Source organism: Podarcis cretensis (assembly GCF_951804945.1).
Source record: "Podarcis cretensis genome assembly, chromosome: 3".
NCBI lineage: Eukaryota > Metazoa > Chordata > Lepidosauria > Squamata > Lacertidae > Podarcis > Podarcis cretensis.
Window position 1 is genome coordinate 95476539 of NC_137172.1, and position 143589 is coordinate 95620127.

Genomic DNA, 143589 nt, shown 5'->3' on the forward strand with positions numbered 1-143589 from the left:
GGTGGTTTGTGCATCAGCTTGTAGAGGGATGTGAAGGGCAGCTGGGGCTCATCAACCTGGGAAGGTAGCCCATCTAGAGAAGGGAAACTGATGCTAAACCTCTGCTGCTTTGCAGAATATCTGCAGGAGAAGAAAAGGCTTGGGAGCAAACCCTACACAAATCCCAAGTGGAGTGCCTAAGACAGTTGGATGGTGCCTTTTATGCCTCCTTCCAGCAACTCCAGCGGACAAACTGCTGCCATGCGTATTGCTATGCTTTCCTTTGGACCACATCAACAAGGCTGGGAGGATGGCTGTTGTCTGGGCAGCCCAGGACCTCCATGCACACTGCCCAGGCCTGGGGAGGTCACTTTGGTGCTGCTAACATACTGGTTTGATTTTACCCTTGGAGGCGTACTCCATTGTCTCTCGAGACAAACGGATGCCAACAACTGACTGCTTCTGAACTTTCAGCATGTGCCCACATATTTCCCAAAATATATCTGCAACTGCAAGTGCTCTGCTGTACTGTTCTTTTTCACTGAAAGTCAGTATCATGCCTGCAGCTTATATGTATTTCTGAGGAATCACGGAATAGACACAACTATGTGTTTGATGTTCTTATGCTCCCGCAGAGTTCTCCTCTTGGCTTTTGGTGGCTCGGACTGAGCAAGGGGATCAGGGTTCCAAGAGCCACAGTAAAGAGCTAGGCTGAAGGTTGAGTTCCAGAGAAAACAGCAATATGAAGCAAGTCACAAGGAGCCTTAGCATTGTTGCTCAGACTTATACACCAAGCAAGCCTGAAGTAACATTTATATAGGGTCTGCCAAGTCGCTACTCAGGTCTTCTGGTGCAGCTGGGCTGCAGCATAGCAAAGATTAGGCCAGTAACTCAGTGGTTTAGGAAATTAGGTGCAATGGGCTCTGCTGCTAAGAATGCCCTGATGGTGTAGTGCTTGCAGAAATGGATGCAAGGTTCTTACGTTCTGCACCTGCTTGGGGCAACTTTTCTTTTAGATATGCTTTAGCACCAGAGGCATGAAGAAGTTGGTGTGCAGATACACCCAAAAACTTAGGAAAAGAACCCTTCAGGGATAGCAGGAAAGCATTCTTAACACTCTGGCCTGGGGATATTTTTGTCCCTGCAAGTGTGATGGACGCAGCTTAATGTTGGCAGCTTTCAAGGCAAATTATTTGGCTTGGGTACTAGTTTGATTGCTTTTTCTAGCTTTACTGCCAAGGTTTGTTTTTTAAATGTTTATCTGGAACGGAATTATAGTCTACTGGCTGTCCTGTGTGACCTTGAGCAAATCAGGTGGTAACTGATTCCCTGCAAAGAACATGTAAATTAGGGACAATTGCATGAATCTTTTGATCAGAACCATTGTGAGGCCTACTAATTAAATTTCCATCTGCTTCTCAGTTCTGCAGTTTGACTCATTAGAAAAGTGGCAAATTAATTAATCTGTAATTGTGCTAGACCAGACTCCATTCACAAAGCAAACACATTACTGTGTATTTGCCAGGCTCCCCAAACTATCTGAGTTAATGCAAAACTTGTCAGCTACTGTTTTTGCCTCCTGCCCTTGTGTACTTCCAAAGCCCAGGGTAGTCATTCTGTATCCCTGCACCAAGCCAGTTAAACTGAGACTGCATCGTTCCAAAAGTGGGCTTCAATCCAGATCTTTTCAAGTTTATATATATTATAAGACATGATTTCATCCTATTCCCTGGCATTCAACTAATAATGCAGTATGCCAGTCAGTAACTGCTTACAATTTACATCCAGAAACAGTAACTATTGCTTACAAAATCTTCCTTACGTAACTATCTGTGTAACAAGAAAGACGTATTAAGGAAGCAGGCAGTGAGGAACTGCCATCTCCCCTCACGGCTACTTTCAACATTTGGCATGGCTACTTTCAACATTTGGGATAGGCCCCTCTTCTGGAGACAATTATTACCAACTGCCTTGTCAGGATGAACCCCATTTGCTTTGGGTGTGATGGTATCAATTTGGGCCACATTAGCCTACCTGCCACAACAAAGTGGCAGATTCTGCCTAGGTCTCAGACATGCCCTGTAAGTGCAACAACAACTGGCTGTATTACAGCAGTTCCAGGAGCTATGACACCATGATTTTTTTCTCAGAGGCTGCTAAGGCCTATTTGTGGATGTGTTTTTAAAAAAATTTGATCAGCCCATTTCCATCCAAGGTGGTCCTTATAAATTCTTTATAAATTAGAATGTTGTGCCTAAGTTTTATTGTTTTCCTTTTCCTTCTCCATTCTTATTTTCTTGCATGTCCTTTTGATTGTAAACCTGAAGATAGGGACTATGTTATTTTTATTGGTTTCTGAGTTGCTGTGGGAACTTTTCTAACTGAAGACCAGGGTATAAATGCTTTAAATAAGTAATTTAAAAAAGTAAACAATAAAATTAACTGCCAAGCTAAACTCATACAATACTAGGAGAGGTTAGAGCCTCGTGTTGGGCAAAGGATTCCTGCATTGCAAGGGGATGGACTTAGATGACCCTCGCGGTCCCTTCCATCTCTACAGTTCTATGATTCTACTACTAAGTGACAACGAATGCTGTTGGCATCTGTCTGTCTTGAGAGACAATGGAATGCACCTCCAGGGATGAACTCAAACCGTGTGTTAGCAGTACTGAAATGACCTCTCCAGGGTCACATTACAAACTGTGAAGTTACTGTGATTGCTACAAAGCACAACTAGATTGCATGATTGCTTGAAAAGAAGATTAATGCCCAGGGGTTCAAATTATGGGCCAGGAACCCTGAAACATAGGGGAGAAATGATTCACTGCTGTGAGAACATAAAAAGGCACTGGGGATATTCTTTGTGGCCAGCAACAACTATGTAAAGAAATCAACTATTTAATGTCTGCCCTTCATGTCAATACCTTTTAATATTTAATCATCTTAAAACGGAAGATTCTTGCATGTAGCAGTCGACTGCATCACACATTATGTGAGAATTTCCACACAATGACATGAGATCCGAGTATGTACACACGGATGTACATATGCCTCAAACCATTTTGGCAAGTTTTCTACTCAGTACACAGGGTGGAATGAAACAAAAAACAATTAACTCTAACATTGTACATACGTAATTCAAAGTCAGAAGTGGATTCTGCTGTGCAAAGGTGGAGAGAATGAGATTGTTTGAGCCTCCATTTACTGTATTCTGGAGATGAGGATTACAAATTGAAGGAACACATAACAGGAGGTTTAAAATCTCCCCTTGTGGCACTGTATTGGAATGTTTCAGGAAAGAAGGGGAGAAAAAACAACCCCAAGAAATTCAACAGATACAGCTTCTTCATCCACCTGATGCTTCGAAAAAGCTTATTTTTTGCATTTCTGTATTTCATGCATGTGTTTGAGGCATAGAAACCAAAACCAAAAATAGGAGGCAGTCACCACAGTAGAGAAATTGCAACTTAAAAACTTTATTAGGGCCAAAATTCACAATGTGGTATGTAGTTACAAAGAACCGTTCCTAGGGTTGTCATATTTTGAACTAGGGGCCTTGTAGTTATAACTCTTAACAGTAGTTTGATCTCCAGTAATGAGTACATGATCATGTTTAAATCCATGCAAATAACGTACCGGTATTTCACTGGTACATTTCCACAGGCTGGTCCTTTTTGAAAGGCACAAAAGGAGGCCAAGATATGGTCAGTTGGCAACCCTGACTCTTTTTCAAACTACAATTTCTGCTGACTCTCTGAAGATGTTGAGATATGAATATACAATGACTCAACGGAACCCACCTATGGCATCATCATCTACTCAGCCAATCACCTTTCTTCTCTCTATCCCCTTATGATTTGAAGCTTGCTCAGCAGATGACAACCGGCAGTTGACTACTGGTGCTTGAGGGTACCAGTATCAACGTTATAAAAATGATCGTTGTCTTCTTTATTTTTATCTTTTCTATGCTGATAGCCCTCTTGGAGGTAAGTGATAAATAAAAGGAAGTACCCCCGAATATAAGCTGCACTGTTTTCCAATTTCAGACCCTAAAAGTTAAAGTGCGGCTTATATTAGCAACATTTTACCATATACTGCTGAAAGTGGCTGGGGAGTGCAGTCTACTAACCAGTTTGGAGGCTAGGGAGGTGCGCGCCCATCTCTCAGCTGGTTGGCCGTGTGTGCAGCTCTCTACAATCATTTCGATATACCGGTAACTAAAACCCTAAACCTAAACTAACTAGAATTAATTACCGTATTTTTCGCTCCATAAGACACACCTTTTCCCTCCTAAAAAGTAAGGGGAAATGTGTGTGCATCTTATGGAGCGAAACAGGGGGAGGCAAACAGGAAAAGCCCCCAAGAGCCGCACACAAGCTCCGCGTGGCTATTGCGGGCGTTTCCCCAGGTGGGAGAAGGGACTGAGGCAGCAAGTCAGTCCCTTCTCCCTCCTCGTAGAAAAGTCTGCAGGAGCCGCAGGAGTACCATATACTGCTGAAAGCGGCTGAAGAGCGGGCCACAAACTAGCTGGGAGGCGAGCGTGCAGCTCCCCCAGCCACTGCCAAGTATATACTGTGCAAATTGGTTTTGTGGAAGTGGAAAAAAAGAATTTTGATCTAAAATAACTATTTTTCCATTTTTCTAAGCTGTAGCACCAGTTACCAGTTGTACCTGAGCTGAGTAGTGACACAGTGTTTTTGATGACAGTGAAGATGATAAAGGGGATGCTGAAACTTTTCCAGTCTTGGCGGTGGCAGGGGGAGCTGCACGTTCACCTCCCAGCTGGTTGGCGGCCCGCGCTCCCCAGCCGCTTTCAGCAGCATATGGTAAAAGATAGGCTTCCCATCAACGGAGCAAGCCAGTTGGTCCCAAGACTCAGTTATTAGAAATATCAGAGATTCTATCTATATACTCATAGCTGTCTTTTTCATTGTGTGTGACAGATCTTCATCCAGGGATTGATAAAGAAATTCCAGGGCAAAGGTAAGTAGATGAAAGCATATCTCTGAAGACTTTTTTTTTTTTTGTTTCCTCAGAAAATAAAGAAGAATGCTACATGTTCTATCCAGAGATGCCTTGCTGCTCTGCAGAATTACAAGCTCTGGAAGAACTGGGTAAGCTTTTAACTTAGTAATGCAAATACATGCACACCAGGTATAGGGATGATCCAGAGATATCAAAGATATTCTCAGTTCTTGTCCTGTTGTTCATTGCCCCCACCCCCCACCTCTTCTTCGGGCACTTGAGGCAACTAGATGTGCTGAGAGGGTGCGTGTGAGGCTTTGAGCAGAGTTGGGATTCTGGAGATGCTGTGATAGCTGCAGGAGAAAGTAGAAGAATAACCTAATAAACACAAATACTTCACAGTGAGTTTATTAACTTCACAGGGACTTACTTGAAAGTAAGTGTGCTCAGGATTATATCGGAACATTTCAGCCTATGTATATAAAGTAACTTTAGAAGTTGTGTTCACTAGAGGTAAGCTTGCCCACGGAATCTGCTATAATAAAAATATTAATAAATGAAATAATGGAAGAAACTTATGCTTAAACAGCAATATCATTTTGGTGCTACATGGGTAGTGGAATAGTAATTAGTGGGTCTGGGTGCTCAATGGGAAACCAATGCAATTTATTGGAGATTTAGGAATTAGCAAGCTATCTCTTAGTACTCTTTGCCGATTTAGTCCTACAGTTCCTACACATCATCATCATTATTATTGAACCTACCTTAATGCAACTAGGAATTCTTTTAAGACCCCATTTGTTGAGCTTTCCTATGGGCAAGTCTGAATCTGTGCCAGAGCTGAGCGGAATTTTCCTTCCAATACCAGAGCTGAGTCCTAAAAGACAACCCTAATGAGGGGCCACAGTGGAGCGGCATTGTGGATTTACCACTGCATCCCAAGCTCTAATCGCTTGTACTGGCCAGTGTAGAAATTGGGTGGGGACATTCATTATTTCCTTTTTTTACTGTGTGATGAGGCCCCTTGAGAGAGATGCAGGGCTTTGAACCCAGCAGATCCAAACCCGTCAGCACCTTGCCCTGTCTTTGAGATCTAACACTTGCGATCACTGGAGGTAGCTTGATTTATTTACGACTTCTTATCTGCCCACCGCTGTATTTAATAAATTTAAGTACCGTATTTTTTGCTCTATAAGACTCACTTTTTCCCTCCTAAAAAGTAAGGGGAAATGTGTGTGCGTCTTATGGAGCAAATGCAGGCTGCGCAGCTATCCCAGAAGCCAGAACAGCAAGAGGGATTGCTGCTTTCACTGCGCAGCGATCCCTCTTGCTGTTCTGGCTTCTGAGATTCAGAATATATTTTTTTTATTGTTTTCCTCCTCCAAAAACTAGGTGCGTCTTGTGGTCTGGTGTGCCTTATAGAGCAAAAAATACGGTACCTCCCGGTTGTCATAAAACCTCTAAGCAGAAGTATTGAAATTATAAATTGTATTTATTATTATTATTTATTGGATTTAAGACAGTAGTCCTAGGCCTCACCCTGCAATCTGAGGCTTGGTGACCCTCCTCCCCCCCCTCAAATCAAGGTGCGTAGTCTGACCCCAAGTTATTTTGGCACCTGCTGTTGCAGAAAAACCCCACCAGAACCACCTTCTAGGAACGAAACCGAATAGCCGCTTGCCGCCCTCTCACGACACTCCAGACCAGCCTCGTCTGAGGAGAGCCGCCTCGCTTTAAGCTGGCAGCATAAGTTTCGCTTGGCCGTTGGGCAAAGCGGGGCAAACCGTTGGCGGGCACGAGAGCGGCCGGCGGATTTAATTTCTGCCCCCTCCCGCCTCGCCCTTGGGAGCTTTATATGGTCTTGCGTGCCGCCGTCGCGCGAGGGGGGGGGGCCGCCTCCCGGAGGCTCACCGCTCTTGCGCTACCCCCGCTATCGCGTTTTGCGTGTACAGTTGCGCGTTCCGTCCCGTTGCGCGTGTGTGTATGTCCTTTCGCTCCCACACCGGGCAGTGAGTTGGGGAGCGGAGGTGGTTTTGCTGAGTTGATTGAGTCAGGCAGGCAGGCAAGGGAGTCACCCTGCTATTTCGGATCGCCTGAGGGCACGTTTGCTGCTTCCATCCCCCCCCCCCACCCATGCCTGCGCCTCAGCCGGGCGCGCATCCCCAGCCCGCTTTGCGCGGCGGGGGCAAGATGCGCGTCAGCAGCCCCTCAGATTTCTCCCGCCCCCTCCCTCCCTCGCCGCCAACCGACCCCCCCACCCAATTTCCCCGCCTGAGGTAAAAAGTCCATAGTTAGAGCCGGTGACTGGCTGCCCAGCTATGCGAAGGGCGAGGGGGGAGGAGGAGGAGAAGGGTGGGTGGGAAACCCCTCCTGGCCATTTCCTCGCCTCCCTCGTTCGCTCGCCTGCCTGCCTGCCTGCCTGCAAGCGGGGCTCGGGCGAGGAGCGGAGGCTTGTGGGTAACGAGGAGGCCATAGCCGGAGCAGCGATAGGAATAAGTTCCCTGAGGCGGGAGCGGGGAAAGGAGGGAAATGGTGGCGCGGTGGCTCCCGTGAAGGGGCAGGAACTTGGAAAGGGAGTGTGTGGGGGACCCCTTGAGTGACAGCAGCGGAGAGAAAGAGAGGAGCCCGATCCCAGCGAGGCGGGCCTAGCCCTCCCTCCCTCCAACGGAGGAGGAGGGGGGAGGAAGCCGGGCTCCTCCGCTGCTGGCTTCCCTCTTTCCCTCCTACCCTCCCTCCTCTCGCCTTCTCCCCGTCGGGTGTTGACCTGGTGCAAAATGGCCGAGGCGGCGTGGGGGGCCCGGCCGTGACTGGTTTTCCCGCCTAGTCGGGGGGCGAGGGAGGCGGCGGCAGTTTCCCGCGGGAACCGGCCCTCCCCTCCCCTCCGCCGCCCACCTTCCCCCCTCGGCGGGCCGTTCATGCCTGGGAAGCGGAGGTGGCGGCGGGGGACGCCAAGCGGGCGGGTGGAGCAGCGGCGGCAGCGCCCGCCCCAATCGGGGGACGACGAGGAGGCGGCGGCGGTGCTGGTGGAGGAGGGCGAGGGTGGCCGCGGGCGCCCCGCTCTCTGTTGCTCCTGAGGCAGGCAGGCCTGGCCGGAGCGGGCCGGGACTGAGCGGTCCCGCCGGGTCCCCTTGGGCCGCTCCTTAGGCCCCGAAGCAGATACCTACCGGCGGCGCTGGCGGCGGAAGGCGCTCCTCGCTTGCTGCCGCCGCCGCCGCCGCCGCCCTCTCGTCCCGCTGCCGGACAGCCGTCGCCGGGCTTCCCTAGGCGCCCGGGGAGGGAGAGGAGAAAGAAGGCGGCGGCAACGAGGGACCCTCGGGGAGCGGGACAATGAACCACCAGCAGCAAGCGGTGAAAATGTCCGCTTCGCCGCCGCCGCCGCCCGAATCCGGAGGAGGGATCTCGGGGCGCCAGAGGAAGCTGGAGTCCATGATCCGGGACCCCAGGTCTCCAGTCAATGTGGAAAGTTTGTTGGTGAGTTCGCCGGCGGGAGAAAGAGATGCGAGGTTTTGGAGGGGTAGCTTCATATTAGAGGGAAGGGCAGGGATGGGAGAGAAACTTGTGGGTTGGGTTGTTGTTGTTTGGGGGGGAAAGGAGAGGATTTTATTTGGTGGGGGTGCCTTGAGTTCGACCCCCGCGTTTTAAGTGACTGAAGAAAGAGGCTGGCTGCCTTGGGTGTATGGGAGCCTGGATCCCACTTTTGCTTTGGAAGGGAAGAGTTGGGTGGGGGAGAGAGGATGTAAAGAGGCACAGCTTTTTCGCTACGGGCTGGTCTGGGAAAGGGTCCTGTTTAGATAAAGCAAGGGTTAATAATCGCTGTCTCTGTCCTCTTCCTCCCGCCCCTCTCCACACACCCCAAAATCTAGCGGCAGTGAGGGATTTTTGGTTGAGATACTTGATTGGATGGACGGTGCAGTTCTAATGAACATTCTTTTCTTCAGGGAGGAGTGAAGGCGGGGAGGGGTGCTGGCAGTCGCATTCAGTTTGGCCTGATGAAAGCTCTTTTCCCCCCACCTTAGAAAGCTGGGAAGGGGGATGGGTGGGAGAGAAGTAAAGAAGAAACATGCCATTGAGGGTGCAGGCAAGGGTTGTGGGGAGAGAAACGTTTATGTGTGTGGTTAGGAATGATTCTCACATCATTCCTGAATGTATTTATTTGGAGGGTGAAGTCGCAGCTGAGCTTGCTTCCCAGTGTTGGTTAGGGATGCAGGGGTTCACTTTGATCCTAAACTTTCATGTTGGATGTTTCATTCAATGATTTGCAAATAGTTTGGTGTAAATCTGCCTGTGTTGAGATGTTAGTCCATGTTTCATGTCAGTGTCATCTTTGATTCCTTTGTCTTTGGCTTTCCAATAAACTTCGTTAATGGGAAACCATTGTTGACATTCCGCTTCCAAGCACTGTGCAGAGTACTCAAAAAATTATGGATGTGCTTTGGGAATATCTATTTTGGGAAGGTTGTTTAGTAGGAGCTATTAACTTCATTAGCTATATAAACATAAGCATTTCTCTTTCGCCTTATGTTTTTGCAAAAAACAAAACCCTTTCCTTTCCATTGGAAAGCCCATTAAGGAAGAAATATAGGTCTGAGATTTTTCCATTTCTAAACATGTGGTGTGAGCGGTACAATAAGCAAGTTCCCTATATAAGAAAATAGCTTTTGGGATATCACATACTTTATCCCTCCTCTTGGAGAAAGAGGAATGGGATTTTTGTTTCTGTTCCAAGAGTTTCTCTCTGCAGACTTTTTTTGGGGGGGGCAGGGTGAAGCAGCTGGAGTCATTTGCAAAAATGACTCAGTCCTGCTTGGCCAAAGTACAGGAACTGACTAAACTGTGTGTGTGTCTGTCTATGCCGGAGGCAGTAGGGATCTATGCTTGTTACAGACCACTTCAGGGTGTACTGATGGTATTCATGACACTTGAAAAGTATTGCAGAATGTTTCAGTAGGCTATGCTTGTGTTCAGCAAAGAATGCTGCTTCTCAGCATCCAGTCTCCATGTGCTTATTTTCCTCTTCATTTAGTGAGCCTTCTGGCTACAGAAGCAGAAGCAGTTATGAGAGTAGATAACAGAAATTTCAAATAAATACTTAATTTTGGGATGACTCTTCCTTCCCTCTTCAGCAATTCAATCTTTTACAGTTGTTAACTGTTGGATTGTTGTATGAGTAGGACCTTATATAATCAAAGTAAGTCATTTCAAGTAAACTTTCTTCATACATGTACATTTATAAATTGCCATTTGTTTGTACATGTATAGCTGCTTTTCATCTGCACCTGTGTCAGTTTTCATCTAGTAACTCTAGTAGTAGAAAGGATGGTTGTGTGTTTCCTTTTATTATATGTAATTTGTCAGTATAGCCTTTTTCTGTGTATGGCATTGTTTGTTGATATCTATGGTTGAGACTTTGATGTATTTAGCAAATGAATAAACTCCCAACTGTGCTATTTGTGTGGAGAGGTTGCATTTTCAAGGTGTATTAATTCTCAGTATAAACTGTAATACTCAGGAAAAGCAAAGACTTGTACAAGAGTTGTAACCCCCTTTTATAGGAATTTTTATAGCCAGTGCCACACAAGATGTTACGGTATACTGCCCTCTTGATCCTAACGAAGTTCATACCTTTCTAAGTTTTTTATTGCACTTTGGCTAAGTATAAGGGGAAAGAAGTCTTGTTCTAGTTGCCATGGGCAGTCTAGGCACCTTTTTTGCAGTGACGTTTATCGCCATTATTGTTATCGATTTCATTACTATACTCTTATATTTTAAAGGAAAAAACTCAAAGCGGTTTACAACACATTAAAACATCTAAGAAAACAATCCAGAAGAAAACAAATTCAAGCTTCAAGGAAAATATTTCAGATCCTTCTCTAATATTAATTTAATATAGCTACCCCATAGCAGAAGTACTCTAGGAAGCCAGTGTAGTGTATCATAGAATCATAGAATCATAGAGTTGGAAGAGACCACAAGGGCCATTGAGTCCAACCCCCTGCCAAGCAGGAAACACCATCAGAGCACTCCTGACATATGGTTGTCAAGCCTCTGCTTAAAGACCTCCAAAGAAGGAGACTCCACCACACTCCTTGGCAGCAAATTCCACTGTCGAACAGCTCTTACTGTCAGGAAGTTCTTCCTAATGTTTAGGTGGAATCTTCTTTCTTGTAGTTTGGATCCATTGCTCCGTGCCCGCTTCTCTGGAGCAGCAGAAAACAACCTTTCTCCCTCCTCTATGTGACATCCTTTTATATATTTGAACATGGCTATCATATCACCCCTTAACCTCCTCTTCTCCAGCTCCCTTAACCGTTCCTCATAAGGCATCGTTTCCAGGCCTTTGACCATTTTGGTTGCCCTCCTCTGGACACGTTCCAGTTTGTCAGTGTCCTTCTTGAACTGTGGTGCCCAGAACTGGACACAGTACTCCAGGTGAGGTCTGAGCAGAGCAGAATACAGTGGCACTATTACTTCCCTTGATCTAGATGCTATACTCCTATTGATGCAGCCCAGCATTGCATTGGCCTTTTTAGCTGCCACGTCACACTGTTGGCTCATGTCAAGTTTGTGGTCAACCAAGACTCCTAGATCCTTTTCACATGTACTGCTCTCAAGCCAGGTGTCACCCATCTTGTATTTGTGCCTCTCATTTTTTTTGCCCAAGTGCAATACTTTACATTTCTCCCTGTTAAAATTCATCTTGTTTGTTTTGGCCCAGTTCTCTAATCTGTCAAGGTCATTTTGAAGTGTGATCCTGTCCTCGGGGGTGTTAGCCACCCCTCCCAGTTTGGTGTCATCTGCAAATTTGATCAGGATGCCCTTGAGTCCATCATCCAAGTCGTTGATAAAGATGTTGAATAAGACCGGGCCCAAGACAGAACCCTGCCCTGTGGCACCCCACTAGTCACTCTTCTCCAGGATGAAGAGGAACCATTGATGAGCACCCTTTGGGTTTGGTCAGTCAGCCAGTTACAAATCCACTGAGTGGTAGCATAGTCAAGTCCACATTTTACCAGCTTCTTTACAAGAATATCATGGGGCACCTTGTCAAATGCCTTGCTGAAATCAAGGTAGGCTACATCCACTGCGTTCCTTCATCTACCAGGCTTGTAATTCTGTCAAAAAACGAGATTTTTGACAGAAAAAGAGGTTAGTCTGACATGACTTATTTTTCAGAAATCCATGCTGACTATTGGTGATCACAGCATTCCTTTCTAGGTGCTCACAGACTGTTTGCTTAATGATCTGCTCCAGAATCTTCCCTGGTATTGATGTCAGACTGACTGGGCGGTAATTATTTGGGTCCTCTCTTTTCCCCTTTTTGAAAATAGGGACAACATTTGCCCTCCTCCAGTCTGCCGGGACTTCGCCTGTTCTCCAGGAATTCTCAAAGATGACTGCCAGTGGTTCTGAGATCACATCCGCCAGTTCTTTTAATACTCTTGGATGCAGTTCATCTGGCCCTGGAGACTTGAATACATCTAGACTAGCCAAGTATTATTGTACTGTCTCCTTAGTTATTCTGGGCTGTGTTTCCTCTGCTGAATCATTTGCTCCAAATTCTTCAGGTCTGGCATTGTTTTCTTTATCGGAGAAGACTGAGGCAAAGAAGGCATTGAGGTGTTCAGCCCTTTCTGTGTCCCCTGTTTGCATTTCACCATCTTCTCCTCTGAGTGACCCCACTGTTTTTTTGTTCTTCCTTTTCCTACGAACATACCCATAAAAGCCTTTTTTGTTGCTTTTAACCTCTCTAGCAAGCCTGAGTTCATTCTGTGCTTTAGCTTTTCTGACTTTGTGTCTACACGTGCTGGCTATTTGTTTGAATTCCTCTTTGGTGGTTTCCCCCCTTTTCCATTTTTTGTACACATCCTTTTTTAATCTTAACTCAGTTAAAAGTTCTATAGATAGCCACCCTGGCTTCTTTAGGCACCTTCCATGTTTCCGTCTCATTGGTATTGCCTGAAGTTGTGCTTTTACTATCTCCCTCTTAACAAACTCCCAGCCATCATGAACTCCCTTTCTTTTTAGTATTACTGTCCATGGGATCTCACCCAGCACTTCCCTAAGTTTTATGAAGTCGGCTTTCTTAAAGTCAAGAAATTGAGTCCTAGTATGCTTGGCTGCTCCTTTCCGCTGTATAGTAAACTTCAGAAGAGCATGATCACTCGCGCCTAATGATCCTTCCACTTCTACCCCACTAACCAGGTCATCAACATTGGTTAGGACCAGATCTAAAATGGCTGTTCCTCTTGTTGCTTCTCCCACTTTCTGGACAATGAAGTTGTCTGCAAGGCCAGTGAGGAATCTGTTTGACCTTATGCTCTTGGCTGAGTTTGACATCCAACAAATATCTGGGTAATTGAAGTCCCCCATTACTACTATCTCCCTTCCTTTTGCATTCTTGGCCATCTGTTCCAGGAAGGCATCATCTATGTCCTCCGTTTGGCTTGGGGATCTATAGTAAACTCCCACAATGAGGTCACTGTTATTCTTCTCTCCCTTAATTTTGACCCAAATGCTCTCACTTTGGCTTTGAGGTTCTAAATCTTGGATCTCTTCACAGGTATACACATCCCTGACATATAACGCCACTCCTCCTCCTTTCTTGTCTAGTCTGTTTCTCTGAAATAGATTGTATCCCTCCATTATTACATTCCAGTCGTGGGACTTATCCCACCAGGTTTCAGTGATGCCTATTATGTCATATTTAGTTTGCTGTACCAAGAGCTCAAGCTCATCTTGTTTATTTCCCATGCTTTGCGCATTAGTGTACAGAATTGAAGTCCATTAATCATTCCCCCGTGTCTCTTATTTAAGGATTTTTTCCTCCCACCACTAGGTCTGCGTGCTGTTTGCTCCATTTGGTCTATGACATTTGGATGATCATAGACTCATAGACTCCTACCTTCAGGAGCACTGTCTCCCTCCCCCACATTAGTCAGTTTAAAGCCCTGCTGATGAGGTTTCTGAGATTTTTGGCAAAAACACTCCTCCCAACCGTTGTGAGGTGCAGCCCATCGCTTGCCAGAAGTCCATCTTCAAGAAACTGCAGTCCGTGATCTAAGAATCCAAACCGTTCCTGTTTATACCATTTGTGAAGCCAGCTGTTCACTTCCACTATTTTTCCCTCTCTCCCTGGGCCACATCGTTCAACTAGGAGGACAGATGAGATGACAATTTGTGCATTTAATTGCTTCAATTAGTGGTTAAAGTGTCTGACTAAGACCTGGGAAATCAGGGTTCAAATCCCCACTCAGTCACGAAGCTCACTGGGAGACCTTGAGTCAGTCACATCTTCTTAACCTACCTTGCAGGGTTGTTGTAGGGATTTATTGAGGAGGGGGATTAATCATGTACTCCTTGGAGGAAAAGGTGGGATATAAATGCAATAAATAAGCTCTTCTGCTTTCCTGCTTTAAAAAGCTGGAGGGGCTAGCCAGGTGGAAATGTCAGTCACCAACCTGGCATTTGGAGATCTCCACGCGGCCACAGTTAGACCTGTGCCAGTCACAAAATGCTCCTGGTGCCAGGGGAATTTAATGCAAGGTCTGACCTGCTGCACAATGCCTCCTCTTGACGATAGGGTTTGATCTAAAGGCATTATTTGTTGTGGTAGATGGGGAAATGTACTCCCAAACTGATACTCAACAAATACTATTCTGGGTTTGATTATTTTTTTTAATAGAAAAAAGTTAGGTCTTTATAAAAGATAATAGGAATCCCTACTCCTATTGTGCAGACAGGCCAAGGGTGAGAGAGTAACATGCCCAAGAGCATGGTGTCTATGAAATAAGAGCGCAAGCCTAAGTCCACTCTGTGAATTTCTATATGCCTTCCATGTACTTCCTGTTGAGAAGATTGAAGGACCCAGCTCATAAAACTTGGCACTCAAACAAAACTCACAGAAATCGTGATTGGTAACTTCCTGACATATTTTTATATTACTTGGGAATCTACAAATATTTACATTTAATATCAGTGGTATGCAAGGCCTTAGATTGGGGTTCAGAAAGCCCCTTGGTGCTTATGAGAATGGAATGCAGCTGCATTGAGAGGTGGGAATTCTTCCTTTCCCTCTCATGGCCGGAGCAGAGGTAACTTGTTAAATAAAATATAAGGAGAACATGGGCTAATGCAAATGATGGTAATAGTAAGAATGTATTAAAGAAATTGAGGGTGTTGCCAATAGAGTGGGAAATCTGCATAGCGTGTGCCACAGAAATTAGGTGAGGTTTAGGAACACAAAGTTTTTTTCGTATGCAGATTGGAGCTAATAAGTGCATTTACCTTTTGTTGAAGGTTCATCCGTATGGATTTGAGAGTAAAGGGCCTATAGTCCCGTCACAATCTCTTGAGCTGACGGAGAGTAAGGCAAGTAGACATTTTCATAAAAAGCCACTCTGAATAGAAATGATTTGATTAAGAATTAGCTAAGAACAAATGTGACAATAGTGTACAACAGAGGTTTTCAACCTTTTTGAGTCCACGGCTCCCTTGACCAACTACATTATTTCTGGGACTCCCCTGTGGGGAAACATGCTCTAAGCCTCAGAAGCCAAGCTATGTCACCCCTTGCCTGCAGAGCCGGCAGCCCCGCACCCCTTTTTGAACACCCTCCCTAGTGGAGTGTGTCCTCAGCCTCCTCTCCTCTCCCCTGGTCACCACTGCCCTGGTCTCTTGAGCTGCCTCCCTCCACCCCAGTGAGAACTGCCTCTCTCGCCAGCCCCAGAGGCACCATTCGCCTGGGTAGCTTGTAGCTAGGACTGCTGCAACAAACAGCCACATAAGCCTTCGGGAGGCAGAGACATGAGAGGGCATCAGAGGAGGGAGAGAAGGAAAGAGGGACAGAGGCCAGTGTTGCCCACGGCACCCCTGCCCATTCAAGGCACCCCAGGATGACACGGCACACTGGTTGAAAACCACTGGTGTACATGTTTGGTCTAATAATCCATTGGCTAGCGATCCATATCTATAAACCTTCATTTTCTCCTCACTATGAGCTTTTAAAGCTAGAATGCACAAGCGTTTTTTCTCTTCTTCTCACTCTCCACTGACTAGCCACGATCCTTTAATGCCAGGATAGTGGCAAGAAAGACAGCAACACTCAGTGCAACACCAAGTTTATTGCTATAGGGACTTTGGGGGCTGAATCTCTCATACTGCTGTATGGGAGACAGGTTGAAGGATGACTGCTCACTCTTCCCCTTCTACTACCTATCCTGGCTATAGAAAAAATGGAAATCTGATATGCTACTGGTTGAGAAGAGAACATCACAGGTGAAGTGCATCCAGGTGGCTTTTCTCTGAAGCTGAGGCAAACAGTGGTAGTAATTAATTGGCCCAATGTCTTACTCTTCTCCCATCCTCAGGTGTTCCACCTAAGACTTGCCCAGGCCACCCAAATACTGTCCGTGCTACAAAGCTGTCCTGGTAATCATAGTGCTGCTCAGAATTCCATAGTATCCAAACTTCAGTCAAGACAGGCAGCAGTCGTGGATGAGGCTGTTGTTGGCATAGGTCCCCCAGTGTAGCTTCCACTTTCCCCGACAGGATTAGTAGCTGTTTAATGCCGCAGGAGAGAGTGCTCTGTGTACAGCCTTCCAGTGCAAAATACGGAGTTGCAATGTGGTGATTGCACATGTTGCAATCTGCTGTATGGAGAAATACAGCATATTCGACTTTAAGAGTTTGTGTCTGTTGTAAATACAGCATAACATTGTGGAAGCAATACACATGGTTCTCTTCCTGAAACTTGGGCAAATACCATTTCTCGTTTGGATATTTGCTTGGAGACAGTTGCTCCCTGAGGTGAGAGCTGGTGACTATATATAGAAAGACTGAGTTAGAGAATTCTGGCTTTTCAATGTATTGTTGCCCAGAAGCTACACATCTAGTGTCAGGTGTGTCACTATAACAGAAGTCCTACTTGGCTGTTATATTTACATGTAGTCCACATGCTATTTGGGTGTCCTGCTCATGTTTAAATTTACATGGAATCATGGAAGGGTGTGTTAAGCTCTGCTTCCTCCAGGCCATCTCTGTCTCCTTCCAATGCATGTAGAGCAAGAGTCTGAAACAGGGAGCCTCCATGAGTAAAGGAGGCTTCAAAATCATACCTTTAACCTCCATAAGTCAAGGGCCTTAAGTGGGCTTGCCCTCATTCTTCCTAGTTGTGTGTAGGTTTGCAGCTGAGCAGATTGCCCAAATAGGGCTAGAATGAAAGGCATTTCTGTCATCCAGATTTTGTTTTGTACAAAGCTGTATTCAGATTTTTATCAAGATGTGAGAAGGCTTAAAATGAAGTGCTCTCCCACCCCAAGGATCCTTGATTGCACAGGCTCCTCTTCAGACCTTAACATGTTAGTCTTATCTGGGCTCCTGATTATGGGATGTTTTCTAAGCATGTTCACTGAATGCCCATAGAAACCTTCAGATCTTCATGCTAAACACAGAAAGGTCTGAAAGGAAACCTACACACTTTGGGAAGTTGAGGTGAGATTTCCACTACACATTTAACAACAACAACAACAACAATAATTTATACCCCGTCCATTTGGCTGGGTTTCCCCAGTCACTCTGGGCGGCTTTCAACAAAATATTAAAAATACAATAGTCTGTTAAACATTAAACGCTTCCCTAAACAGGGCTGCGTTCAGATTTAAACCCTCACATATCCAGACAAATGCTTTAATTGGTCTCAAAGTGTCTTTGGCCTTGTAATTTAAAAATTGTGGAGCTGTCATTCATTCAACAGCACCTATGGGTTGTATCCAATGTTAGTCATAGAGTACACCCATTTAAATGAATAGACATGATGTAACATAGATCTGTTAATTTCACTGGATCCGTTTTGAGTAAAAGTTAGTTGCATACAAAACAGCCACACCACCACCCTGAAAACAAGTAGCAAATTTGGAAGAAACTACAGTAGCTGGTTATTTCTCTCTGATACTTAGTTTTCAACATGTAGAGGGAAGTTTATTTTTTGTGGGAAAGAGTTGAAAGATTCCTTATCTGTAGTGTGGAGTACAACTTTTCCACTAGATTCTGATGAAGATATAACTTGTGATAAGTTGAGATACAGTTGCATTCTATGCTGCCAAAGGAGAATGATCTTGCCTTGAGCTAGGAATACAGTATGATAATAACCTATTAATTCACCTGTCTCCTTGTAGTTAATGTGTTATTAAAGAACCATCTTCTCTAGTGATTAAAAGCAGTATGCAAATAAATGCTTCTATAAATATCCTTGTGCTGTGCAAACCAATAAAACCCCCACAAAAAAGTTGTGAAGCAATCAAGCAGATAACATACATATAAAATGCATAATTGACTGCTTTCAGGTGGTTCCTTTGTGTTATCTGGTTGATTTACACTTCACATTTCTTTCTCTGTGCAAAAATACAGCTTACATCCTTCAGCAGATGCACACAAAATAAATCCTTGATGCAAAATCACATTTTTAAGCAACTTTTCGGACAGCAACTTTGCCCTCTTCAATGTGTTCCTCTCTGCCAACCTGTTAGGGTCATGAGTAGCCCCTGCCACTTGCTGTTCTCTTCTGCCAAACCCAATTTGCCCAGTATTGCTTTCTTAATGTTGTGCTTTTTTGTAAGTACTAGGTAAGAGACTATTTGGTCGTGTTTTGATTTAAGGGAGAGTGTTATTGGGTGTTATTGGGCACCGTTTCTAAAACAGGGTTCACTTGATGGTGCACTGTTGCAGTCAATTGTTAACTGACTTTGGCGATCACTTGTAGCCGGATAAGATTGTCTTCCTTGAATATGGTCTTAACGGTGAGTCTGTAAGTGACTGGAGGCCAATTCTGAATTCACACATCCTTCCACAGTGGGGACATAGGTTTCTGGATGAGAGTTGATCATGGTGAGGGTTTGCCAAATGTGCCTTCCTCTTAGCTCGTTTCTACTTTTTGCCGAGTTTGTGCTTCTTCAAAGTCCAGAATGCCTTTGGTAAAGGCTGTTCTCCAATTGGAGCACACAGGCCAGTGTTTCCCAGTTATCAGTTCATTTTTTAAGATTTGCATTGAGAGAGCCTTTGATCTTCCTTTGTTGTCCATCAATATTTCACTTTCCATTCTTAAATTTCCATTCTATTACAATCAAGCATCTGAACAACATGACAGCCCAACAGAGTTGGTGTTGAAGAATCATTGCTTCGAAACTGGTGATCTTTGCTTCTTCCAGTACACTGACTTAATTAACTAAGGCAATGTTATAGTATGGTTTGCTCACACATCAACAAGATTTGTAATTTATTGACTCTTTCTCTCCTACTGTTTGTGCAATGGGTGAATGAAAATAACATATATTTTCCTGTGAAAGCAGAGAGGTGCTGACAGTTTGTTCTTGTATCATCTTGATGTGGTTATTTAAATAGCTCATGCTACTTCTTTTCTCCTGGGAACTATGGGTGATTATGAAACATAAAGTTTGAGCTATACCCTCACCAGTGTTCCGTACACTTGAAAACACACCATACTTGTAGGGAGTCACAAGGAACATGGTTACTCACTTTCTTGAACACTGGCACTTTGACAGCTCACACATTAAAATTAATATATAGTTAAATGTCACAAATGCCACCTTCTGTAGGAAGTGTTAATGTGCAGAGCCTTAATTTTGAAGTGTCCTGTCAATTTTTCACTTTTCATTAACCAGTTTAATTGTGGCTACAGTTTTATTGTGTTTGGATGCTTTTATTTATGTTTTTTAAAAAACACTGCAAAAGTTAATTTTTCTAAAGAAGCCATAGGTTGTTGAGAGGAGTCTATGATTAACAGCTGTTCCACTTTTGAAGGGATTTATCCTTATTTTAATGGAAGATGTTGCTGCACAACTGAGCAAATAGCTCTTGTCTCAGAATACAAACTGAGAACTCACATATTCAGAAACTCTTGGTCCACCTTAGTTTTGCAGTTCTTGACCGAATTACCTAATCAAACAGTTTATTGTATATTTGTCTTAAAGTTTACTGTAAACTTCAAGCAGTATTGGATAAATCAGTTCTCATATTCTCTTTCTCCCCACACAAGTGGTCTCTACTGCCTTAAGAATACATTTTGTTGTCAATGTAAGGTGTAAATCAATCATGAATATAAAGGTAAAGGTAAAGGTACCCCTGCCTGTACGGGCCAGTCTTGACAGACTCTGGGGTTGTGCGCCCATCTCACTTAAGAGGCCAGGGGCCAGCGCTGTCCGGAGACACTTCCGGGTCACGTGGCCAGCGTGACATCGCTGCTCTGGCGAGCCAGAGCCGCACACGGAAACGCCGTTTACCTTCCCGCTGGTAAGCGGTCCCTATTTATCTACTTGCACCCGGAGGTGCTTTCGAACTGCTAGGTTGGCAGGCGCTGGGACCGAGCAGCGGGAGCGCACCCCGCCGCAGGGATTCGAACCGCCGACCTTTCGATCGGCAAGTCCTAGGCGCTGAGGCTTTAACCCACAGCGCCACCTGCGTCCCTAATCATGAATATAATTGGCAAGAATTTCAATGAGTGTTGTGGTAGTTTGAAAAAGTGCTGCTATGATTGCAGAAATCACTGCTGTTAACTCTGATTAGCAGATTCACATGTAATAGTTGTCTGTGCAAGCAATGTGGAATGACTGTTTTGCATGTACAGTACTGCAAAATGTCTTGTGTGATGCAGTCCTTAGCATTAGGTAAATTAGATGTTTCTTTTAAGTTAAATACAGAGTATTGATTCCTCTCCAATAAAAAATGTATGAATTAAGCATCTGTTTATTCTAGTTAACTCTGGCTGTGTTGTGTGGGAAAGGATATTGGCTTTAAGATTATGTGCAAACTATGGGACTGTTTCCAGTTGTGATCTGAGAGGACCAGAAAGCCTTATTTGTTCATTTTGCATCAGGATGTGACTCCCCGCCCTTTCTCTCTCCCTTGTGCTTGTTCCTGATTCTTATGGCAGGAAAATACAAAAATAAACTTCTTGCAGTCTGTTTCCCCATGGAAAAAAAAATAACCCTTGAATTTATGTAAACTGAACTATTGATATGTGATGGTGATGCTGTATGAATTCTTTTTAAGCAACTCAGCAAATTATGCTACATTTATATGAGACAATAATACCACTTCTAGTGATACTAGATTGTTACTTGAGATGTGTACTGAAAATATGTGACAGTTTTAGTGAAAATAATTTTCAGTTCTGGGCTATTTAAAATATGCAGTTCATTTAAAAGCAGTATCAAATGTGTGTTGCACTTTGTACTATAAATTGAGATTCCAAGTTAGGGGTATACATTTGTTCTTGTCTAAAGGCCAGTTCTCAGACATTCTTTTGACTCCCCTCCTCCAGCCCTGCATGCAGTTACCCTAGAGAAGCATTGTGTGAACTGGAGGTATGTGGACAGGTTGGCTGCCATGATCATGCTGTTGAGTTCTTCTGTGCAGTTGCATTCTTCTGTGTGCATTTGGGGGGAAATATGGGCTCAAAGTTTAATCAGTTTGTTAGTTTGCACTATGAGTTAGAAATGTTTGTTCAAATAAACAGAAAGCAGGACTGGTTCAGAGGGCTATTTATCCTAGGTAGTTGGGACCAGTTATTGAATAATAATGGACACTCCCATAAAGCACCAGGTTTTGCCAAACTTAACATGGAATGTGAATATATTGCAAGGTTCAGAGTTTAAAAAGAAAATAGTTTACAACTTTACTGTGTTTAGGGAGACTGTTTAATTTTATGAATGAACATTGTGGAAATACAGAGATACATTTTAGTTCCTTTTTTAAGCTACTCCATTTCCTCTAGTTCTGTCTCCACAGTAGGCTGGGCTACATAAAAGCAAGGAATCTTCTGGCTATTGCTCACTCTTGCTTTTGCACCTGCAGTGTGTCTCCTTCACAGTGTATATGAGTTTGACATTGCCCCCTTTACTTCTGTATTTGGCAGAAGTTTTGGCCAGTGATTAAGGGGGATGTTTATATGGAACACAAACTATAGGTAAATGGAGTCATTTTTCTATAGTAGATGTATTAACATCTGCTTTCATGATAATATTGAATGAGTGGAGAGTAAAAAGGCTGTTTTAATGTATAACAGTTCTGGGGAATTGTGGTCTTATGTTCAGTCCTTGTTTCTGACACCCTGTGCCTGAAGATACTTCCCATAGCACTTTTCATGGAGGTACTTAATGCTTTTGACACATATCTTGATGGCTGGACCTCCCTGACTGTTTAATTTAGAAGCTGGATAAAATGGGCCTCTTCATTTTAATAGCAAACTTATAGCTTTGTTAAGTTAGCAATGGCCACAAAACATCAGTTAGTATTCTTCGGCTTGGAAATAGGAGATAGTACTGATATTGTCAGCATTCCCATAGTGAAATGACTAGCATTTTATTGACATACACAGGCTGCAAGACAGGGATCAAATTCTTGTGTTGTGAGATTTCAACAGTGCTTTGCATGTTCTGTTAATAGGTAGCTAAAGAGGTTCCTGGGTTGCATGTAAATTTTTGCTGAGTGGATGACACAGACAGCAAGCCAGTTGAAAAGCAATACAATGTTTATGTAACCCTTTTCAGTTTGAGCCTAGTCAGGAAATGCAATACTATGCCGTGAAGGACTTTTGTGCAAACTAATTACACAGCTCAGCACTGTAGAATATTTTGTAGAGAATCCCCCCCTTTCATTTGTATTTGTTGCAAGGAATTTTATCTCAGGTTGGTAGACTAATATCAGTGTAGATAAAATCTCTTAGGAGATTGTATTCAACTAAATAACAGTGCATATGGAACAACTTCCAGGAGCATAGCAGAATCCCCCCATGCCCTGTCTCCAAATTCTCCTCCAGGGGGTTGGGGTAACTCCTAGATTTGAATGGGTTAGGGGAGGAGAGTTGTGATTATCGGGGAGGGCACCAGGCTGGAGAAGGCAGCTCTAGAACAAGAAAAAGGTATGGGTTTATTATGTATATATGCTGTAAGAAAGCTTAAATGCTGTTATAAACATATATCCTTGATAGAAAGAGCCATTGGAGTCATTGAGGCAGAATTCAGAGAATACTAGCTAGGATTTGAATGTAGGCTTTTGAAGACTTAGCATGAAAGCTTAGAGAGTTTATTTTCACAACCACAAATGTAACTGTAAAAACAACAAGATGGAAAAGGATTAGTTTGCCTCTTAAAAAAAAAAAATTAACTTGTGTCAAAAGTGTTGGTATGACAAACTTCCTTTTTGGAATTTGGAGCATGAGTTCACTTTGTTCAGTGTCTAATTCAAAAAATATTTTCCATTACATCTATTACTGAAAAGCAGAGAACTTCAAACTTGATTCCCACTAAAGTACTTTTTTTGGGGGGGGGAGGTGGGGGAATTCATCGTTGCCTTGACTTTGAAAACAGTTGGTAGTTTAGTTCTTTAAAGGCGCTCCATATATGATTCCATTTCTGAAAGTGGATATTAAAAGCTTTATTCAGAAAAATATTTATTCTGAAGATTCTGAAAATGTTCATCTGCTGTCACATTGCTGATAGATGCTACATTTTATCTTAAGAATGTGCTATAGAGACTCCAGAGTGGATCCTAATTTGTTTTGGTCCTAGAGAGATTCGGAGCAAAGAGCCTTTCTTGTGAGATGAATTGCAAAGCTAGTTTAACAGATAAACCCCATAGTCCCCCTCTCTGTGCTTCCACACCATATTTTTGTAAATTTTAAAGCCTCTTAAGACATGGATCTTGAGTTCAAGTTCTCTCCATAGATGGAGGTGTTGTCTAGACTTTAAAAATAATATCTTACGCCGCTTCTTAAAATATTCATTCCAGGGGTCATTTTTTTGCACAGAGGTAAGCAGTATGATATCAAGCCTGACTGCTGCCATTTGAATTCAGCAGTTAACTGAAAATGAATACTAATAATACAGTGGTGTGGGTAGGTGGTTTTTGGGCTGAGGAATTGGCATTTGGTCTGTTTTGGATGTGGCTGCTCTTCCTTCCCCTGAAAAAGCAGGTGGGCATGTAGAATAGTCTTAGATCCAGCTTTGTTTCTAGAGGCCCACCTGCCCTTGTTGGCACAAAGCACCAGCTGATTTACTAGTTGTGGTCATTTCTGGACAGGGACAGTTCGACTACAGTGATTAAAGCTCTGGTGCGTTTTATGTGAGACTGTTCCTGAAGGTGATTTGGAAGCAACCAGAATCTTAACTGGTATAGCTGGATTTATGTATATCTTGCCAATTTTAAAATAACTTCCAGAAGGAAGTTAAGCTGCTGGTATTTAACTTTGACGCTCTAAATGGCTTGGGACCCAAATACCTGAGGGATCTCCTCTTGTCATACCTATGTGCCCAGAGCACCCCTTCCTTTGCAGCAAGTTTAAAATCCATCAAGTTAAAAGCCAAGAAAATAAATCTGGGGCTTTATGATCTGGTGAGGCCCTCTCCAGTTGTCTCTTTTTTCAGAGGTGTATTATTGAATAAGAAAGGGCAAAAAAGGGGGGGGGGGTTCCTGGCAATGGAAATTTGGTTATGGAATGCCCTCCCTGAAGTGGATCACCTTACTTCAAAATTACAATCTTTATTGGCACTAGGCAAAAGTGGTCTTTTTCATTTTAGCTTGTAATATTAGTTGTCTTAAAGATTTTTATCTATTCTGTCTTTGTATTTGCACTGTGAAAGAATTGATTGTACACTGCCCTGAAGTACTAAACAGGATGAAGGGTGGTAAAATGTTTTGAATAAATAAAACATTGAGCAATCCTAATATTCCTATCACTACCGCCTTCAGCACACTCAAGGCTAGAGCTCCACCCTCTTCTATTATGTTGATGATTATGTGCTGTTCATTTCTGCTGTTTCTGCTGTTTCGTTTCTGCTGTTGCTGAATGTTTTAGGAATTTGTATTTAATTTTTGCACTGTGTATTAGTTTTATACGCTGCCTCAAGTTTTAAGTATGTACAGAAAGGAGGGATATACATTAACAAATAAAAAAGTGATATCACTTACTATGTCTAAAATAAAGAAAACATTTACTAATGAAAGCAATAATCACCATGCTATCTCCTCCCAGGGAAAAGACCTTCAGTTCAGAAAAGTTTTCAGTGATTATTTGCAAATATGTCAGTTGACCTCCCCTAGACTTTTTTTTGAAGACTAGGTTCTGAGAGCTGATGCAGATGTTCAGTAGGGCACATGCGAATAGCATTGTAAAACACCAGAGATTCACATGCAGGGTTACATGTTTGATTTTTTTTAATGTTAAGATCTCACTGTATGTGAGATTCTTGCATCAGACGTTTTTACTTGGCATGCTAATGGTTCATTCCTGAGCAAGTATATACCAGTAGGCTTGCTTTTGAAATTTTTTTTGCAAAGTGACCCTTCCCCACACTATCAATGGCTAGTAATCATGATTGCTATATGTTACCTCCATTATCAGAGGCAGCATTTCCCTAAATTCCAGTTGCTGGGGAATAACAGCAGGAGAGTGAGTTTCGCAAAAGGCATCTGATTTGCCACTGGAGAAAAGAGGATTCTGAACTAGATTGACCTTTGCTGGTCAGATCCATAATAGCTTTTCTTTGGTTCTGTGATTTCACCTCTTACTGCAGCTCTCACTTTTTCATCCCACATAGTCCAGTGGCTTCATCAAGGAATCTTTTGCCCAACATTGGGCTTGAACCCACTTCCCTGAGATTAAGAGTCTTATGCTCTACCAATTGATCTAGCTATGATGACAATAGACCCATTGCAAGAGCAAACTTCTCACACACCGCAGGATCTAATTTGTAGATTCCCAAGATGCTGTAATAATAACTTCAAATTAGCATGTAACCACATGCATACACACTCTTCTTTACTTATTTGCTCATAAGGAAAAGTGCTAAAAAGTAAACTTCATTGCTTTGCCATAAGCAGCAATATGTTCAGCATAGGGCTCCTTTTTGGGGTCCTTGTCCAGTCCTGGGTATCCATTCTGCATTTGTCTTCCTGCTCTAGGAATATTATAGAACTTTAGCTTTTTATAATCCAGAACCCACCTTTAGCTCAAGCATGCATTTTGAGGATCTACTTCTTAATCTTTTACTACATGTTTGTATGATGTTACTGTTGCTGTTGCAACCAACCTTATGTCAGACAGCAGTCCAGTAATGGGTCCTGAACTTAAATCTACCTACTGAAGACCAGTGAAAGTTGGTGTTTATAAACTTCTTTAAGAAGAGACATGGAGAAAATCTTTAATCAAAACAATTAAAAAGAAGAGAGAGAGAGAGAGAGAGAGAGAGACATGGAGCATATGTGCATGTATCAAGGGGTGTGTCGTGTTGTCTCATTGAGTTCTCTATATACACTTCCATAAAGCCCCAGGTCTGTTTGCGCAACTTTTTTATGACACTGTCTGCTTTAATGTGCAAGCTCATGACAACCTATTCCTTATCATTCATAATGGCCTCTCTAGCATAAGGTCTGGCAGGCATTATTGTGAGTTTTGTGCTTTGTGGTATTAATGTCTCATTCTTTGTCTAAGGTTGCCTTGTGTCCAGACCTGGATTTTCTTCATTAGGTGCTTACCTTACCAGTGGTGTTTTTTCTGCCACCAAATCCCAGGAGGTCAGAATGCATGACTTGCATACTTCGAAAGAGTGACGGGGCAAGCAGCTGTCTACCCAGATAGGACAGGAACCTTGTGTAAGGATAGCATCATATTTGTGTGCTGTTCTTCTGTGTTGCTATTCAGACTTTCACAACAGAAAACTACTTGGCTTATGGGGATTCTCCTTTCTCTCGTCTCCCTTCACTCCCCTGCACAACCCCATCATATGCTCTTGAGGATACATCAGTCTTCTGGTATCCATGAAAACTCAAAGTCTGGGGCACCTGCCCAGGGGCACCACCGGAAGCCTTCATGGGTATTATGGCACCCAGGGATGCCAGTTTGGGGACCTCTGCATTACTTGTTCTTTAGAATTGATTGGGGCATTTATATGGTAGAATATAGCAATATTTGTTCTTCAAAATAACTCCATAAGAATATATAACAAGTACATTGCTTATTATTGTCAAATTTGGTGGAACTCCTTCAGATATTATAATTGCCTTATATATATTGATAGCTGGAGATATGGGAGGTGTATGTGTTAAATATATTCTGCTCCTTTATGCTTCATCAGAATCAAAGTCTTCAACCATGAGCAACTGTGATAGAGTTAGATATGTGCACACAAAACAGCATGGGTTGTATTTTCAGATCATGAGTCAATTCAAAGAAAGATTAATATTTCTAGAAATTCTATTTAAGTATCCAGTGAAAGGATTTCCAGTTAGGTCAAACATGCAGGATTGAATATGTACTTAGCTGGAAGTAATGCAGCTATATATGCTGTGACCTCTCAAGCATCAAGGTATGCTGCAAGGTACCAGCTCTTATATTTTTAGCTAATGATGAGTACATTAACTTTATATATAGTAGTAAACTCTATTTTAATTCTGCAAGCATAGATATGTTTCTGGCTGACAATGCAGATGCCTTCATCCTCGTGCCCAGAATGCTTAAAGTATACAATGATGCCGCTTCCACAACCTTTCAAATGAACTGTAGCCATGTTCTCATACACAAGCTCTCTCTGTGTTCCTTCATTTCTTGAATTATTTACTTTCCTTAAAATAAAGTGACAACTGAGTGAGAAAAGCATAGTGGAGATATTGTTGGACTTCTCTGAATCCTTTTCTCTCTCTCTTCAACTCTAAATCCCATTGGATTCCTGGCCCACAGTTCCCAGCAGTCATATTCTATCTCCATTTGCTTCCTTGGGTTCCTGCTTTTCAGCCCATTACCTTTTCCCTTTGCCTTAGTGTCTCCTTACCTGAAACAAGAGGACTTTGTAATAATATCCCTGTTCTTCCTCCCACCTCCCAATGACTGCCTTGTGGGTTCCTACTTGGACTGATATTTTAAAATTAGGACTACATCAAGCCATTTATAAAATTGGTGATTAGTCATAGTATTTAAGTTGGCAGCACTGTCATTTTCTATTCTATTTAGGGGTGTTTTAGATATTTTAGCGTCTACTATATTATTATATAGCTCGTTTTCTCCCTCCTAACTCTTCTTGTAGTTCATCACCGACAACTATGAAAGCCAGTGAGTAACTTGTCTCACTATTCAATAGGGGTCTGGGGAACTTGTGGCTCCTCAGATACTGTAGGACTGCATTTCCCATCTTGGTAAGGTGTGAGGAAAATGATGCGCTCTGCTATTCCTCTCCAGATGTTTCATAAATACATAACCTCTTCAAAGCATATTGAGTCTTCTTTATGTTTATTTTGTGTTCCTTATTTATAGTAATAGTAATAGAAGGTTACAAGTTATGAAGCAAGTTATGAAGCAGCAATTCTATTTTTTTAAAGAAGTACCTTTCCCGGTATTGACATGCTGATGGGAATGGGAATAAGCTTCAAATGTTGAGGGAAACCTTGAAGCTAAAATTAACAAAGTGCTTTTAGATGTGTTCTCAGAAAATGAAAGGGAATGAATGAACCTGTGGGAATTCAGTTCAGCTCAAAAGCAGGGGTGTAAAACCACTTTAGCACAACTCCTATAGAGAGGATATGATGATACAGAGTATACATGGGATTTTCTCCTAAACATCTCTACTCCTTCACCTAATGGTAGGCAGAAAACCATCAATATTGTGTTGGTTTCACATTTCCCCCTTATTCCAGGGTCTTAACCACTTGGTCCATCTTGCTTTATTGAAGGAGGGAGTGCAAACATGGTCTACACAGGACTTTCTTTACTGTCTAGTAAGATAGAGCTCCAGAGTACCAGGAAATGCATCCTTGTGGAGATGTGCCTTGACAGTGGGGGGAGTAGAGTGATGTTTGTGTTATCTCTTGAGACTTAATAAATATCTGGGAGCCCAAACTCTCCATAAACAGCATAATGAATTTTATCTGTGTTGTTGAATTTACCGAATTCTAAACTTCAGGATACTGGTGGTGGTTTTCTTTTGGGATTTATTCCTTTCCTCAATTTCTGACTTGTAAGCTAACTCAAAACTAAAACCAGCTGAAGTATCCATAAGTGAATATTGGCATCTGCTCAGAACATATTACATTAGATAATTGAGTCTTCGTGACTACAGTGCCCCAACAGAAATAGAAGATTTTGTGATACGCTCCTTGACTGTGAGAAGAAAAAAGCAGCAGATGAACTGTGTGGGAAGTGACAAATGAAGAAAAATGAAAAGTTGGAAACTATTTCTGCTTACATGCAAAGTTTGAGTCTTCATTAGTAACTTAGTTCTTTTATAAGAATCTGATTTTTAAAAAAGAACTTGACTAGAGTTCAATTTGCTATAAACAAAAATATTAAAATATGGTTTAAAACTTCTAGCTTTTCTGTCTCTAAGAGATCAGGTTCTGAAATGATTATTTTCTAAATGAGATATTTGGATATTAACATTTTTAATTGACAATGATTGAGATTTCAGATCTCTTGTCTCTTGTCACATCCCATTTAACCCAAAATTCACATTTTTCATAAACTTACTAATTAATAGCATATTTGTAAAATTCACAACATGCCAGAGATCAGTAATGCTTCCATATTATTATTCTTTACTTACATCCTGAGAGAGCTTGCTAGAAAGCCGGTTCAGGACTTCTGGCTGATTTCTAGCTGAGCTTTCTGAGTAACGATGGACTTTTGCTGAGGATGCCTTGATGGCTAAGCTAGGTCATCCACCTGTTTTGTTATGTCAATAGTGAAGACAATTAAATTGGTGTAACTGGCTTCCATTAATGTATCAGCCTGGAAAATGTCCCTTCCAAATCCAGAGAGAAGTACAACCGTAGTAAGGAGTACACTCTAGTTCAGAAATTATTGAAAAAACTATTATGAATGCATATTTGTACATATACTTGTGCTGTACTTGCTTTTGCCTTGGGTGTGTTTTGTTAGATAATGCTATTTTTAGTTTGGTTGACTTCAAACTTTGACAAAAAGGGAAGACCGGAAGTGAACAGTGAAATCACTATAATAACATACTTCCTGTTTGAAGTGTTGTTGTTTTTTTTATCTATGAGGCCTAGACAGAGGATATGTCATTTCCTGGATTACTTATCTTTAGTATAGATGGCCTGCTGTACTACATAATCTCTTGGACCCCCCCCCCCCAAACATTCACCAGGGTTTATATCTATAGTACAGAAGCAGGGAGTAATTTTAAAAACCTTTGCTTGCTAATTGCCCGCTTAAATCTGTGACCTTTAAATAAATACGTTTAGGATTGAGATGTGGATATGTTTATTTGGAGATTCCTCAGCAACAGTTATGTGGCTGAAGCCATGCTCCTCAAATGTTTTGAAATGAGGCCAGTATATATATTTACTCAAAACTTTGGGACCTACATCTGAAATAATTCAATTTTTCAATCCCTAATTTTCCCCTGTACAACAGAAGACAAGAATATCACATCAATAGTTAACATTGGATTTTAAAAAAATTAATGTTAACATATGTGTGCAATATTTATGTCAGTATGTATTTAAATAGAATTTAAGTATGACATAATAGAGAGAACGAGCAAATGTGTGGGACCCCAGAGAGGAGCTTATAGTCACTTTACTGTTCCTCTGTCTTTTTTAATCCCATGTCGTGTTCCCAGTAACTTTTACTCAGAACCATGTTGCTCCTTTTATGTGAAGGCTCCGTTTAGTCACCTCATGTTAACTGTGTGTGTTACATTATGAATTGCATTGTGAGACCTGAATCAACCGTATATCAGACTTTTCAGTTGTTGTCTATGTGTTGGCAGCTTCACATCTAGGCTTCTACACTGGGTTGCAGGCAGGGCTGCCTTTTATTGACAGCTGCACCTAATACAGAATTCTGCAATTTCTCTATGGTCAGAAGTAGGGTGTAAAGTGTTTATTACTCCAATTCAGCTCATCTATAGGGACTTTTTGATACCTACCTTGTAAAGATAAATATTTATCGTATTCAAATATAAAGATCAGCCATCTCTCCCAATTCAGAGGTCATCAGTTAGCAATACTGAAAAACAAAAGAACATGCCATCCCTGTTTCAATTTTGCTAGAGTGGTTCTTCCACTTAGATGGTGTTTCAGTGTATGCTTAATCTGGTGTAGTCCTGTTAGGAATATTACAAATTGATACAAAGATTATTTAATTTTATGTTCACTTTTCCATTCTCTGTCTGGCTTTGCAGTTTTGTTTTTAAATGACTTGTAAAATTAGGAGTTATTATTACATATCCTGGTCTGCTTTTGAAAAGTGTGAGATGTCTTTGCCCCAAGGAGGTTATATTTGCAATGTAGATGCTGCAAGAATTTATGTATAATTTATTCAGGTCTATTTGTAGTATGTACTTGACATTCCATGATGCTATATCTGTTCAAGTAAGTGTGGAGTGGAAAAGGATAACTACTCTAAAATATAATTACAATTAACCTTATATATGTGTATGTGTGTGTTTTTTTATAGGATAGTTTGAATTCCTTAGTTCTTGATTTGGATTACCCAGCATTGAGGAAGAACAAGAACATAGACAACTTCTTAAACAGATGTAAGTTTCCCTTATATACAATACTTGTCATTGTTTTTTAATGTTAGGTGAAACTGTTTTTTGTTCACCTGTCTGCCCAAGCTATATTAAAATTTTGAAACAGGAGTTGTGCTGTTAACCATATTTGACAATACAATCTGCCAACTTCAATTTACCAAATTATAGTTTAGTATAACCCACACAAACATGAATGAGGTGCACTGAGTCTTTGATTCACTGTACTCTCCCTCTCCTCTTCCCGCACATCTAGGAGCAGGACCTTTGAAGCTTTTGAAAGCCTTAAGAAAGGTGTGCCCTTCAGTTGATAGGGTGGGAGCGTGCCATCAAATGCCCCCACCTCATGTTTCTCATTCAGGAAGTGCTCAGAAGTGTTGAAAACTTTCTCTCTGCTTTGTTCCTCTCCCCAGCCCAACTCTGCCACCATTGCCACTTCTGAAAACGGCAGCACTGGTGGCAGCAACAGCAGGGGAGATTCCAGCCAAACTGCTCTCTGAAATGGTGCCTGCCCCACCCCCCTTAACATCACTCCAGCGATGCTTAAAGAGGGGTAGATGCTGGTTCAGAGAGCGGTTGTGCTTTGCAAGTCTTCCACCCCACCGCTCTCTTGCTGGCTGCACTGCCCACTGCCAAACTCTTGCCAGTCATTGTGGCCTCTGCCAGCCTCTCCAGTGCTGACCTCTGTCACCTGGCCACCCAATAAATATCTAGTACCACTAGTTTATTGCCACCCAATAAATTTCTAGTACCACCAATCTGTGGCCACACAACCTGCAGTGTCATGGCATTCTTAACAGTTTTATATTTTAGGAAGAGATCATCTAGGTTGTATCCAACACTGAGCAATTGGATTGCCACTTGCTCAACTGGACTTCCCTTCCCTTTCCTCCCCTGTGTGCCCTCCATCTGCTCTAGAGTGCTTTCCAACCCTCTGGAGCAAATTTTGAGGGCATGCAAGAGGCTGCAGGTGGCAGAGGAGAAGGAAGAACTCTGTTGGGCATACAGAAGTATGTTGTGCAAATGAGACTGTGGCACTGGATACAACCCATGCAGATACTTCCTATTTCATGTAGACAGAGGGGAGGAGAGAGAGGATGATATCCACTTGGTTATCTGTTGGACAGTGTCTGTTTGTGGATGGGGGGTGGCTGATTGCCATTGTCCCTGGCAGCCCCCAGTGCCCTCTGAAAATTGTTCTGGAGGTTAATAACTATGATTAACTAAGGTTCATCAATTTCAGTGGGTCTGCTCTAAGTAAACGTTAGCTGACTAGAATCCTGTAATTATTCTGTACAAAAGGCTTAAAATGGACAGAACCTTTTGTCAACTTTTTCAAAACACATGACTGATTGTATTTGTATAAACTGTTTGTGTGCACTGTAATGCCTTCTTTAAAATTGTTAGATGAGAAAGTTGTGGAAAATATCCGTGGTCTTCAAATGAAAGCAGAAGATTACGATGTTGTTAAAGTGATTGGAAGAGGTGCATTTGGTGAAGTACAGCTGGTAAGAATTTACAGTCCTTATAAGACCTTTGAATTTGCGTTCAAGTTTAACTTGTTTGAAATACCTGGTATAGTTAGGCTCAATCTCCTTTATATTTATTGAACACACCATTTAAGAACATGTTTTGTTCAACTACAGTTGTCATAGAGTATACAATATGATTTTTTGTGTGCAGATTCTGGCTTCCTGATATTCTCCCCCCCCCCCCCATCTTCTGTTTGCATGGTGAGTGGATTTCCAGTGATCAAATGACAGGGCTTTTGCATCCTGTTTATTGGTAGCTCAAAGTCCTATCCCCCCTGCCCAACTGTATGGACATGATGAGGGAGTTGAATAATTAACTGCTTTATTTTATTTTATTTGAATTATTTATTTCAATATCATATACGTTACCAGGAATTAATATTAAAAAGATATTCAGCAAAAATTTCCACAATTTACTCACTAATAATTTCACTGGACAGCAATAGTAAAAGCGCTTCTATTTCACTCAGTTTCCTTCTATCCAAGGGCAACCAAGGTGTATCCAATAGAAAGTTTAGGGGTGTATGCTGTCAACTTGAACAACTATTGCTTGTTCATATGTCTCAATGGCCCTTCAAGTTATGTGCATTTAACTTGTGCACATTCAACTTTATGTGTGTGGCAATAAATAAATACAAATTAGAAAGGCGGTGGGGTTCCAGGGAAAATGACGTTGGCAGTCCCATCCGCCATTGAACCTAGTGAATTTTGAGTATGTGTTTTTGGTTCTAGGCATGATCCATGGAACATAACCACAAAGTAAGTTATGGGCTTACAGTATAAAAACATTGCAATTATGCATCCCTTTCTTTAGCCTAAGGAGTCAGGTCCCCCAAGCTCTCTCTCTCTCTTACAAATTGGTTCATTATCATTGCATCATGGAAATGTTGCTGTCCTTCATATTCTCTTACATTTTATCCAGTTTGGGTTGGTGGGTTGCCTGGACAACTGGATTTTTCTTAAATGTTGGTCTTCTTTGATATGAAACCATGATATTTGGATACATATATATAATTCCCTAAGGAAGTGGAGAATGTTCTTTTCAAAAGCATGAAGTGGGATACACACCCACACCCACACCCACCCACCCAAGACCAGACAATCTAATCCAATCCCAGATATTAGTTAAATGATATGTCATTGTCTCTTGATAGTAGGGGGTAAACCCCCACCCATTCCTGGGCATTTACTTAGTTGTAATAGCTTGTTTGTTTTAACTTCATGGAGAATAATAATAATAAACTAAGAGCTTCCCACAGTCTCAGTCAGTCTAACTAATCACCTGAAAGTTGTAGCCTTAATAATATAAACAGTATTAAGTGACCCTGTGTATACATGGCGTGTCACCATTAATCTTGAGTCCTACTTAAAATTTTGACTTACATTAAGACCTAACAAATGTACATCTGCAATATGTCTTTCCCCAGATCACCCTCTCAATTCAGCAGTGCTTCCAAATCAGCAAATGTATGCTGGCACCTTCACAAGTTGGCTACATGAGTACTTTTTCCTTGTATACAGGGTTGTTGCAGCCAAGAGCATGTTAGGCAAAGTAGCATTTTCAAGAGGAGACTAGGAAATGAACTCCTGCATATGTGCACTAGCTGGTGTGGGACAATTATTGAACAGTCTCCAGTGATGTACAAGCATGGGAATGTCCCATTTAACTCAGTGAGTCTTACTTCTCAGTAGGCATGCACAGGATTGTTCTGTACATGGCAAAAGCTGCTCACTGATACCCATGCAATTTTGTGATTCTCCCCACATTTTGTTTCACCAATTGTTCCATTAGTGTAGTAGGGAAATCGAAAAAAAGCCCTTTTAACTGGTTCAAAAAAATAGCATTTTTATTTTGCTGTTGTCTGGGTATGTCTCTCTGTTGAATATTCAAAGTTAACATCCGACTAGTCATGTCAGGGGAAAGTCAAACATTTTCTTGAAAACCATGCAGTGAAGGTCCTTTGTATAATCTCAAAAGTGTTTACTAAGAAACAAGTTAATTGAAATTGAAACAGTTTAAAGAAGTGAACATGTGTGTTACTCCTGCATATTCCTCCTCCTTGCTAAGAACTGCCAATATATTTGTTGCAAGTACTTCCACTGCCCTGCTAGCAGACCACTGACCACGCAAGACTGTGCCTCTGTTCTTCTTTTTACTTGATAACCTTTCCAAAATAACCCAAAGTCTTCAAAAACTTGGTGATTGCTGCTTAATGTAAATTGAGCAAGTTTGCCCAGTTACTCACACATCAGCTTCTGAGGTGCAGATCTTTTCTTCTTCTTCTGTGCAGTGTACATGGTTATAATACCTTGTTGCTTATACAGTTGTACAATGCTGTAGCTCAGCAATGCCTCTCTGCAGCTAAACAAATGAGGAAATACGCCTTCAGGAGAAGGTTAAACAAACAAATTGCAAAGGTATTGGTCCTTTCCTGGGTAGGTTACAAAATACTTTAATCCATATATGTCTAATGTTGAAAAACTTAAAACAATCTCTTATCTATAGTATATTTCTCAGTGTATGTCTTTTGTAAGATATTTAACAGTTTGTCTTTTCCAATATACAAGGCTGCTTAAGCTGCAACTGAGGAACAATTCTTAGTTGCCACCCATCTAGAATATTTATTCTGAATGTGCCCACAATAACAATTCCCTACAATAATTAGAATTTTCTAGTCACTAGTAATGGGACAAGCAAAGCCCCTTGCTCAGTGCTACAATTCCCAAGTGCCTGGTAACTAGTTGGCTGTCAGGTGCTTGGGACTTTGACAACTGGGTGGAACAACCAACCGTTCATCATGTGACATAATAATGAGATCAGGTAATTGACAGGTGGGTTGTCCTTCTCACCTGTCAAGAGTTGGCCAATAGGGTGGGGACAGATAACTATTTCGTCCCCTGGAACAACAAGCTTCCCCACTCTTGTACTAGTGTCATCAAACACCAATTTGGTTTAATTGGGGGTTGGGAAATAAATGAAAAACATTGAAAACTGATTATCCCCTATGAGAATAGTTATTTTCATATCCTGCCTTCTTCCAAACAGGTGCAAAGTGGCATTTTTAGCACAATCACCTACTTAGGTAGATTTAGCTGAAAGACAGTGGCTTGCCTAATGCCAACCAGTTAAGCAATTAATCTAATTTCTTGACACTTTGCAACGATATTAATATAGTTGTCACTGTGAATATTCCAGGAGTGATAGTGGAGATGTGGAGATGATCTGTAGGGATTTGTGGCTCTTATAGCATCTTCATAGCATTGTGCAACTTTGAAGTTCTGTCAGTCTGTATTACTTGTTCGTATGTGTGGGGTAGGAATCAGTAAGCAATTAACCATTATTTCCGTTTGAGGTGACTTTGTAATTAATTTTATAGGAGTGATCTGGCATGGAACAGGATGGGTTGTTGGAAGGGGAGAACAAGCTTTTAAAAAAGCTGGTGGAAGAACTTTAAAGAGTTCTTCTATCCCATTTGAGCAAGAGCTTCTAACTTGTTTAAGTACAATACTTAATGGAACAGCAGAATAGGCACTCTAGAACCGGTTAACATCTCAAATGTGCTTTGTAAAAAAATTGCCCTTTCACTTAAAACTGAAGTGTTGTTTTAACATGTTGCATGAATTGAAAATTCCATTAATAGTGCATAAAGCACTTGTGGATATTAACAGCACAATCCTGTTTGTTTTCAATGGGACTTCCTCCCAGTATAAGTTTGCTTTTTAGGAGAGTTTAATAAATCATAATTATCATCACCAGATAGCAGCATTTCAGTTGTTCAAAGCACTTAACAAACATTATTCACACTCTTGGCCGCTTGCCTTGTAATACCTTAAAAAATGCTATCACAGTCAGCTAGGCTGCTTTCATGAAATGAATTAATGTCATTTCCTTTTTGCGTAGAGTGTTATTGATGAATCAATCAACTGCTTAATCAAGCGACTGAATATTGGATGATGCATGTGAATAGAAACTACTTCAGGGTTTTTATTTAATCAGTTCATCTCAAGGGACCAGTTCTGGTTTTCCAGAAAGGTTTAATTCAGACTTCAACAGTGCAAAAGAGAGCTTCACCTAGTATCTATGTTGGTTCTACATGATTAGATTGCAATCCCATACAATTCTCAGCAAATGTCACTGCGAACTTTCTTTGTAATGTATTTCATGTATATCATGCATGAGAAAAGGTGTGGAAAAGTCCAAAAGGGTCTTAAAAACAAGGAGGCTGTAAAAGGCAAGAAAAAAAATCCCTTTAAAAGGAACATTTTTGCTGAAATTAATAAACGAATAAAAAGTCTTAAACAAACATAAAGCCTACAGCAAGCCAAGCAAAGAGGAGTATGAAGAACTAATTGATAAACTAATAACCCTTACATTATTTTTCACTAGCAGAAAAGGTTGGAGAGAGAGAGAGCCATTAATTTTTGGGCAGTGAGTTTGAGGTCTTTTTCCTCTTACTACTTGCCTTTGTCAAAAGGAGGTGGCAAGTCACCAGGGCAAGGGGAAGGACCATAGCTCAGTGACAGAACATCTGCTTTCCGTGCAGAAAATCCCCCACATCTCCAAGTAAGGCTGGGAATGACCCCTGTCTCAAGTCACCAGGGCAGATAGCATTCATCCCAATGTCTTAATGCAACTTACAACTTACAACTACAAGGATTGTAAGGCAGAGACCTCTATTTTTAAAAAGCAGCCATGGTAAATCAGAAAATTGCAGTCCTGTATAATATGAGCTGCCATGGTTACAGTGCAAAGAGATGAGTTTTAGCATTTTAAAATAAATATAATGGATTTGATTTTTGCAGAAAGCTTCTGACTCCCTTCATCCTATGTGGCTCACTGTGGCTCTTCCCTGCTTGAGCACATTATGGTAACCAGGGTGCAAATGCAGCCAGAATATATTGCTGATAGTTGTTTTTAAAATTTTTGTATGCTGCTTAGTGAAATGTTTCTATTAGGCAACTCATATATGAAATAAATGATCAAAGAAGTAGAAATAGTTATACTCTGATTTTTATTATTGATCGAAGTGGATTCAGATTTCTATATCATGGATACCAAGTCACACAGACAAAAATACAAAGGATTTCATTTAAATCCTGTAAGGTCTTGATAAAGTAAGTAACTTCTTTTTCTTTGATCAACAGGTTCGCCATAAAGTAACTCAGAAGGCTTATGCAATGAAACTTCTTAGTAAATTTGAAATGCTCAAAAGATCAGATTCAGCCTTTTTCTGGGAGGAGAGAGATATAATGGCCTTTGCCAACAGTCCATGGGTAGTTCAGGTAAGGTTTTTCGTGATTAAAATTCTGTGGTAGTTTGAGGTGACGTTTAAATAAGCATTGAGGTTTTAAATTGGTAGTGTTGTGTCCTTTATGTTGATTTCACATTTTGGATTTGTAGTTTAGAATCTTAAGAACTTTATTCTTTTCTCCATCTTAAAGATTAACTGCTAATGCGAGACTCTTTCAGATTTAATTTCAGTGGTACCTCGGGTTACAGACGCTTCAAGTTATGCGTTTTCAGGTTGCGTACCGTGCTGAACCCAGAAGTACCGGAACGGGTTACTTCTGGGTTTTGGCGCTCGTGCATGTGCAGAAGCACCAAATTGCGACCCACACGTGCACAGATGCTGTGGGTTGCAAATGCTGCAGGTTGTGATTGTGCCTCCCGCACAGATCACATTTGCAACCTGAGGTTCCACTGTACTTGATTTTGATTTTAAACATACCTGCTACTATCAGTGTTCAATGTGATGTTCAAACAAATTATGTTGCGTTGAAAATGGTTCACCCTCCCATCAGAAAGTTTAATTCTGTCATATGTGCAGCACAGTGTAAAATTGCTTATATGTGTTTTTGTTGGGTGGAAGCTGACAGGAATATATGAAATTGGCTTGTAGTTACAGATGTGAAGTTGTTAGAAGGTATAAATTTAATCTGGAAGGGGCAATTTTTGTTACCGCAGTGTATATACCATTGACCTTCAGTGGGTGTGCAGGAAGAGTACCATTTAACAGTTTTCTCTGGGGAAGTAAAGCACCCATTGGTATCAACAGGCTACTACACAGAAAAGTTGTGGTTTCAGGAATATAATTCAATTACTGGCATTAGCAACTTTTTGCTGGGCAAAAGAAGGCTCTTCCCAGGTGCTTGAGCCTCAGTGCTCTTGCTACTTCCATGGAAATGGGTTCTGCTTTCTCTTCACTTGAGGCTAACTAAATGGTATACAGTCGTACCTTGGCTCCCAAATACCTTGCGAGTTGAACGTTTTGGCTCCCAAATGCCGCAAATCCGGAAGTGAGTGTTCCAGTCTGTGAATGTTCTTTGGAACCTGAACGTCCGACGCTGCTTCCGCGGCTTCCGGTTGACTGCAGGAGCTTCCTGCAGCCAATCGGAAGCTGCGCCTTGGTTTCCGAACGTTTTGGAAGTTGAACGGACTTGTGGAATGGATTCCATTTGACTTCCAAGGTACCACTGTATATTATTAGGAAGTGTAATTTTAAAAAATCAAGCCTTTGTAATGAGTCATAGTACAACCGGCAGACTATCATATGAAGCTTCTCTTGTTTATTGTCAAAACAAAGCATGTAAACTACAATCAAGGCTCAGTGATGTTACAGTTTTGCTTATTATAAGGATTGAAGTGTCTTTGTGATTTTAATCACCACTTGCCATATAAGTTGCGTGGAGAGCTTGCAAAGCTTCCTACACTTTCCAATAGTGGGTGCACTTTGCACATCTTTTGCTGTAGGGTTTTATCAGCAGGTAGTGTACCCAAAGGCCGCAACTCCCTAAATTACCTCTGATTGTTTTTTGAACTAGAGAAACATATTTGTCCAATCATACATTTTGTATTATTACACTCTTGGAGGCAGTCAGAAGGTAAACTTGAGGGAATACTATTGCTTGCATTCTCCCTCCTGCTGTATGGATTTGCTATTGTATCTACCAACGTAGTGGAGGCAGTGGGAAATGGAAGTGAAGGAGGAGTAGGATGGGAATTGGGCTTGTGGAAAAGAAAATCTTGTATGTGAACCAAAGAGTTGCAAGTATGGTGTTGGCCCTTTCCTAATGTGCCTGTGAATAGATGTCAGTTCTGATGCTGCCTTGTCAGAAGAAGGATACTTACTTGTTTCTCAACAGTACTGTACTTGACCTTCTCGAAATGTTTTGGTGAGCCACAAGAGATGTGTTTCATCAGTGACATGATGGGTAAACTGAATTATTCTGGAACTCCTTAAAGATCTGCTACAATTATTGTATCATACCAAAACTGTTCTTAAAAGGCAAGGGGGAAAGCTGCTCTAGTTGCCATAAATTCACTGGAATTCAACAGATTGTGGCAAATTGCCCGGTTTTGTGAAGTCTTTATATCTGTCCATCTTTCTGGGTGCAGCTTTTTAGTGCCTTTCAAGATGACCGATACCTTTACATGGTCATGGAATACATGCCAGGTGGAGATCTTGTCAACCTCATGAGCAATTACGATGTGCCTGAGAAGTGGGCCAAATTTTACACTGCTGAAGTCGTCCTTGCTCTTGATGCAATTCATTCCATGGGCTTGATACATAGAGACGTGAAACCTGACAACATGCTTTTGGATAAATATGGACACCTGAAGCTTGCAGATTTTGGTACTTGTATGAAAATGGATGAAGTAAGTATGTGGTTCATTATGTGTGCTTCTAAAATAATATGCACTATATCGAGGTAATTTTAACTGTGCCATAGACACAGACGCAGCATGGTGCTGTGGCTAAGATAATTTGTACCGAGTCTCCTGTTCAGTTCTTAACCTTTGCTGTCAACTCACAAGGTAACCTCAGCCAAGCTACTATCTCTCAGTAGTATCTACCTTGAAGATTGAGAAAGAAGGCATGTTGGTATGCACATTCAGGATATGGTTTTATTTTTCAGGTTTGAACTCCAGGTCTAAACCTCCATCTCTTTTTAAGAAAGGCAAGAAAATTATAAATGACTCTTTGTGAGGAAAGACCTATTGCTTTACCATTTGCTGATAGTTTTCATAATACCTTAAAGGTAAAGGTAAAGGTACCCCTGCCCGTACGGGCCAGTCTTGACAGACTCTGGGGTTGTGCGCCCATCTCACTTAAGAGGCCAGGGGCCAGCGCTGTCCGGAGACACTTCCGGGTCACGTGGCCAGCGTGACAAAGCTGCATCTGGCGAGCCAGAGCTGCACACGGAAACGCTGTTTACCTTCCCGCTGGTAAGCGGTCCCTATTTATCTACTTGCACCCGGAGGTGCTTTCGAACTGCTAGGTTGGCAGGCGCTGGGACCGAGCAGCGGGGAGCGCACCCCGCCGCAGGGATTCGAACCGCCGACCTTTCAATCGGCAAGTCCTAGGCGCTGAGGCTTTAACCCACAGCGCCACCTGCGTCATAATACCTTAGGGAACATTAATTACAAAATAGAAGGCTGTCTGATGACAGGCCCAGAGACTGGCTTAGGGAAAGTAAGGGATTATGTGGATATGGCACCTATCTTTCCAACAGATTGTCTTACATAGGTCATGGCTTTTCAGAAAAATCTGTTAATTTTAACAGATTTTATCTCTGGTATCTCTTTTGTAATCTCATTGGGCACTTTTTAGAAACAATGGTGTTAAGTGGTATATAAATTTCTGAGTAATTGTGCATTAGAAACTCTCACAATGTGCAGCTCTTTACCATCACAGTTATGGTACAAACTACACACAGGGAATTCTTCCTTCTATGTGTGAGTTGTATAGAAAGGAGAATAGGATGCTTTTCATAATAGGCACTCCTTTTTCTCACCCAACCCGTTTTAGAAGCAGCAATCTCTTGTTTTGCTTGCCTGCCCTCTTTGCAAACAATTGCTGCTTCAGCTTTTCTTTTTCTCTTTCCCTGGCTGCTTTGCTAATCTTTGTGAGTTGGTGGTTTTTAAATGCATGAACAAGACATCTCCTTAATAGAACATAGTTAGGGGTAGCCACCTGGAGAGGCTGCAAGGAAGCATATTTATTTGACTACATCACAGGGGGTGCACATAAATAAAGAAAACAAACTTATAATAAAAATGATACCAAATTAAAATTACAACAGCAGCAACATCCTAACACCACAGTAAAGCAGGGGAGATTACCGTATTTTTTACACCATAACACTCACTTTTTTCCTCCTAGAAAGTAAGGGGAAATGTCTGTGCGTGTTATGGAGGGAATGCCTACAGGTGGCGGGGGGGATCTGCTGCAGTCATGAGCAGAGGATCTATGGTTCCCCTTCCTTCCCTCCTCTGTGGCTCACTTTGAAACAGCAAAGCGGGAGAAGAGCCGCTGAGTGGGGAGGAGAGAGGGACAGAGAGCCTGCTTCTTTAAAGGAGCAAAGCGGGAGAGGAGCCACTTACACGAGTGTAAGCGGCTCCTGTCCGGTTGGTTTCTTTAAAGCAAGCAGGCTATCTGTCCCTCTCTCCTCCCCACTCAGCTCACTAAATAGCAGCAAAGTTTTTCAGCTCGCTAAGCCGGGGATGAGTGGGGAGGAGGAAGAAAAGCAGAGCCTGCTTGCTTTAAAGGAGCAAAGTGGGAGAGGAGAGGAGCCTTCTCCCCTTGTACCCCTCTTCTTCATTATTAGCAGCATCCTTCTCCACCCACCCCACGCGTGCTCCTTGTCCCTTGAGTGCTTTTCCTTCCCTCCCCACTTAAAACATGGTTACAAAGCACGGATCCACATGGATCTTCAGGATTTTTGCACTGGGTCACCCCAAATTCACCATCAGATCACATAGCATAGCATGGCTACATCTTGCACCAAAAAAATCACGCACCCACTGTTGCCTGGGGCCGCAGTGGTGCAAAAATGTGGTTACAAAGCATGGATCCACATGGATCCTCAGGATTTTTGCATTGGGCTACCCCAAACTCACCGTCAAATCACATGTCTGTGGCCACAGCATGAACCACAAAAATCATACATCCACTGTTTCGTTCAGAATATTTTTTATCTTGTTTTCCTCCTCTAAAAACTACGTGCGTGTTATGGTTGGGTGCGTGTTGTAGAGCGAAAAATACGGTAATCAGTACCCACCCCATCTACATCCAAAAAGTTGGCAGAAGAGGTGGTTCTTTAGCTGTCATCTAAAAGAATGGAATGAAATGACAGGATGCACCTCACTGGGAGGAGAGTTGCAAATATGTGGAGCCACCATTCAATAGGTTCTTCCTAAGGCACTCCTTGTGTATCAACCAGTGCTGGAACCATTAGGTAAAGGTAAAGGTACCCCTGCCCGTACGGGCCAGTCTTGACAGACTCTGGGGTTGTGCGCCCATCTCACTTAAGAGGCCAGGGGCCAGCGCTGTCCGGAGACACTTCCGGGTCACGTGGCCAGCGTGACAACGCTGCTCTGGCCAGAGCCAGAGCCGCACACGGAAACGCCGTTTACCTTCCCGCTGGTAAGCGGTCCCTATTTATCTACTTGCACCCGGAGGTGCTTTCAAACTGCTAGGTTGGCAGGCGCTGGGACCGAGCAGCGGGAGCGCACCCCGCCGCAGGGATTCGAACCGCCGACCTTTCGATCGGCAAGCCCTAGGCGCTGAGGCTTTAACCCACAGCGCCACCTGCGTCCATTAGGAGGGACTAATTTTCTGATCTAAGTAGATGAACAGGTCAGTGCAGGAAAAAGCACTCTTTCAAGTTCTACAGCACCACATAGAATGGAGTAGAAAGTACCTCTCTACAGTTTGCTCTACTTCATGAGTTACAGGTTCAGGAATGCTTACAATTAAAGCCCTGCTAACTACTTTGAAATAAATTTTCATTCATTAACTATTAGTGCTTTAATAGTGACCATGAATGGATTAAAACTGTTGCTGGTGAAAGAAAAGGAAAATGTTTCAGCAGAGTGATCTGTTTATCTAGTGAAATGGAAAATATTTTATTATTCTTGCTGTATGGAGTCAGGTTACAATTGAATTTTAAGTGCTTGATTTGGAAATAAGCTTTTTTATAGTGGAACCTAACTTCTAAATAAGTGTGCCTATTAGGGTGGGTGTGAACTCAATAGCAAACATGTACAAAATTGAGCAACCGAGATAGCACCTGAGTTCAGTGTCTATCTCTTGTGTTAATGTTTGCTTCCTAATGAGCACAATAACTTGCATGTATTTACTGCTTATAATAATCAAACCCATAGCATCCTCTAGTGGTCTTCAGATGACTTACTTTAAAATTTAAGATCAAATAAATCAAGCATACTTATTTGAAATAAAACATTTTCACCATTTAATTTGTAAGCACTTACACGCTTATTCCAGTGTATTCCCTTTGATTCTAATTTGGAATAAATTTCAATATATATTCTACTTATTTCATGCTATTCAGCTGTGTCCTTAATCAGACATTAGCAAGCATCAACAAAAGGCTAGTAGGGGAGAAAAATCTGACAAAACGGCATTTGCAAAATTTGAGCCAGTTCTAAAAATGTGGATGTGGGCTAGGGCAATGCTTTTATGACTAATGCACCAAATAAATATTTTTAAAGTATGGATAAAGCTAATAGACATAACAGATTTCTTAACATGCAAACAAGATATTTTTTACTTACTAATGCACTTTAGCAGTCCACACGCAGTCCACAAAGTTCTGTGAAAATTCCTTATGTCTATCTAAAATACAGTTGACATTTTGGCTTATTGTGGGATGAGGTACTGGTGCAGATGGAAAATCAAACAATCACTGTCTACTTGGATCTGTGGATTAGGCCAGTACCAGTATTTGTGATGCTGAGTGGGTCTTGCACCCACCCTACTCCCACCCCTGTAATTTTTGAGTTTTACTACTCTTCTTGCTATGTGGAAAGTTATAGAATCACAGAACTGTAGTGTTGGAAGGGACCCCAAGGGTCATCTAGTCCAACCCTTTGCTATGCAGGAAACTCATCTAAAGCATCCAAAACAGATGGGCATCCAGCCTCTGCTTAATTAGACCTATGCCCTGTTCTTCTGTAGAATTGCTCAGAGTGGTTTATAAATGTTTTTCAGGCAGCCTCCTATTGAATCAGTTTCCTGAGCCACCCCTGCTCAGCACCAGCAATGTAACTATGTCATGTGGCAGACTCTGGGCTTTTCTGAGAACCATAACTACATGATGGTTCCTTTATTCCATTGTTTCAGTGTAATAATTCAAGCCTCATATCTCTTTAATGACACTATAGCAATAAATGACATTATAGCAATAAATATCAATAATATATGCATAAAATGGTTGCTTTGGTAAATCTTGATGATAATCAACATGATACTTAAATAAAAGAACTGTTTACCAACTATCTTGGTAAAATTAGGCTAAACATTAGATGGCCTATGGTTCCAGGCATCGCTTTGCTTCTAATGGTGCAAAAACTAGCTTACTTTGCATTTCTTATGGTACAAAATCTGTGATCAATCTGTCAACTGGGTAGACTCACAACCTTGATGGAGACACACCAAACCCTTTGTCTGCACTACAGCATCGCACCTCTTTCTCTGAATCTGTGTCTGGAGTGTTCAAATTTTGTTTTTCTTGGGTTAAATATGGAAAAGAAACTTAATTACACATAGTTAACAGTGGCATGCCAATTTTGTAATCCCATTATTGATGACTTCTAAAGATGCAATTGATGTAGCAATTCAGCCTATTCAATTACTTTATTTTGCATAGAATTGGACACCCTGCTAGTAAGAATCTGGAGCACCTCCAGATCATGTGTAGTTTTCTTGAACAACAGGGAAGCATCACAGCTGTGTAAATACAATACTTTTGATGAGATGTTCCCCATAAAACATTCTTTTTAGTGTCTAATATTTTTGTAACTACATGTACTTATTAGTATGCCTTTATCACTGATATCTTAAATACATTTATTTTCTTGCCCAAAATGATCTGTCTGCTAAAAGAATAAAAAAAAAGCACCTCTAGTGGTAACTGCAGTTCAGAAACAAATTTTGACTACTGCATATTTGCTCTTACATTGTGTTATTGGTCAGCAAGCCTTTGAAACCCTTGATTTCACTCATACACTCTTACATTGAGCCTGCTTCATAGTTGCAGCCTCACAAGTAGATGGCCATTTCTAATGTTTTGTAAACCACCCCGTGATTCTCGGATGAAGGGCAGTATAGAAATTTAATAAATAAATAAGTGTAACCATATCAGTGGAGTGCAACATGATAAGCCATTTTGTGAGAACAACTTACTTGAGTTACACAACACCAACATAGCACCCTTTATTTTGGGGGTTGCATAACTAAGGGAATATCTTACTGAACCACCTGGTGAGTATTTGTATTAGGTTTCAGTAAATGGATCTACTTGCTGGATTGCCCTATAAGTATTTGTCCCAGCGTAGCCGCTTAACTATCTTGTAATAAGTCATCCTGATATATAGTGTAACATGTAACATGGCTGACTCTAGTAAAGAATTCTAGAACCAGGAGGTGTCTAAGTTTACATGCTTAGGAGTAGGGAGTTCAGATTGACTGAGGAACTGGGAGAAAAATAAGTAAAGAATTAGAACCTTAAATTAAATGCTTTATTTTCTCTACAAAGTGTGGTACTAAAAAATAAGGAGCTAAGGCTGTTGAAAGGTGGATTTTCCCATTTTTCTTCAGATTGGAACCACACTTTTGACCCTTCAAACATTGCTGGGTTTGAACAAAATCAATTCCAGCCACCTTGGCCAGTGGTTAGGGATGATGGAAATTACAGTCCAGCAGCATTCGCAGAATGACAAGTTCCCTACCCATGTCTTAAGATAGCACTGTTTGTATGACCCAGATCTCCTCAAACGCTAAACAGTAAAGAACTTCAACTCATTATTTGCTACCCCTGGGGCAATGAAGTGAGCTTTCGCTGTGTATTAGTATTAGCATTTATGAACAGAAAAGCATTTCATAAAATAAGTATGAGCACAATCCACTTGCATTGCTCAGAAGATCCTGCTTCCTCATTTTCTTCACCTGTTCCTCACTCTCTCCACTTGTGGGTATATACAGGCAGCATGATGATACCTGCATGTGGGAGTACGGTGTGTGCGAACCTCCTGTGTTCTCATGAATCCTTTCTTCCCTATGCCTTGCAAATTACTTAATGCTGCTTCTACTTGCTGTGGTTAATTGAAAACAGAAGCAAAAGCTTCCACTCTCCTCTTGCAAATATACTGAGAAGGTGTTAGCACAGGAGCCTGAAGCTTGCACAAATTTGTGCCCATAATGATGAAGCATAGCTTATTGTTTGCCTTCTTTTGCCTGTTGCTTTTGTTTTTGTTGTTTTTGTTTGGAATGTGTGTGTCTTTGCTTGTGTTTGGTGGTTGTTTTTTTTGGGTATGTGTGAGTTTTGTTGCCTGTTTTTAGAGGCATGTTGAATGTTTGTTTTGCTTATCTTTCATTTTGGGTTGTGAGGGTGAGTGTTGCCTGTAGTTTGGGAGTGGGGGTATTTTGGAGCATTGCAAGTTTTTCTGCTGTGAAATTGGTATTTTGAGGAGGCTAGTGCAGTCTCCATGACATTCACCTCAAAAAGAATGGAGATTCCTGGTTTAGTGCTGCATCTGAACTAGGCCAATATAGGGGGTAAAGAGCATAAGGAGACTGGAAGCCGTGAAGATCCATGAAGTTTAACTTTGATGAATATGCAAATACTTCGTAGTGCTGTTAATTAGAATTTATATCACAGTTCCAAAACACTTTGTATCTAGTATTTGAAGATATTATCATTATCAGAAAATATTAGAAAAATCTTTCCAAGGTGGGCTAGTAATTAAAAAAAACAACCCATTGCATATGTGGGGCTGAAGCTGAGAGATGCTGAGTTGATGGCAGAGGTAAGAACTAAACCCAGGATTTCTGGTTCACAACTGAAGCTCTTAGCCACTACATAACAGTAACATTGAACAGAAATATTACTGAAGTATTAAATCATATAGAAAGACATGCTTGCTTTCAAGCTCTATATTTGCTGCATAGTTTATATTGCGAACTTCTAAGACCTGCTTTGCTGGAGCACAGAAAAAGCAATAAAAACTGGACTATGTTATTCAGTCTAAACAGAGGTGTGCCTATATATTGTCTTCTGCTGATTTAGGACCAGCTCCAAATCTCTCTTGCAATTTATTGCAGAGACTTCCAGTAGATTCTGTGCCCATGAATCGGACATAACATACATTCCCAGCTTTTGCTTACTTTGTCTGGCTCCAACATTAACTCCTTCAGCTCCCTCAACAAGCTTTCTTTATACTTGTGGCATGAATTTCATAAGAGGACTTATAAATGGGTAATGACAGTGTTGTAGAGTAAGTGCAGTTAGCAGCCTTAAATTCATAGCTGCTTAAGAACTATATTTTAAAAATAGATTAAGTTAGCATTCTTGCCTAAATCTAGCGGCTGTTCTGTTTAATTGTTGCATTTTATCTGGTTATATAGACAGGGATGGTGCGCTGTGATACAGCTGTTGGAACACCAGACTACATATCACCTGAAGTATTAAAATCACAAGGTGGTGATGGTTATTATGGAAGAGAATGCGACTGGTGGTCTGTAGGAGTTTTTCTTTATGAAATGCTAGTTGGTAAGTAGTGATTTCCTCTTGTATTCCCTCTAGTACATTGATTTCAAAAGATTGTGCATCACCACGTTGGTTATTGATTCAATAAGAGCTCGGTGGCCCCTGGGTGAATCTAGTTCTGGTTACACTTCTCATATCAGAGCCTGAGTTCCCACAACATGAGGTGGGCCTCCCATGGAAGACATGGAGAGTTGCTATGGAGACTACCTGGCGTCCAACTTTCCAGTTTTGTAACTGCTATTGCAATGGAAAGTGATGCTGCTCCCCAAATCAGTTGTGGTAACATGGTCAGCCATTTACCATCCCGGTTGTTATGTTTCTTGAGGGATATTGAATGATGGTACCTTGGGAATATTCATAGCTATGCCCCACATATATTCTTTCCTTGGGTTAAGAAGCATAATTACAGTGAAGGACATGCTCTGGAGCCATTTTCTGTATAGCAGGCCCACCTCTAACAAAAATCACATGTTTCTGAGACCAAAAATTAAGTTCTATGTGCAATTGAAGAAAGACCCATCAAATACTTGATATAATTTTTTATGTGTTGGGTGTGTTGAGTTTGTATTTATATTTTCTATGTACAGAAAGCTGTAGAACCAGGAGATATATTTTGTGCTTATCAGGAATATATAAGAACATTCCTTTGCACAAAACACTAAATTATGGTTAGCATTATATGCAAAAGCATTGCATGAACCTTGAACTTACTCTTCTCCCTCCCCTCCCCTTCTTTTCTGCAGCTGTGAGAACGAAAATAGAATCACATTTTCTGCTTTTACATTAATCAGGTTTCCTTCTTGTGCCCAAACTCAGGGAAGTTATGGTTGGTGAACAAGCCAGTATCATATAGCATAGGTTGAGTTTGGCTTGTTTGAACTAACAAAAGAGTATACAGAGTTGTTCTGATTTCAGACTTTAACAGGGAATTCTGCTTCATTTAAAAGCAGAAGCAGTCTCCTCTTGTGTGGGGAGGGTTGGAGCACATGAGCCTATAATTCTAAACCATAGTTTTAGTGTGGCTGTAGGTGTTTGTTTTGAACCTTTGTCTCTGTTTTTGTCTCAAGTTATTTCTATTTAACTGTTTTTGCCTTTAGTAATCAACTTGCATTAGCTAATGTTTATGCATATTTAATTTCAGGAGATACTCCATTTTATGCTGATTCATTGGTGGGAACATATAGTAAAATAATGGATCACAAGAATTCATTACATTTCCCAGAAGATGTTGAAATCTCAAAGCAAGCAAAGGACCTTATTTGTGCCTTTTTAACAGACAGGTATGTAAACATAGATTTTTCTCGCCATAAAATCCTTTCCCTAAATTACTGTAACAGAATATGTTTTCAGAAGAATTTTCTTGAGGTCCAGTACAGTGAGTGCAACCAATCTGATTTCATGCCTTACCCAAAGTCAGACTAAAATGTTAAAAACAAAATTTTCTGAAGTTCAAGCAGCACTTACTATATTCAACTTCCATAGCCAAATTTTGAGTGAGGAGATAATCATAAATCATATACATACATATTCCCGTGGCAGGGATGTGGACGACGTTTTCATGCTCTCATCTTCTGTCACAGTGTCCTGTTGCACCAGAAGCAGTTTAGTCATGCTGGCTACACGACCTGGAAAAGCTGTCTGCAAACAAATGCTGGCTCCTTCAGCATGAAAGCGGAGATGAGTGCCACACCCCATAGTCAAAGTCGACTAGGCTTAACTGTCCAGGGGTCCATTACCCTTTACCATATACATAGAGCATTAAATGAATCATAAACATAAAGCTGCTCTTCAATAGAGGGCCTTCCTGTCTGAAAGACCTGCATGGGATTCAGATAGTTTAAAGATAGATGGGTTGCAAGTGCTTCCTCTGCTTTTTTGGTTCTTACAGGGCTAGAATGTTCCTTCCTTTTCAGGACTGTTCTCCTTTCACCCTCAGCATCGACCACTGATGTATAGCAGATAGAGCTCATGACTTTTCTTGGTCAGTTATATTGAAGGTTTCTCTGTCCCTCAGTGTTAGAAACAGAGATATGAAAACTAGGAGCTAAATGGCACCTTAAACCTAGGTTATGGGTGCAACAACAGAATGTCTAGGCACACTTTTTTATAACAAGAATACAAAGCCGAAAATGAATGAACTGCAGCTTGAATATTATGTTCATTTTTCACATGGTCTAGTCCTTCCCCTGCCCACCGCCCTAATATTCCTAGGAGCGTTTCTTCTCCAGTCTTAAGAAAGCAGCTGGAAGTGGGGAGGCAGAAAAAGGTCCTCTTTCCTTCCACTGCAGTTTTTAACTGAAATCTTAGAAGCAGTACTGTGCCCAGAGCTCAGAAACTGCTCGCACTAATGAAATTCCCTGTCACAAGATGCACCTAGAACAATGGGAGTTTCGAATGCTGCTGCCCCTTGCAGAGAAGAAATCTTTGACATTTTGTGAAGTGTGGGAGCATGTTCTGTATCCTTGACCTTAGCAAGTCACCTGTTGCCTAGCATACACATACAAGCTCTGAGAAATTATATTGGGGTTACTGAGCATCTTACATCTCCCCTACACCCCATGATCATAATTCTCTTGCCCCCTTCCTTTTGAAAGGGACAGATCAGTGGAATCCACACATCCCTTCCCCATATCTCTCAAGGGCTGGGGAGAGGGAGGAATATCTGTTCTTCCCTCCTTCATTTGCTCATTTAAAGAAATGGGTGGCATAGTGTTGGGAGTAAAGTCCTTAAACTAGGTTTGGTAGCAGCATTCAGGTGAGTTTGGTCAGCTACCCTCCACTTTCTAACAGAAAACAAATTTGCGCCATAATCTCTGCCGTGCTCCATCACATTGCCTGGCTTTTGCAGGGGGTTGGAGAAGGCGATAGCTTGGCTTGGGTTTGTTTTCTGTTGCTCCCAGGGATTAGGACCAAAGACATGGGGTGCAAATCTGTAAGAAAAAGGATTTAGACTCAACATTATGAAGAATTTCTTGATTGTATGAGGTATTATTCTGTCCCACTGTATATCTCAGAAGGTGGTGGACTGTACTACATGTGAGATTTTTAAGCAGAGGCTGGCTGGCTAGGAAAGCTGTAGTCATAAATTTCCTGAATCGGCAGGGAGTTAGACTAGGTGACCTTTGGCTTCTCTTATTACTCTGATTCTACAGTTCCCTAAGCATTATTTGCTGAAGGCTGATCAGATCAGCCCACCATACCTTGGCCACAGCTGCTTTCTGTGGCCTGTTAAATTAGGGGAGGGTCAGGAGGAGATCACTGTGGCTGTTCTTTATGGCTTTCTTTCCCCTGTTGGGAAAGTTAGTTTCCCTTTCCCCTTCTGGCCAACCAGTTTGCATTATTAGGCATTCATGCAGAAGCAGGCCAAGATGCAAAATTTGAAAACCAAACAAACTTACTTTCTGTTGCCCTCTTCTGGACTATTCTTGACAGTCAAGTCAATATTAAATTTAATTATTTGCACCTTGTAATTTTCTTAAATCGTAAGAGATGTAAAAAACAAAACACAAAAAACACAAAATGAAATAGAAGTGAAATAAATATCTGTCTATTGGCCTCAGCAGTGTTCCAAAAAGGATTCCATTTACTGAGTAATCATGCAGGCAGCTCAAGAGGATTTGGGTGGGTGGGGGTACGTTAGTCCCCCCCCCCCCCGTTTTAAATGCAAGGAAAAGCCAAAGATTGGGAAAGGATATACAGTATTTTTCGCCCCATAGGGCGCACCTAGTTTTTTTGGGGGGAAATCAAGGGGGAAAAAATTATTCCCCCCCCCCCCAGCCGCAGGGCTGGGCAGGGGAAGCCCGAGCTTTAAAAAACGCACCTACCGTAGTTTTTAGAGGAGAAAAAAAGCACCCCGCTGCCTTGCAGAGGCTGCGCAGCCATCCCCAAGCTAGAAGAGGGAGACGGAGTGCTCCGTCTCCCTCTTCTGCCTTCAGGGACAGCTTTCCTAGCCTCTGTGGGGCAGCGGCTTGCCCCGCTGTCCCCCGAGCTTGTGGGGCTGGCGGTGGGGAGAAGCTTGCTTTTCCCCACCGCCAGCCTCCAAACCAGGTCGGGGAATAGCGGGATGGCAGCGCTCCACCTCCCCGCTGTCCCCCGAGCTTGTGGGGCTTCCCGATATCTGCCCGAAGCCCGGGGTGCGCTGTGCAGCGCACCCCAGGCTTCAGGATGCAGGCTGCTATCCGCAAGCCTGGGGAGCCTGACGGGAACTCCCACGGAGCTCCCAAGGCTTGCGGATAGCTTCCTGAATCCTGGAGAGCGAGAGGGGTCCATGCGCACTGACCCCTCTCGCTCTCCAGGCTTCAGCGAAAGCCTGCATTCGCCCCATAGGACACACACACATTTCCTGTTCATTTTTGGAGGGGAAAAAGTGTGTCCTATAGGGCGAAAAATACGGTATATAAGAAGAGCTTTTGGATTATTTAAGAATACTCTGGCTTTTTTTTCTCCTCCACCCCAATTTTTGTGTGTGCTTTCCTGTTCATATTAAACATGGTGCTCAGTGTATTTATTTAAAACAGAGCATCTTATTATATATACAATTGCCACTGAAGCACTTAAAGTGACAAGGGGCAAGTATCTATCCTGTGCCTTATTAGTTCTCGTATGAAAGTATGTTCTTACGTGAGCCTTTAACAACACAAAAATTGTTTTGAAGAGAAATGAGTTTGCTTTGTATATAGTGGCTTCATTATACATTTTAGGAAAAAATGTGCATATGTGTACGGGTGTTTTTAAATTGGAGGCAAAGGATACAGTTTTTGAAATATTCATTTCAGTAGGGTTTGAATAACTGTTCTGTGTTTGGAAACCAGGTCTTCCGTCATTTACGTCCAAATGTTTGTACAGTGGTTTGGCAAACTTCGTAGGTTTGCTTTTTTTTTTTTTTAAAGAACTTTTTCCTGCATTCCTTTTCTACACAGTCCAGTTGGAAATATGTTTTATTCCACACATGGCAGGCTGAGATTTCTAACCATTTCATTCTGCATATGTTGAGAGTGCTGAGAAACCTAACAGCTTACAAAATGGGGGGATTCAAATTGCATTTAATTATAATGGGAGGAAATGCCAAGAATGTTTAGGTATCTTTGGCACTTAATGTATTTTTTAGCTTGTAATTATCAATGATAATACAAGAATTGATTTAATTGCTATGTTTAGGGAGGTACGTCTTGGAAGGAGTGGAGTAGAGGAAATTAAATCTCATCCGTTCTTTAAGCATGACCAATGGGATTGGGATAATATTCGAGACAGTAAGTATCATTTTTAAAATATGAAAAATATGTTCTTTCTTGCTTAAAAAAACTTACTTTGGGTTAGTGTCGAATTTAAAATGCAGGGGTTCTAAAATGGTTTCTATGGGCATTTATATTTGTAAGTTACATTTTTCTGTAAGTGTCTAGGCTTTTACAATAGTTAATTTTTTTTCAACTGCACTACTTTATTGAGTGCGAATGGGTAAAAATTTCATTCTGTTTTGCTAACACCCACCACATCATGCTTGTTTAGTCAAACAACTACTCTAAATATGTAGCCTGAATTATGTTTTGGTTCAATAGAAATGTATAAATAATGGCTCTGGTTCTGCTTCCATCTGAGAAAAATGTTTCTGTGGTTGGGAAAATATTCTTGAAAATTCTTATTTGGGGTATTACTTATTTATAAACAACCAGATTATTAAAAAACATCAGTGCAACTGTTCATTGTGGTCCACCAAACTCCCTAGCTTGGGTCCTAAGTACGGGGAGCAGAGTGAAGCTCACAAAAGAGTATCTCTTTCTCTGCCCTTTCAAGCAGTCCCCTGCACTTCCTGAAAAGCCTTCCTGCAGCTCTGCTTTTGCAAGCTACTTCTCATCTTTGGGTAATGCCCCAGCTCATGCTGTTCAGGAGCATCCCCCAGCCTTCCAGAGAAGCTTTAGCAAAGAGGCAGTTCCCTTTCATTTGCTGTTCTCAGAAGCTAAGCTTCTGTGTTTTTGTTTCTCAAGACTTGTAAAACAGGGCTTTTCAAGACCCTGGCTCATTGCAGAAGATAGCTAGCAAGTTATACCATGCAAATTGCTTTTGTGGAAGTGGAAAAAAAGAATTTTGATTTAAATAACTATTTTCCATTTTTTTTAGCTGCAGCACCGGTTGTACCTGAGCTGAGTAGTGACATAGACAGCAGCAATTTTGACGATATTGAAGACGACAAAGGGGATGTTGAAACCTTTCCAGTCCCCAAAGCCTTTGTTGGAAACCAGTTGCCTTTCATAGGATTTACTTACTTTAGAGAGAACTTGTATGTAATATACTTTTAATGATACACATAACAATAATGCTTGCTTCTTTTCATAATAGAATTGTTTAATTCGTTTTCAAAGTTAAGCATTGTACTGTGCATTTTCTAGTATCCATCAATACTGTATTCAGCGCAGGCTCTTTGCAGGGTGGGTAGGGAGCAAACAGTACATGCAGAATCTGAATAATCTTAGGGTATTGCAATAAGTTTCTGCATACCAATATATTACTGCACATAAATATATTTAACTTGCATAGGTACTTGAAAAATTAGAACATTTGTATGGGTTTGAGAAAAGCACCCCATCTTTTCCGCCTTTGAGTCAATTAAAATTAAAAGGAAGAGAAGTGGTGCTGAATAAAGCTGCCTTCATTCTGAGAGCAGTCTAGTGGGGATTAAGACTTGAGAGAATTGATTAAAATGAGTTGATTGGCATAGTTGTGGAGTTTTTGAAAACTTGAGTTGTTTTCAACAGGTTGCTAAGTGACTTTTCTGAGCTCTGTAGGGAAGTTGAACCCTGCAAGAACAATGGGGCAAGGAAAAAAGAGGCAAAGAAAAATGAGGCAAGTACTCTTCTTTTTAATAAGGGCTAAACATATGTAAAGTGTTTGTTATGCATGATAAATAATACTTGCGATGTAGACTTGATTTTCAGTAGTTAGCGTTAATTGCACAGATCTGAAACTACTTGTGAGTAGTCTTGCTTTTGTGAAAAGAGCTGTTGACTAAAATACATGGTTTATGTTTTAAAGCAAGAGTTGTTAAAAGAAAATTAAAGTAACTATTTAAAATCAAGATTGTGAAGCTTTAGAGACTGTTGGAAAATACAGACGGGAGAAGCTTGTTTTTTTAAAAAAACTACATTGGATTTTTTTTTTTTGTTTTTACAGGACAGTGAAGAGGTAAGTACATTATTTTAAATTGGTTTTCTTTCAATAGGTAATATTTCAAAAAAAGTTATAGTTTTTTAGGCAGTAGCTATCATTGATTGAATGTGTCATTAATTATCCAGTTAGTCGGCTACAGATGAGAATAAATTTATTTCATATGTCCATGGTGAAGGGAGCCCCATTAGATAAGAAATGTTCTGCGAATGGCCAGTCATTTTTATTTGATTTTTTAAAAAATGTGAGTGCATGAAAATAACTGTGATAGATGGTTATTTTCCCTTGCCATGGGTGTCCTGGGTGCCACTTAGCAGCCTTTGTTTGTAGACCTAAGACTATAGAGAATATGTTTACACTTACAGGGCACTTTGCAAACTTGGAGGGTATCTACCCCCACTTCCCAGTAAGTTGGGCAGTCCAGAATTTTAACTACAGAGAAAATCTTAAAAGTGTGGACTATGATGAGCTAATTTGAATTTGCACAGTTTACCTATGGGCTGCAGTTTTTACATCTAGAATATGAAACTTCACATGTTGGAAATTGTTATGGCAACTTACAATATTTGTGAAATTTGCAATAGCTGAAGTTGGATTTTGAAATGTGCAGTGTAAGATAGGAGGGTGTGTTAAGATCACGATTATGAGGTTTCTGTAGATTTTGTTTTATTAAATGCATCACAGATAGTTGAATTTACTTTTCCCATAATGAAGAGCGGCTCTCTAGATATTTCCATGAACTACTGAGTATCTTCATAAACACAGTTTAGTTCCAGCTGCGGGTATGTCATAGTAAATAAATAACTGATGTCCAATCAAATGGCTGATGGTGCTTTCAATATTTACTTATGTGAGCCATTTTTTCAAGTTGTGTACATTTAAAGACCAGGTTTTTTTTCCTTTCAGTTTGCACAATTTCAGGAAAAAGTAAGCAAATTGGAAGATCGAATTCGTAATGAAATACAAGCCAAAGATGAACTTGAGCAGAAATACAGGTAGAATTCCACCCTGTTTTATGCAGAAATATGGTCTTCAAAAATGTTAATGGGAAATCAGTTTGAAGAGTATTATTTGTATAAAGAACCATAATATCAAAAAGCAGTCTGTATCTGACACATTTAATTTATCCTGGTCCTTTGGTATTTCTGAGGGCTCAGTTCGCTTGCAGGGTGCAGGATTCCCATAGGGCCCTGCAGATCCCTGTTTGCGGGGGCAGGGTGAAGGCTATGGTTGCCTTCCATATCAACAGCTAGCCATCCCTCTTGTTTCTACAAACCACCCTAATCCTTTCAATTTAACAAAAAAACTAACAAATGAATCACACCATGCATTGGTTCTTTTTTGTCTTTCCCCCACTTTGTTTTATAACACATGTTCATTTATATAGTTCTGGCTGAATGGTTGTATAAACGTATACCAAAAAGCAGCTGTTATTTTGTAGGCCTCTTGCTACCTGACCTTGCTTGGTTAGTTTTTGCATGACTACCATGTCCCATAGTTTATTAATCTAGTGGCATCATTCACATATAATACTATGCCATGATTTGTTTTAACAGATGAAATGTTCCACAGTCTACCTCCTTATGCCTTTGTCTTTGGCAAAAGATTGGAATGGGATGGTCAAACAAACCATGGTTAAGGAAAGATTTGCATGTAGCACCTAGGCATAATTAAAAGAAACCAAGATACATAAGCTAATAAGAAGCAAAAACTTCAGTATGGTTTGTTATCAATAAGCAAACCATAGTTAAACCACTGGCCAAGGCTCAGGCAGTAAAACCATGGTTTAATAAATCATGGCTTAACCTTGTAAATGAAGCTGGTCAATGTGCAATTTTGGAGGCACCAGGACAATATATAATTTTGACTTGGTTGCTGTTAAGTTACATACAATCTCACTGGAGAGCCAGTGTGGTGTAGTGGTTAAGAGCAGTGGACTAGTAATCTGGTGAACCGGGTTCGCTTCCCCGCTCCTCCACATGCAGCTGCTGGGTGACCTTGGGCCAGTCACACTTCTTTGAAGTCTCTCAGCCCCACTCACCTCACAGAGTGTTTGTTGTGGGGGAGGAAGAGAAAGGAGATTGTTAGCCGCTTTGAGACTCCTGAAGGGGAGTGAAAGGCGGGACATCAAATCCAAACTCTTCTTCTTCTTCTTCTTCTGGTGGAATACCTTTCCTATATAGAAGATTTACAGTAGCAAATGGGAAATTATTCTGTTTCCTGTCAGTTATTCTGTGCTTTCCATTTAATATTTATTTTAACACTTTCCCAGAGCTATTACTATTCGCGTAGAGAAGATAATGAAGGAATTGGATGAAGAGGTAAGTATTGTCTATTTTATATTTTTCCATTGTGTCTCTGAATGCTTTAGCCAGTCTTTTTTGTTAGGTGATGAGGGTATACCATTGGACAAATTAGTGGAATTGTGCTATAGAGGTGGCAGTTGCTACCCCAACAGTATTTAGTAGAATAAAAAAGGAGATAACATTTCTCGCACCCATATGCTATATTAATAAGCGGGTTAATATGTAATCAGTTATTGTATTACATTGCAGATAGTTTCCAGAGGAGATGATTAGAATTTTGCTTTTTGTGTTCACCATATTTACATCTTGCACTTCCTCTAAGGAACTTAGCACAGCTTACATGGGGTTTTCATGCCTTACCTTTGAGGTTACTTATACTGAAAGAAGAGTGTTTTGCCCAAGGCCTTTTACGGAGCTTCATGGCTGAACCCAACATATGAACCCAACAGCCTTGCCAATACAACACACAAGTCCATTTTGGTGCTCCTCAGAGTCTGATACGCATTTTGGGGAGGTCTGAAATCACAATTCATTTGGAGTGGATATGCATTCAACCAGTATAAATATTATCTCCAGTCTCAGAGGAGTATGCATTTATTCCTGGAGGATGTGCATTTCCAACAGCTTGCAGAAATCTATGCTTAATGTGTGGACATTGGGGAATGGTGATAGTGAAGAAGTAATGTGACCCACAGTGTAGCTCTTAATTTCTGGTAATCAGTTATATCTAATTCATGTATAAAGGGGCCTATACCAAACCTTAATTTGGTATAGAGACTTGGGAATTTTGTTGCTGGTTTCAGTATGATATGAATTGCATTTTAAATTTGGACTCCTTAGGGCCAGATATATAGACTTTGTACTAGAGTTTTGAAGCATGGAGTTGTAACAGTAGTTGGGCTTTCCTAGTCCCTTTCACCCATTTTAGCTCACTGTGCCACCTGAAGAACTATCCATGAAATGGTAGGGATGTAGAGGCTACTGTGGGTAGTTCCCTTCTGATTGCCTGAGGGGCCTTTGGATCCACACTGTAGATCCAAAACTGCATGACTGTTTTGCTGTTTGGAAATTTTGTGGTTGTTAGTGAATTTGTGTGCACACATCTGCTGAACATTATGTAGTATATTTACTGTAGCCAAATGAGAAACATTTTGAGTTGTTAGAGCATTAATTAGATTTGATAGGCTCTGTGTTGTAACTTCAGAAAAGTGCCTTCATCCTTCAGCCAATTTCTTAAAAGAGAAATATTCCATCTATTCTTACCAGGTAACCTCAAGAAAAAACCTAGAATCTGCCTTAAGACAGTTGGAAAGAGAGAGAGCTCTTCTCCAGCACAAGAATGCAGAATATCAGCGGAAAGCAGAACATGAGGCAGATAAAAAACGTAATCTAGAAAATGATGGTATGTGAACCAGAATCTTGAAGAGCCATTGCTGAACAATGTTGAACAACACTGTGTTATTGGTGCTTGGAATTTGTAAAAGGCTTTTGTGTTTAACTTACTGTCTTTATTACAGTTAACAGTTTAAAAGATCAACTTGAAGATTTGAAAAAGAGGAATCAGAACTCTCAAATATCCAATGAAAAAATCATTCAACTACAAAGACAGGTAAATTACATTTCTATTTGTAAATTAAGACCAAAATCTGAGGGATTAAGTTAGAATTGTCATATTTATTTTTTAAAAAATTGATGATGAAATGCTTTGCTGCAGTAATACTATCTTGAACATGGTTAAAGGCTGACCGTTTTTGGTTGGTGAGTTAACTCTGAAATTTCTTCATGGTTCAATAGCTGGATGAAGCCAATGCTTTGCTCCGCACTGAGTCTGATACAGCAGCCAGGCTGAGAAAAAACCAGACCGAAAGTACAAAGCAGATTCAGCAGCTGGAAGCTAATAACAGAGATTTGCAGGATAAGAACTGTGTGCTGGAGAATACTAAGCTGAGACTTGAGAAGGACTTCCTCAATCTCCAGTCAGCTCTAGAATCTGAAAGAAGAGACCGAACACATGGCTCGGAGATTATCAATGATCTACAGGGTATGAGAACCAGTGTGCTAGAAATATTCAGTGTTGCATAACTGCCCTTGTTTTAATTCGGGTTTCATTGACATACTCAGTAAAAATTACTATTGTCCCTCCATTTAGTTGATCAAGAAGTGGTAACATTTTCTTGCTAATTATTCCGACACCATCAAAGCATCTGGAAGATAGATTTTCTAGTTTAAATCACAGTTCATAAAACCTTGCATTTTAATGCCACACATGGCTAACGTTCTTTTTCTTGTTGACCTCTTCCAACATTTTTTAGGCCGAGTATCTAGTTTGGAGGAAGAAGTAAAAAATGGAAAGACTATATTAACTAAAATGGAGACAGAGAAAAGACAATTACAAGACAGATTCACAGATCTGGAAAAGGTAAACAACTCAGATATTTGAATGTTGTTTATTGATTTAATGCAGCAAATATAGTACTTGTGGCATTCTGATCTTCATAATTCCTTTTATAGCAGCAGCAATAGTAGTAATAATAGTAATAATTCATTATTTATAACCCACCCATCTGGCTGGGTTTCCCCAGTGAGAGTGAGGCAGTGTTTTTCTGTGAATGTATCATGCCCTGTTTTCACCATATCCTGTTTAGTTTGTGACCTTTATGCTGGCTTTAAGTCTGAAGCAATTGCTAAGGACCATCTCTTGCAGCTTTTGTCTTCTAGTGGTAATAGTTGATGATAACTTTAGGTTAGGGCAGCTGTGATATATTTTATGTAAATAATTATTTGATGAAAGCTGAGAAATGGAGGGAATGGGGGATATGGAGTTTGGGATGTGTGAAGAGTGTTGAGATTGTTATGTTGCTTCTGTTCCAAGAATGTCAGCTAATCTTGCTAGCCAGTTAGCGATGCTGAAGAATCAGAAAGTTTTTATCTCAGAAGATCTTCCTCATGCTGCAACACTAGTTTCTATTGGTCTGTGATGGGGGTGGGTGATGTACAGCACTTCTAATAAACATCCTGTTTCCAAATGAATGTGTGCCATAAGGTTAGTCTTTTATTGGGCAAAGACCAAGACAAAGTCAGAAATGTGAATCAAAGCTTATATTTTTCTTGTAATGACTGAACAGGCATTCCAATCAGATTGCATATTTTTGGTTTATGGCACTAGTGGGATTATAGTCAAGCAATTTCATTTTTGTGTGTTTACTTAACAGGAGAAGAGCAACATGGAGATAGATATGACGTACAAGCTTAAGGTCATGCAGCAGAACTTGGAGCAGGAAGAAAATGAACATAAGGCAACTAAAGCCCGACTAGCAGACAAAAATAATAGCTATAAATCCATTGAGGAAGCCAAATCTGAAGCCATGAAAGGTAAGCATTTAATGTCACACACTCATAACTTCATTTATTTATTATATTCATATCACATCCTTTCTTCAAGGAAATCACAGCAGCATTTTCGCCTCACAGTAATTTTGTACTTTGGCTTAGACTGAGAGATAATTACGCAGCCAGCTTCATACTTGAGTGGAGATGGAACTGGATTTTTCCCGTATAAGTCCAATTCTCTAGCCACCATCCACAATGGCTAATCTGAATTCAAAACTTTATTAGAACAAGTTAGTTGTGTTGGCATAGTATAAACTAAGACGGTTTAGCTTCAGAACTCCTATTTGGTGATGGGGGTTTGGTCAGAGGCAGCGACAACATGGGCACTGTGGCTGTCATATTTACAGTGGAATTTCAGGTTACGTACCGTCCTTCTTACGAATGCTTTGGGTAATGAGCTCTACTAACCTGGAAGTAGGTGCTCCTGGTTGCAAACTTTGCCCCGGGATGTGAGTGGAAGTCACGCGCCTGCGGCGCGGCAGCGGCGGGAGGCCCCATTAATGAAAGCGTGCCTCATGTTAACAACGGTTCCTGGTTAAGAACGGACCTCCGGAACGAATTAAGTTCTTAACGGAGGTACCACTGTACATATGTTCAGCAATCCATACGTCTTAGTGTGCAGTTCTGTGATCACATCCCTGAGAGTAGCCTCCATTGAACCCAATGGGTTGTATTCCGTGAAATCATTGTGTGAGTGGAACAACTAACGCCTGCACAATGGAACTTCCTCTCTGGATTCCTCCAACCCTCTGGGGCAGATAGGTAGGTGTGGGTGGAGAAGCAGGAGGGAAGTTCTGTGGCACAAGCAGAAGTAATTTGCTCATGCAGTGACTTGGTTGGATTCGACCCAATGGGACTTAAGTTCTGAACAGGCAATCACAGAATTTGCTGTTAAGGGTCTTACAAATTGCATAATGGTGCCTCTGAATGCGTCTGACGTTTTATGTTTTGTCAACAACAACAACAACAAAAGGATGAGCAAGGGTGGCATTTAAAATGTTTTTGACAGAATTGAGGTCAGTCGTACCCAGATAATTTAGGTCATCTTGCCACTTTTAAGACAGGCATTGAATAGCTTGGGAAAGAAAGAAAAAAACTTTTTTGCATGTAAATTTTGCTAGAAATAAATCTCATGCTCTTAACAATACTAATGAATTTATTTGATGTTTTACTGGAATGTACAGAAGTTTCCAGAACTGTCTAGTCAAAGATAAAAGATAGATAAAACTGGTGGGCAGTCATGCATCAAAAAATGTATCTCACTTTCACAAAAGTGAATATGGGTAGACAGTAAATGAACGTGTCTTTGAGTAGGAAGCAGAAATTTGACAGTACATAAATTGAAGCTGAGGAGATCTGCTTATGTAACTTAAATTTCTTGTTCAAGCTGGCTGGGTAGAACTGAAAAGTGTTTGACAAATAGGCTCTTCAGAGTATTTTTTTGTCTAATTTAAGAGGATTTTAGTTATGCTGGTCCTTCACTGTCAGCTGTATTTTCAGTGTCAAACTGTATATTAACTTTCTTACATTAAATGGCGGTGATGCGTTTGTTTCTCTTTTGCGTCACAGAAATGGAAAAGAAGCTTTCGGAAGAAAGAGTTTTAAAATTAAAAGTGGAAAACTGCTTATTAGAAGTAGAGAAGCGGTGCTCCATGTTGGATTGTGACTTGAAGCAGTCGCAACAGAAAATAAATGAGTTGCTAAAGGAAAAGGATAGATTAAGTGAGAACGTAAGTATTAAAGAGGAAATTTGCAATATATTGTAAGTGTTGTTCCTGATTAGGTCTACATAAGGCTTCCCCACCCATCAGTGGTATTTTGTACCAAGTTTCTGTTTAGCTTCTTTACCTTAGTTCTTTATCACAAACAAGTGTGAGATGAGGTATAGTAACCAAATAGCTTGCTTAAACTCAAATAATTAACATGCATCGTTATATGCCCTCACTTTGGCTCTCCTGCCCAATGAAACATTGTGCCCTGAGAAACCATTCCTGAGGATCAGGGAACTCCATGGAAAAGCTGGGGTAGGTGTTGTGCTGGATTGGGAGAAGACTAAAAATCAGGGATGCGGGAAGGCTTACACCTCAGTGTATGTTTAGAAGTGCCTTATCCAGTGCTTTTTTCTGGGGGGACACGGGTACGCATACCCCTAAACATAAATCTTTATATTTTTGTTCATTTACTGTATATATTTTTCCCAATTTGAACTATAAAATAGTGATTTTCTTGAGTCAAAATGAGAGTACCCCTAAACATTTTTTTCGGGGGGAAAGCACTGGCCTTATCCAAACCAAGTACTGTACTGAATCTACCTCTTAATCCCCTGTGTAGGTTACTTGAAATATATATGGGGCATTTATTGCAGTCTCATTTACCCCATGTAAAGATGTGTTGGTATAAACAGTGACACAAGTAAGAGTGTTCGTTGCAAGTCCCATTCACCTGTAGAATTTACTGCCGTGTGAATGTGATTAAAATTGTAGTCTTACAGCCCCAATTGTATGCATGTTTAATCATCAGTAAGTACCACTGTGTCTAGTTGAGCTTATTTCTAGTTATGTGTGCATAGGATAGCAACCTTTTAATGATTTTTAATAATATAAGTTAGGGCTGTACAAGATGTTTTGAAAACTTTTAAGTGTGGTTGATTTTCTCAAAACTAATTTCCTTTGGTTGTGGAGAGAGTGTTAGAGGTGATACCTTCCTTCTCCGGACGTTATTACTCTGAAAAGGTTTTGAGCTATATATATATTATTTTTCTTCAATCTTTCGGTGTTCAGTCAGTCTTAAAAAGTGATTTCCATGGTGGATGCAGAAATATCTGCTAGTGACATGTAATGAATGTTTACCTGCTCTTCAAAGTAGCTTTGGCAAGACAGACTTTGTCCCCATTTTACCTTCAAACACACACTTAAAGTGAGCACAATGGTATTGTTACTTTTATGAATATTTGTACATAAAACATACTTATGTATAAAAGGAATCCATTTGTTTTGTAGGTTGAAAACCTGACACTAAAAATAGAACAGGAAACACAAAAGCGTTCTCTGACACAAAATGACTTGAAGATGCAAACACAGAATGTCAATGCACTGAAAATGTCGGAAAAACAACTAAAGCAGGAAAACAATCATCTGTTGGAAATCAAACTCAGCTTGGAGAAGCAAAATAATGAACTTAGAAAGTAAGCAAATTCTACAATTGGAATGTTTATTCTTTCCACTTTAGATAGATAGATAGGTAGGTAGATAGACAGATATTTACTTAATGTTATTTATAAGAGTATTTCTATACTAATATATGAAATATCAGGGTGGTTCAAATGCCATTAAAAAAAGAAGAAAAATTAAGCTGGTTCATAGGCCTGGTGGCTTAAAAATGCATTCAGGAGATGCCTGAACTGCAGAAGCAACGATGGCTGCCAACTTCTAGTTGAGACCAGTCAGACCTCTGAAACACGGGAGGCAACTAACAGTCATCCTCTTGATGATCTTAGTGATCTGTTCCATTGTAGTTGCTGAGGATTCACAACTTTCATAAACATGGCTAAACTGGAGAGTTTGGGGCCACACATAACATGATCAAATGTGTAACAAAGACTTGATTCTAAACTGACAAAGGGCTGGTAAAGAATTGAGGATACAGTGAGGCAGGGAATCTTGTTGTTCTTCAGGTCACCCTGAAAGATTAAGAAGTACCAGAACATGCATTAGTATTCAGATTTCCCCCATTTCATTTATTCTCCATTTTGAATGTACATGCAGCAGCTTAGTTGCTGCAGAAACCACTTCAGTATGGAGATCTCACCTTGTCAAAGCAGTTGTCAGCAGTGGCCACACTGCTGTGGGTGCATATGAATGGGGCATAATCTCCCTGATATATTGTTTATGAAATAGAGCAAGGTCCTTGTGGGAGAGTATTTATAATAATATAAACTCAACTCCCACTCCAGTGGTACTTCTAAACCTGCTGCGCTGCACCATTCAGTCTTGCGTACATTCATACCTCGGGTTAAAGACGCTTCAGGTTAAATCTTTTCAGGTTGCGTCCCGCAGCGACCAGGAAGTAACGGAACTAGTTACTTCCGGGTTTCGCTGCTTGCGCATGCGCAGACGCTCAAAATGACGTCACATACACGTACAGAATGGCGAATCGCGACCTTCTCACGTGCAGATGCGGGTTGTGTTCTGCTCAGGTTGCGAATGGGGCTCCAGAACAGATCCCATTCGCATCCAGAGGTACCACTTTATCTCTCCTCTTTAATTTAATCACCTGGTTACTGTGGGGTAAAGGTGTAGTACAAAGCCACTTCAGATACAGATATTTAATAAAGGTATTTAAGTTTATTACAATATCATTAAAGGCACAGGCTTATCAGATTACTTTAAAATAGTACTGTATCTTTAAATGAGTACATGTTCTATTAACTTGTTATTGTTACTTTAAATACTAACAACTTATATTCTGCTGATCTGCCAACAAGAGGATGGCCACAAGCAAATAAGGCACTGAATCCTTCCTTCTCTTGTGACAATGGCAGGGCCTTCCAAGAGGCAGAAATGCATCTCGCTTGTGTTTGAGAGTTGTACTCCCAATGTACAGCTCAGAACTTGCTAGCCTTCAGTGTACAAGAATTCTAATAAGCTAATTCTGTACATAGTCTTCCATTAAAATCTTCCTGTTAACAGTTTTAGGAAGTTATGTTGGGGGAGTAAATATATGGACACCTTGCCTTAAACATTTTGTCCATTCTAAAGGAAAATTAATTTATTTTTAATTATAAATTTTCTAATATTCTGGAAAAGATGAAAGGCTTCAGAAAGAAATGATGGTAGGCCTGCTTACCATAGTGACAGGTGAGCTGCTGTGAACTCTTCGCCTTTTCATAGTGAGCTCATTCTTGAGAGAAGGATATTTGCTACAGGGTTTGTGCTCTAGTCCCTCCTGCTTCTCCCTGCCAGCTTCTCTTTGCTTCTAGGTATTTTTATTAGCGAGTGAGATAATTGTAGAAAAGCGCTGCTAGGCAAATTTAGGGTGGCCTCCAACCTGAGGTGGAGTGTGCACTAGTGCCAGGGAATTTTGATGCCCTTTGGAGCAATTTTGGATACACTGTATCCAAGGTACACACAAGCTTTCTACTGGCTTGTATTATATATACAGTGGTACCTCGGGTTAAGAACTTAACTTGTTCTGGAGGTCTGTTCTTAACCTGAAGAAAACTAAATCAACTTTCAGTAGACAAGACAGAAAGCTTCTCACATCAGATACGTTGTAGTGCACATTACAGAATGATCATTAAAGCTGAATTCAAATAAACAGGATTTCTTAACAGTTCTCTTCTGCCCTGCTATCATTATGGACTACAAGGAAAGGCGAACAGTCTGGCAGTAGAAAATCCAATTTAATCATGTGTGTGAGCACCGTTAATCAGAAGAACCATATTATTTTAAAAATAAGTACATGTTATTCTAACAGGGAACGTCAAGATGCGGATGCACAGATGAAAGAGCTTCAGGATCAACTTGAAGCAGAACAATATTTTTCGGTATGTACTGCATTGCCATTGTTATTATTCCATTCATTAAGTGTAGCATAGGCATTTTTCTAGGGGTTTGTAGCCATCTCACTGAGGTGTAAATATCATATTTCCCCAATGGAAATTAGTAGGTTTGCAATCATGAGGGTAGTTTTCTTATTACTTAACATGGTTTTGCATTTTAAATATGCTTCATAGTAGCATATTAACACTATGCAATTTCTGTGGAATCAAAGTAAATTGCCTTATCTTTGTACCCTGAGTGAACTGCAGAGATAGCACATTGTGAGTTGCTACCTTGGAGTGACAAGGCAATTATGTGAGAGAGATATGACCTACAATATTTGTTGGTTACATTTAGAGCTCTAGTTTGAGTAGGGCATTTTCGTAGCCCTCACTCCTGATAATGCCAGCAACTGATTAGTGTCTGTTCATTGTGAACACTTGCTCCTGTTCTTGCAAGATTCCACATCTTGAATACTGTAGATGTTAAGGCAAAATGAACCTTCTAACGGGACTTTTTCCGTTCAGGTGACTGAACCCATCCCACAGTATTTACATCAGTTTCCCTTTTTAAAATTTCAGACTCTCTATAAAACGCAAGTTCGGGAATTAAAAGAAGAGTGTGAGGAGAAGGCCAAACTTGGTAAAGATATACAACAAAAAATGCAAGAGTTGCAGGATGAAAGGTGAGAATTTGGCTGTTTTATTCTTGGCCATGTGCGATAGAATACCACTATTTGAAATTCAGAAGTGATAGAAATAATTTCTTCAACCACTATAATAGTTTATCATTTCTTTGTAGAGACTCTTTGGCCGCACAACTGGAGATCACGTTAACAAAAGCTGACTCAGAACAGTTGGCTCGCTCCATCGCCGAAGAGCAATACTCCGATTTAGAGAAGGAAAAGATCATGAAAGAGTTAGAGATTAAAGAGATGATGGCAAGGCACAAGCAAGAACTTGCTGAGAAAGATGCCACAATAGGATCAGTAAGTAGTTTGATGTTTCCGCAAGAGTTCTTGATTTTGGACACAAACTCATTCAGCATGATGATTTAGTCCCTGCAAACCGAAGCCATATTGAGTTGATGCAGAAAACATCAGTAAGTAACTTGGAAATTTCTTGGGTAATATGTGTTCCACAGTGAAGATAACAAATGTTTACTGCTCAGAGAAAATGTTTCTCAGAATATGATTTTCCACCTGCAGTTCATTTCAGCCTCCTGAGAAGTAAATCTATTCAGACAGTACCCACTAATTACACAGAGTATAATTTTGTCATGTTGCAATCATGGATACTTCAGTACTGAATATTTTGAAGGTGTAATTTGACTAGTCAGTAGCTGGGGTCCTTGATTTCTCTCTCCTAAGGAGTATTGGTTGCTGCTATAAAAGATAGTAAAATGAGCTGCAATAAGCAGTCCTGAACCTTGTTACATAAGATCCAGTTTGCTTGTAACGCTAAAGCAAAACATGACTTAGGGCAAACGTGCAGTTGATTTGTTCTTCCTTTGGCCCTGTGGCTGTGCTTGGCAATCAGCTGAACAGTTTGTGCCTGCAAAACAGTTGCTCCCTTTTGGCTGAGCCAGATTTTTACTTGCACCAGAACTGACCATATTAGCTTTGCCGAAGCAGCCTTGCAGGCCGTATGGTGAGGCATAAGGTTCCCCATCCCTGGTTTAGCATGCCGTCCAAACCCAGGCATGTGGTTCTTCCCGCTGTAAGCCCATAGAACAAACATTGATTACAGCTTGTGGTTAATCAAGAGTGTGAAAAGGATAAGCTCAGGTTTGGACAAAACACCAAGTCCATCTCAGCAGCAAGAGGAGAGGGAGAGCAAATTTTCCCTTTAGAAGCCCATGTGTTTGTACAATGTTTTGGCTTACATTACATAAAAACTGAACCAAACAACTCACGTTGGTTTTCAGTTCTTCTGTAGCCCAATACATAATTGTAGCTACATTGTATAGGAATTAAAGATTTAAAGATTCTTCTGGTCTTAATACTCTTCCTCTTCTGGCTCATGAATGGTGACCAGTATTCAACTACTGCAAATTGTGTTGATCTGTGAACCCAACCTATTATTTGTCTTGCTTTTGAACCTTGCCTTGATTGTTTTTAAACTTTCTGCAGCTTTTTGGCCTTTTTTCCCTGTAGTGTAAAGCTCCCTTTACTATATTTTTTCACTATTTTGTTCTTAAACCTATTTGTCTCCTTCTACGCAACTTCCTTCATGTGCTCTTCTAGTAGCTACAAACTCCTAATCCCAGCAGTATCAACTCATAATTGAACAGGTTGCTGGTTTATTTTTCAAGCCAAAGAGTAACAAATTTCTACTTCATTTTAGCTTGAAGAGGCAAATAGGACGCTAACAAGTGATGTCGCAAATCTTGCTAATGAAAAAGAAGAGCTGAATAACAAGCTCAAAGAAGTCCTAGAACGTGAGTGTTGTGGTTTTTTTCTTTTTTTAAAGTAACTTCTTTTATATCAGAGTCTATTATTTTTTCACTTTGCAAATATTAGTGAGTCTGTTTTCATTTGCAGGAATGTCCCAAATGAACGCAGAGGAAAATGATATAGGGGTGCTTAAGAGTCAGTATGAGAAACAGCTAGCTTATGAACGAACAATGAAAACACAGGTAAAGTATGAAAACTGTGGGAGAAGGCGTTTTGTTATCACTGTACATTATATATGAGAGAAAATACTACAGGTAATGCAAATAAAATAAGCCCTGTAAATGTTTATAGCACTAGACTCCAATATAATATCATTTCTCTGATCCCTTCCTTGTTCAAACTATTCAAAACTTTATTGGTGAACTATAGTTTATTTGGCTTTGTGGATCAAAACTTAGGACAAGCATTTTTAAAATCTTTGAACCTTTTGGTAATGACAGCTGCCAAACTCAGTGTAAAATATATTATATTTTGATCAAGTAGAAAACTCAAAACAAAATGCTGTAATTGTGGGTTGCAGAAACATCTGATTCTGTAATCCTAAGGTAACTGTTTATTCTTCTTGTGCATCTCCCTCCACCAGGCTGTAAATAAGTTAGCTGAAGTGATGAACCGTAAGAATCCTATCCAGCGAGGAGCAGACACTGATGTTAGAAGAAAAGAAAAGGAGAACAGGAAACTGCACATGGAGCTGAAGTCTGAACGTGAAAATTTATCCCAGATGATGATCAAATATCAGAAGGAGATCAATGAGATGCAAGCGGTATGTACCTGTACACAGATGTACCTGGCAACAATAAATTGCTTAATGGATTAATAAATTACTGAAAGAGAATTTGATCTGAAAGAATGTTTCAAAAGTTGACAGACCTTGTAGAGTTTGTAAATATTTCCAATTGTTGAATCTACCTTTGTATTCCTAAAACCTTTGCAGCAGTCCTACTGCCCTTAGTCTCTTGTTCCTCTTCTCATTGCATGAGCTTTTGTAGCCCAAATGTGTTATTTCATAAGGTTACATATTCTCCCCCTGCCATCATCCAGGGGGATTAAAATTAAAAGAATGCTCTTCGAGTAAGCATGCCAAGAAAATCCTGTAAGCCAGATTATATAAGGTGGGAAATATTTAATAATAAGATGAGGTTTGAGTTGTGCTCCTTAAATCTCCTTTTATAGCAAATAGCGGAAGAGAGCCAGATACGAATAGAATTGCAGATGGCTCTGGACAGCAAAGATAGTGACATTGAACAGCTTCGCTCACAGCTGCAGTCAATACGCATTGACAGTACCAGTATGCCATGTGGCTCAGGGGAAGCAGATGCTGATGGTAAGATTCATTCTTCATTAGCACACTTATCTTTTGTCACAAAAATCCAGTGTTTAAACTGATTCCTTTCCATAGCTTCCAAAAGTCGCTAGCAATGTAATTTTCTCACCTACCTTCTTGCCACTAACATTTTGACCTTTTAGCACCTTCTGAAATGTGAAGAATATAGTTATTATTACCCCCCTAAAGCTATTCCGTTCCATTATAACTGAAGAAGTAAATGTTTTTAAAGCTCTTTTGTCATTAACTTTTTGTGCACTTTATCCCTATCATGCTGGGTTCTCAGTTCATATTACTCAATCCCACACTATGGAGTCAATGTCTTTTACCTACGAACGCTCTTCTACCTCTGTCAGTATTGCCACTAAGCCTTCCAGTTCTCGTGTGTTTATCAACTCTGATTCTGACTCAGAGGAGGAATCGGCGTCTTCTGTAGAAGTCCCTTCAGAACCTGACAGTCCAGGTGACATTCCTACAAACCATTTAGTGATGGAATGCTGCTGCTCCTCTGAACTTTCATTACTAACATTGCAAGCAGTTGAAATCAAATATAGTTGTGTTGCATGAAGAATGAAGTTGCTAAGTGAAGAATGAAGTGGCCCTTTTAATCTAAAGTAGCCACTGATTGTATTCCTAATTAAGTATACTCTAGAGGCATATGCATGCAGTATGCATCTTTCCCCTTAGCAACAGCCCCTTCCACCTTTCTCCAAGTCGCTGCTAAGAAAATTAGGGCTTGCTGTGGCGATCACACAGGGCCCCCAGACGTTTCATGGTCTATTGACCCTGTGCCACCACTGCAGTTAGCTTTCTTCGCTGCCACCACCCCGCTGCTCACGGGGACACACGGAGTCCAGACAGTTGTGAACATAAATAATCAAGTTTATTTTTAAATGCAGGAACAAGCGTATGGTTACAGTTTATTTTTCTCTTGTCGGTTTCCTAATCTTAGTTCCTAACAACTTCAAAATGAATTATTCCCAACTATCTTATCTGACTCAACCTAACAATTCCTCTCACCCTCTCACAATACAACTCTGCCAACCCACACCTAAGCCTCCCTCTTCCTTCTCCAACACCCAAGCCTCAACTCCCAACTGACAAACCTGAACTCCCAACTCCCACTGACTTTCAAAACCTCCCACTCTATCTTTTACTCCCCCCTTGCATTCTCACTGGCCAATCACATCACACCCATTTTAACCCTTTCCTTGACCCATCCTAGGAGGCAAAAGCCACATTTGCAAACTTAAGTTGATTCATTGACAGGAATTGTTAGTTAAAAGTGGAAGTTGAGTGACATTCTTTTCATTTGTGGATTTTGTTTCTCAAATGGCACTTTTGAAAATTGTGGCTTCTGTTTATCAAATTGCACATATATTCCTCCCTTCAGTAAGCTAAAAAAAGAAGATGCTTACATTGAGAAATTGACTGTTATCAATTATATTTAATTATTATCTATTAAAAGACAAATGATGAATCAATCCTGAATTAATCACTCTAGTGAAAGTGCACTGGATTATTATTTTTTAATTTAGGAAGAAAAATGATATGGAAGATCTTAAAAGGGTGTGTGCTTCCAGATCATCTACAATGCCAAATCTAGGTATCTTAAGTTACACGTTCAAAAGGGCTCATCAGCCAGTGAAATAACTAGGTGACTTAGGCCCATTTCAGAAATCAGTGCCCCAACCTTTGGCTTGCTGTTGCTCTAAATTCACGTACTGACTGTGCAGGTATGTGAGCATACATTCACAGTCTCACTGCCAACTCTCTACACAAAAGACACTAAGCTGAGTACTTGCTGCTGCTTTGGCACTGCTTCTCTCACTCAGTTTTGGTAGCCTGCTTTCTTCTATGATATATTAGGCAAGGGCTTCCTAGCTCCCGTGTAATGGTACAATAAATCAGAAAGGAAATCAACTAGAGGTGATGGAACAATACATTCTCTAACATTATGAGAGCAAAGTAATAGATACATTTGGGTTGGTCCATCCTCTTGTCACAGGGACGCAGGTGGCGCTGTGGGTAAAAGCCTCAGCGCCTAGGGCTTACCGATCGAAAGGTCGGCGGTTCGAATCCCTGCGGCGGGGTGCGCTCCCGTCGTTCGGTCCCAGCGCCTGCCAACCTAGCAGTTCGAAAGCACCCTCGGGTGCAAGTAGATAAATAGGGACCGCTTACCAGCGGGAAGGTAAACGGCGTTTCCGTGTGCGGCTCTGGCTCGCCAGAGCAGCAATGTCACGCTGGCCACGTGACCCGGAAGTGTCTCCGGACAGCGCTGGCCCCTGGCCTCTTAAGTGAGATGGGCGCACAACCCCAGAGTCTGTCAAGACTGGCCCGTACGGGTAGGGGTACCTTTACCTTTACCTTTTATCCTCTTGTCACAACTGCCTTACACGTTGAACATCTGAAAACTCTGATCTGAAACATGACATTTAGAGACTAAGTTTTGTTTTTTTGTAAAACTTTCCTTAGGCAGATATCTTCTATGGGAAGAGCAGGGACTACTGGTAACACAAAGCTGAGAAAGCTGTACTAAATATATTTAAATGGCACTCAGGTGTGTGGACTGGAAGAATTCAGAAGTATTCAGATCCCACAGATTACAGTGCTTAAGAATAATTAACTGACTTTTGCTGAAACAATGAAAAGCTATTAGGATAAGAAGTTTATAGAGGGGAAAATGGCATTTGTTCTTGTCATTGTATCATTTTCTTATTAGGGAAATAGGGACATACAATATAGCATACATCTTCCCTCCATTCCTTTCCCCTAAAATCTAAAAGAGGTGAAGTTGGTTGAATCATTGGTGGCTCGGTGCTGCTAATATATTTTCAGTGCTAGTAGGAAAGACAATAGAGAAACTGCTGCAGTGCTGTGTTCAATTAATCAGGGTGTGTTTGTGTGTGTGTGCGCACACATATGCATGTGTACAGAGTGTATCAGGATATTGACAGTGGAAGCACCTTAGATTTTATAGGAAGGGGAACTGAAAATGAGGGGGAACCTTCTATATTTTTCAAAAGACTTTCCACCAAAAGTTAAACAAAGCATGTCTCAGTGTAAAGACTACAATACAAAACATATTTTGTTAATCTTTGTTTTCCCTATGCACCAATATACTTCAAACTTTTGTTCTTGCTAGAAGTTTTGCAAACATTCACATTCTATTTTGTGAAATCTAGTGGGTTGGATACTGACTTGCCTCCCTCATCTCTTTTGCCTAAGCCATGTGATTCGGCTACCTCCACCTTCAAGCCACTCTGCCTCACTTTCAGGTCATTTCTTCTTCCACAGTCCTCTTCATCTGCTGTCTCCGTAACAAACACATTGCAACATACATTACAATATAAATAAAAGAATGCATTACATAATACTCATGAAAACACAGTCTAAAGCAACAGAATTTCTTTACACAAGGGAAGCTGTTTAAGGCAGTACAGAGGTTCCAAATTCTGCACCGAGAGCAGGAACCCTTGAGTACATTGTACAACTTCTGTGTTTAATACTCTGGAGGTTTAGAAATAGGAGAATTTGCTGTGTGTGCTTTGTTAACGTTTTCCAAAAGGAATCAGAATGGATGGCACAGACATTTCCTTAAATAGTAATAAATGCTTTAGATATGTTTCTGCTGTGGAACATAAAACATTTACTAATAGGAATGTGTGGTGACACAATTTTATGACTAGAGCTTTGCTCGTGTTTGCTTCTAAATTTCAGCTGTTTTGAAATATGGTATTTGCTTGTAGATGAACACAGCTTTCAAGAAAACATTTTTCTTAACTTGACATGACTTTAAAAAGTAGCACAATACCTATTCAATATTAATTGTTTTAATGTTTGCTCACTTTAATACTTTTCAGAGTCACGGCTAGAGGGCTGGCTATCATTGCCTGCCCGAAACAATACAAAAAAATATGGATGGGTTAGAAAGGTAAGAAATGCATGCAATTCTTAGAGCTATTACTTGGGGCGTGATATGCAGTTATTTTAATGCTCTGTTCAGCACGTGAAAACAGAGCACTACAGTTTTTGATACATTGCTGCTTTTCTAGAGATTGATTATGAGCCTGTCTGGGATGCAAAAGCACTTTCTTTTGAGGATTTTGAAGGCTTTTCCACCAACAGGAAGAGAAAGCTGAGTGGGATAGGAATCTCACACACAGTGGAAGATGGGTCATTGGCTGCTTATCTTCCCATACCTCCTCCTTAGTGGATAGTTTTCTTTTAAGTGTTAGAAGTACGAGCAGCAGGGAAAATGGGAATTTGCCAGATCCAGGTGGAAGACATTCCCAGAGTGAGCTTACACCTCCTACTGGAAGGAATGTGCAGGGTCCCCTCAAGTCTTTAGCCTCTTCACCAGGGAGAGGAGTCATCCCTCTTTCAGTATCCTCAGTTGAGTCTGTGTGTTCCCTTCCCAGTGTCTCCCCACCCCCAACCTCTCCCTGCCTTTTCTTGAATTCACATTGGAGGAGTGGGGGCTTTTTGTTTGGGGGCCTTGGTGACTGCTAGAGCTCCAGGCACATCCTACAAAGAGCATTATAAATGCAATCACCTTTTAATCTTGAGCACAGCCATTGCTGTGGCTTGTCCAGCTTCCTTTGATGGCAGGGTGTGTGTGCAAGAAGCATCCAGTGGGACCTGCCTGCATTGCTCCCCACCCTTCCCGTTGCTTTGTAGTAGCCCATGTGAGGGCTTGAGCATGCAGCCCCAGCTTCATTGGTGTGGGTAGACCCCACATGCCTCTTCAGACAGCCTTTGGGCTTTGGTGCACAACCGTGGCTACGCCTCTCTTTTTTGCTGACTTACCACACAATAGTGTCCTGTCCTCTGTCTGTGCCTCCGTGCCATGGTGGTTGCTCTGTGGACATCTGTCTGACTCTAGTTCCTCCATGGCTGACTGGTTCCCTATGGCTGTGGTTGCATCTGTTGAGGTGAGTACCTCTTCATCTAGCCTCCCCCCCCCCCCCCGATTGCTTCCTTTCCCATCTTCAGACATCACCTGTCGCTTTGGGGCAGGGGGAGGGGTAGTTCTGTATTTTCTTCTGTCAGTTTAGTTTTATGTTCTTTATGTTTCAGTTGCCCATGTTCTTCCTGTGAGTTGAGTGGCCCAATATTTGATTTGGTCTCAAGGGGTTATCCTGCTCCTGGTGTTGTAGCAATAAAACTGCAAGCACATTTGCAGAGCTAAGCAGGGTCCGGTATGGTTTCAAATTGGATGGGGGAACACCTGTTGAGATCCCTGCATTGCAGGGGGTTGGACTGGATGACCTTCTGGGTCCCCCCTGGAAAAGAGGCAAAAGGCTTGAGAGGACCCTGCCTTATCCCTCCAGTAGGAAGTGTCACCCCACTCCAGAACGTCTTCCACCTGGATCCTCAAACAGAAATTCACAAAAGGCAAATTTCCACTGGGGTATGTACTGTATACTAGGCATACACTAGAAGTAGAGGCCACTACAGATTTGGGTGTGGGTTGAGAGAGGAAGGGTTGTATATGCACATTTTGGCTATCCATCAGCATGAAATCCAATTACAGTCTTAAAGCTAATGAAGGACTTGACGCTTTAGTACATTGGGATTTTGTTTTTGTAACTTAGTTGAGCTTTTATCATGCTTGCTGCATCATATCTTAAAGAGTTTGTTCTTTTGCTTATTTGGTTTTGATGATGTTTTGCCCATTGTTTTTGATGTGACTGTCGCACCATAAATTGTAACAATGCATTTACTGGGTTAGATGACTTTGTTGGGCAAGTAGCTGTAGTTATCAAACTTTTTAAGTAATTTGTTTTGTGATGTGGTTTAATCCTATGAAAGTATTGTCATGGAAGAAAAATGGCATGTATATATCAAAGTTAAAATTTGTTGCCCAACCTATGTGTTTACTTACATTTTTTTTAATTTAAAAAACAGTATATAATTGTGAGCAGCAAGAAAATACTGTTCTATCACAATGAACAAGAGAAAGAACAATCAAATCCTTACATGGTGTTGGACATAGAGTAAGTATTGTTTTGTGACATTCTCTTTTTGCTTCTATTTTACATGATCTTTCCTATGGGTTATTGCATAGCTTTTGCTGTGTTTTTAAAATTCTTTCCCCCCTGATTTTTTTTGTAATGTTTTATACCCATGAACCTAATTAGACCCCAAGGGTCCCAATTTGGCCTATGAGATCATTTCTCCCAAATTTTGTCCCTTAAAGTGCCCTCCTAGATGTTCATTGACAAGGGAGGCTTCCTGTAGCTGCTGGTCAAGTGATTGGCAATAGAGCAGGCCTACAAGGGTTGGCTGGTTTACAGAGGTCCTTGGCTGCATGGTAGAGTTCCCCATGGGGAAGTCCATGGCACAACTGACCCCTGCCCAAAGCAGGGCTTGGACACTGCCTATCAGCTGATGGGCAGAAACTTCAAGCCCTGCCTGATTTGCTTTTTGCTTTGTATTGCAATTTGAATAACTACAAAGGAAAAAATGGGTTACCTGAGATCATTTTACTGTCAGGTGATAGAAAGGTGGGCCAGACCAGACTTTTTAATAATTATAATGAAGAAATAATTAATAAAATTCTGTCCTCATGCCATCTAATCACAGAGGTTTATTATGTAAATTTGTAATGGTCAAGACTTAACCGATCCTTTGTTCTAATTAAAGAGGGCATACATACAGTATGACATCCATTTCTTCTTATTTTGACTTGATTGCTGTTTGTTTAAAGAATACATAGGCAAAGAGTTTAAATATTACTTGGAGTAATATTTGTTTGCCAGTTTAAAAAATGTACTGATTGTAGAATTTGTACTACTAAGTCTTTAAAATACTGTATTATTAACACAGGTGCATCTTAATTTTAAATTATTATTTCATGTCCAAACTGAACTCTACTGAAGGGAGAGTTTCCATAGACTTTCATAGATTAGTATTGTTTACATTACTGTTTCCTATCTCACTTACATTTCCGTTGAATTTCTGCATGTGTGCTTCTACAGCAAATTGTTCCATGTTCGGCCTGTCACACAAACAGATGTATACAGAGCAGATGCCAAAGATATTCCTAGGATATTCCAGGTATGCCTTTTAAAAATTATGAACAACCAAGGGGGGAGAGGGTAGAAGAAGATATCATGCATTCCTTAAATAGTCTGAATACACCTGACATGGTATGGTTTCACTTGAAATATATTCTGAAGTGTAACCAAATAAAGGGATTGGGAGTTGCTGTTTTTCTTCAACTGTGGAGTTGGATGGCAGAAAAGTTAAGTCTTGTATTACTAAATGGGTGGAGATCAGAGTGCCCCACAAGAGGCTCCTTTCTGTAATTTCATTCCCGTTTATGTATCTTTGGGCTGGTTCAGGTGAGGTCCCAAGTTGGAAAGGGGAGTATGTCTACCTCAACATGATGCTTTCATGGAAGAGAGGATCAGGGAGGTGATTTTCACCCAGTCGTCCTTGCTCCCTGCCCCCCTTGAAATGCTGCTCTGGAGGGTTTGGGACCTTCCAGAACACAGCATGCCTCCCTCCAGTGAGAGCTTCTGCTGGATCTCAGTCCCTTCTTCTTGTAGAGGCAGCCCTCCTGTTTGCGGAAGGAACACTCTGCATTCAGCCCATCACACCCACCATGTGGATAATAGACGGGATGCTTCAAACTGTGTTGCCCATCCGACATCATTTCACTTTCTTTTTCATTGTTTTTTGCTGTCTTTGTTTGTGCTGCAGTGCAACCAATTTTTCCCCTTTGTAAAACATGGCTCATGTGTACCAAGTATTACTGATATAGTTCTTTCCATTTTTGATTCCAGATCCTGTATGATAATGAAGGAGAAAGCAAAAAGGAGCAAGAATTTCCTGTGGATTCCGCAGGGGAGAAGTCAAACTATATTTGCCACAAAGGCCATGAATTTATACCAACACTCTATCATTTCCCAACAAATTGTGAGGCATGCATGAAGCCATTATGGCACATGTTCAAGCCTCCTGCTGCTTTGGAATGCCGCCGCTGCCACATTAAATGTCATAAGGATCACATGGATAAAAAGGAAGAGATTATTGCACCTTGCAAAGGTACCTAGCAAGACTATAGTATAAAATGGATTGGTCTGTTAGAAGAGTCAGATGCAACTCTTCTGTCTTGTGAAATGCTAACAAGGTTGCTTATAAAAGTGAGTTTAGTCAGCTTTATGCATTTGGGATGTGTGGATGGTTTGTGACCTGGTTCACATACAACTCTAAGCTATGGTCTGTTTAACAAATCACAAATGAGCATACAAACCATAGCTTGTTTCTTCAAAGATCAGTTTGCTTTCTAGTTGTTCTTGTCTCGTGTCTTTTGCAGCTTAGTGAGCAACCAGGGTGAGAAGACCAAAAAACCATGCTTTAAAGAAGAGTGCTAGGTTTTCACCTAACACTGAAACCATATTTAAAACAAATCAAGGTTTGTAAATGAACAACAAACCATGAGCTCAGGTTATGATTTGTTGATAGTAAACAAATCATAGTAAGTGGCTAGGGAGGGTTCAGAAGATCAAAGGAATCATGGTTATTCTTATTCTTATTAAATTATATTACTAAACTGGCTTAGCATTGTGTATAAACCAAGTTTCTCTGTAATTTTGAACTATTTGTGTCTTTCACAACTCAAAGCCTTTTGCTTCTGAAATATAATTGAGAGAAAAGGATGTGTTGTGATGTTCTGAATACATGGATAAATGCTAACATGACTTCTGTGCCCCTTGGCTTTAAAACTTTGTCTTCAAGGAATCAAACAAGGTGCCCTATGTGTTTGGACTTGTTCTAGACGGAACTTTAGCTCTGTCCGCTCATTTGACCACTGCTCAACAAAGCTTTTCATCTTTTTAGAGTTAAGCCAAAGCTAAGTCTCCTGATTTCAGCAGGAGAGTTGAGGATCTTAAGTACATATGTATGTATTCTGATTTTGCTGATTTTAATGTGTTTCAGTAAATTATGATATTTCAACTGCAAAGAATCTACTACTGTTAGCCAGTTCCACAGTGGAACAGAAGAAATGGGTGAGCCGCCTAGGGAAAAAGATTCCCAAAAAGGCTCCAGCACCAGATCCGTTTGCACGATCATCACCAAGAACTTCCATGAAAATACAGCCAAACCAATCATTAAGACGGCCAATTAAACCAATCCAGCTCTCCCCCCCGAGCGAAAAGAAAGATTTTCCTACCAGGTAAAAAGTGGCATGTGGGAAATTGTTAATATCCTTTGTTTTCCCTTCTTGCTTTTTAGATTACTACACTGGACACTTCACATAAGACAATTTTAGTTTTTTCTTTGACGGTCTCTAAAGCACGCCATCCTGGCAGCATTTTATTACTTCGCCCACAATTTATTTAGCTTCTTGTGGAGTATGGGAAATAAATTGATGTAAACAATAACAGGCACTTCCTTAACATTTAAATGATTTTGTATTGGTTTAAACTGCTATTTTATCTTTTATTCCATATTTCATTACAGCACTGATTTGCAGAAAAATAAAAAGTCATTTATTGATAAATAAATATTGTTTTGTTAGAATGGCATGAAATGCAGTGTTTGTGCATTTCATGCTCAGCCTTTTGTGTCAGCTGTGCCCTATATAAAATAACATTTCAGTTTTATGGGGAATATTCATGTCAAAAAGGCTATTGAAATGCCAAATATAAAACGTACAAGAGCTGCTGTAATCCAGTCTAGATAAAGTAAGCTACAATCCGTGCAGCTCATAAATCCATTGTATGTGTGTTTTAAGTCTGGCTTTCTTGATCAGGGCCCATAGTTTTTACTTAAAGCCCAGGTTTTAAGGTGAATATTGTTCACCCAATTGTTACGTTGTGTCAGAATACTACTAATCCACTCTTAGGAGGGGAAAGCACCACATGACATACTCCAGGACGTGTGTGCAATTCTTGAGATCAAAGCTATGCTTTGTTAGTTGCATATTCTTTATTGATGAGACAGGACTAAGAAAGCACACAGGAATGGTGTATATGGATTCTAGACTGCAGCCAATATGTCACCATTACTGCATCAGGAGAAAGTTGCACTAATTGCCATATTAAGAATTGTTTTTGGTGGACTGTGGCTCATAAACTTTAAAACCTCATTTTACAGATTAATTGATGTGGCATGTAGAGACTGGGATTGGTCATTTGATGATATTGATTTTGATATTGATTTTAATATTGATGATGCTGGGAACGATAACGATCTTGATGATAGCGATGATGATGATAACGATGTGTTTGTTCTGAAGAGGTAAATGGGTAACTATCTGTAGGAGAATGGATTGGCTTTCTTAAAACAAAGCATGCTGTTTGGATTTCTCTCAGCAGTCAAAGTGTGCCAGCTTAAAAACTCCCAAAAGCAATTTTACGACAAATGCAAAAAATATTCAACGATGCATGCATCTAACTTCTGAAGTATTTTGAAAATGTAGTTCTCAAAACCCACATGGCCATCTGTGTTGTAAGATGCTCTTCAACTGTGTATTACTAACTTCCTGCAAAAAATGTTTTTTATTTTAAAAAATGTATGTTTAAGTTTTTTATATGTTGCTCCAGGCTCAAATGTGGGCAGCAACATAAATATGTTTTGAAGTGTGGTGCAGCTTTTATTTTAGCTGATGACTTGCATACGTATTGCATTCTTTGGTAGTGCCGTGAGAACTTGATATGCTTTTTTTTTTTGCATCGGTGTGCCATTTTTATTTTTATAACAGCTCATTCGTGATAGAAGGGACCAAACCTCGGTACAAGAAGCTAGCATAGAGCAAGCATAGAGCAAGCCCCAGCGTGAGTTAAGGTAGTGTAAAGTGCTGGCCAAGCTGCCCCAAGCCTTGCAGAGGGGAAACAAGCCTTTAAAATACTGTTTGGGTTGCATCACCCTTTTTGCTGGCCAAACCTATGCTGGCTTCTAAGATGATGTGACCAAGCTGGAGAGTTTTATGATCTAGCCAAAGTACCCCCTCTCCGGTCCTGCTGCTATATGACCGTGGGACAACACCCCCCCCCCCAAATTCAGGGTTTACACCTGTTTTCCGGTCAACCAGGCTTGGCTTAGCTGGCTGGGTCCCAGCAGAGCCAAGAAGAGAGACATACACTAACTTATTTCTGACCAAGACGCATATGAAGAAGTTAAGCTGGCATACCTTGGCTTCATCCAGAACCTCCTGGCTCAGTTGGATACCCACACTCATCCCAGCAGATCTCGCTATAGGATTGCTCTCTAAGTTGCTTTGCATTGGAGCACCCATGTTGGAAACTGTTTCCCCAAAGCAAATATGGCCATCCCTAAGGAGGATGTTGGAATACTCCTCCACCCTGGTCAGCCAAGAAATGCTAAGACTTTCAACCCAGAGTTTCTTTTTGGTGAAATACCTGTATTTTTCTTTACTTTAGTAGTTTTTTAAATATGAAAATAGGAACTGCTAAAAGCAAAAAAGACACACCCTCCCCACAACTCAGCAGCTGCATTCACATTGGAAGCAAAATGGGGCTCAAAACTACAGAAGTCTCATCTTGAACCCTTTAAGGGGGTAATGGTGGTCAAAATCACCTTAAAACCAGGAAGAGGAGGGCTGTGTATGCCTGCTGCCCTTGAGCTGTTTGGAAAACTTATTTTGCCTGGTGCCCACTGCTGTTTGTTTAAAGGGAAGAAAGAAACAAAGAGTCTTCATCCTTCTTCTAAGACAGGAAGGGAACAGGAGATCAAACAGATGTCCTATCAAACGATTTCAAAGCAGGTTGGAAGACACCCTTGACTTGTTAGGCTGTCCCAGGCTGGTGGGAGGTCCAGCAATTTCCCAATGCTGCTTTTGGCTTGGATCTTGTTTGGGAGCCTGCAGGTCATAGAATTAATTTCACTGTTTTCAAATATGTTTTCTAGATTTTACTGACCAGATCCATTTTTTATTCTTTTTCAGCTAACTGCCTCCTATGAATACTATCACTATTGGAGTCGATAAGACTGAACCATCATATTCCTGGGGTTACAAATATATATATATAGGTGTTTCTGAAAGACAGTTCAAGTATAAATAGATAAGAAGTTTACAGAGGTGTGTGTGTTTTTTGCTGCAATACAACATACTAATAATTCCTGTGTTGTTTTTTTAATGTAATCCCTCTGGATGACTGAGCAAGTTAGGAATGGTTGGTGAATAGTACAAGGATACTCTCAGATTCTGTTCTACAAATTCTTTCTGGGAAAGACTCGCACTAATGTCACAAGAGGAATAAAAGGAGTGGGGAAACGTGATGAACCCATCTCTTGCTCAGTTTTTTTTATAGAGAAATGCAACCAGCAATTTTGCCAGAAAAAAGGGCGATAAGGAGGGTCTGACACACTGATGAAGACGGCATCTTAAAGAAGTGACCATTATACTGTGTGTGTATGTGTTTTGGTGTGTAAATATGTATATTGTACTGTAATGCTGCAAGAGGGTTAAAAAAAACCTTTCCACTTTATTTTTTATACATATTATTCATATACCATTACCTGCAGTTGCAACTATGCACATGTATAAAGCCATACTGTTGAATTTTGCCATTCATTATCTGTATATCAAAGGCTGCATGTCTGTGTTCAGCACCGACATATAATAATAACTTCCAAGTATATATCCAGTTACTACTTAATGGGCAGTCCTCTTTTACCAGTCTTGAATGCCTTAAATTAATGTCATTTCCTTAAAGTCTGTGCCCATTCTAGATATTTAAGAGAGATAAAGGATGCAGAGGTTTGCCAGCTCTTAGGATGCAATTTTGCTTTGTGGCAGAACAATATAGTGCACTATGTTTACAATATAATAGTTTATATCAATGTCAGTCTATTCTGAATATATATCTAAATAGGGAGGGGAGGGGAGGGGAGGGGAGGGGAGGGAGGGGTCAGTTGAGTAATGGTTTCAAAAACAATGATCTGGTAGTATTAGAACTAATATATAGCTTTCATGCTTAGGCATAACTTCCCATCCACCCTTTGTACAAACCTCAGTATTAGTCATTGGTTTTATATTACCCTTACTAAGTGCTGCAAAACATCGTTCTGCCTTTGTTTGTTTTTTGCATACTATCTATTTTTACATTTTCACCACACAATATCTAAGGACTGTCACCAATCCTTAACGATTGAAACATACTGTAGATGTATTTTAAACTTCTTGAATCCTGTTCTCTTAGCACATAGCATTTGGAATAGGAAAATAATTTCATTTGTGTGTTTTTGAGAACATATGTGAGGAAAGGGCCTTAGAGGCACTTAATCAGATTTTTTTTAATAAAAAAATTTGATTTTGTACAAAATATAATTTATGTGAGATTTTTAATGCCGTGTCCATAATTTATCCAGAAAAATGCATGTTTTATACAACTACAGTATGCTATAATGTTAAAACATGATGGCAGTAAAAAAAAGGAAAAGAAAAAAGAACTATTGTAGCCTCCTCCTTGGTCTCTCTCTCTCTTTTTCCATATGTTTACATATATTTGCATATATATGTTGTGTGCTAGTGCTAATGGAATACAGAATTAACATTTGAATGAAGGAAATGAGACATTTCACTAGGTTGTTTTCCTTAGTAGATATTTGAAAGGAGAGAACCAAGATTTATTTAACATCTCAACCAAAAAAATTGGATTTCCACCCAATAGACACCCATAAGGTACAATTCACCAAACAGGACCCCACTCCCCTTTAGTTTTCAGTTGCTTCAGGAGGGCTTGTGCAGTAGAATGCAGTAAGTTTGAGCTCACTACAAACTGGGATCTTCTCTCATTCAAACCCCCTTGAAATAAGTAAGAATTTGTTTTACTGAGTCACGCATGGAAAGAAGATCCACTGGCATGGGCCTATAAGTACATCTTTCCACTAAACCACTGTTACTCACCAACCATATATTCAGTTATACTGTTTATACACACACTAGGTATGAGAAGCTGTGCATCCCATAATTTAAAATATACCTTTATCATTTCAGTTATCTTTAAGCCCCAATGGCACAGCAGGAGTTTATCATTTTACCTGCTTGTTTTGAATAGTGAGAGTATAGCTTATTTTTAAAAATGCATTTTTTGCATACAAAACTTATTTTTAAAACATGTATACAATAAAAATTGTTTCTATTCACTGAAGGCATACATATTTTATATAAAATTGTTATTTGTGGGAAGTTCTGAATTGGAAGAAATATATATATATTTTTAAATAAACTATTTGAGTAAGACTAAATAATTCCTGATGTTGGTAAGTTGATTTTTATAAATTGAAGTATGCAAATGGAACATCTTGCATAGAAATGTTATTTTAGAATTCTGAAGGACAGAATGTTGCTTACATACATTTATAGGGAAATGCATTTTTAAGTTCTTGGAATCAGCTAACCAATGCTGGACAAAATGTTCCCTGTGTTTAAAAGTAGCTTTGTGTAACACCTTTTGAAAGATCAGATGATGTTCTGTGCCTGATTAAATGGAGAGTGAAGCATTAATTCACGTCCTTTCCAGAGAATAGCATAAGCACTGAAGCTTGGCAGAAGAATAGCAGGTACATTCAGAACTTGTGTTGGTATGAGCCAATCTGTCAGAAGATAATGGGACATCCAAAGGTTGAAGGGACAGCTATCAAATTTGACCACTGAGGAAAGGGTGGCGGTGGTGAGAAGGGGAGGCCATGTCCTATTTCCTCATGAGCAAGAGATCAAATCAGATCCCTAAAACAGCATTGGACAACAATTCTGTTGCATATTTTGTTGGAAGTAAACCCCATTGAGCACAATGGAGCTTTGGTCTTAGTAAACATTGGCAGGATTGTTCTGTTTGTCTCTTGCCTATGTAGACCATCCTTTGCCACCATCACGTTTTGGATCTGACTAATTCACAGGGACTCACTCTTAGGTAAGGAAAATGGGTGGACCCAGGACCAGCTTCCTCTTGGCAGAAGATGGTAGTTGGAAATCAGTCTCAGACTCTTAGCAGTGGGATCATATTCTTAAATCCAATTTCCCAAAGCTGCCTAGAGTCCCCTGAATGGATGCATTTTTAAAGAGAAAGACCATTGGATTTTCCAAATTTTTAAATACTTCATTGGTTAAGGTGAGGTCAGGCTAGTCCAGGCCAGAGATTTCCCATTCCTGGTTTAGAGATGCAGTATCTGTCCAATAGTTCTGGAGAAAAAGCCACAAATTGAGCAAGTCATTGGAAATTTCCCTGCAAGTTTGGCAGAAATAGATTGATGTTCATATAGGAAGGTACCTGGCAATACCTTCCTTAAGAGCCCCTGCTACCCAAGGCCCATCATCCAGTAGCCACAGGAAGTCTGCCAACTCATCTGTCTGCCTTCTTCATACAATGCATAATTTCATATGCCACTTGTGTCCCCCTCTGCTTGGTTTTCTCCAAACTAAAAGGTAGTTTGTCATGCAGTTGATAACAGCCATATATGCTCCTAGCTTGTAGTTTTCTGTATCCCACTGTTCTGAGAACAGGCTGCTGCTTAAGACGCAACTTCCACATTGTACCTGGTTCAAGGGAGTAAACATTGGCACTACTAGGTTTTGCACTTGAACTAGCTGGAAATGTGGCATGAGGTACTGAAGTGTCTTCAGAACAAGAATGACCAGCTCCAGATATTGCTGGACTCCCAACTCGTATCATCCCCATTGGCCATGCTAGTTAGGAATTTTCTTAATATCCAGAGTGGCTTGTTTGCTACACCAATCCAGGAGGATTCCCTGCCTGTATAATTGGGAAAACCCTTTGAGGCAAATTGACAAGTCATTGATAATGTATGCATTTTGGACTGGATCATGCAAGCATGCATTGGTTTTATGATTGCTTTGGTTCTTTAATTTGCACTACTTGGCAACAGCCCCCATCCACACACCAGCTTGTAGTAAGTCTTCTCTCTTCACGTTAAACACTGTAAAGCTTTCCACACAATGGGAATTCCTAGGTAGCATTTATCCCATAACGCAGTGCAGGGCACTTTGCCAAGGAATGACACCTTGAAATACTGTCTTCTACCTTGGTGCTAAGGGACGGGGGTGGTGCTGTGGTCTAAACCACAGAGCCTAGGGCTTGCCGACTGGAAGGTCGGCAGTTCAAATCCCCACGATGGGGTGAGCTCCCATTGTTCGGTCCCAGCTCCTGCCCGCCAAGCAGTTTGAAAGCACGTCAAAGTGCAAGTAGATAAATCGGTACCACTCCAGCGGGAAGGTAAACGGTGTTTCCGTGCGCTGCTCTGGTTCGCCAGAAGTGGCTTTACTCATACTGGCCACATGACCCGTAAGCTGTCTGTGGACAAACACCAGCTCCCTCAACCTATAGAGCGAGATGAGCGCACAACCCCAGAGTCGTCTGTGACTGGACCTAACTATCTGGTACCTTTACCTTTGTGCTAAGACTAAATTGATGTTACTCATTCCTCGGTAATGTACAACTGCTACAGCAGTTAAAGCCATAGAAGGTTTATTTTCCCCAAGCATAGATTTAAACCATGTAAGAAGCATTGTGTTTAATATAAAGCTTTTGTTGACTTAAACTGTTCTAATCTTACAAAGTTTTCATGGCTTGGCTTGCTCAAAAAGGTGTATAGATTTGCATTGTACAGATTCAGCTCAAAACACCATTTTTGCCTTTTCCTTGCTCCACAGGGAAGTAGAGAATGGCTGCTTGCTTTCACATATTTGGAAGCATTTCCGAAAGTGCCTTTCAAAATAAAGGATTGTATATTTATGCTTTCTGAACTGTGACAAAGCATTGCCGCTCTTTTCCAACTGTCCTTCAAAAATGCCACTGAATCCTAGGTAGCCAGCCTAAACAGCTGTTTTTCCCAGCTCAGGCAAGTTTATAATGGGGGTTTATACTCCTGGAGTTTAATGTGTATTTCAACCAAAACAAACCCATTCTTGCAGTTATTTTGGAAATGCTTAAAGCATTTATGTAGGCTGTTGTTTCTTTTACAGGCACCCATTAGATATTGAGAACCAGCTAACCAATAGGAAGTTGGATGTGTAAAAAAATAAGACCCCAATCCAAAGAAACTTAGCTTTTATAAACTATTATTGCAGTCCATGAAACTTGAGAACCAACTTACCACAGAGCAGGCAGCAGCAATAGGTTTACTGAGCAAGTAGAGGAGTTAAGACTCCAGTTGTGTGTGAGAAAGAGCACACTGTAACCTCAGAAACATAAGCTTCGGCTATGAAATTAAGTTTTATGGTAAGGGGCTGATACCAGAGCAACTAATACATTTAAGGGTGCTACAACCTCATACCCTGGAACAACGCTTGTATCATATGTAACTGGAATTTGACAAAAAGGGACACCACAGCTGCATTTAAGTTGGGCAATAGATATTTGGTGGGAGAGTGAGAGGCATAAGTTGCTTTAGTATTTCAATAATTGTATATGGGCACTCATTTGGCAATCCATTAAAATTTTCTTATAAAATACATCAAAGTGTATGCATGCCAACAAACATCAAAACTTTTAATGAATTCATAGTGGCAACTTCCTTTAGTGTGTGAAACATCAGCAGTTTCCCATTAAATGGATTGCTGGTTTACTGAAGCTTGGTGATAACTTTGGTCCTAATTTACCGTCTCATATATTGGTTTCATTCTTCCTTTTGGTCCAGGCCACTTAAAATAGACAGAACATCATCTTAATCACTCTTCTTTGCTGGCTTCCTGTAGTGCAGTATAGTTGCTGTGACCCATATATTCAGAGCCATCATGACTATGAAACGGACCAGAACTGTGGGGGGGGGGAATGTTTAGTTAAAAACTGCTTTGTTTTCCTCCATTTTACTGTATGTAACTTAATTTACTATATTTCTATTTAGTCTCTCATAGGATACACACTCTCGATACAGCTTACAATCGATCAATAGAAGACAACATTAACATTCTACGATTTAAAGCAGTAAAAACTGTCAGTATTAAAAACAGTTACAGATAACAGTTCTAAAAACAACAACAACACGCACAATATTTTTTAAAGCCCCAAAGCATTTTCTTAAAGCTCTGTGCCATACAATTTTCCCTGTAGAGGGCATTCCAGAAATAAAGAGCCACCATGGAGAAGGCCCTGTCCTTGATGCTAACCTAACCACTTTTACTTGCGGACCAGAGTGCAAGGCTTTGAATGCTAATTCTTCAATCCTGGGAAATGGTAGTCTTTCATATAGCCTGGCCCCAAAGCATTTAAGGGCAGGTGTGGCTAATAAATGGCCTTCTCGAAGCTGCTGAATTACGACTCCCATCATTACCCTGACCATGGGCCATACAGGCTGGGATTGATGCGGGTTTTAATTCAGCAACATAGGTCTGCAGGTTAACTACCCCCGCTTTAAGGTTTTAAAAGGCCAATATTTGAGCCCAGAAGCTAAAAGAAACTTCCAGGTATAATCACAGCTATGCCAAGCTGACCTCACAGTAGCTACTGAAATACCTGACAACTGTGCTAATTTGCATGCATCCCACAAGGCAAAATTCACACACGGAAGGCGACTTCTGTTTACAGATCCCCTTAACTGCAACATAATGCGCAGTGCCGGTTGTGAGATGCACTGCTAGATGCAAAGCACACGGTTGCCATCCATGTCTGCAAAGTGGCAGATTGATTGGAATGTACATTTCCACCTGCCTTGTCAATATCAATATTGAAAGTACAATATTAATATAAATCACTTGAATTGCAGAATTTATATGCAGAGGATTTTAAGTCAAATTCTAATCCTTTTGTTTAAAATGCTTCTAATCCTTTCGTTTAAAATGCAAAGAACAGGTCTGAAGAGACTGACTTGTCGAAAACAATTCAAGCATTTCCCCCTAAAGAGATATAGCATAAACCAGATATTTGCAAGAGTCTGTGTGTCCCCCCCCAAAAAAAAACCATGTCTTTGCTTTATTATATGCCAGTGAAACAAAAATTATGTAACCAGGTAGCATAAAACCATCTGCCCTACTGCTATTGATGGAAATGTGTCAGTGTATTTGCTGACCAGTTAAGGACCCCTTATTTTATTGTTCTCAGCGAAACAAATTTTAAATTGACACACACACAAATCACCCGGCATTACAATATTACCTGTAACATCCTTTGTTGTCATTACTGTTGTAAATATTCTGGCTGCAATTGAAAGAGAGCATATTAGCACACTTTAAACAGGCAAAAGGGGAGAGTCGTCAAGCAAATATACTGGCCTTTTGAAACCTGTGGTTTCCCCAAGATAAGTGAAATGGCTCAGGTTAGAACCACTTTTACCCCCTACGCAAGATGTTTCGCTGATAATTCTGCATTCCTCTGATGTTTCTCCTTCCATGTGCGATTCAAAATTTTTGTTTCAGATTAAAACTGCAAGCAAATCCAGCCCGTTTAAGTAAACTTCGTTCACTGTGTGTAGTTTCTACACCACTCCCAGCAGAATTTCCAGTGCAGATGGCACTCACACTACAGATGGCGCCCACAACTTCCATTCATTTTCTCTCTGTATAAGGATATAAGGAACCATCTCCAAAATGTTATTAGGCCGACAAACTTTTAATTTCCCTTGGAATTCCTTTGAGCTGGAAACTCAGAAGTTTGCATTACACAATTTTTGGAGGCAATTCTATTTCAGGCATGAGCTGCTCCCATCAAAACAAGGATGTGTGTTTTCTGGGGGGGGGGGGTGCAGGGACTAAAGTGGGAGTTTGCACAGGGTAATTTGCATTAGAAAATGTTCTGATGCTGGCATCCTTGTTTTATTTGTATTTAGTAAACAAAGCTAAAAGTTTGAGAAGCTGCTTACTTGCACAGGTATATGTGGCTAGACTCCAAGTCGTGGCACTCACTTGCCCGGAATCTCTCGTCCGCCAAAGATATCGAAGCTGCACAAGTTTACTTGCAGCACTGATTACAGTGCTTAAGTTCTGCAGGGAAGGAAAAGGGATAGAGTGGGAAGTAGTGGAAAACTGCCCCAATTCAGGATAAATCAGCTGCTTTGGAGAGTTTTAACTCCGAGCTGAGATTTAAGTCTACTCTAAACCTCTGAAGACTTGGCAGCTCAATCACAACCACATCCACTCAGAAGTAAGTTCTACTGAATTCGGTGGTGCTAATTCCCAGGTAAATGGGGCTAGGATTGCAAACCCAGGATTGCATATTTTGCTTAATCCCAAACATTTAAAATACAAACATAGTCAATCTCAGCCCCTCTCCAATCTTGTGAAGTCTACCTATAACTTTATAGTAGTACAGATTCAGCACTCTTTATTTAAAATAAAAAAAATGTAATTTAGGAAAGCCAGCTGCAATCTGAATGGCTCTTTCAACACTCATAGAGGCAAGAAATGGAATAAAGAATTTGTTAAAATGGCTTGGCTCAGCAAAGGTTTCGCTTGTCATAGTTTAAGCTCCTCCTCGTTTTCCATAAGCAGCAGGAGAATGAGCCTATGAGTGATTTTCAGGAGTAAGAAACACTGCAGCAATGCATAAATGTTTTATAATATACCATATTTCCCCGTGTATAAGACTAGGTTTTTTCCCTAAAAAATAATGTCAAAAATTAAGGGACATCTTATATACGGATATTGCTGAGGGTGGACTGTGTATTTTTGAGTCCCCCAAAATAGGGGGCATCTTATACATGGGGACATCTTATAGACGGAAAAATACGGTATATCTTAATGCAGGTGAAAGGGGGGGAGGGGCATTCAACAGCCAGGTCACTGGGTTCTGGCTTTCCAATCCACCACCTTCCCACAGTACACATGAAAACTTTACACCAAGAACTGGAACCATTCAACAATTGTTTCCCAAATTTGGGGTCTGTTTTCAGACTACAATTCCCATCATCCCCAACCACTGGTCTTGCTAGCTAGGGATGATGGGAGTTGTAGTCCAAAAACAGCTGGAGACCCAAGTTTGGGAAACACTGCATTAAACAAAAGACTTTGCTGAGCATGATGTGCATGCCAAGCTTATGACTCAACTGGCCCATGAGAAGCTTGTGGGCTGGCAGCAAGAAATTCAAAGCTACTTTGCCCCTCCCTGTTCTTTTTACTTCCTGCCACACTGAGCTGTGCCATGCTTTGGCTTAGTGTGTCATCCGAACCTGGGCCACTGTTTATTATTCAGCTTGTGGTTAGTAAGGAAAGAGCTTAACCAACCTGGGTTAGCTCAGTGTGGTGCAGGATTTTAAAAAGTCAAAAGTGGCTGCAAGCTTTCCTCTGGAAGCCTGCGCATTCACGCAATCTGGGTGAGCCAAAGTTTGGCTTACCGTGATGTGCAAACCAGGCAATAGGCGCGTTCCTTCCAACTACTTACCATAGCCAGGTCCACTATCCATTTCTGCAGGGTTAGCATGTACCATCCTGCCACAAATCTAATCTTGAGGTTAAGTTGCATAAGGATGATGGCAATCAGGTGGACACTTGGTAGTTCACTGGGTTAAATGCATTTACACCCTATCTTCTCAAGGTAGCTTAAGGAATGAATTAAAAGCCAATTAAGGAATTACTAAATTGCAAAGGTAGCCTGTAAAAATCACCACATAGGGTTTCTAGCCCCAAGGCTGTAAATTTTGTGATTGGATAGACCACTCTCTGGCAGCCATCTTGTGAGCCATGCCTCCCAGGCAGCCATTTTGCGCTGGTCCCCAAAACACACTCAAAATTCCAATGTGCCCATAGGCCCAAAAAGGATGGAGAGCATGCTGTAAAAGATAGGCAATGCCTCATCATGCCAGAACCCAGAGGGGAATTTGGACAGGGTGCTCATTTGAGGGGATGGGGTTTAATTACCCCTTATGCAAAATAAGCAAATTATGTAAATATTCTTATGTGCAATGTATACAGGTTGCTCTACCCTGGTACAGAGTTTTGATTTTAATTATAAGCACGGCACATAAGCTAAAAATAAAAGAATCTTAGGAGTTAAAAGAAAGGCTGTTCATGATGGACCTGAACTTTCCCCACAAAGTCCTTATATTCCATTACAGTGAATCAATTGCAAATTTTGCACCTTAATCCACCAGAAAAAACCTGAATAAGATCCTGGAAAATGTGCACATCAAATCAGGAATGTGTGCTGGAAAATAGTTGCTTTATTCAAGAAGATGGAATACAAAAAGAACCAGCAGAAATGCTATATAAATGGAAATGAGCAAACAGATAGTTAAAAGGATACATGGCTGTGTAAGGCAAAGCATGCTTCATTTTGCCACCGTAATGAAGAACAAATAGCAAAAGAATGACATCTGAAACACAACAAATGAAAACGTTGATCGTGAGCGAGAGAAACAAATGATGCTGCAATACTGGTGGGTAGGAGCAATGTACTACCTTGCGCAATGATGATAGGATATTCTATATACGTCGGCAGAGGATAATTGTAGTAACTCATATATCGCAGGCATACGAGGAAGCTGAAAGGGAAAGGTACAATTTCAATTTGCACCTTAACCGCTCATGATCTTCTAAATCCACCTCTGATAGGGGTCAGTTACAGAGGGCAAGACATGACTTAGCCCTTAATAACACAGGGCATGAATAAACCTAGTAATATCTGTGGGTTACGAAGCACAACTGCACTGGAGCACAGAAGGGCTGTGTGGTATAAGCTATATCTTTAAAGCACATTCGTTCCCTCAAAGAATTCTGGGCACTGTAGTCCAACCTTCAGAGTTCTATTTCCCAGCAACCCTTAAACTACAGCGCCCAGAATTCTTTGAGAAGAAGAATGTTTTGCATGTGGTTAATAGGTACAGTGTGTACACACACACAGCTAATGATTTATTATTGCTGTTTCTGCTTTCTGTGTTTTATTAGCATGACTGTGGTTGTAAAGTCCACAGCACTGGAATAAGGTGACTATTCTGTGCAAAACAACCTTAGAAGTACCCACCCAACCTTAAAAGAAGAGATTTATAAAACAGACTATATATTTTAAATACTGTACGTAAAATAAAATACATTAGGGCTTGTGGGAAAACCACACCTTCTGCTCCAGGGAGCTCAACCGATATAGAAGAGGCTACCTGGAGCCAGTCTGCGATACAGGGAATGAAATGGGCACATGCTCAGCGATACTACTTGTTACTTCATTTATTTATTTTTTCAAAGTTGCCCAAAGAAGGGAAAAGAAAAGTTTGGGGGCCATCATGCAAATTAAAGCTATGTTTACGTCTCTTGCAAACGAGCCAAGGCTCACATTTCTCTTCCGTTTTCAAAAACGGGCTCAGCCCTAGAACTTTTGAATCATCTGGTAGGAGGCAGGCCACACATGATACAGCAATTATAGAATTGTGGAGTTGGAAGGGTACCCGACGGTCATCTAGTCTGACCCCGTGAAATGCAAGAATGCAGATGAGTAATCCTGAGAGCAGCCAGCGCCGGAAGGCGAGACCCGCCCAGGAACTCGACCTATGCCAACTTGAGTTGAAAGCAGCTCAGGAAATGAAAACATAACGGGGAGTGCCTTGCCTCTGGGCGTGTTCAGAGTGCTTTCCCCCTCCCTCGCGTGCTTTAGCGCCAGGAAACTCTCAAGAGGGAAACGGGAGTTCTCCCTCTTCCGAAAGCCAAGAGAAAAACGAAGCCCAGAACTTTTAAAAGATCCCTTTACTTGCCCACTCAGCTCCAGCACCAAACTCTCCAGGCTGACTCCCCGGGCGGACTTGGCAGCCAGCAAGGCGGCTCCCTGCGGCACTTTGAGCACCCCGCAAACCAGGATCGTGCTCCAGTTGGCCACGTCCAGCAGCAGCGACTCCGGCCCCATGGCGATGCCCCTTTTCCTCCGCCCTCCCCAAAAGATGCTGCTGATGCAGCAGCCCCGCCGCGGGCTCGTCTCCCTCCTGCTTCCGCCGCCCTGGAGCGAGGGGAGGAAAACGCCCAGTGGGAGGAGAGAGGAGGGGAAAGGCGGCGCGCCCTGGGCGCCTGTTTCTCCGCTTGCATGGCGCGCGCGGATTGCAAAAAGGTATTAATATTCCTCACACACACACACGCCCGCCATCCCTTTCCCCCTCACTATTATTACTAGTGGTAGTTGTTGTAGTGATCGTAGTGCAGTAGTAGTGAACCTCCCCCTCCCCCCGAGAGGTATTCCTAGTTTTTGCTTTTAATGAATTCTGGCGAGGGCGCAGATGGAAACGAAAAATCCTATTCCGAGATTCAAAGGCCGCGCCCACAATAGGAGGAGGGGGGGAAGTCTCACGAGTTAACTCCTTCGCATCGCTCTGCCGCAAAAAAAGCAGGCTGTTTGTTATTCAGTTGGCAAAACCCAGTGATTTTTATTTATTTTTTTAAGTCCATTTTGTTGTTGTTTTAATGAGGTGCCGTGCTTGATCAAAGCGCCGTGCGTGGCGGCGCGAAATGGTTGCAAAAGAAAAGAGGTTCGTTCTTAGTATCGTTATAAAGAAAAGCACTGGGAACAACTGTTGTCAACATCACCTGCTGCAAAGCAGGGCTTCCCCTCTTTCAGTTGCATTACTCCTTCCCCCACCTCACAGGTAGGGCGTGCCGCCCGCCTTATGTGTTTCACGGCAAATCAAATATCCAACCAGTTATGTTTTTCCAATTGTCCTGTTAAGCTGCACCTGTTGAATTTCTTTCTTTTTTGCCAGTCAGCAGAGGAGTTCTAGAGGGGGGGAAAGAAGGCAACTTTGGAAGTTACGCACAACTCGCAGAATTATTGGTATGTTTATGCAGAAGTTAGTCCCAGTGTGATCTTACTGCTTTGGAAAGTGTGCATGGGGTTGCAGACTTGGGTTGCAAGCCTATTATGTGCATTTATTATTATTATTATTCATCATAATAATAATTTCATTTCTATACCACTTTATATTTTAAAGAAACAATCTCAAAGTGGTTTACAACACATTAAAACTTCAAATAAAACAACCCAGAATAAAACAAATTCAAGCTTCAAGGAAAATATTTCAGATCTTTCTCTAAGTGACATTTTGCTTTTCTCACATTTGTTTACCTACTTAATTTATATAGCTGCCCATAGCAGAAGTGCACTAAGAAGTGTGGTGTGGTGGTTAGAGTGCCAGACTAGGACCTGGGAGTTCAGGGTTCAAATCCCCAAATGAACATGTTGTTGCATAGGATCAGACAATTCAAGTCTGAGGAGAAACACTGAGTACAGTGGTACCTCAGGTTACATACGCTTCAGGTTACATACGCTTCAGGTTACAGACTCCGCTAACCCAGAAATATTACCTCAGGTTAAGAACTCTGCTTCAGGATGAGAACAGAAATCACGTAGCAGCGGCGCAGCGGCAGCGGGAGGCCCCATTAGCTAAAATGGTGCTTCAAGTTAAGAACCTTTTCAGGTTAAGAACGGACCTCCAGAATGAATTAAGTATTTAACCCGAGGTACCACTGTACTCAACTAGTCACTGTAAGCTCAAGCGTTTAACAACAGCTTGATGAGTATATGCTGGCTTGCAGTGTTTTATATTTCTGCACTGTGAAGGGCCTCCACCTTACGCTGTCTGTCAAATAGCCAGTGGTGTGGGGCCCCCCCCCATATATTGTTGGACTCCAGCTACCATCCTTGCCAGCCAGCTTAGCTAATGGTCAGGAATTATGGGGGTTGTAGGCCAAAAAAATGTTACAGAGAGTGCCACATTGGCTATCTCTGATTTGTTTCCCAGGTAATCCTGTGGTTCTTCAGATGTTGGTGGACTACAACTCCCATCAGCCCCACTCGGTACAGCCCATGGTCAAGGATGGTAGGAATCATAGACCAGCGCATCGGAAAGGTCACAGGTTCTTCCCCCTTGCTGTTGAAGGCGGGAATATACTGGGCTTGTATTTTCACCTTGTTATTTAGCAACTCTACATTCCAGACACATTTCCATTTGCATTCCCATTCGCCATAGCTTTATTGGGACTCAAGTATGTCTGGAATCCTCACTGTCTGATTTGGAACGTTCAGGAAACGGGGGAGGCTGGTTGAGAGAACTGTAGACTTCACATGCTTAGAAGCCCACCCTTATTTGCGTGTGCTAGGACTGGAATTCAAAACTTCAGGATTGTGTGACTCTGCACTGCCCCCACTTAAGCCCTGCACTTTCCCCAAATCTGACTGTAGATCCTAACCCTGCTTGATCTGTAAGTTAGAAGAACGTTTACACTACAGACAAGGTTTCTTATTTGCTTCTGAATAATTTTGCTTGATGCTTCTTAGCACCTGTTCACTGAACAGAAATCGTAAGTAGTGTTGTTATCAAAGGTGATTAGGTTCAAAGACCTATCAGCACAATTGATTTCCTTCGGACTATAAGATGAAAACAGAAAGAAAATCCTGAACGCTCTCTATATTGCTACCTATGTGTTGCATGGAAAATCTCTACATTTTTTAATAAGTCAGCCTTGAGTGCCATCTGCAGGTCGCTAAGTATTTTGTGTTGTAGTCTCTGCATTCAGTAGCAACATCACTGAATTCTGTGTGATTATCTTAAGTGGTTTTAGGATTGTGAACAAAGTGTTATTTATTCTGTATTCAATTAGTCAGGAAGAAAACATCACCATTGTGTATCCTCCAAAGTGTTTTGTTCTTCTTCACAGAGTCTCACCAAGCCTTCGAGTCCAATAGAAAACTATTTTCAGGATTTTCTGAGATCCTGGCTGGCAGAAAAGGATGAAGCCATTATAAGAAACACAGAGCTTCAATCACAGGTTCAACCGCTGTCATATCCCTTACAAGGACCCCAGGTAATAGGGCTTATCAGGGCTGCGAAAGGCATTCCCCCCCCCCCCCAGATCTTGGAGAGCTACCCTTAGTCAGGTAGGCAGTACTTGGCTTTCCAGGCTAGTGATGTGATCAACACGGGTACAACTGGAAAGTGGTTTGCACCCCACAGCAAAGTGATAAAGAGAAGGCAGAGCCAGTTGATGCTGGAAAAAATTTATTTCAATGCTGGTTTCCAGGATTTCCAACACATTGCAAATGTAGATGTTCCTCATCACAGGAAGCCATTTGATGTCTTCATTCAGACATCAATACCCTGGTTAACAAAACAAAACAAAACAAAACAAAACAAAACAAAACAAAACACCAACCTGCTTATTCTAGAGTAAATACCTTAGTTCATCTGCTCTGGGTTTTCATTCAGGTTTACTGTTTCATGGGAAACACACTGTAAATAACAATGGTGACTTTCCTTCAGTGCTAACTCAGTACAGTGGTACCTCAGGTTACATACACTTCAGGTTACATCCGCTTCAGGTTACAAACTCCGTTAACCCAGAAATATTACCTCGGGTTAAGAACTTTGCTTCAGGATGAGAACAGAAATTGCACAGCAGCGGCGCGGCAGCAGCAGGAGGCCCCATTAGTGAAAGTGGTGCTTCAGGTTAAGAACAGTTTCAGGTTAAGAACGGACCTCCGGAATGAATTAAGTACTTAACCCGAGGTACCACTGTACCATGTACTTTTGAGCCTAACCTACAAAGGTGGATGTAGAAGGAGACAAGTTTCCCCAGCCTAACAGTTCAGTGATTTCTCTAGTTGCAATATGGTAGCATCCAGCTTGAATTGAATGAGTCACTCTCGTACTATTACTCTTTTGACAAGTATGGTCCGTCACATGCTGAATCCTACCAGTAGTAGTGTACATGACCAGCTGTAAATGAGTGCTTTTAAAAAGCATTTAAAATAAGGGACCATTGGTTCCCACAAAAGGGCTTCAGCAACAGGAAGCCAGTGGCAATTATTTCCTAGTGGGTCCAATCAGTTCAGTCAGCTGGGACTGGGTGGATGTAAAACCTCTGCCGAACGATCCCTTAGGACTCTCTGTTTTCCTCTGCTTTCCAGTAGTTTCCTAGGCAATAATTTGTGTAGTTTACCAGCAATTAGATACTTTATTGGGACCAACCAAAATGCCGTAACATAGCGGCAAGCTTTCAAGTTCTCCTGAACTCTTCATCCGTCAAGACATTACACAAAGTGCAGGGCAGGGATGAGGAGAAATAAAAAAAAGTACAAGAAGTTAAGTTGGGTTTTATAGCTATAAGGCCAGCTTTTAGATTCATTTTCAAGATGGTGTATTATTCCCCCACCCACTTCACAGACCAACACAGCTTCCTTTAAGTTGCTTAGGGCAGAGTTCTTAAGCTCCTTAATTTGACATTATCGATTCCAGGATCATCACTTTCTGTCCTTATCTGGGCAACAAGTCAGTTTCTTCTGCCATTGTGCATCAGGCCTTCAGCTCAGTCTTAAACACCCACGTCCAGCACTGGACACAACAGGGACTATCCTAGTTTTTGATTGGGTATGGCCATCCACAGACCTGTCCTGAAACGTTTTTCTCAGTGAGAGGGATTGCCTTTGTACACTCAAAGCACCCCCTGTTTGGCACTACCAGATCTTTACTATGTAATGTTCTGGACCACTTTGCATAAGAAAGATGGTGAACTGGTGATAGTTCATAAAGGAGCTATAACTATAGGGTAAAGAGAAGTCGTAGTCAATAGGTGCTGAAGGCTGCAGATACGTAGAAGCAATCCATGCAGTCTTCATTTGAGAGAAACTCACCTTTCATTGTACAGACAGCCAATCTTCCATGACTCTTATTTCCCAGTCAGTCTCCCATCCAGGCATTGGGCTGATCCGGATCTGCTTACCTTCAGCAAAGCGGTGGCCTCATGGACCTTCAAATAATTTCCTAGGACTCTAGATCAGGGTCCCCTCCAAATGATGTTTGACTCCAGCTCCCATTATTCTTGCTGCCTGGGGCTGATGGGATCTCAGCAAACATCGGGAAAGCACAGCTTTGGTTCTCCCTGCTCTGAAGATCTTGTACAAAATCGTTGCAAATTGCTTTCTTAACAATCTGCTCAGAAGCTGCCAGCCAGCCTTCTGGCCAGCACTGTCTGCTAGGAGGTCACGACTGCTTTTTGTTCCCCACAACAACTTATGCAGAATGCAAGGTCAAATCTGGAACAAACTGTAACCTTGAATGAAACCATTTCTCACTTGCATAGCTGTTAAATTTCATGTCCTTTCACAGGTCACTATATCACTGTGAAAGTTATTTTGGTTCTCTTTGATGCAATGAATATAATATAATGATGGCAACTGCCTGTGGGCAGATAATGTAGATGGCTCTTAGTTTTTTGTAGAGCAAATATAAGCTGCCCAAATATGACAGATTTAGTAAAGATAGACCTCCTGGTTCTCTAACATAACTCTGCACAGAATAAGCTTTTGGAATGTGATTCAGCTCCATAAACTTCTTAAAACGTTGAAACTAAAAATATTAAATGTGATCCGTATGTTCTCAGGTGTCCACTTTGAAATCACTAAATGCCTTATTTGGATAGAATTTCAACTAGCCTTTGGAAATATGGCATCTAGAGAGACAGAGAAAGCATGTTATTGTTTTTGGTTGTAGGTGGTTGTAGTTAGAGCAGTAGTTCCTCTTTTAAAAGAGGGGAGTAGAATTCTTTTTTCTGATTCTACGAAGCCTGGAGTTCCTGCCCAAGTTTATTTTTTCTTCTGCCATAGTTGAGGAAGTAATCCATTTTTACTAGTGTTTTGCCGAGATCTGTGTTCATTCTGCTGCCAATAACATGTCCGCTGGTGTTGGGAATTTTGTCTGAGAAAACTGACATGTATTCAGGAAGCTGCTCAGGTTCTTTTATCCTGCCCTGGGTAAAAGAAACATCAAGTTATGTGAGCTTGCCTCAAACAAACAGAAAATGCTTCTGTAAATACTGCATTTACTTCCTTTATTTCCAAGTATTTACAGACCGGTTTTCAACATATGAACTAAAATTGGATAACTGTTAACGTGGCGTCTATATCCTGTAGTACTACAGTTCCCAGAAATAAGGCAGGGGTGGGCAGCTGAATTCATCTAGTGGTCCAGATCTAGAATTCTCTTCTTTCTGCCCCCACCATCCTGCAGGCCACATGAACAGGTGTGAGTGGGTCTCCTCACCTGTCAGTCACCTGGTGTCACCATGCTGCAAAGGAGAGAATTGGTAGCACCCTCTTAAATGTGACCACAATTCTTCCTTTGCAGTCATATCTTTTTTTGTGCTTGGAAGAAGGGTGGAGGAATCTCATCAGCCTCATCTCAGAAAGCAGTGAGATTTTGATGTTCTTCTGACAGCAAGGCACCTTGCATAGAATTTGAATAATATTTAAAATGAGTATGAATTAAGAAACCTAGACAAACAAGAGTAAAACAAACTCTTTTTAAGAGAAAGGAGAATTGCTCAGTGAGAGAGACTTGTAGGCAGTTTTTTTTCTGCTGAAGTTAAGTAGGTCTGTCATTTTATAAAGCAGCCTCCTATCTCCCTTGGATGGGAGACTGGGAACTATAAGCTAACAAAACATCTTGGTGATTCCTCCAGCCATGATCCAAACATGGAGAAGGGCAAGAAAATCTGAGACCTTGTACTCAGCATGCAATCCCAGCATGTTTCTGGGAAGGAGGCATTGCTGCTGCACTCTGCCAGCACTTAGGTGGAGCATCTCCCAAGCTTAACATGAGAACATATCACTCCCCAACCTTTTGCGGGAAAGAGCATTGGTGTGCAAAGGTTTGCCTGGCTACCAAAAACTTCCAAAGTTTGTGGACCCCTGCTAGGGTCCATTGTTGCATGTGTGTGTGTGTGTGTGGCGGGGGCAGAAGACAGAACGAACAAGCATAATTAAGGCAAGAATATCTTAATTATACCACCCTAAAGTTCCTCATCCCTTTTGTAACAGGGGTGTTCGCCTTTGACTTACCAATGGATCGTAGTCCTTTAAGAAACTCCAGTTCCGGTACCTTTGGAATAATAAAGAGAGAGTGCTTTAGTTTTGTTAGCCAAGCATAGCAATGCCAGATGTTCCGAAATTAAAGATGGCATTAAAAGGACTAGAATAAAGATATGGTTATAGGGCTGGCTCCAACCAATGGTTTCTTCTTCTTTTAACGTATTTTTTACTAAATATTTCTTGGTTTACAAAAGTATGTGCAATGTCTCTTTTTCCAAGTTACATTTTCTACAGATCAGTTTCATTTGTTGAGACATTAGTGTTACATTAGGAAGAAAAGGGGGGAAGAGGTGGAGGGGGGCATGGTGAGTGGGGGTGGGGTCCGGTGGCGATGTTTCTATTTTACTTAATGTATGTGTGGAGTTAATAATAATAATAATAATAATAATAATAATAATAATAATAATAATAATATATTTATACCCTGCCTATTTGGCTGGGTTTCCGCTTTTTTTTTACTACTACCCCAAGGTCTACTAACCAGAACCACGTGCAAAATGGTGGTTCGTGGGGCAGAGCCGCTTGCCTGTTGCACCTCACGGACCATACATGGAATGACCTGCTATACAAGTACACATTTACATCTGACTGATGCAAATTGAGTAGCCAATTTGGTTGTGGGGGCAGCCCTTTTGCTGCTGCACTTGGTTAAAAAAAAAAAGTAAGGAAGTCAGAAATGGTTGGTGAGCTACTGCAAAACCATCCACCTATCTCCTAATGGATCCCAATCTTCTTTCCACCCTCTCCTGCCTTAGACGTTCTTCTTCATATTGCATGAACATGTGTGTAATTGTGGTCACACTGTCTTTCAGGGATAAACCTTTCAATTAGAGCAGAGTTTGAAGAGGGGTGGGTGGGAAAACCACTGGCCCAGATGCCTATGTTCTATTAAACTATTACTATGCTATTATTACTTATGCTGTTACTGCATTTTTTTTTGAAGGCAGCACAGCATTGGCGTAAGGCTTAAGCGGCCGGAGCAATCGGTAACCCCAGTTCTTAAAAGCCTGCAAAACAAGAAAGTTTTTTCCCCCGGAGAGCTTTCATTTGCCATGAAATGGAATTTACCATTGCGTGAGAAGCTCTAGAATTCTGCTGGCCCTGGTGCAAACATACCGTTGGAAAAAAGAAGATCCTTGCCTCCTCTACCAGAGTGCTCACGATACAAATGAAAAGGGGCCTTTCCTGTGCTGAATTTCCCCCAAACAAGAAAATATTCTTCACTTGAGGCAAAGTGCATACAACCATTTGGCCCCTATCTTTGCTTTTTTTTTTTCTTACAGAGATATGTTTCAAAGATGTTTTGTGCAAAGCAACAGCCCTAAGAAACAAGACAACAGGCAAATGCACCTAGACGGAAATTCTAACTGTGGCACCCACAATGAGTAATATAAAAGGTCAAGGTAAAGGGACCCCTAACCATTAGGTCCAGTCGTGACCGACTCTGGGGTTGCGGTGCTCATCTCGCTTTATTGGCCAAGGGAGCTGCTGTACAGCTTCCAGGTCATGTGGCCAGCATGACTAAGCCGCTTCTGGCGAACCAGAGCAGCGCACGGAAACGCCGTTTACCTTCCTGCCTATTCATCTACTTGCACTTTGACGTGCTTTTGAACTGCTAGGTTGGCAGGAGCGGGGACTGAGCAACAGGAGCTCACCCCGTTGCGGGGATTCGAACTGCCGACCTTTTGATCGGCAAGTCCTAGGCTTTGTGGTTTAACCCACAGCGCCACCTGCATCCGAATGAGTAATATAGGACAGTCCAAATGCCAGCTGGGCAGTGGGAGGCTGTGACAAAACAGCTGTGCCACCACTTCATCTGCAGACACGCTGGCCAGCAAACAGGCTGGACTGGGCAAAGAGACACCTCTGTCCAATCCCACCCCTGCCCCTGGCCTGGCACAAAGGGGGGTTGGACTACAGCCTGATGACCCATCCGCAATTCTGCTTGTCCTGTGCCTAGAAAGCATGAGTCCTAGTTTCCCAATTATCTCATGCTTTCTGAGTGTGTTTTTCCTTGTCTCTCCTACTTTCCCCTGGGGAAAACCCACTGTTTACCGCTGAATCAGAACAATCATAGAATCATAGAGTTGGAAGAGACCACAAGGGCCATCGAGTCCAATCCCCTGCCAAGCTGGAAAGACCATCAGAGCACTCCTGACATATGGTTGTCAAGCCTCTGCTTAAAGACCTCCAAAGAAGGAGACTCCACCACACTCCTTGGCAGCAAATTCCACTGTCGAACAGCTCTTACTGTCAGGAAGTTCGTCCTAATGTTTAGGTGGAATCTTCTTTCTTGTAGTTTGGATCCATTGCTCTGTGTCCGCTTCTCTGGAGCAGCAGAAAACATTAATCTGCAGAAAAACCAATTGATGTTTCATTCTGATTCAGGGGGAAATGGTGGGTTTTCCTTGGGAAAGCTGTGGGATGAGCCGAAGTCTGGACAAACTCCCCATCTGTCGTGGCAGTCCAGGATGCCCGCCCGAGGTCAGATATGAGTTGGTAGTACGGTTGTGCCTAAACGGCCTCAGCCCAGTATACCTGAATGAGTGTCTCCACCCCCATGGTTCTGCCCGGACGCTGAGGTCCAACGTTGAGGGCCTTCTGGCAGTTCCCTCATTGCAAGAAGCGAAGTTACAGGGAATTAGGAACCAGGCAGAGGGCCTTCTCCGTAGTGGCGGCCGCCCTGTGGAACACCCTCCCATTAGATGTCAAAGAGAAAAACAACTACCTGACATTTAGAAGACATCTGAAGGCAGGCCTATTTAGGGAAGCTTTTAATGTCTGATGTCTGATATGGTATTTTAATATTTTGTTGGAAGCCGCCCAGAGTGGCTGGGGAAGCCCAGTCAGATGGACGGGGTATAAATAATACTACATCATCATCATCACCATTATTATTATTATTATTAGACATCTGAAGGCAGCCCTGTTCAGGGAAGTTTTTAACGTGTGACATTTTAATGTATTTTAAATCTTTGTTGGAAGCTGGCCAGAGTGGCTGGGGAAGCCCAGCCAGATGGGGCAGGGTACAAATTTTTTTTTTTTATTATTATTATTATTATTATTATTATTATTATTATTATTATTATTATTTTACTCACCAATATCTCGCCGCCCTTCTTTCGGCCTCCACAAACTCTCTCCAGACCGTGTCCTGCCGGACCTGGTCTGCCTTCAGGGCTTCTTGCTCCTCTCCACCACGGGTTTTGCTTGATTGTTTCACAGAGCTCTGTGTGGTAGCCAGTAGAGTCCTTGCAGATTGGCTGCTGCTGAGCGAAGGAGACGAGGATGAGGCTAAATTCACATCTGCAGGGCTGGTAGCCGGTGACCGGAAGCCTGCCGACGTTGTCCTCCTGAGTCCATTTGCTCTGCTCCCCATCCTATATGAGCTTTTCTCTGCCAAACAATACTGGGTCACCAGCCCCCAAGAAGCTTGGGCAAGTGCTAGCAAGTCCCTAAACATTCGCAGTTTTCCTTACCCAGCATTTTCCTTTAGGCATTTGATTAGGTAAGCGAAACAAATCGAAAGCCTGGTGTCCAGCACGCAACATGTCTGAAGAGGTTCTGCAGGTTTCCTGTTTGAGTTTGTGCACACTTACTGGATGGCCTAACAGTGTTGTGTTGCGAAGCTGGATCTGTGCACTGCATGGAGGCAAGATTCCGTACAATAATATTTTTCTAAGCTAAAGATGCTGCTATTAGAAGCTCTGAGTTATCAGTTGTTGGTAGCAAGCTTTTGTTCCTGGAACTCAAGCCACACTGATGTGCCCTTTCTAACACCCTCATTGCTTCAGGAATCCCCAGAATGCCCACTGATTGTGTAAGGAGAGCCTGTTGTTGTAGCTTAGTACTAGTAGCTTTTGTTCTGGTGATGCAGCTGAAACCAAACACCCCAAGAGCCTTGGGTTTTCCCAGTGTGTTTACTGTCTCCATTGGAAACCAGACTGGCTTTGTCATGAATATTCACCACAGACAAAAGGGCATGTACCTTTTGTCTGCTAGAGGGCTTGGCTAGACATTTGTGGGTTAGGAATTTCCCTTTTAGCTATAGTGGTATTCAATCCTCTGCTTCTGTTATCTGTTTGTTTTGCAAAGGTATGTATTTTAAGACCTGGCTGGAAACAAAAATATCAGTCCTGGGGTCACACATGTGCACAAACTATCTTCTGCTTTGGGTAGGTGAGATTTGTATACCTATTTGCTGCTTTTTGGACAAGGTGATGAGCGACTGCTAAATGCTTTGTCTAAAGCAACTGTTGGGGAACTTGTGACCCTGCAGGTGTGTTGGACTCCCAACTTCCCATTATCCCTGAACATTGGCCTTGCTGACTGGAGAAGTTAGGAACTGGAGACCAATGACATCTGGGTCACAGGTTCCCCACCTCTAGTATAAAAGATGTACTAGGTAGAAAGATCAAACTAAGAAACAAAACATAGCAAATCCCTCTTGCCTTTGATGCTTCCCTCTCTGTTCCCTTGGAGGCGAAAAGCAAAGCTAATGCACAGCAAAGGTGTTTACTTTTTGACCAATATCAGATCTTCTTGAACAAGAGTGAATTTTACTTGTGTTTGTGTCTGCTAAAGGTATCCCGCCCCCGCAGGGACATTTGGACAGCAATATGATATTGTGCTGCAAAGTCTATTTTTAAATAATGCTTACACGATTTTTATTGTATGTTTTACTTTGGGTGTAATTTGCTGCGGGAGATTTTTAGTGGGAAGCAGTGTATAAATTGAATAAACCCAACGCAAACCTCCAGCCCATTTTGATTGGCCCAACTCCTATGCACAGCAGTTAAGCAGGTCAGACCTTTCCCATCACTGCCTTCATGCCAGGAGATGTTTCACCTGGCCAGATTTCTGCGTGGTCAGATGGTGCTGAAGGCATAGGGACAATGCATCTGAAAATATGGCTCCCCTAACACTTCTACAGGGGTGTACCTAACAGGGGTTAGCTAGGTTGACCCCCACCAAGGGTGCAAGCCCGGGAGGGGGCACAAAAATGGCGCCTCTCCACTCTGGCTCAGAGTGGCTAGGAGCTCATTCACCCTCCAGACCACTCCTGTGCTGTTTTTAGCAGCCAACATCTCATTTCCAAGGGTGCAAGGGACCGGATAGGGGCACCAATTCAACTCCTTGCTTCTTTCTGTATGTTGCTTTTAAATCTGGTGTCCTTATATGGCTGTTGTTTGAAGTTACCAGGGATTTCATATAACATGAATTCTGGTGCAGCAAAGGTGGTTCAGCAAAGGGCTGGTGACGGATGGGTCCTATAGGAAAGAACATCATGGCTTCGATATTTGTTTTCAGTGATTTATGAATGAGTGCTTAAAACCTTTTTGGTTAACCACTAAACAGAACGGAACTAATTTATGAGTGGAAGCATGAATGCACATAGCATGTTGCGTTTACAGTGCACTTTGGTTCCTCAGAAGGTCAGTGAAGACCAATACCAAAAGCAGAATGGAAATTTGCATGGTTTCCTGTTATTTTACTGAGGCAGGAGGGGATGTATCTGACAAAACAAATATAAACCACAAGAGGGTGTTATAGGGCAAAGTATACAATGGGAAAAAGCTGCCGCCGCCACCACACTGATTTGATTTCTCTTTCTTATCCATGGCAAATTGAAACTGAACAAAACATTTGCAAGCATATATAAATCCATTTTTAAAACTAAAAAAAAGAAAGAAAAAGCTTTCTTCTCTTCAAAACACAAATTATGAGTCAAACCTGTCTAAATGGGGAAATTATTCTCACACTTTTACTTTGGCAACCAGTCAGCAAAACTTTACACAACAGAAATTTGTCCTGCCTTCTTTGGGGACTGTTCTACCAGTTGTTTTACCTGTTCTGTTGCTATTAATACAATACTGAACACTTCCTCTACAGCAGCAGCCCCATTGAATTTGGCAGGAATAGCTCTATAGCAAGTAGTAGCTAACTTGTGGCTCTCTTAAGCCTTGCTGGGCTTCTCTCCCTTCATCCCTGACCTCTTACTAAATCATCTGACAGCAACTGGTGGGAGTTGGGGGATCCGGCAATGTTTGTGGCCTTCATGTGGAAAACACATTTAGTGAAACTCAGAAGACAGCCCTAATATGCCATTCATTTCTCCACTTCCAAATAGACCAGGAATATCGGAAGTGAAACCTGCTCACTTAATCCTCTTCAAGAGAAAATTTCGTTAGCTTGCTGTAGCCAGAATCCTCTTCGTGTTGCTGCACTGTCATAAGTTTTTATTCCAAGCGGATCCATAGGTTAGCCTTACTTGGGGCACTATTCTGCGTGGAAACAGCGAGCTGGAACCTAAAGTGCACATACAGCATGGGACAATGCTGGAGACTCTCCAAAGCCCTGCCAGTAGCCACCAGGAATATCCATGCGGGCATGGTTATTCTCCACGTGATGGCAGAAATCCCTGCAATAATATATTCTATGAACTACATTTGAGAAACAGAGAAACACTCCCTCAAGAGGTGATGGTTTTGACAGCTTCACTGTGAGAACCATCCACATGTGTTCCAGTTCTTCACCAGAACTGGAAGGTTAACGATGGAAGATCTAGGCTCCATCTTACTTCTTTGAACATCACCTCACAGTGTGTGTTTTTTAGCAGTGTCACCAACAACATTTCTGCAAAATCCACAGTTCTACATACCTCTTTGGTTGAAACTGACGTTCCAAACCCGTTTTCTTAGAAAAAGGACTTTGAAGAGCCATAGTGAATCGCAGAAGAGTTGGAGAGGACCCTGAGGGTAATCTAGTTCAGCCCCCTGCAATGCAGGTAGCTCAGGCCAAGTTACTTTGCTTGTCTGATTTCAACTTTGTGACTGACAGTATACACATGGACATTGCTAGCGTAAGCCAACTGTCCTGTTGGCAAAAGAGCGCACCATGGCAACTTTGGCTTCAATTTACAGTTCAAATAAATTCCCATTGGCTGAAGAACTTGCAGAAGGTTTGCAAGTGGCTTTTCTGATTGCTTTGGCAACAGATGGGTTGTGATTATGGCTATGCCTCTTTCTCAACAAGCCATCTCTCTTTTCATAGCAGAGCTTTGCCATCTGCAGGGCAATATCCCTCAGAGAGAAAAGAAGTTCGCGATTGCGTGTCAAACATTTATTGGTGCTTGTATGTTTTCCTTCATAGGGCAGGTAACAACTTGCGTGCTTGTGAATTAAAACTGGAAAAATCTTCATGGAAGGGAGGGTGAGGACCCCACTCTCAGAGCCAAAGCCTTGGTCGTCCTCCCTTCCACACACAGAGGGAGCTGACTTTAACATGGGAATGGGGGAGCCTGTGGTGGCCCTCCAGGTGTACAAAAAACCAAGTAACTGACTCCTCTTCAAAGGCATATCTCTATGTGTTCCTTTATCTGCTGAAGTGCCCTGTCCCTCCAGAAGGGAACTTGTTCTTTGTTGGCATGGTGAACTCCCTTTCCCCTGTGATGCCTCCAGAAGCTGATCATACATGTTCTTGTTTGCTCTGCATCCATTGGGCTTTCACTTCTGGTTTGGAAAGCATTGTGTACATGTCTTTAGCCACAAACTGTACCTATCCTGTTGTTTCTGATGGAATGCTGCATGTTGATCTGTTTTACCCACAAATCAGCGTTCATAGAATCATAGCTCACAGAATCATAGAATTGTAGAGTTGGAAGCCGCCTCAAGGGTCCTCAAGTCCAGGCTGCCTGTGATGCAGGAATTTCAGCTAAAACATCTCGTGACAGATGTCCATCCAATGTCTGCTTAAAAACCTCCCGGGGGAGTCCTTTCCACTGTTGAACAGCTCTTACTGTCAGAAAGTCGTCCCCCCCCCCCCAATGTTTAGATAGAATCTCCTTTCCTGTCACTTGAAGCCATCTGTTCGAGTCCTACCCTCCAGAGCTGGAGAAACCAAGCTTCCCTCTTCTATGTGACATCACATTATATCTCCTCTTTTCCAGCTCCTTCAACCATTCCTCATAAGGCTTGGTTTGATCCAAATCGAGAAAAAGAATAACCCAGCTGCCTTTTAAGCAGGTAATGTGCACACAGCCTATGATTTAGGTCTGCTGTGATGGAAGTATCACAAGGAAACATACTTTTCTGAGAGTAGGCAGGTTGAAGCAAACAAATCAGTGACCTTCGCAGCCTTGGGAAACGAGACAGGGCTATCCATCATAAGGTTTGGATCTGATCCGAAATAGCTATTTGGACTGCCACAGAGTGAAAGGAAGCTCTGGCTTGGATTATCTGTCTGGTGGTGATCTCATGGGTACTATAACTCTCAGTGGGGTGGCACATATCCATTGCCACCACTAAGCTCTTCAAAGGCAGAAAACTAAGCTGCTGGACAGGTGAAATTCTGCTGCTGCTTTGCCAAAAGAAGCTGGCAGCTCAGCTCTTCCTATGAAAGGCCTTCCTCGTAATCTATAGTGCTCAGGATCCAGCTGCTCACTATTACTGTTGACAGGATAGTTAGGAAATTAGCAGTGTTTCAAGGGGAGGGGAAAAAATGCTGAGCATAATCATAAAAGAGCTTTTTAAAAAAATGTTCCTTTAGAGGGTGAACCTCACTTCAACAACTATTTGAAAGTTGTTGGTTTTTTAAATCAATCTTTTAACGTTAATGTAGTTGTCAGTAGAGGGCACCCTAAAGCAATGAAGGTTTGAATCTATGTTCAAATTAAACTCATCGCCTTTACTAAAACACCCCCCTTTTTTCCTTCTGCGCTGTTATGTTTGCCCAGTGAACAAAGAAACATCAACAAGCAATTTTATAATTATTTTTAGCTATTTTCATCCTCTGTTTAGCAATATGCACAGGTGCTTTTCATGTACTTCCAAGAGACATATCTATTCCCCAGCCAACCTGAGATCCTCAGATGTCAATGGAGATGTTCAGTTTTCATCTCAGACTGCTAGACATATGTAACAAAGCATAAGAAGAGTTGGATCGGGGCCTCAGCTCCCCTGCAATTTTTTTTAAAAAACTGAAAAAACAGGAATTCTTATTCCAAGGATCTTATCATTAGAAACAAGAGGAGCAGTGAGAGGACTCTATAGTTTTTGACGGCAGGAATATCAGTGAATCAGACTAAACAGACATCACTCATTGTTGACGTTGCACTGCGTAAGAAGTGTAGGAAAGAAGCAACATAGAAGGCAAAGTTGTGCAACAACATCTAGCCAATCCATTGTTTGGATTGTAAAAGTAAAGGGACCCCTGACCATTAGGTCCAGTCGTGACCAACTCTGGGGTTGCGGCGCTCATCTCGCTTTATTGGCCAAGGGAGCCGGCGTACAGCTTCCAGGTCATGTGGCCAGCATGACTAAGCCGCTTCTGGTGAACCAGAGCAGCGCACGGAAACACCGTTCATCTTCCCGCCGGAGCGGTACCTATTTATCTACTTGCACTTCGTGCTTTCGAACTGCTAGGTTGGCAGGAGCAGGGACCGAGCAACGGGAGCTCACCCTGTCACGGGGATTCGAACCGCTGACCTTCTGATCGGCAAGTCCTAGGCTCTGTGGTTTAACCCACAGTGCCCCCCTGTTTGGATTGTACCATCTCACTAATCCCCCATCTTTCAAGGGATTGGAATAGCAGACTGGACTGGTTTGGATTTAGGAGTAAAAGCATGGGGGGTCACATGTGTCTGTCGTGCATGTCAAATGTGCTATATCAGCTTAAACCAGCTTCTTGGAAGCACCCTGAGTCTGGACTCTTAGGAACTATGCTATGCACTACATAACAGAAGTTACTCCATGGTAGCTTGACTGAAGCTCTTACTGCATGGTGGCACCTTGCAATGTGTCTTTCATCTAAGTTCAGTAGCTTCTCAAAAGAAATAAGTGTTCACTCCCCACATCAGTTTGCATCTGTACATCTAATTTTGTACAGACTCATGTGGTGGAATTCAACATTGCCCTGTTGCATTAGCTCAAGGATTTACATTTTGCATAACAGGACTTCCCCTTCCTCTCCTCTCCCCATGCATGCCCATGCTCTCCTCAGATCTGCTCCAGAGGGATGGGGGTAAACCCAGATCATATTTGGGGGGGGGCACAAGGGGGCACACTGGAAGAAGAGAGGGTGGGGAAGTTCTATTGCACACCCAAACGATTTTGTGCTAGTAGAAGTATTTATCTGGCTACTGGCCTAAATATTCTAAGACAGGCATTGCTATGTGTATTGTGGGAGGAGGATATTCAAACCAGATGCTTGAAATCAACAGGAGTTTTTGCCCTTGATTTCAGTGTGCTGTCACTTTTATTCATGAAAGGTGGAGAGATGAGTAAGGGGTAGGCTTCTTTGGATTTTTTTTCTGCTTCTGACAAAAAACTTATTTGTCTCACTATCTGCCATGGGGGAAATTTACATTTATTTATTTTTTGCAATGGAACAAGCTTTATTAATAGTCTTACAATACATTACATATATATATATATATATATAGAGTACATCTCGTAAAGTAAATTGGGATTTCAATCATATACACGCACACTCTCTCACACACAAAATCTACTTGTCTTTTCTTACATAGTTATAAACCTTAAGCTTCAGCTGTGTTTATGCTACTTTTTATGCATTTTTTAACAAAAATTATTAACAAAAAATATCATAAAAACTTTGGACTTCCTGTCAATTCCCGTTGTATGCTTTTATTCTAATAGTGAATGTACCTACCATTATTAACCTATTCTTTATATATTCTCTAATACATTCTTACAACAATTTGTACCGTTGATCTTATTTCTCCTATATTTCTTTACCCAGGGTTATCCAAATGCTGCCATAGATGAAAAACCATTGGTATATTTTTGTACATATATCTTGTATTTATCCCATTTTTGTGCAAATTCTTGTCTTGAACTGCCCCTTAGGCTGTTGGTCAGTTGTGTCATTGGCGGAATTTACATAATTAATTACGTCACATTGCATTCATTTCAATGCAAAGCAAAGCAAAGGGGTGAAGGGCATACAGTCAATTACGTATTGTTTGTAGACTGAAAACAAGAGCAGCAGCAGCAAATACCGATTGCATTCACTGGATTGAATTCCATTCTGAACATGGGACTTACAAGGAAATATCAACAATTCCTTCTTCTGTTTCCTTCTGATTTCTGTGTCATCCCTGTTTCCTGTTGCGTGCTTACCCAGACCAGCCAATCATGGTTCCCTGGCAAATGTAGCTGTATGATACCCTTTCGTCCAAACACCATTTCCAGATTCATCTTAGGTGTACTCCAGTAAGCCTGTATACCCTTTAAATTTGTGTTTCCATCACTGACATGGTGGCTGACCGGTAGCTGAATCACTGCCTCTGGCATTCTAGCTGCAGTCTCAGATGTTATCATGACATCTTGCTTGAAGTGACTCATTTTGTCAGGAGTCCTTGAGCTATCCCAGCCTCTGCCCTCTCGGGCAAAGACGAGGAAGTAAATTACATTTCCCAGCCATATCAATATCAGGTTAAAAGACAGCTAATTATTGATTTCATGCCCCCCAACTTGATGGCTCGGGAGTTCAAATGTTTACAAAGCATCTACTCTCACAGCAATTCCATTATGGCAAGTAAGTGGTGTGCAATTTATAGCAACTATAAATTAATGAGACGAAGGATCCGGCATACTCGCACAAATTAAACAGTCAGTAAGATTGTTCCAGGCATGCTGGCATGATTAAAATTAACAATCAAATCCGGTTTTCTATATACCACTTGAGTTGTTCCATCTATTTCTAGGCATTGCCATACAAGGAGAGATGTTTCACATTTCATTTATTTTGTTAATTACATTCCTGCTAGTTACTGAATTGTAGGCAGATTTAATTTCTGGCAAGTGAAAGTTCAGCACAAAAGGAAAAGGGTGGGGTGGGAAAAACCACACAGTTACCATTGCTTCTCCTGCACTGCAATGTACTGAGTCGCTGCATATTTCATGATTTAGCAGAAAAAAAGTAGAGAATTGGGTATTCAGCATCAATTCATTAAATACAACAACAAAGTTCTAGACCTCATGGATGCAGCTGTTGTTGTTGTTGTTGTTGTTGTTGTTGTTGTTACCACCTTTGAAATATTTAAAAGTTTTAATGGGCAAAACCACAAGACAGGTGGTATGGGTGGCATAGATAAAAGTAAAGGGACATTGTATACTTCCGGGTCGGTGCCATCGCTGAATGGCGGACTCCCTCTGAGCTCCGGAGGGAGCCTGCTGGGTAGGGGTTGGGTCCCGCCGCGCCGGCGACGCGGGGACCCTCAAAAACCATGGGCGGTGATGCCCATGGACTTGGTGACTCGGCGGGCACCGTTTGCGCCCCCCCCCGACCCGTGAAGGAGCCTTTTTAAAGGCTGCGGAGCGGGTGACCGGGGGTGTGTGTGTGTGGTGCTATGAGTCCACTGCTTCCCCTGCCTAGCGAAGCCGCATGCCATTCGGCGGAGAGCACCGACTTTCTTCTATTGAAAATTTGGACTCAAAAGAAAAACCCGTGAGTAAATCTACCGGACTTAAAAGGAAAAATCTGATTTATGAATTTGGAGCGAGCGGGGCAGGTGCAAAAAGGAAGTCCGCCCCCCCCCCGTTGTAGAGGTTTTAACGCAAGCATTTAACAATTAAGATCGAGAGATGAACTTATTTATTCGGAAAAAGTCAATTTCACGAAGGGAAATTACAAGTAATTGTGCTGGAGGAGAAGATTGATTGGTGAGAACTAAAATGTAACCCCCCGGGAACCGGGAGCGATCCGTTATGAGAGACTGGTGAAGAGACACAGAAATTTTGACAGCTGTCAAAGTAGCTGTCAAAGCAGGAAAATAAAAGAGAACTTTGTTACGATGGCTTTGCTGGCTAACTTTGTTACAATTTGGACATAAACTATTGAAAACAAAGGCAACAAGTTATTTGACTTTTGGGTCTGATCTGGAAAGAAATTAAGTTACCATATTCCCTCTAGAGGGAGTTCTGGGACATTGCAACAGTGACAGCAAGTGGAAAATTACTATGAAATTGAGCAGGATTTGTTATCTCTTGGGAAAGCTGCAAAAACGAAGCATTATTTTGTCTACAGAGGTTTCTACACTAAAGGAGACAATGGAATTATCTATTGAAGAAAGGAAGGGACTTGACGTAAGTTTATGTTCCTGAATAAATAAAGCCTCTGTAGAGGAACCAGAAGTTTCTGAATTAGAAGGTTTTTGCAGCAGAACAGGAAAAAGAAACCTGAGGAATAAGAGCTGGACTAAACTCGAAGTTGGAACATTTGGGACATCCAGACTTTAAAAGGATCAAGAAACAGAATTTGAGTTATACTCTTAAATATAGAGGTCTGGATGGAAGAAGAATGATCTTTTCTGAGAGTTTCTCCGAGATTGGACTTTCTGAAATTAAAAGCTACCAAAAAGACGGCAAAGCGGACTCGAGAGAGAGTTAGACATGGACGTGGGATCTCCAGTCTGGCAGTAGACAGATGGATTTTGGGGATCGAAACCGGGAAAGGGGGGGGGGAGAGATTTGGAATCCAAAGGCTGTAAAATTATATATATATATATATTATTTTCCTTTTTTTCATTTTCTCTTGTTGTGTGAGAAAAATAGGGGAATTCGTGGAAGGGAATTGGGGTCGATCTTAAGGAAGTATAAAAATATAAAGAGAAATGGCTAAATAAGATAAATTAATTTTGAATAAATGGGCTAATTATAATTATAACAAGGTTTTAAAATTTGGGGTAAGAATTTGTGGAATCAATCTAATGGAAATGGAATACAAGAGGGGGAGGGGGGGGAAGTCCTGGAAAGATGTCAATGAAATTAACTTTATCCTTTTCTTTCTTCTTTCTTTCCTTTTTTATTCTGGAAACTTTAATAAATATTATTTTTAAAAAAAAAAGTAAAGGGACATTATATTACAATGAGTAATATAAAAGGTAAAGGTAAAGGGACCCCTGACCATTAGGTCCAGTTGTGACCGACTCTGGGGTTGCGGCACTCATCTCGCTTTATTGGCCGAGGGAGCCGGCGTACAGCTTCCAGGTCATGTGGCCATCATGACTATGCCGCTTCTGGCAAACCAGAGCAGTGCACGGAAACACCATTTACCTTCCCGCCAGAGCGGTACCTATTTATCTACTTCCACTTTGACATGCTATTGAACTGCTAGGTTGGCAGGAGCAGGGACCGAGCAACGGGTGCTCATCCTGTCGCAGGGATTCGAACTGCCGACCTTCTGATCGGCAAGTCCTAGGCTCTGTGGTTTAACTCTTACCCTTCCCTTAACATAGGGTGTAGTTTGAACAAGAGATTGGTATATTTGGGGAGGCTGGTTCCTTAGGATGTCAGAATGTGCAGCCATGTCCCAGATTGTAATCTGACATTTTTATTCAGGCGAATTTATTTTCTGACATTAATATCCCTCCTTTCTTTCATCATGGAATTCAAGGCAGGGTGCACATGGTTCCACAGCAGTCAACGCGCCAAGCACTGACGAGACCCAGACCCGCTTAGCTTCATGAGCAGTCATACTGGAAAACAGTTAAGGTAAACAAACAAACAAAATTTACTCTCTGGGTTTAGCCTCCCTGCTTGCCCTCTTCACTGATCATTGGCTAATCCTACTTGGATCAAGGCCTGCATGTTGGAGGCCTTCTGGAACGATGCCTAAATTGGCCCAAATCCTTATGATCCTTCAGTTTTGAGCTTCCTTCCTTTTGGCTTTTGTTTCGTTGCTAGGAGTTTGTGCATTTTGAGCAAAGCCTTGAGGTTTCCTTGTTGTCTTTTATCCAAGACAGGCTGTTAATTAACCTATCACGTTAGACAAGACATCAAAACCTCACTAGGGCTGCTTGCTTTGGCAGTGAAGTTGGCAGCATGGCACAGCTTGACATTGTAATACTGATATTTTGTAGGCTCTGTGGGTAGACTTTCTGGAATAGGTAGCTTGTGTTTAGATAGCTTCATTAAAATAGCAGCCAGCAGCCAGTTGGTTTTGTAGTGGCTCTTTGAGACCAACACTATAGTCCTGTGTCTAAACATTTTATGGATTGTTTTATGCCAAAGTAAAAGATCACCAGATCAGACCATTCTCTGGTGGCACCATAACTAGTTGTGATTCCAATGCTGTATGTGTGTGTGTGATTGTTCAAACCAAGTGGAACCCTATCAGTATCTCAGTGCAAACACTCTTGTTTCTCTGGCTTGTTTTCAAAAATGCTCGCTTCTGCAAGAGAGAAACATTGAGCAGAACTCCACCACTAAAAATCAGCAATCTAAACAGTTGATGCACCAGCTGGAGGAGACATTTCAGCCAGGCAACAACTCTGTGTATGGAGCACTGTCTCCTCACACCAAGAAGCCAGTGCATGTTAGCTGTATTATCTCGCACAGCAAAACAAAAGGCCCCCCTCCCCAAATCTGAGCTATGTGTACAGTATTCCCAACCTGTGCCCCTTATACACTAGAGGATGTGGAAAGTTTATTGGCCTGAGCTGAGTCTAAGGAAGCAGGACTCTCAGTGGCGTAGCTAGCTGCTTGGGTGCCCCGGGGTAGGGCGTGCTGCGCAGAGCCGGGGCCTGCATGCAGTCCGCTATGCCTCCCCCTCAATTGCAGGAACCGTACCACCCGAAAAGGCATTGTGGGGCTCGCATCTGTCCCCTGCCTCCCCCTCAGCCACCTTTCAGCTGAGGGGGAGGTGGTGGCCGGACATAAGCTCCATGTTGCCTTTTCAGGCAGTGTGGTGCCTGCAGGTGCCCAAGCCATCGCGTCACTCCCAGGAGAGACATGTGGCTCAGACGCACAACAGGCACCACTGTAAGTGCCGCCGCTGTGGTAAGTGGCCACCCAGTGCGTTCACCCCCCCCCCAAGCTACACTAGTGAGGTCTCTTCAAATAGTGTGACGAGAGAATGTAGAACGTTATAAAAGAACAGAAATTCGAGACTAGCAAAGGGGGCGGGGAATGAGATACCTAGAAGAATCATTAACAACAAATGATAATGTCAAATGGTAATGATAATTGCAATCAAACTTTGCCCCTATTTTCATTGGGATGATTTTGGGTCACAGTTAACTTTCTATCGCCAGCAGAGTGTGAGGAGATCTTATGCAAATGAATGCAGAAGTGATTCAGACAGTGTAATTATGGCTTTATTTGGCTGTGGTTAGGATCACAAGTTTGCAATTCTAATCTTAACACTCACATGTCAAGTGGAGGTTAGATTCTGACCTGTGTGTGATTAGGTGGTCCCTTTTTTTGATCACATAACATTGTTAAATCAAAATGGCAATTACGGTTGCCAAGCTTTTAAAAGACAACCTAAGCAAACATGGGAGTTCTATGCATATAAATTAATTACAATGTTAGTCATAAGAGGCAGCTGTTTGTAGGCAAGGAGTCTTGGGGTTTATATCAGATTGAGGCTACTTCTGGGTCCAATGTCAGTGATTCCAACGCAAAGATGAATTATGATATGGAGGAATTATCCAATCAGTGTACCGCAGCAGAACATATACTTGCGCATCAAGGCCCTGAGCTCCCTCATTTGTTGAATAATAAAACACATGGACACCAGTATTTTAGGTTAATGGGTGAATTAAGGCCACAACTTTATTGGTTACAGAATGTGAGTGGTATTGACTTAGGCACTGGAATTTAACCGACTATATCTGACTCCTGCCCGCCATGCAGGAAGTCCAATAAGGGTCAACCACCAGTAGGGGGAGCCCTGCTGATGTTCATCAACTGGGAACTCCCCCAGGGTCCCTGATGGGGCATGGCATGGCCCTTACTCCATACCTAGGCTTTGAACGAGATCCACAGCCCCGGTTCCCTTTAACGGAATACCCTTAAAGAGGAGGGGCAGGAACCAAGAGGGCGATCCCTGGTCGCACAGCTGCCTAAATGCAGCAAGCCACGTCCGGTCCCCCCCCCCCCCGGGCGACCGGATTGGTCGGCCAGGGGCATGACGCAGCCAGGAATCCCCTCTTACACGGGGGCATTGCTACGCCCCCCAGTGTGCACAGGGAGAGCCCAGGGCCAGCGCACAAGCCTTTCCGCATCATTCTGACATTACAAAATACAAATTTTTGAGCATGGGTTGCCATGTTACACAGAAACACTGGCAGTGGATGTGCAGAGTATGATTTATACATCTCGTTTTTTACTTTGCTGATGCAATAAGAAAAAGGGGTGATTGCATATCCATCCATACTTGTTTTCAACAATAATCACGGCGTCAAGTGCTCGCAGACAACCCACTGGAACTCAAGGAAACTCTTTTCCCCCCTGTAAATATACTGTAAAGCACATGCTGAAAGTTTCTAAAGCTGCTGTTAGTTTTAAAAAAATAATTTGGACATGTTTATGCTCTTTTTGTTTCGTTATGGGAGCTTGTTTTATTATTAATGCAATCAGTAGACTGCATAAATTAACACCCTTAATGATATTCAGACATAAAAGAGGGGAATTTTAATATCGTGTAAATGTAGGGTTGTATTATTAACAGCTCATAAAAACTAAACGGACAATCTGCTCTGACGCTTGTTAACCTGACTGTCAAGGTAACAGTTTTTGCTTCTTCAAAATGGACAATACTATCTACAAAAATATTGTAAATTGCATGAATGTTAAGAAAGATGTAAGATTAGCAAAAACACGGCTCCAACAAACTAGTTGTAAAGAATATAAATTTAAATTTAATTGGAAGATGAAAAGATAAATTTTGGATAAGTAATATTTTATGATTAAGCTTCAATAAGAGTATGTTAAATCCCAAAATTTGAGACATTAAATATTGGAAAATTATATTATACGAATTAAACTAAGTTAATAATTTGCTGGTAAAATTTATGTTTAGAAAGCAGGAACAAGAGATGTGAGGAAGTCCAAAGTTGAGAATGAAATGTGGATAATGGAAAATATTATGTTATTATGTATGTTTTTTATTGGTTATACAAAAATTTAATAAATATTATTATAAAAAACAAAAAAACAAAATGGACAATACTTTGAAATAGTTTTATGTATTTATATGTGAAGCTTCTCATTCAGTTGTTCTGACTAGGTTGTTCTGACTTCAGCTTTAACATCACAATCAAATCTGGTGGTTTATTTAACCAGCTGCGATTATAGTGATGGGTGTATTGTCATTGACTTCAGTTGCACACAATTAAAACAATATGAGCTGTTCTGACACACGGCATTAGATACTTCTGCAAGTATATTATTTCTGTACTGCTCACAATCATTTTGAGGGCAGGACACAATAATGCTGTTTACCCCCAAGAGATTCACATTCAGGAAAGTTATATTAGGATATTTATCCAAGGTGTTTTTTTAGGGTCTCTGATTGCTGGTCATTCTCTGTGGATGTGTCACATGCAGTTATATTCATTAAATCCCACTGATTCCAATGAAGCCAAGTTGTGTCTACACTTTGCTGGTTGACTGACTTACCTCCCATCCACCGTGTAAGGAGAAAATTCCATACAGCCAAGCTCTTGCACTTCAGTTAATATTATGTTGTGATAAGCATGGAAACATTAAAAAGGGTTCTGTTAAAGAGTGGAGTCCAGTCCCTGCCCAATTTTTCAAACAGAAAAGAGCACAGAATGGCTGGCCGAAAAGGAGCTTGAGTGGCAAATTGGTGTTAATATTAAAAATAACAATTAAAGTTTTTTTCAAATATATCTGAAGCAAAAGGCTATCCGGGGAGAATTTCACAACAGCTACAAGATGAATACTCCACACAGGACAATTTAAACACATTTTTATTTTTATTTTTTGCATCTGTTCAACTTCAACCCAATTTGTGCTCCGAAGGCTTCAGGGATAGCCGCCTGAGGCCTCCGGAGCGCAGCGGGAACTCCCGCTGTGCTCCGAAGGCTTTGGGTTGCTTCACTGATGCCAGGAGAGCGAGAGGGATCGGCGTGCACTGATCCCTCTTGCTCTCCTGGCTTCGCTTCGCTGGAGAGGTGCTGCACAGCTTTTCCTCTCTGCGCAGAGCCCCTTCAGCGAAGCGGCAGGAGGAAATGGAAGGGGCTCCATTTCTCCTGCCGCTTCGCTGAAGGGGTGCTGAGCAGAGGGGGGGGGAGAATTTTGTTTTCTTGTTCTCCCCCTCTAAAACAAGGTGCGTCCTATGGTCGGGTGCGTCCTATAGAGCAAAAATACAGTAGTTCTAAAAAATAGTTTTCGCAGTCACCTGAAAGCTAAGAGAAGCCATAATATCCACATATAGTGTTTTTTTTCATGTGCTGTTGTGATGTTAATATGTGAGATGGGTAGCTTGCGGGAGGGACTGGCAGGTGAGCCATGTGCTCTCTATCCTTCTGCTAAAGGTAAAGGGGGCCCTGACCATTAGGTCCAATCACGGACGACTCTGGGGTTGCGGCACTCATCTCGCTTTACTGGCCAAGGAAGCCGGCGTACAACTTCCGGGTCATCTGGCCAGCATGACTAAGCTACTTCTGGCGAACCAGAACAGTGCACGGATATGCTATTTACCTTCCCGCCAGAGCAGTACCTATTTATCTACTTGCACCTTGATAGTTTGACAGGAGCAGGGACCAAGCAACGGGAGCTCAACCCGTCGCGGGGATTTGAACCACCGACCTTCTGATCAGCAAGCCCTAGGCTCTATGGTTTAGACCACAGTGCCACCCACATCCCTACGTCCCTGCCCCTACGTGATCTTAATCTTTTTAATTGCATGAAGACCAGCTGCATGGAAGGGGCTTGCAGTCTATTTTCAGCAATCTTGTAGATTTCACATTTGTACTTTTCTCTGGAAAAGGCACTAAAAGGGGACTCGGAAGCATGGGCGTCTACAGGACGTGTGTTCAAAGTGAAACACTGAAAAAGTGAAGCCCGCTAGTTTCTCACAAAAAGTGAGAAGCAGAACACCTGTGCATTTTGTCTCGCGTCTCAGGTTCTGCAAGCACTACAAACTGTGTCTTTTCTTTTCTTTTTTTAAAAAGCCGGGAATCAAGGGATTATGGTTCATTCCCTGCCCACCTTGACACCCATGATAGTAATTTTAATTTTAATGTCCCCCTAGGAATTTCACATTTGCATTCTTGCTTGGGGAAGACTGTGAAATTATAGGACCGTACAGTGGTACCTCGGGTTACATACGCTTCAGGTTACATACACTTCAGGTTACAGACTCCGCTAACCCAGAAATAGTGCTTCAGGTTAATAACTTTGCTTCAGGATGAGAACAGAAATTGTGCTCTGGCGGCACGGCAGCAGCGGGAGGCCCCATTAGCTAAAGTGGTGCTTCAGGTTAAGAACAGTTTCAGGTTAAGTACAGACCTCTGGAACGAATTAAGTACTTAACCCGAGGTACCACTGTACAAATTTCTAGTAAGGTACCACAACCTTCCCCACCATACAAAGGGGATACAGTCCTTCAATGCATGCCTTTTAGTGGCTATTATGTAAACACACCTCCATGAATATATGTAGGCTTATTACTTTTTTTTTTTAAAAAAAAAATCCTGCTTCAGATAAATCCAGTGGTGGATGGGGTACCTCTCCATTGAATCTGGATGTCACTGAAGTTCCTAAAGTTGCTTGCAACCTTTCCTCTTTTCTGAAATATTTGGTCAAACAACAACAACAGTTATTAATAATTGACTATGCCTATTACCTGCTCTTAACAGGAGTCTTCTCTTCACTATCCATTTTCTGTTGCTAAGGAAACCATCCCCCCCCCCCATAAGGCAATGACTATTCAAGAGATAACTGTGTGTTGTAATGGCACAATGAGAAATAACGGGCAATGTTGATAAATCATGCCTTGTGACCTGCTATTTCACTAGCGTGTTACTGCAAACATGCACAATTAAATGTGAAATAATGACACATGTATCTCACCAGCTTTCACAATGGAATTAGGGGGGAAGAGACTCCTGCCCCACTTCCTGCGGTCCCTTCCCCATCTCTTCCTGCTCTGAACCTTCTCCTCCTTCCAGTTCTGGCTTCTGCCTTGCAGGAGGCACAAAACCTCATAAATCACTGTCCCCTTCTCCTGGATCAGCCTCAGGCCCTGTGCCCATCCACTCCTCGGCGGCCTCCCAGTCCCTAACACGAGTTCAATACTATGTGTGAATGGTGTTTCTTCCCCCCCCCCCCATTTTTAAAATGAATTTTTAAAATTCATTTTATAACACAACTAAACAACACAAACAGAAAAACAAACAATACAAACAAATTCTTGTCTTATCCTTATTTTTTCTAAACATTGTTACGAGAGCTTCCCCAAGTCCCCCCTATCTGATTTTCATTTTACCTCATCTTTAGCAGTTTACATATATCATTAATTTCTAGCCATTTTTTTTATCACGCTTTTACCATAAAACTCTTCACACTTTATCACTTACAGATAATACTATTTTGAAATACACTATCTTCTACTTCTAACCCTACAGCCTATATCCACTTCAAAAGCTATTCTAAGATTTAAATATTAACATATTTTTTCAAATATTCTTTAAACTTCTTCCAATCTTCTTCCACCGTCTCTTCTCTCTGGTCTCGGATTCTCCCTGTCAGTTTGGCAAGTTCCATATAGTCCATCATCTTCATCTGCCATTCTTCAATAGTTGGTAAATCTTGTCTCTTCCAATTCTTCGCTATGTGCGAATGGTGTTTCTTGATGGCAGGGGACAAATCAGATCACGCAACACGAACAGCAGCAGCCCAAAGTCAAGTGATGTTCTATGTAGTAGTGAGCCAGGGGGAAATCTCCTGGTCCCTATCTCTTCTGATCCTTTGTGGCTACTTAAACTATTAACTGGTGACGGGTTCCTCAGGGACCTCAGTGGAGAGAGTTAGTGATGTGTTAATGCATATTTCCAGAAAACCCATGGTGATGGTACTCCAGCATTCAATTATCATGTGGTACTGTAAATCTGAACTATGGCATTCAAACAGGACTGTTGTGTTTTATGGGATGGTAGCTCTGAGGCTGCTTCAGTTCGTCTGGGGCCTAAAGCAGAATGCCCAGTTGCCAAAACAATACTGAGGCATTTCTGTTAAAGAGAGATTAGCAAATATCCAGAGAGTTGATTTTAACAACATTTCCAGCTGGTTAATTAAGGCCAAGACCCCCATTTTTGTGAAATGAAACGAATAAAGCGAGGGAGGGGGAACCATTTAAAATATTTTAAAACTGGCGAGAAAATGAGGATTCTCTTTAGGTGCTACCATCTCAATTAACCCTGATAAATGTGTTCACAGGCTCCCTAAACTGCTCATCATGACTGATTTGAAGTGCCAATATTCCCCCCCCCCCCATTTAAAAAGCTGCACAGTGCTTAAGCAGAATCCTGTTGCTGGCCACGTTTGTAAATAACAATCTTTCCCCCCCTTTTTTTCTTTTTAATACGAGAGAGAAGCTCAAGGATATTTGGTAAGATAATTGAGACTTCCCTCCCCCCCTTTTTTTGTAAGGAAACATCTCTGCGTTCCAGAGGCATGAAAGTTTTTCATGAATTAAATTATGTTCTGCAAGTATAGAGCAAAAAAAGAGAGAGATAAAACTGTTAGCAGTGCTTTGGGGGATGACTTGGTGTTTGTAGATAAAAGCCTAATCTCAAGGAAATCTGCCTTGTGTTTGGTGCTGATAGGGAATGAAAATCCAGGCAGCAGCAGAACTTCTGAATATCTTTGAAAAGCAGGCAGCAAGTTTGCAGCAAGTTTTGCTACTCAGCTAGCTCCTAGGTCTTCCTTCATATCCAAGCCTACTGAGGGTGGGCAAGAGTAGGTCCTTTGGTTGTTGTTGTTGTACTTTCCAAGAAGCTGACCTGGCACTGACTCAAGGGTGCAACTGTGAAATCACTCCCATCATCACTGCTTCACTGTTTCTTCCTGTGCACTTAACAGGGAACTACAAGAATGGGGTATTTGGCGATAACATGACCTTCTAGAGGCCTTTTGCACTTTATCCTGAAATGAAACCCTCCATTTGTACAGCAGCAAGGCTCGGGCCTACTACGCAACAAGGTGAACAAGGTTGTGAGGCCAAGATGAAGGCAGGAATAGGTGTTTCACTGATACAGCAAACTACTACAAACTACAAGTCTTGGGCCTGGCTTGGAGGGATATGGGGGGGGGCAGCATTTGGTGCTCCCACTTCAGGCAGCGAAATGGCTTAGGACGTCACAGACAGTAGTACCTTGGCCGTCATAGATTTGTAGAGTTCGAAGGGATCCTGTGGGTCATCTAGTCCACCCCCGCTGCATTGCAGATAGATAGATAAATTTATTGTCATTGTCCGTATATACACAGTATACACAACAACGAAAATCAAACACCCAAGACCGGATTCACATACACATTTGCACATATCTCCAACACTCTCATCCTGCAGGAATCTTAGCTAAAGCATGCATGATTTCACAGTGGCCCTTTAGCTGTGGCACTGGGAGCCAATGTTTATACAGTGGTGCCTCGCAAGACGAACGCCTCGCAAAACGAAAAACTCGCAAGACGAAAGAGTTTTCCGTTTTTGAGTCGTTCCGCAAGACGAATTTCCCTATGGGCTTGCTTTGCAAGAAGAAAGCCCATAGGGAAATCTCCGGGGACCTCTTTTAAATGCTGGCGGTGGGGAGCAAAGCCTTTCGCCCCCCTCCGGCCTTCAGAAGAGGTCCAGGAAGGCCGGCGGTGGGCGAAAGTCTTTGCTCCCGACGGCCAGCATTTTAAAAGCGGTCCGGGATAGCGCCGGACCACTTTTAAAATGCTGGCCGTCGGGAGCAAAGACTTTCGCCCACCGCCGGCCTTCCTGGACCTCTTCTGAAGGCCGGCAGGGGGCAAAAGTCTTTGCTCCCCCCCGCCTGCCTTCCCGGGATAGCGGAGAAGCGCAGCGCGTTTCTCCGCTATCCCGGACGGCTTTTGAAGGCAGGCGGGGGGGAGCAAAGACTTTCGCCCACCGCCTGCCTTCAGAAGACCTCCACTGTCCCGGGGGCTTTTAAAATGCTGGGGGTTGGCAGTGAAGGCTTCGCTGCCGCCCGCCAGCATTTTAAGATCGCCCCGGGACAGCAGAGAAGTCTCCGCTGTCCCAGGGGCTTTTAAAATGCTGGCGGTCGGCAGCAAATCCCTCCTGTCCCCGGAGCTTGCGGGGCGGGAGGTGGGGAGAAGGGCTTTTCTTCCCACCGCCAGCCTTCAGAACAGCCTTCTGAAGGCTGGCGGTGGGAAGAAAAGCCCTTGTCCCCCCCCCCCAGCCTTCAGAAGAGGTCGGGGGACAGACTGTCCCCGGACCTGGTCTGAAGGCGGTTTCCGTAGGAGCACATTGATTGATTTTCAATGCATTCCTATGGGAAACCGTGCTTCGCAAGACGAAAAACTTGCAAGAAGAAAAAACTTGCGGAACGAATTAATTTTGTCTTGCAAGGCACCACTGTACCAGCAAAGCTCCATGATGTTAGTTGCCTGGCAGCACAACTGAAATAATACGGTTTTAAAAATATTAAACTGTTCATGTATTTCTCTGTCTGAGAGAGTTTATACGTTCTTTAAAACTGACAGTTGTTGTCTGGTTTTTTTTTTTAATTTTGTAAACGGGCACCATTTTCACATAACGTCTCAGGAAGCAACTAGGAGGGTGCCAACCAAAAGTACTATGCTGGTGTGACTCATCTTTTAAATTAAAATTATTCTCTTTCCTTTCCTGGGCATACTTTCTGAGATCTGTGGCCGAATCCAGTGCTGTTTTTCCAGGAAAAAAGGTGGCGGAACTCACCATGAACGCCTCCCTTGTTCTCTTATAATGGCAATGGCACTCACCTGAGAGGTGCCGGAATTGAACTCTGGTGAGTTGCGGCTTGGGGGGGGAGCCCTTAACATATCCTACTAAGTTCACCTCAAATTAGACCCAAATTGGTCCCTGGGCCTGTCATTCCTCACCCCTGCTAAAGAGAAGCTGCCCCCCATAAATCTGAATGAATGTGAAGGGGTTTGATGTGGGGGCCATGGGGCTTGCCATCAGTAGTTCATCATTGTCTGCTTGAACCCTGAACTTAGGAGAGAAATGTTCCCTTTTCTGCTGTGGTTGTACTCCTGACTGCCTCGCAGGGAGGACTGGACTCTCCAGTTGAGGGGAGAGGTAAAATTATGTCCTCATAACTCACTGATATCAAGGAGAGCCATAGTAATCCTAATCACACTACCTTATATTAGGAACCTATAAAGAATGCAGTTGCATTTGATTTAGCCCAAGGAACTCAGCAAAGGATAAAGTCATTATTTAGTAATGTTTTCAATTATCCATAAGCTCTATCTGCATTACCCGAGGCTAAGGCAGAGTGTGGTGAAACTAGCTCAAGTGCTCCCCCCCCCTTTTTGAGGAGGGAATGAGTGGAGGAAATCTTGCTTTTTTTCTTCCATTCCATCTCATTCCGTCCAGCCGTATCGTCCACATGTGCTACCCATCTGGATCTCTTCCAAGAAGAGGAAATTAGAACTGCGGGAAATGGATTAGCTGTAAATGTCAGCTAAGAAATGTTGAGCCATAATGTTTGGGTTTTTACAGAAGGATTTATTGCCTTGCGGCTCCCCAAGGAATCACCCTTTCAGGGGGCACTGCTGTCTTCTTCAAGGCACAGGAGTTGAATAGTTTCCATTTCTTGGAGTTCTTCTCATTCCAGGCTTGTTTTCTGCAAATGACGGCACACTAGAAGCCCTGTTCAGCCATCCTGTTTTGTACGATGAATGCACATATGGCAGGAGAAGGTGGACACAGGTGTCTTTAGTTACTTGTTCAAATGTGTGCTTGCAGTGTGTTTATGTGATTTGGAACATCGTGTTGCCACTGTTGTCTTTATGGGGTTTCTGTAGCATCTGCCATCATGTGTAAAACTTTTAAGATCTAGTGGTTTCATATATTCTAAGTTTAATAGGCCCTGGTCACAATAGGTGTCTTCCATGGAAATCTCCATGGAAATAGTTCTAGTTCACCAAGACTAAAGAATTTCACCTGGAAGGGATTCTTACAATGGTGACCACAAGAGTTTGGGTTGGAATGGGACACCCATTGCCTCCCCCCCATAGCTAATCGTTGAGACGGCTAGAGCGCCGGTGGCGGATAACTCATTCCGAATCTGACCGGACACAGGTTAGAGCTCAACGTCGAGCCTACCAAGTGGCGACAGTCGCCGCCTCTATTGCATCTCCAGAAAACAGCAGCAGGAGACTTTTTCAGGTGGTTCACAATTTAGCGGAACCACCTGCGACATCGGGGCCCAGCACGGGCCACATGATCTTCTGCAATGATTTTGCAAAGCTTTTTGCTGATAAAATCGCTCAGATTCGGGAAGAAGTAGGCTCCACCGTGGGAGCAGGGCCAGGGCGGGAGAGTGCTAGAGTCCTGTCTAGTCAAGTTGTGTGGGATCAATTCCAATCTGTTACCTCCGAGGATGTGGACAGGCTGCTTGGACGAGTGGAGCCAACCACCTGTCTCCTGGATCCTTGCCCATCCTGGCTAATAAAAGCAAGCCAGGAAGGACTGGGCGATGGGCTTCGTGGGGTGGTGAATGCTTCCCTCCGTGAGGGAGCCTTCCCAGACCCGCTGAAAGAGGCGGTTATTAAACCGCTTCTTAAAAAACCATCTCTAGATGCGGCCACGATGGCCAATTATCGCCCAGTCTCAAATCTTCCATTCTTGGGCAAGGTGATTGAGCGAGTGGTTGCTGAACAACTCCAGGCATGCCTGGAAGAAGCGGACCATTTGGATCCCTTCCAGTCGGGATTCAGGCCTCATCATGCGACTGAAACTGCCTTGGTCGCACTGGTTGATGATCTTCGGCGGTCTAGGGACAAAGGTGAGAGCTGTTTCCTAGTTCTGCTGAATCTCTCAGCGGCGTTTGATACCATCAACCATAACATCCTTCTGGACCGTCTTGAGGAGCTGGGAGCTGGGGGCATTGTCATACAGTGGTTCCGCTCCTTCCTCCTGGGCCGTGTTCAGAAAGTGGTGGTGGGGGATGAGTGTTCAGACCCCTGGGCTCTCACTTGTGGGGTGCCTCAGGGTTCTGTTCTCTCCCCCATGCTTTTCAACATTTACATGCAGCCACTGGGAGAGATCATCAGGAGGTTTGGGCTGGGTGTTCATCAGTATGCGGATGATACCCAGCTCTACCTCTCTTTTAAATCAGAACCAGTGAAGGCGGTGAAGGTCCTGTGTGAGTGTCTGGAGGCGGTTGGAGGATGGATGGCGGCTAACAGATTGAGGTTGAATCCTGACAAGACAGAAGTACTGTTTTTGGGGGACAGGAGGCGGGCAGGTGTGGAGGATTCCCTGGTCCTGAATGGGGTAACTGTGCCCCTGAAGGACCAGGTGCGCAGCCTGGGAGTCATTTTGGACTCACAGCTGTCCATGGAGGCATAGGTCAAATCTGTATCCAGGGCAGCTGTTTACCAGCTCCATCTGGTACGTAGGCTGAGACCCTATCTGCCTGCAGACTGTCTCGCCAGAGTGGTGCATGCTCTGGTTATCTCCCGCTTGGACTACTGCAATGTGCTCTACGTGGGGCTACCTTTGAAGGTGACCCGGAAACTACAACTAATCCAGAATGTGGCAGCTAGACTGGTGACTGGGAGCGGCCGCCGAGACTATATAACACCGGTCTTGAAAGACCTACATTGGCTCCCAGTATGTTTCCGAGCACAATTCAAAGTGTTGGTGCTGACTTTTAAAGCCCTAAATGGCCTCGGTCCAGTATATCTGAAGGAGCGTCTCCTCCCCCAGTTTTGCCCAGACACTGAGGTCCAGCTCCGAGGGCCTTCTGGCAGTTCCCTCACTGCGAGAGGCCAAGTTACAGGGAACCAAGCAGAGGGCCTTCTCAGTAGTGGCGCCCGCCCTGTGGAATGCCCTCCCATCAGATGTCAAAGAGATAAACAACTACCTGACATTCAGAAGACATCTGAAGGCAGCCCTGTTCAGGGAAGTTTTTAATATGTGACATTTTAGTGTATTTTTCATCTTTGTTGGAAGCCACCCAGAGTGGCTGGGGAAACCCAGCCAGATGGGCGGGGTACAAATAATAAATTATTATTATTATTATTATTATTATTGGTTGTTCCTTGTGTGGGTGGGAGAGAAATTTTGATTCAGTTCTCATTTAAAGGCAGACTTCTCTGAATTTTGCAATGCAGTTCTCCAGCCAAGTACAGTGGTACCTCAGGTTACATACACTTCAGGTTACATACGCTTCAGGTTACAGACTCCGCTAACCCAGCAATATTACCTCGGGTTAAGAACTTTGCTTCAGGTTAAGAACTTTGCTTACCTCGGGTTAAGAACTTTGCTTCAGAAATCATGCTCCAGTGCGGTGGCAGCGGGAGGCCCCATTAGCTAAAGTGATGCTTCAGGTTAAGAACAGTTTCAGGTTAAGAACAGACCTCCAGAACGAATTAAGTACTTAACCCAAGTTACCACTGTATAGTGGAACCTCAGTTCCCAAAAGCCTCCGTTGTCGTACATTTCGGTTCCCGAACGCCGAAAACCCGGAAGTAAATGCTTCCGTTTTCAAACATTTTTTGGAACCCGAATGTGTGATACAACTTCCTCTAAGTACAAGAAGCTCTTGCAACCAATGGGAAGCCGCGCCTCAGTTTTCTAACGTTTTGGAAGTCAAACACGCTTCTGGAACAGATTTTGTTCGAGAACTGAGGTACCACTGTAATGTGTTCAAAAATGCATATACAAGGGAAACAAGCATGCATTATGTCACGGAAAATTGGTGTGCAAAAATGTGTATATCAGGAGAAATTTGCTCTGAAATGCTGATGAATTTTCATGGGAAACCCTCCCCCCCCCCAAAAAAAAATTAATTCCACCAAGTGTTGTGGAAATGTGGAGAAGTGAACAGAAGACTGGGAAAAATAAAAATTGAGAAAAACTGGGCTTGTCTGACTCTCCCATGCCTAGGTACATGCATCTTCTAATTCATTAAATGTATGGTTGCTTATTCTCATTCAGTGACTGAGCAGAAAAAAAATATTTCCCCATTATCTAATATTTCTCTCAGCATGTGTTCCAGGCCAGAGAATTTACTGTTTGGATTGCTTCTTTTTTATTAAAAAAAGACATGATCCATTTATTTGGAATGGATGAGGGAGAAACTATTGTTAGTCTGTCAGTAGCTGAGAAAAGGAGCATACAAATTACCAATATGTTGGTAAAGAATGGATGTTTTCTGAATCTTATCATGCCTTCACAAATGTTTGGCCGTAATTGGTGTTTGCCAAGCTGCCCTTCAAACTGTCATTCCTGTTAAGTTAAGTGTAATGGTTCTAGGGGTTGCTTGTGCGTAAATCGGCGCCACGCTTGGCTGAGTTACCTGGGTGAACCCTTTCTGTCCGGACAACCACTCACCCGTGGCTGTCTCAATCGCTGGCAGAATCTGTCAGTGGGCGTTTCTTGAACTTCTTCCAGCAAAAAAGCTCTTTGACGCCTAGTCTCCGCGTACTCTCCCTGCGCGGAAGCCTTCTGCGCAGGGAGGGTGTGGGCAGCGGAGGACCCGTGCTCTCAGCGCTGGTCTCCAGCGAGGAGTCATGGAGCCACCTCGCCAATTCCCCCATCTGCCCCCCTTCTCCACTAGTGTTACGCTGATTTCCTTCCCCAGAAGATGGGCTGCTTCTCTCCCTCCCGGTACGCTCTCCGCAATCCCTCTGGAGCCCTCCCTCTCCCTCTGGCTCCGATGGCAGTTCCCTGACATTAAGGGATATTCAAATTAAGCACATTTGTGCTCCCTGCTTCCATTTTCTTGATAGCTTATAAAAACAACTTTTGAAACACTTAGCAAATACTATCTTTGAGCTCCCATTACAGCCTATAAAATAAAGGATAATTTCACATGATACACAGCTGCAAACCTGGATTTCCCACAGAGTATATACTTAAAAATAGAGATGTGAGTAAGCAAGACTCTCTTGCCCTGTTTACATGTTACTTGTGTGTAGGGCAGGTGGGTTTAGGCTTAGGCCCCTGGAGTTGTGTCTTTTTCTTTCAACAAAGGATACGTTGTGTGCTGTTGTTTGTAAGGAAAGCTCAACCTGTGAGCTCTTGCTCGTGCGTATGGGCTCCAGGTCATCAAAACACCTGATATGGAAGGTGTCCTGATTGTGCAGGGCGTTACTCATGAGCAGGAGCTTGCACGCTCGACTTTCTTTGCACACAAGAAGGTGCGATACATGGTTATCGGAAAACATGCGACATAGGAGGCAGAACTAAACATGTGGTGCCATTCTACATATGCCTTACAACATGCAGGTCTACTGTGAAGAATACAGTAGAAAAGGGTCTACTGTAACAGTTTTCCATACTTGCAGTTTGTACTTATAGGTAAACGCTTAACCAAAAGAGTATACATGTAATACTGCAATTTGGTTTTGGAATCCGCCTTGTCTTGGGAAACAGTGGAGTAGTGCGCCTTTTGGGGGTGAAGTCAAACTGTTGGAGAGTTATGGCGCCTGCTGTGACCATGTAGACCAGTATGCACGTGGGAGGCATCGAGGCATTGTTCCTGGCGGTTGTAAGTTGTCCACAACTCCCTTCCACAAAGCAGCGTTCTCAGCACGCAAGCCTGGTAGGCTTCCATCTTGGTATTGGTTGTTAGCATCACATTTCCCCATACTCTTTGGGAGAGGTGAGCCATTGCCGTAGCTGCCTTTGCCAGTTATGCCTGTCCAGCTCTGCATCAATGGAGAGGTTGCACGTTAATGGTGGAACCCAGGTTGACAAAATCATCTACCACCTCAAGTGTGTGGAGTGCTGGTGACATCCCTGACCCAGGACGTTGGTCTTTGTCAGGCTAACGGTCAGGCCAAACTCCCTGCAAGCTTGGGCAAAACGGTTGAGGAGCCTCTGTAGAGCAGCACAAAGGCAGATAACATATAAGCAGAAAACAATGGACCTTTAACCAATACCTTTAGCTTTTCCAAAACACTTAAGTTACTTCCACGTTGGAAGCCTTTAGCACTGCAGACAGACATTCCCCCCACACATACACAACCGGAAGCAGAATCAAAACAGGATGTTTCCACACAGCAATCATCTGTGGTTGACTAGCATTCCCCTTCCCTGTGGCTAAGATCTGCTCAGTCTACTCAAAAGTCACAGCCATACTACACATTTAAAACGCAATTAAAGCACATGGTTCCCTCAGATAATCTTGGGCGCTATAGCTCTGTGAGGAGGAAACTACAGTTTTCTTTGGGGGAAGGCATGAGCTATAAATGTATGATGTGAATGTAGTTATGTTCAGCAAAGATCCCTAGCAGTTGCCAATAAAAGGGTGTTGCTTTTGGCTTTATTGCTTCCTATTGATCATAGCTGAGGTCTCAGGAAATATTTTAACCTCGAGTAGCCTATCTGTGAATTGGCCCGTGACATTTTCTTTTGCAGTGTGAGCAAGTTTTTTGTTGCTCATTGTATTTTATTTTTTCATATAGTGATGTAGCACTGTTAATAGTTGTCTTTGAATGCCATCCAGGGCAAAGCTTCTCTTTTATCAGGTTATAAAGTATTTCCGGGGACGCGGGTGGTGCTGTGGGTTAAACCATAGAGCCTAAAACTTGCTGATCAGAAGGTCAGCGGTTCGAATCCACGCGGCGGGGTGAGCTCCCGTTGCTTGGTCCCTGCTTCTGGCTACCTAGCAGTTTGAAAGCACATCGAAGTGCAAGTAGATAAATAGGTACCGCTCCGACGGGAAGGTAAACGGCGTTTCCGTGCGCTGCTCTGGTTTGCCAGAAGCGGCTTAGTCATGCTGGCCACATGACCCGGAAGCTGAACGTCAGCTCCCTCAGCTAATAAAGCGAGATGAGCGCCGCAACCCCAGAGTCGGTCACGACTGGACCTAACGGCCAGGTGTCCCTTTACCTTTAAAGTATTTCCACTAGTTTCTTATGCCACTTGTTTTTAACAGCAGAGTGCTGTGTGTCTGCCTCTGCCCCCCCCCAGTTTGTTTGAAATGTCAAAATCCATTTATGAACTCTCAGAATTGCTCTTGAATTACTTTTCTTTTTTTAAAAAAAAAGCAGCTTTGAGTAAAATTTGGGAAAGTGAGTGGGTGGCTGCAATTGACTGATTTCCATCTCTACATGCTGCCCACATGGGCAGACATTAGGATTTCTTGCAAGGATAGAAATAACTTTCCATCTTAATATTCCTCCTTCCTTTGCTTTCTTCACTTCCTCAAGGGATTAGCAAAGCCAACACCTATAGTGCTATATCATGAACAGGCACCCAAGCTGCAGATGTTTCCTATTCAAGTTCCTCTTGAAACCCTGCTGCATACAGGGACTTGGTGAATCGAGGTGGCTGTCTGTGCTGTAACAGCCAGAACCACTCTGAAGAAATATTGTTTTTCAGTTTATATTGGGGTATAGGGGGAGTATGTTTAGTTTCTCCCAAAGAATCTTGCTAATGGTAGTTCAGTGAGGGTGTTGAAAATTCTGTTAAGAGACAGGCCGGAAGTATCCTTGGGCAGTGTGCATGCAGAATGTTTCTCCTTTAATCAGAGAGCAATCTTAATGCCCCCTAGCTCCAAATCTAGAACTAGAGACTGGTTCGTACAATATCAGGGGAAGGGAGGTGGAAACGGACCACTTCCTTCTGGTAAGACCCATCCTGATTCAGGAATGCTTGCGAGGAAAGTGGGGGGGGGGGCAGATGCACCCCTCCTTTCAGGAATGTGTGTGCAAGCGTGCATATGCATCATTGCTGTAGCTCTTCTGTTCACATACATACTGTAGTGTGTATGTATACTGGCCCTCCTGGTTTGCAACCAGGCTCAGCAGCTGCCTGAGCCAGTTCTCACCACCGGTGGCTGGTGTGTTGAGGAGTTTGGATTTGGATTTGATATTCCGCTTTATCAGTACCCGAAGGAGTCTCAAAGCGGCTAACATTCTCCTTTCCCTTCCTCCCCCACAACAAACACTCTGTGAGGTGAGTGGGGCTGAGAGACTTCAGAGAAGTGTGACTGGCACAAGGTCACCCAGCAGCTGCATGTGGAGGAGCGGAGACGCGAACCCGGTTCACCAGATTATGAGTCTATCGCTCTTAACCATTACACCACACTGGCTCTTGGGAACGCTGGTTTTGTCCCATTTTCCCTACCTGATGAGTTCTAAAAGGGGCAACACTGAGATTAAGGAGGAGGAAGGTGGCAGGCAGTTTATCCCATCCTGGGCTGGTTGTAAGACAACGGGGAAAAGGGAGGTGGGTTGAGGAGAGTACAGAATGAGGTTGGTGGAGCAGTGCTCCTTTTGCCCAAACAGAGCTGCCTCCATTAGCTCTCACATGCCTCCCATGGCTGGCCCAATGTATTTTACCCCTTCAGATGTCTCTCATACTTAGCACAATAAACCTGGCTACGACAGACCGCTTTCAGATTTCTGCACCACGTTGCTCCTTCCTTCCATGGTGCACTAAAAACTGAGCAAAGCAGCACAACAGCGGGCGCAGGAGCACAGCTAGCCCTCCCCTCAAGGACTTTGGGAAGCCAGCAATTATGACATAAAAGCCTTTCTATTTCAGCTGGCATTGTGCGGAATGGCAGGAGCCTCAATTAAGGTTGACATTGATTGTATCAGTGTATTCAGAAAGTAGAAGGGAAAGGGATAGACACAAAAGGCTGAACTCGCTCCCGCCTCCCCCATAGAACATTGCGCTGCCGACTTGAACCCCCATGTCCATTTTGTTTGTTCAGTTTCACTAGTATAAAACTCTGAACAAAACACCTAAGTTATCAAGGTTGTTTTAGAAATGGATGATATGTTCCAGTGATGGAAATGGGTTTGGTGTTTTCTGCTTCAACATTCTTTTCTGGGACATGGATTTTATTTTTCGTAGGAAATGTTATAGCAGATCAAAGTAAAAACAACAACAACACACCAGTTGATGTTTCATTCAAGCACTAATGCTTTTCTGGAACATCATTCCTGTCTCTTCCTCCCCTCTAATGCAACTTCAAGCATTACAGTTCTTTAAGTTCTGTTAGTCTGTTGTAGCAAAAACAAGAACCTGGTGGCACCTTAAATACATTTATTGTGGCATGAGCTTTCAAAGGTCAGTCCATGAAAGTTTACATTATAACCAGGGATGGACAATATATTGATATACAAACACCTCGGATTACAGACTCCGCTAACCCGGAAGTAGTACCTCAGGTTGAGAACTTTACCTCAGAATGAGAACAGAAATCGTGTGGCTGCAGTGGGAGGCCCCATTATCTGAAGTGGTTTCAGGTTTCAGGTTAAGAACAGACCTCTGGAATGAATTAAGTTCGTAACCAGAGGTACCACTGTATATCGTCCAAAACCTGTTTGAAGTCTATCGCGATATGGATTTCATTGTTTTTGATCTGGCAATATCTTGGAGCGAATCATGATGTGTGTGTGTGCTGTGCAAAAATCACACTGCAGGAAAAACCAGGAAGCCAGCTGAGGCCTCTACATAGTTTCATCCTTATTTTTGACATTGCGATATATCAGTATATTGCGATGTTTAGCTGGGTTGCCATATTTCAGAAAGTAAAATTCCTGACACCTGCAAAGTTGTTGAGTTTTTTGTGGGGATAAACCTAACCCCAAAATAGTGATTTTAAGCTTGTTGAGCTGATTCCGCTGCTTTTTCTATCGCGTTGCCAAACATCCGGGTTTCCACTGACATTTCGCCAATTCAACAAAATTCCCGACACCATTTTTAACACGTAAAAACCAGGACGTGTCAGGAATTTTCCTGATGTATGGCAAGCCTATGATATATCACAAAGTAGAAAACCAGCCCTACTGTTCGCCTCTACATACTTCCATCCCTATTTCAGACATTGTGAGATATATATCAGTATATATATCAGTAAATCACCCTGTCCTAATAATAACTTTGTTAGTCTTTTAAACCACTAGTCTTGGTTACATTTTAAAGATGTATTCCTAAGGTATTTTATGTGCACTATGAACATGACAGATACTGTACTGAAGATGGTTACAGGCATGTGGTAATACGGGCCTGAAGCTCTACCTGGTGCTAACATCATCAGAGGGAAGCAGGCAGACAGCTAGTAAGTAGCAGGAGCAAGGGCCACTGAGGGCTCGTCCACACTTATGCTTGTATCGTCCCTAGAAAGCCTGGGTCCAAGTGGTTTTGCCTTTGCTCTGCTGCTTCCTCCCCCAATCCTTCCTGCTCTTTAGCTCTAAATCGGAACAAATGGAAATCCGACTGCTGTTTGTTCCAATTCAACCACAAGATTCCCCAGGGGGAAAGTGGTGGAGCAAATGGAAGTGTGGCTGAGCCCTGAGAGAAGATTCATTGGTGCCGCTGGACAGACCCTCTAAGGGCAACTCCCCCAGGGCCACCCACAGCTTGGAGCTGCTCTGGACCGAATGTTCTGCACTGTGCTCAGGTGCCCTTTTCGTTACTTGCTCACGCATAGCGTGCCATGAGCAAACTGCGAAAGGTGCGCCTTTGCAGGAGGTGCCTTGAGGCAAAGAAGAATCAAAGTAGCCAAGGAACACAATGCAATGTAAAGAAATATGCAGAACAGCTGGAGTTTGAAGGAAATGACACGGTCAGTAACCTCAAAATGCTCTGTAATACAGTGGTACCTCAGGTTAAGAACTTAATTCGTTATGGAGGTCCGTTCTTAACCTGAAACTGTTCTTAACCTGAGGTACTGCTTTAGCTAATGGGGCCTCCCATTGCTGCTGCGCCACCGGTGCATGATTTCTGTTCTCATCCCGAAGCAAAGTTCTTAACCCGAGGTACTACTTCTGGGTTAGCGGAGTCTGTAACCTGAAGCGTCTGTAACCCGAGATACCACTGTATAGTGCCATGAATGCAACAAAGCAGAATGGAATGCAGAGAGGGGTAATCTTTGTGGGTGCATGCAGGTGAAGCTGCACCTTGCTCTGGACAGATGGGCAGGGGAAAATGTTTTGGTTTCTCCTCGTCACAGAAGGGTTACATGTGCGATTTCTATTATTTTTTTTACAAACTGGCTTAGAGCTTGGTACCAGGCACAGAATTCATTTGCAACCTGAATCTGCTTTCTGTTTTTTGAAGCCATGCCTCCTTTGCCAATTACCTGCATCAAATTCCTTCTACTAGGCCAGGAGAAGTCAGTCTGATGGGGCAGTGCGCAGAACCACCATTCCCCACACCGTCATTGCTGTAGGGGCAAGGCAGGCTAGTGGCAAGGTTGAGTCTGCAGAGGCTCACTAGCAGGGTAAGCACAGCCCAGATATGTGGCGGTGGAGGGTGATTCTGTGGCACCCCCCCCATCGCACTGGCTACTCCAGTGCCAGGCTAGTGTTAAAAACAAAGGCTGCACTATGGTTAGAGGAAAACGGTGGCCTTAAGCATACTTAATTCTGTGTTGGGCCAAAACCAAAGTGTGTAGACGGAAACTTCACTCTTCTTACAACTCCCTGTCAGATTTACCATTCTGTACTTCTGTTTCTTTGAATTTTACTTCAATTTCATTGTTGCACTGTTTTGGTTTTAACTGAGGTTCTGTATATTTCATAGATTTATTTTTTTCTGAGTTTGCGCTACAGAAATGAATAGTAACAATAACAGCAGCAACAACAGCAATAATAAGAAGTCAGTGGACGTGTGCAGTATTATGTGTCCCCCTCATTAGCCTCCCCACACTTTCCCAAAGTACCAAAGAGAGAATTGCTTTGAGTAGTAATGGTTACGGAGTAATTAATTATTCCTTTACGCCTCCTGTTCTCCTACATAACAAAAGAGAAAAGCTCCCTCAAATGAATTCCTTTGTTTTGACTAAACCTTACTTTGCAATTATTATTGTTCAAGTTTCCAGGATGAGTTCACTAAAGCCTTAAATGGAAGAGACATAGCTGGCAGTATTGGCAGAGCTTCTGCAACTGGCTCAACCAGTAGGAGGTGAAACAGGCATTTGGTGCATCAAACATTAAAAACTTCCCTAAACAGGGCTGCCTTCAGATGTCTTCTAAAAGTCAGATAGTTGTTTATTTCTTTGACATCTGATGGGAGGGCGTTCCACAGGGCGGGCGCCACTACTGAGAAGGCCCTCTGCCTGATTCCCTGTAACCTCGCTTCTCACAGTGAGGGAACCAGCAGAAGACCCTTGACATTGGCAGCCAGTATCTGAGACAAGCATAAAGTAGACTGGCTGAAGATAGCCAGCGACAAGAAAAACATACTGACAGCATGAGTATGGATACGATCCAGCGAAAGTCTTATAAGAGGTTGCAGTCCTGTACCTGCTTTCTTGTGAGTAATGTCCATAGAACATGGTGGGACACCCCTTCTAATTTAAAAATACAGAAGGAATCACTCTGCACATGTATTAACTCCCTCACACTGAAATCAATTGGACTTGAAAATTCTTAGCTCTGTCTTACTAATATGACGTTTTGTATTTTGCTTTCATGGGTTCTCTAGTTGAAACGGGAACAACAGCAAGAAGTTGCCGACTAATTGCATTTTGTAGCTTCTAGAAGTTGACAGCATAAATTAAACATGAAGCGATTAGAAAATTTCTACCTTTCCTGCAAAGTTTGTGACATTCTTCACGGATTCCAAAAATACCTTGTTTGTTATGCTCTTTGCAAACAGCCCAGCTTGTGTCCCCAGTGAAATGCTCCGCTTGTTCTTCCTCTAATTCCATAAGTGTGCGTGGGTACAGGCGCTGGTCATTTGACCTTGCAAAAAGAACATTAGCAAAAGGAAGGTCTTCTCCCATTTCATTTCACTTTTAATTTGTATACTGCCTTTCTACATTGCTACGCACAAGGCGGTTTACAGCAACAGGATATACAACAAAGAACATGTGCCTTATAATAATCTGATCCAATACAAAAAAGCCATAATGAAACATAACTTTAAAATGGAAGAACTTATATCAAATAAAGTAATACTCAATAATCTATTAGAATGTAACAGTGCACAGTAAAATTGACTCTCAAAACATCAGCAAACAATACAGAAATTCTCTCTTAATAATTACAATAAATAATTACTAAAATTTGATCAATAAAAATAACTGCAATGCACGAAATACCACAATGCCTACAAAACTACGTAAAAGGATCAAACTGAGAAACAAAGACATCTAACCCCACGCCCCCGCATGAACTCATCTTCTCCCTTCCCAACTGCTAATTCTGCTGCTCTTAAAGTCATGGCCAGTATAGTATACTGGGGAAAGTTTTTGTTTTTGTTTTAATTTGTCAAGGGAGTGATGCTGCTAAAACGTCCTAGTGCTTGTATCAGATTCTGCTCTCTGCAGTGAACCAGGACTGGTAATTGCGGAGCTGCTCAAGTAGCTAGGATCAGACTTGCTGAACCTTCCAGTGTTGAACTGCACATCAGCTGTGCCTCAATCCAACACTAATAATGTAGCGGAACCCGAACAGCAGCAGAATGGAAAGGGCGCTGATTGCGATGAATACAGGTTGGAACAGAAACCTCTGCCTTCTTACATCCCTTCTCTTGAGACATGGTAGGTTTTCCACCTTTGGTGGCCCTCCTACCAATGCATTGGTAACCGATGCAACATTGCAATGGGAGGCAATTGCTAGGGCATTCCAGCCAATAAGATGTTTACCTTAACAGAAACTTGGCACTGGTTAGCAACTGAACGAGCTATTTATACTTCGTGCCTCGTTTTGCCCAGACGTCTGCAACAGCTTCTCTTCTAATGAAAGTTTTTAGCTTTTCTCCTTGTCACTAGGCTGAGCCATGGTGCCCGTCACAGAACTAACATACAAATAATTCCTTCTTGCAAGTCTGCAGCACTGTCAGTCTTCCGTGGTAAAACATCTATAAGTGCCAACTTATTTTCTCTGTACTAAAAGAATGCCTCCATCACATCAGTTTCGATATTATGCAATATGACTGATTCAGATGCCCATGGGGGCTTGTTACAAAGTCCTTTGGCACAGAGTGAAATTGAATTTCCTGAGAGATGCATATTGGAAGATCGTCCTTTTAAAAGTTGGTTCCACACCACCCCACCCCTCTGAAAATAACCAGACCCTCTTGATATTATGTGAACTAAAAAACTTAAGCTGGGAATTGTAATTAATTCAGGTTGGAAAATTCAGGGATGGCAAATCATTTGATACTGGTGAGAATCCTACCAAACAGTAAGAACATAGGTGGAATGCAGATATACAAGCTGTTACTTAACTTACGGAAGTGAGAGCTGGACCATAAAGAAGGCTGATCGCCGAAGAATTGATGCTTTTGAATTATGGCGTTGGAGGAGACTCTTGAGAATCCCATGGACTGCCAAGAAATCAAACCTCTCCATTCTGAAGGAAATCAGCCCTGAGTGCTCACTGGAAGGACAGAGCGTGAAGCTGAGGCTCCAATACTTTGGCCACCTCATGAGAAGAGAAGACTCCCTGGAAAAGACCCTGATGTTGGGAAAGATGGAGGGCACAAGGAGAAGGGGACGACAGAGGACGAGATGGTTGGACAGTGTTCTCGAAGCTACCAGCATGAGTTTGACCAAACTGCGGGAGGCAGTGGGAGACAGGAGTGCCTGGCGTGCTCTGGTCCATGGGGTCACGAAGAGTCAGACACGACTAAATGACTAAACAACAACTTACCTCTCTATGCCGACATTCACATGGATCCTAAGTACATAGGTGGCAGCTTTATACTTAGCCCAGTGTTTCCCAAAGTGAGCAATAACGCCCCCTGGGTGGCGCTGGAACGATTCAGAGTGCAGCGCAGTAGTGGCCTCAGGTGCAATTTGGGGGGCGGGGGACGGTGTGAGCATAAAGAAGGAAGAAAAGAAAATTTTGGAAAACCATTTGTACAGGTTGCATCTGTTGTGTAATGACACTTACCGCCATGTTGGGCGCCTTTGCAGGATGGCAACAACAACCTCCCCTGGATCTGGCGGTCGTGAAGGGTTTACCCAGGCTTGGGTGGAACCCTTTTTGGCTTCACCCAGGCTTGGAAAGTGGATCACAGCTTGCCTGCCTATTTGGCCAGTTACAAGCTTGCTGCGACGCCAGCCCCTCCCCTTTGGTTAAAGAAGATAGATTCCCAGGGGTGTGCTGAGTATTTATTTTTTTCTGAAAAGGGGGCAGTAGGCAAAATAGGTTCGGGAACCTCTGACTTAATTGTCTAGCTCAGTAAGATCTACACTGACTTGCAGTGGTTGTCCAGGGTTTCAGACAGGGTTCCCAGCCCTCTGTAGAATATTAAAAGGGACACAGGTGGCGCTGTGGTCTAAACCACTGAGCCTCTTGGGCTTGCTGATCGAAAGGTTGGTGGTTTGAATCCCCGTGACAGGGTGAGCTTCCGTTGCTCTGTCCCAGCTCCTGCCAACCTGGTAGTTCGAAAGCACACCAGGGCAAGTAGATAAATAGGTAATGCTGTGGCGGGAAGGTAAACAGCATTTCCATGCGCTCTGGTTTTCGTCACAGTGTTCCGTTGTGCCAGAACCCATTTAGTCATGCTGGTCACATGACCTAGAAAGCTGTCTGTGGACAAATGCCAGCTCCCACAGCCTGAAAGCGAGATGAGCGTTGCAACCCTACAGTCGCCTTTGACTGGACTTTGGTGGATTCCAAGCCTATATGACTGTTGGGGAAACACGCAAGCATTGGAACACATAGCCAGGATGCTGGTGCAATTCTACCTGTGGAAGAGCCCCCAATAGAGCAGCATTGGGGGACAATGCATTATTTGCCATTTTGCAGAAGAATGATGATGCTGATGTAAATCTGAAGGTATTTGCTGTTTTCATTAGAAGAGCTCAGGTTTATTTTCTTTCTCTCTTTTATTATCCTAGCGGAGTGGTTATGTGACAAGCTTCATCAGACTGCCTGTTCAAATTGACAAAAAGGCAGTCAAAGAAATGTTAAAAAATAAAGGCTGCCAAGAGCAGGCAGTTGCCAATGAGAACATTGTTGTGCAGCTTACAAATTCCCTTTTTGGTGCGGGATTGTGCGCATGTGCTATTTAGAAGGGGAAAGGATAAGAGAAGGAAGTCCGCGGCCAGTAAGAAACAGCACATCTTTCAAAAATGTAATAAGAGCCCAAGTTGGCTCAGAAAGTGTCATGGCCCCTGACACTTCTACATCAGCAGAGGAATTTAGGGACACTGATGAGGGAGGCAAAACTATCTCCTCATGCCCTCAAGTACATGTTGTGTTTACGAAAAGTTATGCTTCTGTAAATGACCAGACTTCAAAATGCCACAGGACTCCACATCATACAGTTACATCATACAGTTAAGGACCAAACTAGCTGTGACTTTCATTTATGTGAAGTTTGGTAATTGTATTGGATGGAGGCATTGTTGCCCACGGTTTGAATACCAGTATTTAATTTCTACTGTCCCATTACATTCTGTGGCGGTTTTTGCCAGCCCTATGCCTCCAAGATAATTCTCACGGCCGAATAGGTTGCGCATCCCGCTTGCTGTCCTGGCTTCCTCTTTAGCTGCGCACAACCTCTCCTGGGCAAGGGGAGCCTTCATCCCGCTGCCTGGGAGAGGCTGTGCGTGGCTAAGGCTCCCCCAAGAGCTGCACTCCTTTTAAAGAGCGTGTGTAGTGTGTGTGCAGCTCTTGGGGGCTTTTCCCGAGGAGGGAGATGGGCAGCCCTTCTCCCTCCTCTGGAAAAGCCCCCAAGAGCCGCACACACGCTTCACACGGCTCTTTAAAGGGAGCGCTAACAGAGCCTCCCGCCTGCATTTGCTGTATAAGACGCACACACATTTCCCCTTACTTTTTAGGAGGGGAAAAGTGTGTCTTATAGAGTGAAAAATACGGTATGCACATGATAGGCAACAGCTGCCCCATAGCATCACCTTCAATCCTCGGGCAGTGGCGGAGGGACTTACCGTACTTTTCGGTGTATAAGACTAGGTTTTTTTCTTTTAAAATTATGCTAAAAAGTGTGTGTCATCTTATACAGGGATAGTGCATAGGGTGGACATTTGATTGGTTGCTGCCATGGCTGTCAGAGGCTATTGGGCGCGTTATTGGTCACTGCGTGAATGGCTGGTGTTGATTGGGTGACGCTGTGGCAATTGGGCAGGCGATTGGCAGCTTCTGCTGGCGAGGG

The 143589-nt window shown here is 42.1% G+C and overlaps 3 protein-coding genes and 2 long non-coding RNA genes across 15 annotated transcripts; 2 read left to right on the top strand and 3 right to left on the bottom strand.

Annotated features, from left to right (window-relative positions):
• Nucleotides 1-3435: 3435 nt before the first annotated feature.
• On the bottom strand, nucleotides 3436-7133 carry LOC307212680. The gene is made up of 3 exons (XR_013837087.1): nucleotides 6856-7133; nucleotides 5709-5821; nucleotides 3436-5297 (listed from the first exon to the last, which is right to left on the bottom strand). It is a non-coding gene; the product is annotated as an uncharacterized lncRNA (long non-coding RNA).
• Nucleotides 7134-8127: 994 nt separating this feature from the next.
• On the top strand, nucleotides 8128-83032 carry ROCK2 (Rho associated coiled-coil containing protein kinase 2). 9 transcript variants are annotated; one of them, XM_079969621.1, is made up of 36 exons: nucleotides 8128-8415; nucleotides 15241-15312; nucleotides 31427-31508; nucleotides 32910-33010; nucleotides 38180-38317; nucleotides 40431-40691; nucleotides 48463-48607; nucleotides 49746-49884; nucleotides 53762-53853; nucleotides 54719-54878; nucleotides 55354-55441; nucleotides 55769-55780; nucleotides 56669-56757; nucleotides 58035-58083; nucleotides 59335-59470; nucleotides 59586-59677; nucleotides 59863-60109; nucleotides 60381-60487; nucleotides 61281-61440; nucleotides 63028-63188; nucleotides 64458-64642; nucleotides 66934-67003; nucleotides 67580-67683; nucleotides 67800-67986; nucleotides 69344-69437; nucleotides 69541-69635; nucleotides 70037-70216; nucleotides 70627-70777; nucleotides 71064-71240; nucleotides 74641-74711; nucleotides 76688-76776; nucleotides 77761-77839; nucleotides 78571-78832; nucleotides 79727-79964; nucleotides 80888-81031; nucleotides 82698-83032. In XM_079969621.1, the coding sequence occupies exons 1-36, from the start codon at nucleotides 8272-8274 to the stop codon at nucleotides 82699-82701; spliced, it is 4605 nt and encodes a 1534-aa protein (XP_079825747.1). In that variant the 5' UTR covers nucleotides 8128-8271; the 3' UTR covers nucleotides 82702-83032. The 9 variants fall into 9 exon arrangements, with proteins under 9 accessions (XP_079825747.1, XP_079825751.1, XP_079825752.1 ...); XM_079969625.1 differs by lacking the exon at nucleotides 80888-81031 and adding an exon at nucleotides 81495-81577; XM_079969626.1 differs by lacking the exon at nucleotides 80888-81031.
• A 4248-nt stretch (nucleotides 83033-87280) lies between these two features.
• SLC66A3 (solute carrier family 66 member 3) lies at nucleotides 87281-94618 on the bottom strand. Of its 2 annotated transcripts, XR_013837036.1 has the most exons (8): nucleotides 94385-94618; nucleotides 93102-93184; nucleotides 92947-93016; nucleotides 92086-92143; nucleotides 90569-90689; nucleotides 89866-89907; nucleotides 88018-88530; nucleotides 87281-87953 (listed from the first exon to the last, which is right to left on the bottom strand). XR_013837036.1 is itself a non-coding variant. In XM_079970156.1 (7 exons), the coding sequence occupies exons 1-7, from the start codon at nucleotides 94531-94533 to the stop codon at nucleotides 88439-88441; spliced, it is 615 nt and encodes a 204-aa protein (XP_079826282.1). In that variant the 5' UTR covers nucleotides 94534-94618; the 3' UTR covers nucleotides 87281-88438. The 2 variants fall into 2 exon arrangements, 1 of the variants encoding a protein (XP_079826282.1); XM_079970156.1 differs by having other exon boundaries at nucleotides 87281-88530.
• Nucleotides 94613-96878, top strand: LOC307212711. The gene is made up of 3 exons (XR_013837129.1): nucleotides 94613-94731; nucleotides 95378-95464; nucleotides 96416-96878. It is a non-coding gene; the product is annotated as an uncharacterized lncRNA (long non-coding RNA).
• A 1752-nt stretch (nucleotides 96879-98630) lies between these two features.
• CIMIP5 (ciliary microtubule inner protein 5) lies at nucleotides 98631-108401 on the bottom strand. Of its 2 annotated transcripts, XM_079970163.1 has the most exons (4): nucleotides 108200-108401; nucleotides 104640-104804; nucleotides 101509-101548; nucleotides 98631-100418 (listed from the first exon to the last, which is right to left on the bottom strand). In XM_079970163.1, the coding sequence occupies exons 1-4, from the start codon at nucleotides 108259-108261 to the stop codon at nucleotides 100227-100229; spliced, it is 459 nt and encodes a 152-aa protein (XP_079826289.1). In that variant the 5' UTR covers nucleotides 108262-108401; the 3' UTR covers nucleotides 98631-100226. The 2 variants fall into 2 exon arrangements, with proteins under 2 accessions (XP_079826289.1, XP_079826288.1); XM_079970162.1 differs by lacking the exon at nucleotides 108200-108401 and having other exon boundaries at nucleotides 104640-105471.
• Nucleotides 108402-143589: the final 35188 nt, after the last annotated feature.

Bases quoted from the DNA above. Each gene is read 5' to 3' on its own strand.
- ROCK2 (XM_079969621.1), top strand. From the start codon at position 8,272: ATGAACCACCAGCAGCAAGCGGTGAAAATGTCCGCTTCGCCGCCGCCG. The intron at 31,509-32,909 runs GTAAGTTTCCCT...TAAAATTGTTAG, and splicing joins AGACAACTTCTTAAACAGAT to ATGAGAAAGTTGTGGAAAAT. The intron at 69,438-69,540 runs GTGAGTGTTGTG...TTTCATTTGCAG, and splicing joins GCTCAAAGAAGTCCTAGAAC to GAATGTCCCAAATGAACGCA.
- CIMIP5 (XM_079970162.1), bottom strand. From the start codon at position 105,001: ATGTTTAGGGACTTGCTAGCACTTGCCCAAGCTTCTTGGGGGCTGGTG. The intron at 101,549-104,639 runs GTGAGTAAAATA...ATTATTCCAAAG, and splicing joins AGAAGGGCGGCGAGATATTG to GTACCGGAACTGGAGTTTCT. The intron at 100,419-101,508 runs GTAAGTCAAAGG...TCTTTTACCCAG, and splicing joins TAAAGGACTACGATCCATTG to GGCAGGATAAAAGAACCTGA.
- SLC66A3 (XM_079970156.1), bottom strand. From the start codon at position 94,533: ATGGGGCCGGAGTCGCTGCTGCTGGACGTGGCCAACTGGAGCACGATC. The intron at 93,017-93,101 runs GTAGTACATTGC...GTTGTGTTTCAG, and splicing joins TCCTATCATCATTGCGCAAG to ATGTCATTCTTTTGCTATTT. The intron at 89,908-90,568 runs GTAAGCAGCTTC...TTTCAATTGCAG, and splicing joins AGCCACATATACCTGTGCAA to CCAGAATATTTACAACAGTA.